At 44.4% G+C, this 144,179-nt stretch overlaps 1 protein-coding gene, 1 non-coding gene and 1 pseudogene across 2 annotated transcripts; all 3 read right to left on the bottom strand.

Moving 5' to 3' along the window:
- Window positions 1-700, bottom strand: part of LOC126064387 (60S ribosomal protein L28-like) — a 1,867-nt pseudogene extending 1,167 nt beyond the window's left edge.
- Window positions 701-22,702: 22,002 nt separating this feature from the next.
- TRNAG-UCC (transfer RNA glycine (anticodon UCC)) lies at window positions 22,703-22,773 on the bottom strand. Its single transcript has one exon. It is a non-coding gene; the product is annotated as a tRNA-Gly (tRNA).
- A 24,471-nt stretch (window positions 22,774-47,244) lies between these two features.
- Window positions 47,245-128,930, bottom strand: LMCD1 (LIM and cysteine rich domains 1). Its single transcript, XM_049861949.1, has 6 exons — window positions 128,767-128,930; window positions 94,281-94,369; window positions 84,070-84,325; window positions 71,866-72,201; window positions 50,116-50,331; window positions 47,245-47,914 (listed from the first exon to the last, which is right to left on the bottom strand). The coding sequence occupies exons 1-6, from the start codon at window positions 128,806-128,808 to the stop codon at window positions 47,756-47,758; spliced, it is 1,098 nt and encodes a 365-aa protein (XP_049717906.1). The 5' UTR covers window positions 128,809-128,930; the 3' UTR covers window positions 47,245-47,755.
- Between the last annotated feature and the right edge of the window lie 15,249 nt (window positions 128,931-144,179).

Genomic DNA, 144,179 nt, shown 5'->3' with positions numbered 1-144,179 from the left:
TATGTTGGTCCCAGGTCATCTCTTTAGCCACACCTGAGAGTAGAAATACCTTTGTGTTGGACTGCTGGTAATGGACTCTATCCATGGTTTCCTTTTCGTGTCATTGTCCTGAGGATGGTGAATTGAAGATGCCTGCGTGATCTTTCTCTCTGTAAATTCTCTTTTGAATTTATATACATATATACATGATAAATCATTAAAAAAAAAAAAAAAACTACATTTGAACGTATCCTGGCTACGACTCTTCCTAGTCCTGACACCTTGGCTCTTTGAACTCAGTCTGTTCATCTGTAAAGTGCGGTTACCTGCTCCTCCTAGGAGATCCCTGGATGGTACAAATGGTTCGCACTTGGTTGCCAGCTGAAAAATTGGTGGCTTGAACCCACCCAGTGGTGCCGTGGAAGGAAAGTTCTGGTGATCTGCTTCCATAAAGATTATAGCCAAGAAAACCCTATGAAGCAGTTCTTTGTAATACACGGGTTTGCCATGAATTGGAATTGACACGATGGCAACAGGTTTGGTTTTGGCTTAATCCTCGTAGAGCCGTTCTGAGGACTTGAGGTGTGTAATGCCTGCCTAGCATCATGTACCAACATATACTTAGTGCCCAGCATGTAAGAAGTCCTCAATTATTGCTATTATTAATCCAGTGTTAGCTATTGTTGTCATTGTTACTGTTACTTTCATCCTGGAGAATCATTTCGGGACCTACATGAGAGTAAATGTCCATTAAACAGTAGTTATTATTATTATTTTTGTTGCTGTATTTTAAAAGGTCCTTTCGCTCTAATTTGATCTTTACCTCATATCTGGGGAAAGCTGGGGTTCCTTTTCTCATTTGAAAAATGTTGAAATGGATGCACAAAGGAGTCAAATGTCTGGTTCCAAGTCTCCTAAAGAGTAAGTGTCAAAGCCACAATGGAAATTCAAAATATTTGGACTTGAACTCCTGTCTTCCTAACTCCATGAGTTCCTACTTGGGGATAAGGCGCTGAAGGATCCTGCTACGCCGTCCTCCTGTTATGTAGGAAACTCAGCCTGTTAAACCACACCAGGACTACTACATACTACAAAACACGTTTCCATCTATCATCGCCATCTAATACTTACATGAGTTCCTTTGAGGTCCATTTATTTCAAGACCCATTTCAAAGATGAGAAAACAGGTTCAAAGAGATTAAGTACCCTGCCCAGCCATGAGACTGGTTGGACTAGAACCGGGGTCTTCTGACTTCTAGTTTTTCAGAATAGACTTGGAGAGACAATTCCCTTTAAGACCAGAGGAGGCTTGGAGTGTGTCAGGAAGCACCTGTCTCCATGGAGCAGTGTTCTTCCTTCCCCGTCCTTGGCTCCCTGGCCACCCCTGGCTGCTCCTACTGTGTGTGAGGCCCCAGCCCCTGATTCTGGCCTCAGTCTCCTCTTATAGTTGATGACTCCTGGTGAGCTGGTCATGAGTTAGAACCAAGTTCTGCCTCAGTTCCCACTGCACATCCCAAGCCTCCTCTCCCAGCACTCAACCCCTGGCTGTCTGAGTCCAGCTTCTAAGTTCATCCCAGGGCTGTCAGCTTACAGTCACTTGTCACTGTGTGGCTGAGCTAGGAATCTCACCTACCACATGCATTGCCTCCAGACAAAGGCAGGACATCCAAAGATGGACAGAGGGAGGAGGGCAGAGGTGCAGAAGATGATGTTGCTGGTGTCACCAACAAATAGTGAAACAGCAAAATGAAGATGCAGATATATATGTAGGTATTGGGACACTCAGTTATAAGCAAAAAAACCCAATCCCTCAGCTGAAGCAGTTCATTGACCCGCAGAACTGAAAAGTCTCAGAGTAGTTCTGACTCCTAGCCTGTGTGTATCCAGAGATTCAAACAATGCCACCAGGAACCTGTTTCTCTTTACTTCTCACCTGGACTTCCCTGTTTTGTTCATGTCAAGATGTCCACCCTTAGTTCCAGGCTTACACTTACTCTCTCAGCAACCCCTTCAGCAAATAGCACACTTCTTTCCTGGTTGCTCCAGAGAAGTTTGCAGAATTTGACATATTGGGCTGAACTGCCTAGCTGGGGCCAGTCTAGAACCAATCGATATGGCCCAGGAGATGGAATAAGCTGATTGACCTGGCCTGGATCCAAGAGTGGTGGGAGATTAGTGCTCTTCGAAAAATAAGGATGCTGTTTTCAGAAGGAGAGTGGAATCCAGAACTCCAAAATAGTCAATGACCATGGCATACCTGGTGTCCCCAGCCAACCCCTTTCATTGTAAGGCATCTCTTTTAGGTTTGGCCAGTAAGTCTGGACACGTTCAGTGTTACATATGAACGTAATGGGAGCCTGGGAATGAGGTTTTTTTTTTTTCCCCCCTGAGGATACTAAACCAAGCCTATTGCTGTTGAGTTGAGTCCAACTTAAGGTGACCCTGTGCGTTACAGAGTAGAACTGCTTCAAAGGTTTTCTTGGCTGTAATCTTTATAGAAAAGGTCATTAAAAAGACAGAGAAGAAAGAAAAAACCAAAATACATGTCAGAAGAGACTGTGAAACTTGTTCTTAAACATAGAGTAGCTAAAGCAAATGGAAGAAACGATGCCATATAAGAGCCAAACAGAAGAGTTCAAAGAGCTGCTCAAGAAGACAAAGTAAAATATTATAATGAAATGTGCAAAGACCTGGAGTAAGAAAACGAAAATGGTAGAACACACTTAGCATTTCTCAAGCTGAAAAAACTGAAGAAAAAATTTAAACTTTGAGTTGCAATAGTGAAGGATTCTAGGGACAGAAAATTGAACGACGCAGGAAGCATTAAAAGAAGATGGAAGGAATACAGAGTCAGTGTACCGAAAAGAATTGGCCGATGTTCAGCCATTTCAGGAGGTAGCATATGATCATGAACTGATGGTGCTAAAAGAAGAAGTCCAAGTTGTGTTGGGTGCATTAGTGAAAAACAAGCCTTCAGGAATTGATGCAATACCAATTAAAACGTTTCAACAAACAGATGCAGCACTGGAAGTGCTCACTCTTCTATGCCAAGAAATTTGGAAGACAGCTACCTGGCCAACTGACTAGAAGAGATACATATTCTTGCCCATTCCAAAGAAAGGTGATCCAACGAAATGTGGAAATTATCCAACAATATCATTAACATCACGTGCAAGTAAAATTATGCTGAAGATGCTTAGAAGATGGTTGCAGCAGTACGTAGACAGGGAACTGCCGGAAATTCAAACTGGATTCAGAAGAGGGCATGGGACAAGGGATATCATCGCTGTTATCAGATGGATCATGGCTGAAAGCAGAGAATACCAGTAAGATATTTATCTGTGTTTTATTGACTATGAAGAGGCATTCAACTGTGTGAATCATAACAAATTATGGATAAGACTGGGAAGAGTGGGAATTCCTGAACACTTAATTGTGTTCATGTGAAACCTGTACATAGACCAAGAGGTGATTGTTTGAACAGAATAAGGGGATACTGCATGGTTTAAAGTCAGGAAAGTTGTGCGTTGTATCGTTTCTCCATACTCATTCAATCTGTATGCTGAGCAAATAATCTGAGAAGCTGAACTGAATGAAGAAGAATACGGCATCAGGATTGGAGGAAGACTCATTAACCACCCGTGATATGCAGATGACACAACCTTGCTTGCTGAAAATGAAGAGGGGCTGGAGCATCTGCTGATGAAGATCAGAATATAGCTTTGAATATGGATTACACCTCAACATAAAGAAAACAAAAATCCTCACAACTGAACCAATAAACAACATCTTGATAAACTGAGAAAATATTGAACTTGTCAAGGATTTCATTTTACTTGGATCCACAATCAATGCCTATGGAAGTAGCAGTCAAGAAACCAAAAGATGCATTGCATTGGGCAAATCTGCAGCAAAAGACCTCTTTAAAGTGTTGAAAAGCAAAGATATCACCTTGAGGACTAAGGTGCCCCTGACCCAAGCCATGGTATTTTCAATTGCCTCCTATGTATGCAAAAGCTGGGCAATGATTAAGGAAGATGGAAATAAAATGGATGCATTTGGATTATGGTGTCAGCAGAGTATTGAATATACCATTGACTGCCGGAAGGACGAATCTGTCTGGGAAGAAGTAGAGTCAGAAGCGAGTATAGTGAGACTTTGCCTCATATACCTTGGACATGTTATCAGGAGAGATCAGTCCCTGGAGAAGGACATCATGCTTGGTAAAAGTAGAGTGTTATCAAAAAAGAAGAAGACCTTCAATGAGGTGGATTGACCTCGTGGCTGCAAAAGTGGCCTCAAACATAGCAATGACTGTGAGAATGATGCAGGACCGGGCAGTGTTTCATTCTGTTGAGCATGGGGTCACTACGATTTGGAACCTACTGCAGGGCACCTAACAACAACAGCAATCTTTATGGAAACAGATTGCCAGGCCTTTCTTCTGTGCCACCTCTGGGTGGGTTTGAACCACAGCCTTTAGGTTAGTATTTGAGTGCAAACCATTTACACCACCTAATGACCTTTCTGTCCTATAGGGTCGCTATGAGTAAGAATAGACTCAACGGCAACGGGTTTCATTTTTTTGGTTAGTGACTTTCTGAGGATGCAGGGGCTGGAGAATCTATGCCTATTTAGACCACAGTTCAGTTGCAACCTTGGCAAGAAACTCAGGCTCCCAACTTTTTTCCTTCCTGCGGCCAATAGCATCTGTCAATTATCATCCTGCCCCCCAAAGGGAAGGTGATTATGGAAGGCAAAACACTGATTAATCACTAAGGGATATAATCTCCTTCGCTGATGAAAAATACAGACTCTTCACACAGCAAGAGAGAGTAAATGGGGACACACCAGGCTGAAGACGCCAGTGTGGTCTGCCCCCAGGCAGTGATGGGGCGGACATGGGCAGGTGGCCTGGGGTCTGTGGTTGTCCTGGGGACACAAGGGAATCCAGACTCTCTCAGGGGAACACATGCGATCTGATTATGTAAACATGGAAATCCTTCTGGCTCGAGCATCTGCTTATTTTTCTCATTCCTCCGTCTTGGCTCAGTTTTCTCAAAGCAGGATCCGCCCTGTGGCAGCCCCTTACAGCTGCAGAAAAGTTTCCTTCATTTTGCCCTGGAGCAAATAGTTGTAGACGCAGGAAATGATCCGTGAAGGGCTGGGATTTGGATTGACAGACGCGTGTTTATCCGGAGCAATTAGGGAAAATTATTTTTGCAGCACTCCCCAACCAGGCTTTACAGCTAGTAATGAGTTTGAACTGTGCAACGTGAATGACAAGCTGTGAAATGAGATGAGAAAACTCTTTTCCAGGTTACCTCTTGGGGGGAGCAGGCACTGGATGGTCGGCAAGAAATGCTGCCATGACCCCCTTGGAACAGGGGCAGATGCTCTCTCTGTCGCTCTGCATAATTAAGTAGGGAGAAGTCTGAAGCCGGAGGGAGAGAGAAGATGCAGCAAAGATTCCTCCACCGCCTTGTGGAGGAAGGGCAGGAGAGAGGGAAAACACCGCCACTCCTGAGACGGGCCCCAGGGAAGCTGACATATCAGGTGGTGTCTTAGTCACCTAGTGCTGCTGTAACAGAAATACCACAAGTGGTATTACAAACAGAAATTTATTTTCTCATAGTCTGGGAGGTTAGAGGTCTGAAATCAGGGCCCAGGCTCTAGGAGAAGGCGTTTCCTGTCAGCTCTGGAGGAAAGTCCTTGTTTCTTTTGAGTTTCTGCCCCTGGGCGTCTCCATGTGGCTTGGCATCTCTCTTCTCCCATCTCTTCCTTCCTCATTTTTACCATAAGTGTCAAGGAGAAAGCATGTGGCCCCTTTAAGATCTGGCTTAGAAATCTCGTCAACCAGATATCCAAGTTCATCACGTAGACGTTCTGCCTCCCACTGTCAACCAGATATCCAAATTCATCCCTTAGACGTTCTGCCTCCCACCAAACATGTAATTAAAATTCAGACAAATTCTTTGCCACTGCATAAACAGCACCACCCTTCTTTCATTGTCCAATTTTTCATAACTTTCTTTTATAGCCTCACAAAAAGTGCATTTAACTAACATCCACATTTCTAGCAACATTCTGTTGCTCTTGCCAGATGTATTCTCAAAGATGGTAGACTTTCTCTATAGCCCTTCTCACTTCCTTCTGAGCCCTCACCAGGATTGCCTTTGACGTCTATAATTCTACCAACAATCTCTTCAAAGCAATCTAACTCAAAAACCAAACCCATTGCCATTGAGTTGATTCCAACTTACAGCGTCCCTTTAGGACAGAGTAGAACTGCCCCCACAGGATTCCCAAGGTTGTAATCCTTACTAGAAGCAGACTACCACATCTTTCTCCCGCAGACCAGCTGGTCGGTTTGAACCACTGACCTTTAGGTTAGCAGCCGAGCTCTTAACCACTATACCACCAGGGCTCCTTCAAGGCAATCTAGGCTTTTACTATTAGGTACCTCAAAACTCTTTCAGCCTCCACCCATTACCCAACTGCAAAAACTACATCCACATTTTAGGTATCTGTTAGAGACGCATCCCACTCTTCAGGTACCAGATTCTTAGTTATTTAGTGCTGTTATAACAGAAATACCTCAGTAGGTGGCTTTAACAAACAAATTTATTTTCTCACAATTTAGGAGGCTAGAAACCTGAATTCAGGGTGCCAGCTCTAGGGGAAGGCTTTCTCTCTCTGTTTGCTCTAGGGGAAGGTCCTTGTCTCCTTTCAACATCTGTGGGCCCTCATTCCTTGGAAATCTCCATGTGTCTTGGCATCCGTCGTCCCCTGGGTTTAGGAGGTTCTCAGTGCAGGGACCCTGGGTCCAAAGGATGCGCTCTGCTCCTAGCTCTTCTTTCTTGGCGGTAGGAGGTCCTTCTCTTCTCTGCTTGCTTCTCTCTCCTTTCATCATTTGTAAGATAAAAGACGTGACTCAAGCAAGAGTGTGACTTGAGTAAGGCTGTGAATTGAGTCACACTGGGGGTAACTCAAGATACACCTCACACTAATTCTGCCTTATTGACATATAAGGGTTTAGGAATTACAACACATAATTTCACAATATCACAAAATGGAAGACAGTTACATCAGATCACAAAATGGAGGAAAATTACACAGCACTGGGAATCATGGCCTAGCTAAGTTGACACATATTTTTTGGGGACACAGTTCAATCCATGACAGATAGGGAACTTTATGAGGGAAACTCAGGGTGCTGGGTGATGTGAGCCTTCCCTGTGAAACTACACACTGTCAGCCGAAACTGCTAAGTAATACCAAAATACCTGGTGGTCTGAATGCCTTCTATTTGCCCCTATAGATCCACTCTGACCTTGCTCCACTATGGCATGAGCCCTGGAAGTTGTCCTACACGGATTTCTTTACCTTCTAGCTTCCTTTGGCTTTGGTCAATGGGAAGCTTCCTGTCGGGTTTGGCCAGCAGGGAGATTTGGTTTCAGCCAATGAGGAGCTTTGTTTGGGTTTGGCCAATGGGGAGCTTCCATTTGGGTTTGGCCAAAGGGAACACTGGTAGGACATCAGAGGGAGGGATGAGAGTAATGTTGTTCCCTTACTCCTACTGACTGTGGCATTACCTTGGGCTGGCTATGTCTCTCAATGAAAGGCCTCTGCTATGGTGGAGTGGCCCTCTCTCCACAGACCTCTCTGTCTCTTGGTTCCTGTAGCTGCTCCTTTCTTGACCTCTGCTGTTAGCTTCAGCCAACTGTATGATCCCTGGGGATTTGTCTATACCCTGTTCACACCTTTGTAAATTTTCTTTTTATTAAATGCTCCTCAAATCATTTTAATTTGAGTGTGCTGGCTGTTTGCTGCCAGGACCTCGACTGATATACTTGGTGTGAGTGTATTTCCCATGGAACCCTTAAGAGGATGCATTCTGTGTCCTGGGTGATGGGCCGAAGCAGTCAGTTCATGTAGACAAAGAGAGAGCTGACTTCCAGGTTACAGCAAATGCATTCAGGAGCAGTCCAAGAATCTTCCAGTAGCCTGATTGTCCCTTGGATTCCTGGTTCCTTAGAGCTAAACGATTTGAGTTCATAACATCAGAGTGGCCCCAGGAGCTCACCCAGGGCGAGGTTCCTTGAGCCATCATGAATTGAGCCTGGTAACAACCAGGATCTCAAGACAGAGGGTAGTAATTGAGAACTGCTGGATGTGACCATTTTACTGATGTGGAAACTGAGGCCATAACTGAGGTTCAAGACCACACATCAAGTAGATGGCAGCATCGAGAGAGCTGTAGGAAAGTGAAAACAGGGCTTGGCCCAAGGTGAGATGCGGCGTCAACCAGAGATGATGTCGGACAGATAAATATAGAATTGAAGTTGGCCAATCGAGCAGAATGTGACGTGGGAGCGTTTATAGAGCATGTCCAGGCAAATTGGCTGGCAGGGTTCTGTGGTGCTCAGACTGAAAAGATGCTTCTGCATTTTTCTGATAAAAGTAATTCATGTGAAGTACCGGACATTTGAAAAACATGGTATGAAATAAAAATCGTCCAGAATTGTACCATTTAGATAAAACTCAAGTACTCTTTCAGAATATTTCCTTCCAGGCTGTTTTCTTTATTACAGTTGTAGACACTGTCTTTTTATAACTTTGTCTTCTGCTTCTTTCTCTTAGCACCATGAATAAACATTCTTCATAAACATGATTTTTTAAAGATGTCCTAATTTTTCTATGGAGCCCTGGTGGCTCAGTGGTTTTTCTCATGTAGATTGCCATAATTGGTTTACATAACTATTTCCATGAGAGTGGGCATTCAGTTGTTTTTCTTTCTTTTCTAATTTTAATTTTTCCCTATTACAGTTAATGGTACATGCTTATATACAAATAATGCCATGCACAAACTTTGTACTCACAGTTTTGTGTTTCTCTGTGATTATTTCCTTCATTCAGAGTCTGAAAAGTAGCATATGGCATAAAAGGACATGATCACACTTAAGATTCCTGATACATATTAATGAATTATTTTCCAGAAAGTGTGTGCTAACACCTTTTTCTCCTGCCAGCCATCCATGAGAATGCAGGTCTCAGTGCAGCTTTGCCTGCATGGTGGTTGGCAGGTCCTCTCTTAGAGGCCCATCTGCAGGTCCCAACCCCACCCTCAGGTCATGGCATTACCCCCATGTTTTGGCTCCATCCCCATGTGTTGGCTCCACACCTATGCTTTGGCCACACCTCCATGTTTTGGCCCCACCTCTACTCATCTTAAGGATGAGTCTAGGGCCTGTTAGTGAGCATGTGTGTGGGAGGTGAGGGCTGCTCTGGTTCTGAAGGTGATATTTGTCTATTTTCTACTTTTCAGATGTTTCTACCCTCTGGGCCCAATTCCACTGCTCCCTGGAGGGTGATGTGAAGATCTTGGGCTTGAGCCCGAAGTACACAGAAGATTTTTGGCAGGTTGATGGTAGGTTGGTGCCAACCCACTTAAAGCGAAAACACTGTATGTTAAGTTCACACGGAGCAACGTGTCTGCATCTGCCTCACTTGGACTCAGGGCACTACCGCCTCCTCCAAGACTCTCTGGCCAAACCGCTCTGAGGAGGAGCAGGTAGGATGTGTTTTAGGACATTGATTGAAGGGCTGGCTGGCACTAAGTGTAGAATCAGGGATCTGGCTTGTCGAGACAGCTGGTACAAAATCAACAGAAGTGTAAGAAGTGGATACTTAGCCACTCTGAGTCTCAGTTTCTTACCTGTGTGGGTTAGTGTTGGAATACTTTTCTAATAGTTTTCCAATGAGTGTGTAAACATACACACATGCACGCACACACACACAAATATATATCCTAAACTTTTGTGGTTGTATCGTGTTGTCCACTTGCTGGACAGTGGGTAGATTCCAGCTCTTATCCATCTTTAATTGTCAGCTTCCTCCTACTTACCCTGATGCTGGAAATGCATTTGGTGAATACACTGGTAACAACTATTAAAACCCAGAGTTATCTTCCCCCTAAACAAGGCCGTCTTCCTATCACTGTCCCCATGTCACCCCTGTTCTCTGTGGCTGAGTAGAGCTCATTTTAATATTAACTAAAAAGAAATGCAATTAAGCAAGTTGATCTGCAGAAACAGAACTTGAGTGGGGCTTACCCAATGTTTGTGCAATCACCCTGCAATGCTCTTCTCCCTGAGTGTGAGCCGCTTAGAGTTGCTGGATATGGCCATCTAGCTGGTGTGGAAACTGAGGCTAAGAGAGGTAACACGTTTAGCCCAAGGTTACCCACCTGATGAGTGGTAGAGCCAGGACTAGAATGTGGATCTTCATAGTTTAGTCTGGTGCTTTACTTGCATGAATCCTCCCAACTCATAAGTAGTGGAGTAGGTGGGCATTATGTGTGGCCCAGAGCTCCATCCACTAGTGGCGTCCAAAGCAATTCCATGGATCTCTACAGTTCTTCTTAGAAACCACGGGTGTACACTAAGCAGCCTACTCCATTCATTCACTGATTCTTTCATTCATTTAGCCATTCAATAATACTTATCTTAGGCTCCGTGCTTAGCTAAGTGAGCTACCTGGTGTTCTTCTAATAAATTCTTTGCTCTTGCATTTTTTCTTCCCATCAAAGAACACTAATAGGTGCAAGGGGTTTATACTAACTAAGTAGGTGGTGGAGAGTCTTTGGAAGATTTTAGGCAGGGGAGTGTCAGAGACAGATGTGAGTGTTACATTGATCACGCTGGTGACTGAGAAAAGGATGGATTGGTTTGTGTTAGAGGCTGATAAGAGGTAGGGTGGAGGGAGATGGGAGGCAGGAAGATTGGTTAGGTGGTATTGAAGTTCAGGAAAGAAATACTAAAGGCCCAAACTAGTGTTAAAGACATACTGGCACCAAAGTGAGATTTTCTTCTTGCAGTCATTGGCAAGATTTCAAGAGAATTGATGCAGGAAGATGGTAAATTGCTCACTGTGTGAATCAGTGGTATTTAATGCTGGGTCAATGATGACCCAGATCTGTGAAGCTCACCTTATACCATGGATAATCCTGCCCCAAAGACAGCCTGTCATATAACCTTGCCACATGGCTGCCCTATTCAGGACCTCTGGAATTGACATCAACAGGTGGACACAGGTAAAAATTAGCTCGGGACTAATCAGCTTGGACTTTGAGCCTGGCTCTGTCAGGCAGGCCAAAGGGAGGCATCATCAAACAAGGCTTATATTTAGAGAAGGCATCTGAACAGCTGGGTTTGGAATGGGGCAGGCTCTGCAGAGGGGATTGCTCGAGTCTCCAAAGCAGGCTTGCTGGTGGCATCAATGGAGCCAGGGCCCGAGACCAATACGAAACAATTAAAGGGGCAAGAAACCCTCACATCTTCTAGAAGCTATGCAGAAGACCCACCCTTTCCCCTCCTTCCATGAAGAAGCCAGCAAATTGGTCCCTGGGAAAAGAGAAGTGCAGTTGAGCAACTTTTTGCCCTGTTTTTAATTAGTGTGCTCTTCTCAGTCCCTGCCCTGTTCAACAGCAATTGGCTCCAATGACTTCCAGGAAGACTAATAAGCATGAACGTCATGGCCACCAAAATTCACCTTTGCAAAATATTTGTATCCTTTTAAAATTCTCTTTCTAGACTGTGACATTAGCAATGGTGCTGAAAATATTGGCAACATCTGCTTTTTTAAATCTTGAGTTATAGACAATTTCAAACATAGGCAAGAGTAGAGAGAATAGTATAATGAGCCCCCATATACCCAGCACTCGGTTTCAGCCACTATCGGCTCATGGCCAATCGCGTTTCATCTCTCACCATGCCCAACCTCCCATCTCCCCAGGAGATTATTTTGAAGGAAATCCTAGAAATGTATCATTTCATCCACAAATACTCCAGAATGTATTACGCCATTCTAGCTGCCATGGAGGCGACTCTGACTCGTGGTGACCCCATGTGTATCAGAGTAGGACTGTGCTCTGGAGGATTCTGAATGGCTGATTTTTTGGAAGCAGGTCACCAGCTCTTTGGTTGGACTTAAGCCTCTAACCTTTCAGTTAGTGGCAAGCACATTAACTGTTTGTACCACCTAGGGACTCTCTCAGAATATTTGAGGTTAAACAATATGTAATTGCTGATAGTTGAATTTATTCATTTATTGTTGTAAAAATGTATGTAACACATTTGCCTATTTAATGTTTTTCACATGTACAATTTAGTGGTACAATTACATTAATCATTGTGCAACTGTCACTAATAATCACTCCCAGCCCAGGAGAGGCCTCAGGGGGCTTAATTTAGGAAAAGGAGTCAGTGGGATAGCAGCTGTTGAGAGTGCTTGGTTCCTGCCTCCAGCCACAGAATATAAGAAAAAGGTGGCTTGAGACATTTGGCTTCATGGGACATTTCTTCCCCAGCTCTGCCTCCTGTGATCTCCCAGGAAAAGGGTTAATTCTTGGAAATTAAAGGTCCTACAGAGGTCTTCTTGGCCAGTTAATGCTGTTCCCAACACACCGTAAACATAAACTCAATATTGAATATATATATTTGAAGTTGGTTTATTTGAATTGGGGTTCAAAATGGTCCCCCAAGAAGGGGACGTTTGGGAAGAAGATAGATCTGTCTTTGCACTCTCCAAGCTCTTTCTTTGTCTGCTGTATGGGTTCCCCCACCTCCTTCAAGCACCCAAAGATTGTGTATTTTCTACCTCTTTAGGAATTTTTATTCTCAACAAATTCTAATTCTCTGAAAAACAGGCTCCAGAAATGAGAGAGCCAGTGGAAAGGTCATCTTGGTGCTTCTGTGCCTGTTGGGGCTGACATTTTTGTTTATGAATACCTTAACTGAGGGTGGGAATAGTCCTGGGTCTTGCCTTCAGCCAGGGCCAAGTTGCTCTGTGACCCTGGCCAAGTCACTCAACCTCTCTGGGCTCCAGTTTCCTTGATTGTCAGGAGAGAGAATGTTCACTTCTTATTGCCTTCCTTCCCACCATTAGAACTAAGTCTGCCTTGAAAACTCTGGTGGCGTAGTGGTTAAATGCTAGGGCTACTAACCAACAGGTTGGCAGTTCAAATCCCCCAGGCGCTTTTTGGAAACTCTATGGGGCAGTTCTACTCTGTCCCGTAGGGTCGCTATGCGTCAGAATTGACTCAATCTCAGTGGGTTTGGTTTTGGTTTCGGGTTGTTCATTGCTATACCCAAATGCTCAGAACATAGTGAGTACTCATGATATCTGCTGAGCAAGCAGACCAGATGCTCTCTGGAACCACTTCTATTCAACAGTACCTGGGACTCGCCAGCCCTGCCCACCTCAGGATGTTTCACTTTCTGCTCATGGCTTCCCTAAACTGAGGTTCATCTCCTGTGCGTTACTTTGCTTGGCATATTAGGAGAAAAACAACGGCAAACTCCGGTGGAGGGTAGCAGTGGACAGGGATGCTAGAGGCCACTTCGCCAATGTCCTTGACTGGACGTCCCCTTCCTGGGTGACAGCCTGGGTCCCAGTGCTCAGCTCTATTTCCATTGCCACATGGTACAAGGCGCTTGCTGAGGCCCGGGCCCTTGGGGACAAAAGGCTAGAATCTGCTACAAGAATGGTAATTTGAGGAAACCTGGCCCCGGGCCTCAGGGCTTCAGTGTTCTTTGGGACAGGTCAACAGATGATATCATGAACTTAATTACTTTATGGGCTTCATAAAGTCCTTGTCTCTGGGCTCTAGCCCAAGAGAGGCCCCAGAAAGCTTAATTTAGGAAAAGGAATCAGTGGGATGGCAGCTGTTGAAAGTGTTTGCCTCCTGCCTTCAGCCAGAGAATTTAAGAAAAAGGCGCCTTGAGAGACACCTTGCTTTATGGGACATTTCTTCTCCAGCTTTGCTTCCTGTCATCTCCTGGGAAAAGGCTTAATTTTTGGAAATGAGAGGTCCTACAGAGGTCATCTTGGACAGCTAATACCCTTCCCAACACTCCTAAAAGGTGGTCATTCTGGCTGTGCTTGATTACTTCCAATGACAGGGAGCTCAGTGTCTCTGGTGAAAACTCATTTCAGCGTAGACAGCTCTGACTGCTAGAAAGCTCCAATCTGTCTTCAGTCTGCCTTGATGTCACTTTCATTGCCCTGGCTTCACCCTGGGGAGTCACGCAGAACAAATTTTCCCTGTGACAGCCCTTCAAATATTTGAAAACAGCCCTCATGTCCCCCCTGAGTTTCTTCTCCAGGCTAAACATAGACAAGACTTTCAGCCATTGCTCATATGACATAGCTTCAGTCTCCATCACCATCCTCATAATGTTTCATCATATAACCAAACCAAAACCAAACCCATTGCCTTTGAGTCGATTCCAACTCATAGCAATCCTATAGAACAGAGTGGAACTACCCCACAGGATTTCTAAGGAGCAGCTGAGAGATTCGAACTGCCGACCTTTTGGTTAGCCTCTGAGCTTTTAACCACTTTGCCACCAAGCCTCCTTTCAAAGGGGCCCAGAGTGAGAAGTACTGTTTCCCTGCAGGGTCTGATCCAAGCAGGGTAGATTCTGACCCTCACAACCTAGGACTGCAGCTCTTCCTGGCAGATGCCCCGTGCTGTTTGCATGCAGCTACATCTCCTCATGTTTCTCACCTGTGTGCCCTTGTTATGTTGCCACCCCTTCTAGGATTTAGGCAGCTGTGTTTTGGGGCCCAGGCACAGGGCTCCAAACCATCTGTCCCCATCCAAGTTTTGCTCTGTTGGATTCATACTACATTGTTCAGCCTGTCTGGATATTTCTGGGTCCTAATTCTCTCATCGACAATTTGGCAGCCTGCTCAGCACTGTGCTGCCCACACAATCGATTAGCATGCTGTCTGTGCCCAAGCCCAAGTCATCAATACACACATTGGCGGGACTGTGCATCGGCCTCCCTGTCAGGCGCGTTTGAAGCCATCGTACATTACTCTTTGGGGGATGATCATTCAACTCACCACGGGGTGTATGGTCTATAGTTTCTGTTTCTTTTCTCACTCCACAGGGAGTCTGGAGAAGCCTGGCTGAAATTCAGATATTCCATGTGTGCTCACGACCTCTGACCAAGGCAAGGAGGTGAGTCTCCCATGTCCTGCCACACCTAGCCCATGCTACCTCCCGGTGACCTCTGCTACCTCTTTGGAGGGCTCACAAGTCTCCAGGTTGCCCTGGAAGCCAGGAGGAAGGTGAGCCACAGGCAGCAGTGAACGGCGGGGCAGCTGCCTGCGTGGAGTCCACCTGGAGGCTGGTCAGCAGGTGAAGAGTCTAGGCTTTGGCTGCGGTCAGCAGGAAGCCTAGTTCCTGGGTGACTGGCGTAAGGGAAGGGGAGCCTCCTTCCCTGTGCAGGTTGGCTCACCTGGAGAACCTTTTCCAGAGGCTGGACTCAGTGGTTTGATAAGGAGAGTGACTATAGGCTTCACATTTCTCTGGTTTGTTTCTTTCCTCCTTGCCTCTTTGCCTCCCTTTCCTTCGTTTCCATCTTCCCTACCTCCCTTTCCGTCTACATTTTTTTTTTTTTTTACTGCTTTCTCCCTCCCTCGTTCTCTCCCTCCTTTCCTTTATTTATCTATCCCTTTCTCTTTTCTGAGCACTGTCTCTGTACCCACCTTTGCCTTGGGCACTGGGCATGCAAAGAAAACCAGTGCCCTCTGTCCTCTGGGTCACAGACCAGTGGATGTGACACCTGCCAGGCACCAGCACCCATGCATGTGGTGAGAGTCAGGCCCCAGGTGCACCCAGGGTGCTGTGGGAACATGAGGTTTCTGGGACAGTCCCAGTGCACAGTGGTCTGCCCATGGTCTTCATAAACCATTGAACTGTCCCTGGAATGACCCCACTTTGGTGTCCAACTTCACAGCGTGACTTTCATACCTGAAAGAGAATACAGATCTTCTGTTAGACTCTGAGCTTGCTTTTTGGTGTAGAAAATATGTCCCCATTACAATCCGTTGCTATCAAATAGACTCTGACTCATGGTGAACCCACGCGTGTCAGAGTAGAACTGTACTTCACAGGGTTTTCAATGGCTGAGTTCTCAGAAATAGATCACCAGGCCTTTCTTCTGAGGTGCCGCTGGGTAGATCGAAACCTCCAACATTTCAGTTAGCAGCTGCGCACCTTAAACATTTGCGACTCTGTTTCCATGACAAAAAACCAAAAAACCAAGCCTATTTCCTTTGAGTCGATTCCGACCCATAACAACCCTATAGGACAGAGTAGAACTGCCCCATATAGTTTCCAAAGAGTGGCTGGTGGATTTGAACTGATGATCTTTTGGTTAGCAGCTGAGGTCTTAACTACTGCACCAACATAACCAAAAACCAAACCTGTTGCCATCGAGTCGATTCCAACTGGTAACGACCCTATAGAACAGAGTAGAACTGCCTACAGGGTTTCCACATTGCTGCTGGTGGATTCAAACTGCTGACCTTTGGTTTAACAGCTGAGCTCTTAACTACTGAGCCACCAGGGCTCCTGCATCAATATAAAACCAAAAACCCAAACCCAGTGCCATCGAGTCGATTCCGACTCTTAGCGACCCTATCAAAAAAAATAACCTTAAATTTGGATCAGATCATTTTGGGATTCAGGATGCTATTGAATTTGGGGACAAAGCCTGACAGGGACCAACATAGGTCAGTGCCACATACTGGAACCAGGGCCACCTGTGGGCTGAGAGTCTGGGAGAACCAGGGGTTCTTAGTACCTTTTGTGAGTAGTTTTTTGCAGTGTTATTGTGAAGATTAATTAAAATAGTGGAGGTATCTGGTATACAGGAGACATTATTGCATTTATTACTTCACTCTTCTGCCTGTAATAGCACTTGAGTTCTTTTTAAAAATCTATGACTCTTCTAATAAGAAAAAAAAAATAGGCGAGAACATGAATAATGTAGGTTCCATGTGGTGCTTGGATTATGGTTTCAAAATGATTTATAATTTGTGTTTCTCATTCATACAGGTAACATTTTGTCAGTTTGCCTTTCTTTGCTCTTAGGTTTTGTTAGAAAGTCTTTTTAGAGGGAAAGTACAGCTGCATTTCAGACTTGAAAACTCTCCTGGGCTCTGCCTTGGTTTGGAACAGCTGGGACTCACAGAGCAGGGATCTGGGAGTTTGTCCTGACAGTTGAGACAGGGCTTGCCTTGATCTGTGCTATGAGGCTGGGTGTAAATCTCTGTGTCCCCCCAGGGTGCCGAGCTGGGAGGCTTTTTGCTTGGCTAAGACAAGAGGTTGGAATTGTGCCATGGGGTGACATACCGGAGGGATGCTTGGCTTTGCTACTCACTTCTACTGGGCTCCTGGCCAGGATTTGGAGTCAAGGAGGCTTAGAGTGGGGCAGATTCCTCCTGCTCCACTGACCATCACCTCTTCCCCACTTACAAGTTTGAGACTATGGGATAAGTCCACCCACTGAGCAACTCACTGGTCTCAACCCAGCCTCACTGCCAGCTCAGCGCAGGTCAACCCGACCCTCACTGGGTGGTCATTTCTCCTCTGCCTTTGTCTCCTTCCTTCCCTGTCCTCCTGAGCCCCAACATTTCACTAGGATTTCCCAACTCTGAATTCCTGTGGTATAGCCCATCCGTGCCATTTGGCATTAAGTCAACAGATTTCACCCTATTTTTAGGCTGATGTAGCAATTCAAATTTAGCGCCACCTCTCTGGCCTGGAGACCACAATCGGGCTTGTTTTCTTTTCTCTTTTTTTATTTATTCTTTGAACAAAGTTTTAAATTAATTTTTACAAGTAATATACATATACGTCCTCACTGGAAAAGATAAAAAAAAAACAGAGAAATATAGGAAGGCTATATGGAGTGAAATATTTAGGTTCCCCTCTATTCAGTTCTGTTAACAGTTTGGTGTGTTTCCTCCTAGTCTTTTTTCTATGCATTTATATACATATCTGCATAAATGAAAATGCAAATGTATTTGAGAGTGCGTAGTCAAGAGTTTTACCTTGCCCAAAGGGAGGTCTGTCCTTTACTCTTGGCTCCTGAGAGGTAATCTTTTTCTTGGGGGCCTTGGCCTAGCCAGATAGTAACAATGTGATTTGGGGTGCGGGCTGGCCCCATCTTAGAAAGACCTATCATGTGTTTGGAGTGGGGGCTTTGGGTCATGCAGTATTAGTTGACCTGGAAAGTGAGATCAACCATGTGGGAGATCAATCAATCAATCATGCCTACATAATAGAATCTCAATAAAAAGGCTGAACACTGAGACTTAGAAGAAATTCCCTGGTTGACAGTACTCTGCCACACATCAATATGGAGACAGTAACGCATACATGATTCTATGGAGAAAGGACAATGGAAGCTCCGGGTTTGGTATTTCCCCAGTCTAGAATCCACCCTACGTGTTTCTTCTCTTGGCTGATTCTAATTTGTATCCTTTGTATGAAACTATAGCTATGAGTATAATAGTTTCCAGTGAGTTCCATGAGTGCTTCTAATGAATTATAGAGCCCGAGGGTCTTAGAAACCCCTTGAGCTTGTAGTTAGTGTCAGAAGTGAGTGTGGTACCGGGAACTGTGCTCTTAAACAAAATCTATTCATGGTTCTGGGACTTGAATTTCATCTTTCATATGCTTGAAGACCTTCTTTAAACCTTCGGTGTCTCAGTTTCCTCATGTATAAAATGGGATTAATAACATACCTGCATCCATAGGGTTCTTACGAGGAGTAGGTGAATGAATACTTACAAAGCTCCCAGGACAATGCCTGCTGTGCAGTTATGGCTACATAAGTGACAATGATGATGATGGTGATGACTTCCATTCTAGTCCATTGAAGTCTAGCTCATTGCTTTTAAAACTGAATGGTCATCACGCCTATTAATTACTTCTGCATTCAAGAGAGTAGTAGTTCAGGGACTGTGAGGCTTTGCGGGAAATGACTCTTGCTGCACTATAAGGTTGAGTGAATTAGCTCATTGGTCTAGAACAAGTATTTATTTCAGCCATTTATCTAGCTGATGGCACTGGGTTTTGGTTTATCATTAATTGGGCACACACTACGTGCAGAAATCTTGTCCTGATAACTGTGGGGGTTACAAAAACAAGTGTCTTGGGGGAAGAAAAAGGAGAAGAGAGTGAATATCCATTTGAGCATTATAACAGGTGTCAGTCACTGTTATTTTATTATTTAATTTAATCATCATAGTTCCCCTAAGAGGAAAATATTATGGCATCTCTTCCCTAGAAGAGAAAATTGAGTCTCAGATTAAGAGACTTGCCCATCGTGACACGGCCAGGATGTGGTGAAGATTAAGATTTAAGTTGAGATTTATCTAATTTGTTGCAGGGTTGTATCCTTTCACCTTTCACTTTACTATTCAATCTGTGCTGAACAAATAATCTGATAAACTGGATTATATGAAGAAGAACACAGCATCAGGACTGGTGTTAAGACTCATGAATAACCTGAGATATGCAGGTGACATATCCTTGCTTGCCGAAAGTGAAGGCGACTTGAAGCACTAACTGATGTAGGTCGAAGAGTACAACCTTGAATATGGATTACACCTCAGCATAAAGAAAATGAAAATCCTTACCACTGGAATGATAAACAACATAATGATAAATGGAGAAAAAAATTAAAGTTGTCGGTGATTTCATTCTATTTGGATCAACCATCAATGCCCATGGAAGCAGCAGTCCAAAACTCAAACAAAGCATTGCATTTGGCAAACCTGCTGCAAAAGGCCTCTTTAAAGTTCTAAAATGCAAATATGTTACTTTGATGACTAAGGTGTGCCTGACCCAAGCCGTGATCTTTTCAATTGCCTCAAATGCGTGTGAAAGCTTGGACAATGAAAAGAGAAGAGGAAGAAGAATTGATGCATTCAGACTGTGGTGCTGGTGATGAATATTGAATCTACCGGTTACTGCCCTAAGAACAAACAAGTCAGCCTGAGAAGAAATACAACCAGATTGCTCCTTAGAATGGTGAGACTTTGCCTTATTTACTTTAGACACATCATCAAGAAAGGTCAATCATGAGAAAAGGACATCATGCTTAGTAGAGGGTTGGCGGAAACAGGGGAAACCCTCAATGAAATGGATTGACATGGTAGCCCCAGCAACGGGCTCAAACATATCAAATGATGCTAATTTGTGTAAGATCACCATGAGGAGAGCCTGACTTGATAGCAGCTAACAACAACATCTCAACTCAAAGCCTGTTCATTTTGAGCTGTGTTTTACTGCTGGACAAGACATAGACCTTGCCCTGAAAGAACTCTGTCTCTAGAGGTGGGAAAGATAAGAGCCCAAACCCATTGCTGTGGAGTTGATTCCAATTCATAACGACCCTGTAGGATAGACTAGAACTGCCCCATAGTGTTTGTAAGGCTGTGAACCTTTATTGAAGCAGACTGCTACACCTTCCTCCCATGGAGCGGCTGGTGGGTTTGAACCATAGACCTTTCTGTTAGCAGCCGAGCACTTTAACCACTATGCCACCAGGGCTCCTTGAAAAGATGAGACATATACCAATAATACAATCAATGAAAGCTTACACTATTACAAGCATGTCCCCATTGACCAGGTTAATTTGTTATTCAACGTGTTGCTGAATTTTTCAAAAAAACTCTGACGTAGGCAAATAGTATCCCCATTTATAGATGAGAAAACTGAGCCTCAAAGAGGGTGAGCACCTTGCCTAAGGTAAATGCTAATGATGGGCAGAAGTGGTAGGGTCTGCATTGCTGCAACGAGTGGGTATAATTATCTTGTGTCTGGCATAGACCATCCCTATGAAAGAAAGTCACAACCACAGGGGGTCAGGAGAGGAGGGGCAGGGAACTCTTGTTCCTCCCCCAAGATCTCCCTCTCCCAATACCTGCAAGGTGTTTCCAGTATTCTTTGACTCCCAGCAGCTTTCTCTTAGGGCCTAAGTTACTGAGGCCCTGAAAGCAGATACCTTTGGGCTTTTGGTGATGGAACATTTAAAAATGGAACCTAAATTAAAAAGAAAAGTCTTAATTAGTTTCTTTTGCATCTTTATCTGCAAAAGAACAAGTGAGTACCTCTGGAGGGCACTTGTCACTTTTTCCAGCATGATTCATCATCAGATACATACTGCCTCTAAGATACAGTAGAAAACTAATGAGCATTTCATTTCTGCAGAGCAAAGGAGGAACAATTCGAGTTGAAAGCAGGGATGGCCACAGACAAGTCAATGAATGACTTAGAATTCTTTTCTTCATTGCCCGAGTGTGGGCTCCAAAAGAGTGGCCTGAACTCTGAGCTCTGAGCCAGCAAAATAAGGTCATAAATGAAATCAGTATTTACTATTTCTATGTAAACTTCAGTTGGTCCCTGGGGGCACACATGGTTTGTGTTCAACTACCAACCTAAAGGTCCGTGGTTCGAATGCACCTGGTGGTGCTGTGGAAGAAAGGCCTGGCAACCTGCTTCCATAAATTTTTCAGCCAAGAAAACCCTATGGAGCAGTTCTACTCAGTTGTCATGAATGAGCTTCAACTCGATGGCAATGGGTTTGGTTGTTTTTGGTAAACTTCAGTGTATGACACACCTGATGGACATGCCTTCCCTCTGGAGAGGGCCCCATGGGCAGGCTGGGGTGTGATGACTGCAGCCTTTGAGAAGATACCATGCCTTCCTCTGGCACAGCTGCTCCCTACATAAAGATGTCCCTTTCCCTTCTGGCACCTGGGCTGTGTTTTCCTTTTTGAAATCATAGGCAAACCTAGAGCAAATATTGTAACTACCTCCTCAGGCTCTTTTTCAGAAGACCGCAAGGCTGCTTGAATTTAGGGGGTTATTTAGGACGCTTCTGCTCTGGTAAATCGCTGCCCAGCTGAGCACTAGCAAGCAACTTGCCCATTATCCGGGTAATTTTAATTGGGCACCTACTGTCTCTGTGTGGTGCAAATGGTTAAGCTCTCAGCAGTTTACAGAAGGGTTGAGGGTTCGAGTCTATCCAGGGTGCCTCGGGAGAAAGCCCTGGTGATCTACTTCTGAAAAATCAGCCACTGAAAACCCTGTGGGCCACAGTTTGACTCTGACATACGCGGGGCTGCTATGACTGGGAGTCGAGTCGATGGCAACTGCTATGTCTCGGCTAAGGTGCTAGGACCGAGGGACACGGCCATAAGCGAGACAGATGTAGGGCCCCTCAAGAGGCTTGAATACAGGGGTCTCTAGATTGAATCACGAGAAAGTGTTTTCACAGCCATAGCCCCAGCTGGTCCCTGCAATGAGTATGTGGAGGAGGCAGGGATTGGGTATCCTCTTCCAAATGAGGAAACTGAGGCTGGCGGAGGCAAAGTGTCTTGCTGACAATCACAAACTGGTATTGTAAGCAAGTCTTCAAGGTCACAGTTTTTTCTTAAGTGTCTGGACTTCTCAACCAACTAGTGTTCAAAGTTGGGGGAAGTTTCTTAACGCTTCAGAGCCCCAGGGGATAACAGGATCTATTCTGCAGAGTTACTGAGATGGTTGAATTAGATAATGTAAAAAAAAGATAATGTAGATGAGTCTTAATAGATTGATATCCATCTGTAGATACGTTGTTGTTGATAGTTGCCATCAAGTTGGCCCCTGATTCATGGCAACCCTAAGCACAACAGAACAAAATGCTTGTCAATCAGACCTTTGTGTTCCACAGTGTTTTCACTGGCTGATTTTCGGAAGTAGGTCATCAGGTCTTTCCTCCTGCTCCGTCTTAGTCTGGAAGCTCCGCTGAAACCTGTTCAGCATCATAGATAGCAACGCACAAGTCCCCACTGACAGACGGGTGGTAGCTGCATTGACTGGGAATTGAACCCAGGTCTCCCACATGGAAGGTGGGAATTCTACCACTGAACCACCACTGCCTCATCTATAAATATAGACAGATAAAATCAATAGTAATATGTGTAAAGCCCTTGACATACTGCCAGGAACATAAGAACAACCACCACCACAATAATACTGCTAATTAATATTTATGGAGTGGTACGATGTTTCGGGTAAGTTCTATTACCATCTCCATTTTACGGTTGTGAAAACCTAGGCAGAAGGAAGTGAGATAACTTGCTTGAAGTTACAGTTTATTGTGATAAAGCAAGTCTTCAAAACTTAATATACAGTTATTTATTATATATAATTCTATCATAAGTGTCTTCATTTTTTTTTTACCAAGGGAAATAAAGGCAATGATTTTTGAAATACCAGGGGAAAGGATAAAACCATTTTTCAGGTGATTCATAACATACACTGACTTTTGAGCCTCAGGTAGCCTGAAAGAAGACTGGGGCCTCTGTTTTCTCACCTGTTCAATGGGAATTATACTCTCTCAAGTTTGTTGTGAAGATTAAACGAAAAGAGTGTGAAATACTTCCCAAACCCCGAAGTGCTGTCCACCACACGAATTGCATCTTCACGTAGACCAAACTCAGAGGTCCAAGGTATTTTGTGCTTTAAGTGTGTAGTGAAGCCATTTGATACAAAGATACATCAGTCTGGTAAGTCTACAGCCAAGAGGCTGGCATTTTATTTTTTAAAGGAGACCCAACTGGCCATCTTGGAAATTTCAAGGAAACCATATAAATTAAATGCCTGGGTGACTGATGACCCAGTGTTCAAACTGAAGATCTGACTTTAATCTCATTTTTAAAGGTTCGGTGAGAAACTGTTTTCTGTTTCTGATTTTGCCTTTAATACCCTCTCTCTTACCTGAAAATAATGGTTGATGTCATTGTTCTGAGGTGTGTAATTCAAAAGAGAAAAATAAAAAATCGAAATTTCTTGTTTCTCAGGAAACAAGAAAAATAATAATATCCTCTAAGATGTAGCGATTTTGAGATGTGAAAGAGAAAAAAGTATCAGGTAATAATTCCTTTTTCTATGGATTTATTACTATTATTTAAAAATAATGTTTTATTATGATTAAGGTGAAAGTTTACAGGGGAATTAGGCTCCCATTTAGCAATTTCTACACAAATTATTTGGAAACTGTGGTGGCGTAGTGGTTAAGTGCTGCAGCTGCTAACCAAAGGGTCGGCAGTTCGAATCCGCCAGGCCCTCCTTGGAAACTCTATGGGGCAGTTCTACTCTGTCCTCTAGGGTCACTATGAGTTGGAATCGACTCGACGGCACTGGGTTTTTTGTTTACACAAATTATTCAGTGGTATTGGTTACATTTTTCATTTTTCACAATATGTCATCATTCTCATCCATTCCATTTTGGATGTACAATCTTCAGTTTCCATTCCCACTGCCCTTCGACCAGGCCCATCCACCCTCACTAGATGATTACAACAGTCTCCAAACCCATTCCACTTTGTCCCCATTCTCACCCTCTCTAGCCCCCTCGTCCCTCCACCTTCCACCCCAGAGGAGACCGAGGACTCTATTTCAGTTTCCCTGCCCCCTTACCTTCTCATCTTTGCTTTAGAGTAATTTTTGACCATTTGGTCTCATACAGATGATTCTTCAGTGAATTCATTGCTCACAGGTGATATGCTTACTTTATGAGCCAATCTATTATTTAGCTAAAAGGTGGCTGCAAGGGATAATTTTGAATTAAAATTTAAAGAGCATGTCAGGGCAATAGTCACAGGGAGTCCTCCACTCTCAACTGATCAAGCAAGTCTGGACTTCAAGAATTTGAGTTCTGTTCCACATTTTTCTCCTGTTCTATCAGGAGCCATCTATTGCGGCCCTGATCTGAACAGACGATAATCGTAGCCAGGCACCATCTAGTTCTTCTGGTCTCAGGGTAGGTGAGGCTGTGGTCCCCGTAGGCTATTAGTCCTGTAGACTACTTTCTTCTCTGAGTCCTTGATTTCCTTCTCTCTCTCTTGTTCTGGATGAGTAGAGACCAGTAGTTCTATCAGGAATGATTATTTTTTAATACTTGTTTAACCAGAGGCATAAAGACCAATGAAAAGAAGTTCCATTTTCATCATGGCAGAGTAACCTCCTAACAGGCTGACCCTCATGCAGATAAAAACTGTAAAGGCTGGATAAAATACAAAATACAGCTACTGGAAAGCTCTGGAGAGGGTGCAAAAGCAGGCAGATTTCTGAAAGGGTTGGAATTTGAAAGAAAGGACCAGCAGGGGTGAGTTTCCAGCTTTTATGGTTTTAATGTGAGGGCAGGTCGCAGTCCTGGGGAAATGTGCAGTGGCTAAAACTCCAATAGAAATTTCACCTTAGTTTTGGCTGGGGAACAGCAGGAGAGGGTGGGAGCCAATCAGGAGAGTGAGGGTGGAGCCTCGGACAGGAGAGAGTTAGAGAAGGGGAATCCCCAAATTCTTCATACAGACACTGCCCAAGCCTCTGATGGAATGCTTAACATGCATTGTGGGACAGATCAAAGCAATTTACAGCTAAGCCTAAATAAAATCAATTGTATTTTTATATATTGTCAGCAAGTGATCAGAAAATAAAATAAAATAAAAATTATGATAGCATCACAACTTAGGAAATAAATTTAACCAAAGGTGTCCAAGGCCTGTACACTAGAAGACAGCTACAAAAAGAGACTTAAGACTTAAGTAAAATAAATGGGGTGAACTGTGTCAATGGATTGGAAGACTCAATATTTCGGGGTTGTCAGTTCTTCCCAAACTGATCTATAGATTCAACACAATCCCCTCCAAAATCCCAGCAGGCTCTTCTGTAGATATTGACAATTTGGCTCTAAAGTTTCTGTGGAAAGTCAAATGACCTAGAATCAATCAAAACAATTTTGAAAAAGAAGAATAAGTTTGGTAGGCTTATACCATCTAATCTCAAAACTTACTGCAAAGCCATAGTAATTAAGACAGTGTGCTTTCAATGCAATTTTTATATTATTGTGAGTATAGCAGTTGCCATCAAGTAAATTCTGACTCACGGCAACCCCATGTGTGTCAGAGTAGAACTGTGCTCCATAAGATTGTCAATGATTGATTTTTTGGAAGTAGATTGCTAGGCCTTTCTTCTGAGGTACCTCTGGGTGGACTCAAACCTCCAACCTTTTGGTTAGCAGATGAGTGCTTAACCATTTGCACCACCTGGGGACTCCATCCATGACAGTGTGGTAAAAAGTAGACACATAGACAAGTGGAACAAAAGAGAGAATCTAAAGTAGACCCACATACATATAGTCAATTGATTTTTGACAAAGGTGCCAAAGCGATTCAATGGGGGAAAGAAGCAAGTCACAGAGCTAGTCCAGATTCAAAGAATAGGAAAATAAACTCTACCTTTTGATTGGAGGGGTGGTAAAGTTACATTACAAGAGACACGAATACCAGGAGACGTGAAGGACTGGATATATTTTGCAATCTACCACCTATGCAACCTGAATGAGCCTTTGGAGTCCCACCTTAGCTCTTCTTGTCTGCCCAGGCTCAGCTCAAAGGCCACCTCCTCTGAGAAGCCTCCCCAGGTTGCTCTCCCTCAAGATGAGGGCAATTACCACAATTACCTTTTATCATACCACCCTGGCCCTGTTCAGCTCCTTCATTGTCTATCTACAATCTTGTTATTTCTTCACTCACTCACTGACTGTCTTCCCCATTAGAATACGATCGCAGTTTAAGGTGGCTTTGAAGTAAGTGAAAAGAAGCAAGGCTGGAGAGGAGCCAGAGTCCAGGCCATGAAGGCCTCAGACACCTCAGTAAGGAGTTTAGACATTATGTTGGAAAGAAATGAGGAATCATTCGAAGTTTTGAGCAAAGGAGCAACCTGATAAAATTGGTATTTTACAAGAAGATCCCTGTGGCAAGGGCACTGAAATAGAGTCCTTGGTCCCCTCTGGGGTGGGAGGTAGAGGGACGAGGGGGCTGGACAGGGTGAGAATGGGGACAAAGTGAAATGGGTTTGGAGACTGTTGTAATCATCTGAGTGAGGGTGCATGGTCCCGGTCGAAAGGCAGTGGGAATGGAGAGGCAGGTCCCTGAAGGCTGGTGTGCGGCTGGACTTTCTGATTTGTCAAGAGAGGTTGGCTCAAATGGTTTAACTACTAACCTAAAGGTTGGCGATTCGAACTTGCCCAGCAGTGCCAGGGAAGAAAGGCCTGGAGATCTGATTCCGTAAAGATTACAGCCAAGAAAACCCTAAGGAGCACAGTTCTACTCTGTAACACATGGAACTGCCATGAGTCAGAATCAACTGCAATTGGCTGTGGAATCTCACAAATATTCATTGTTGGCAGCTAATAGAAATCTATAGACCGTGTCGGTGGTGGGAGGAGTATTGCTTGGGACCTGAGTCCCACCGGCCAGCCTTGTGAAGCTACCTCTTTTCTGCCAAACGTAATATGATCATGACTCCACAGGCACGAATGGGAACCTAACCTGACTGCCTTGAATCCAGGTTATTGCCCTGAATGGCTTATGTGTGCAAGATACAGCACCCAGCATCAGGGATCTGAGCCCATGGGAAGATGGAGTCCCAGGTCCCAGCTCCCTGCTCTCACTTGGATTTGGATTCTAATATGTGACAAGTGGCCATGTCATAGCTCTGCAGCTTCCTGGCTCTATGAGCTTGGGTAAGCCACTTCTTCACTTCTTGGAACCTCAGTTTCCTCTTCTGCAAAATGGGAATACTAATCCCTATCTCTTAGAGCAGTTTGGTGGAGAAAATAAGATAAATGTAGTGGGTAATGACTGTGTGCCAGGCACAATTCTACACCCTTTACCTACACTGATTCACCTAATGTTCATAGCCACTTGGAGGTCATTGTTATTTTTTCCTTTTACCTATGGGGAAACTGTGGCACAGAGAAGTTAAATAACTTACCCAAGTCTCCACAGCTAGGCGATGGCAGGGCCAGGATCCAAGCCCAGGCTTTAAAGTCTGTGGTCCTATCCACCATGCTGTATTGTCAGGTGTGAAATTTCCTGGCTCTTCAGAGCTCCTCAGTGAAGTCACTCATTAACTCAGCAAATACTTACTATGCACCTCCTGTGTGCCAGGCAGTATGCTAAGCTGTGGGGATACAGTGTGGTGGATCTGTATAAGATCTGGGTAGTCATGGCTTCTGTCCTCGGAGTTTTATGGAGTGTTTGCTGGGCCCCAGGCACTGTGCTTGGGGGCAAGGGACACATTGCCTGGCTTGAGAAAGACATGGTTCCACCCGAGGAACTTACAGGCCAGGGTAGGAAGACAGTCACGTAGGAGGACAGGCAAAAAACAGCAGCAAACTCAAATGCAGGGACTCTTCTCCTGTTCATTTCTTATCAAGCATTTATTCATTCATTCAGCACCATTTATGGAGTGTCTACTATGTGCCGGAGTCCCAACGTGCAAACGGTTAACATGCTGTGCTACTAACTGAAAGGCTGGCAGTTCAAGTTCACCCAGAAGTGCCTCGGTGAAAGGGCCTGGCGATCTACTTCTGAAAAGTCCGCCATTGAAAACCCTATGAGTACAGTTCTACTCTGACACATATGGGTCGCCCTGAGTCGGGGTCAACTTGACAGCAAGTGGGTTTTTTTTTACTATGTGCCAGGCACTGCTTGAGGTGATGGGGAATAAATTAAAGTCCAAGTCCCTGCTCCCATGGGGCTTACTTTCTAGTGTGGGAGGCAATTAATCAGTAAACAAGATGCATTCCTCTAGTGATAAATGCTATGAAGAAAACAAAGTGAAGAGACATGGTATAGAATGACAGGGGATAGAGGTTTCAGGTGAGGTGATCAGGGATGGCCTCTCTAAAGAGATGACATTTGAGTAGATACTCGATGGCAAGATGGAACCAGCCATGTAAAGACTGGAGAAGCGAGGAGCATCCTAGGCAGAAGAAATGGCAAGTGCAAAGGCCCTGAGGCAGGTTGAAATCAGGGTCAGTAAGGCCCATGTGGCTGGAGTGTAGTGATGAATATAGGGCATGATGGGAGATGAGGTCAGAGAGATTGTAGGGCCCAGATCTTACAGGCCATGATAAGGACACTGGATTTAACTCTGTGGGGAAGCCTCACAAAGCTGTTAGCGGGGGAGCGACTTGAGCCAGTTCATATTAAAAACCAGCCTTTGGGGCATGGGTCACAGGGGGCAAGAGCAGTTTGAAGGGAACTGATGTCCAGGTGAGCGATGACAAGTGCCCACTGGATGCCAGGCCCAGTGCTGGGTTTCTGAGATGAAGGCACCTTGGTCCCAGTCCTCAGGAGCTCGCAGTGGGGACAGGAGACCGGTAGGGAACAGAACATTATAAAACAGGGACAAACAAGGGCAGCTTGTCGTTCCTGCCTGTCACTGTGAGCCTCGTCTCCCAGGCTAGGCCGTGGAGTTCTCCCAGTGCCCAGTCTCCTCTGGGAGAGACCAGCAAAGCCTCTTTGCCAAGTGGCCCCTGGAGAGCTTTCCTCAGACCTACCTGTAAATGCCAGGAAGGTCACCTCGCCTCTTCCAGGAAAGGTACGAGGCAGAAGGGTATGGGAGCAATGCCAGCAGGACTCCAGGAACCTCTGCCTGTGCCTTGAATCTGGGCAGCTCTGCCTGGCTCTCAGACTGTTTTTCTGTCTCCTGCTATGCGTTCCCATTGGGGTACATGGCTCAGAAGTACAAACGTGCCTTGTTTTATTGTGTTTTGTGGATACTGCATTTTTTTTTTTTTTTTTTACAAATTGAGGGTTTGTGGCAACCTGGTGTCGAGCAAGTTTATCAGCACCATTTTTCCAACAGGTTATGCTCGTTTCATGTCTCTGTCACATTTTCATAATTCTCGCAATATTTCAAACTTTTCATTATTATTATATCTGTTATGGTGATCTGTGATCTGTGATCTTTGATGTTACTCTTATAATTGTTTTGGGGTGACATGAACTGCGCCCATACAAGACGGCGAACTTAATCGATAAATGTGTGTGTTGTGACTGCCCCACCGACTGGCTGTTCCCCCATCTCTTTCCACTTCCTTGGGCCTCCCTGTTCCCTGAGACATGACAATATTGAAATTAGGGCAATCATTAACCCTACAATGGCCTTTAAGTGTCCGAGTGAAAGCAAGTGTTGCACGGCTGTCTCTTTAAATCAATAACTAGAAATGGTTAAGTTTAGTGAGGAAGGCATGTCGAAAGCCAAGATAGGCTGGAAGCTAGGCCTCTTGTGCCAAACGGTTAGCCAAGTTGTGAATGCAAAGGAAAAGTTCTTGAAGGAAATTACAAGTGCTACTCCAGTGAACACATGAATGATAAGAAGCGGAACAGCCTTATTGCTGATATGGAAAAAGTTTTTAAAATTAAAAAAAAATTTTTATTGTGCTGTAAGTGAAAGTTTACAAATTCAAGTCAGTCTCTCATACAAAAATTTATATACACTTTGGTATATACTCCTAGTTGCTCTCCCCCTAATGAGACAGCAGACTCCTTCTCTCCACCCTCTTTTTTTGTGTCCATTCAGCCAGCTTCTGACCCCCTCTACCTTCTCATTTCCCCTCCAGACAGGAGCTGCCCACATAATCTCATATGTCTACTTGATCCAAGAAGCTCACTCCTTACCAGTATCATTTTCTCTCTTATACTCCAGTCTAATCCCTGTCTGAAGAGTTGGCTTTGGAAATGGCTCCTATCTTGGGCTAACAGAAGGTCTGGGGACCATGACCTCCGGGGTCCTTCTAGTCTCAGTCAGACCATTAAGTCTGGTCTTTTTATGAGAATTTGAGGTCTGCATCCCACTGTTCTCCTACTCCCTCAGGGGTTCTCTGTTGTGTTCCCTGTGAGAGCAGTCATCAGTTGTAGCCGGGCACCATCTGGTCTCAGGATGATGTAGTCGCTGGTTTATGTGGCCCTTTCTGTCTCTTGGGGATTTGGAGAAAGTTTTAGTGGTCTGGATAGAAGATCAAACCAGCCACAACATTACGTTAAGCCAAAGACTAATCCAGAACAAGACCCTAACCCACTTCGATTCTATGAAGGTTGAGAGAGGTGAGGAAGCTGCAGAAGAAAAGTTTGAAGCTAGCAGAGATTGGTTCATGAGGTTTAAGAAATAAAGCCATCTCCATAATATAAAAGTGCAAGGTGCCGCAGCAAGTGTTGACGTAGAAGCTACAGCAAGTTATCGGGACGGTCTAGCTAATTTAATTGGTAATTGTCATGTCTAGCTACACTAAACGACAAATTTTCCATGTAGATGAAACAGCCTTATGTTGGAAGAAGATGCCATCTAGGACTTTCATAGCTAGAGAGGAGAAGTCAATGCCTGGATTCAAAGGACAGGTTGATTCTCTCGTTAGGGGCTATTGCAGCTGGGGACTTTAAGTTGAAGCCAATGCTCATTTACCATTCTGAAAATCCCAGGACCTTTAAGAATTATGCCAACTCTACTCTCTGCCTGTGCTCTATAAATGGAACAACAAAGGCTGGATGACAGCACATATGTTTACAGCATAGTTTACTGAATATTTTAAGCCCACTATTGAGATCTACTCCTCGGAAAAAAAAGATTCCTTTCAAAATATCACTGCTCATTGAAATGCACCTGGTCACCCAAAAGCTCTGATGGAGATGTACACGGAAATTAATGTTGTTCTCATGTTTGCTAATCCATTCTGTAGCCCATGGATTAAAGAGTAACTTCAATTTTCAAGTCCTGTTATTTAAGAAATACATTTCATAAGGCTATAGCACTGTAGACAGTGATTCCTCTGATGGACCTGGGCAAAGTAAACTGAAAACCTTCTGAAAAGGAGTCACCATTCTAGATGCCATTAAGAGCATTCCTGATTCATGGGAGGTCAAAATACCAATATTAACATAAGTTTAGAAGAAGCTGATTCCAGCCCTCATGGATGACTTTGAGGGGGTTCAAGATTTCAGTGGAGGAATTAGCTTCAGATGTGGTGGAAGTAGCAAGAAAACTAGAATTAGATGTGGATCTTGAAGATGTGACTGAATTGCTGCAATCTCATGATTAACAGATGAGGAGTCACTTCTTATGGATGAACAGAGAAAGTGGTTTCTCGAGATGGAACCTACTCCTGGTGAAGATGCTGTGAACATTGTTGAAATGACACAAAGAATTTAGAAAATTACATAAACTTAGCTGATAAAGCAGTGGCAGGGCTTGAGAGGATTGACTCCAATTTTGAAAGAAGATTTACTGTGGGTAACATGCTATATCAAACAGCATCGCATGCTACAGAGAAATCTTTCATGAAAGGAAGAGTTAATCAATGTGGCAAATGGATCATATTGAGATCATATTTGCCTCTCGTGGTTCACACCAATGCATTCAAACTCTGGCTAACATAGGGATTCTATCAGTTGGGAGAGACCAAGTTCAATATAGATTAAACTAATTGGGTTGGTGGGTCTTTATTTGTTTTTAAACTGAGAATGGAGGAACACATTGCAGTGCAGGCAAAAAGTCTAAGAGAAAAATAACAATAAAACAATAAGAACAAACGGTCTTTGCTGAGAATTCATTCTTCTTCTGCATATTGTCTTAGAAACCCTGGTGGCAAAGTGGCTAAGAGCTATGCCTGCTAACCAAAAAGTTAGCAGTTCAAATCCACCAGCCACTCCTTGGAAACCCTATGGGGCAGTTATACTCTGTATTTTAGGGTTGCTAAGAGTCGGAACCGACTCGACTGCAACGGGTTTGGTTTTTTGTTTTTGCTTACTGTCATTTAGTGCTACCGTAACAACAACAACAAAAATACCACAGTTGGGTGGCTTTAAAAGACAGGAATTTATTGTCTCACAATTTCAGAGGCTAGAAGTCCAAAGCAGGGCATTGGCTCTAGGGGAGGGTCCTTTCTTGTTGGTTGTCCCGGGAGTTCCTTGAAGTTCCTGGGCATCTGCTCTGTATATTTTTGTGTCTCTTCCGCTCTTTTTCTAAGACACCTGTTAGAAGTGATCAGGTTCAGGACCCATCCTACTCTGGTATAACCTAATTAGCATAACAAAAGGTGCCACTTATTTCCAAACAGGGTGACATTTACAGACATAGGGGTTAGGAATTCAACAAATTTTTTGGAATACAATCCAATCCGTAACAGCTACCTAAATTGAATTCTCTGAACTTTAGTCAAAAAATGGTGAGAAAAACAACAAAAATATTGACAACATCAACAGTAATTGGTACTTGTTTTGCCTGTTGCTGCCACCATGCTTAACCAGGAGTGCGAAGATGTCTTAGTCATCTAGTGCTGCTGTAACAGAAGTACCACAAGTGGATGGGCATAACAAACAGAAATTTGTTTTCTCACAGTTTAGGAAGACAGAAGTCCAAATTCAGAGCGCTGGCTCTAGGTAAAGGCTTTCTCTGTCTCTTGGCTCTGGAAGTAGGTCCTTGTCTCTTCAGCTTCTGCTTTCTGGTTCCTCGGAGAACTCCACGTGTCTTGGCATCTATCTTATCCCGTCTGTTTCTTTTGATTGCTTGTTTAATCTTTTATATCTCAAAAGAAATTGATTCAGGACACACCCTATACTAATCCTGTCTCATTAACATAACAAAGACAACCCATTCCCAAATGGGATTATAACCACAGGTGTAGAGTTTAAGACTTACAACACATATTGTTGGGGGGCACAATTCAATCCATAGCAGAAGATCTTGTGACCAGAATCCGGAAAACTGGGATCCAGTCCAAGTTCTGCTACCAACTAGCTGTGAGGTCTTGAGCAAGTCACCATTCCTCTCAGGACCTAGGTGTCCTTATGTATAAAATCCCTCTAACACATTTCATCATCTATGAAATGTACTGACACCTATCCTGGTCTGCCAGCTACCCACCGTGTGGCCTTGGGCATGCTTCATAACCTCTCTGAGCCACATTTTCCTCACTTGTGAAAAGGGGATTGGGGCCCCTGGGTGGTGCAAATGGTTAAAGTGCTCTGCTTTTAACCGAAAGGTTGGCAGTTTGAGTTCAAACAGAGGCACCTCAGGAGAAAATCCAGGTGATCTACTTCCCCAAAACCAGCCATTAAAAACCTTATGGAACACAGTCCTACTCTGACACACATAGGATCACCACGAGTCAGAGTCAACTTGATGGCAATTTGTTACCCCCTCACAGGTCAAACATCGGGCCCACAGTAGGGTCTCTGGCCCTCACTATCTCCAGGCAATCATAGTGACAGCAACACCTATTTACTTGAACTGCCTCGGCATCTTCCCTGTTATGCTTTTCCTCTGCTCCGCACTGAGTATCTGGTGATCTATGATGACGCAGGTCAAGGAAAAAAACACAGTTGCTTTTTGAGCTTGCTTTTCCAGTTACCGTGAGGTCTGCCAGTTTGGAGAAAAAACAGGACTGAGCAAATCCTGGCCGGTTGTCTGAGGCCTGAAGCTGCAATTGTATTTCATAGGTATGATATGCTATCTCCAAGTTGGAGGCGAAAGTTGGTTGGACAGAAAAGGTCTCCTTGGTTAGCTCAGACCCTTCTCAAAGCTGGTTCCCTTGCTGATGTCAGCATCTCGGGTGGGACAGTAGCCCAATGTCCTCTACCCAGAAGACCCTGAGGCCTGGTCCGGGAGCCAGCAGCTCTAAGCCAAGATGCTATTCCGACTGGTTGGTTGGTTAAGAAAACAAACTCAGGAAACCTCCCCTACTTCTTCTATTCATCACCATGTGGTTTGTTTGGACAGAGTTTAGGTGGTGGTTTTTGCTTGCCTCATGTGTGAAGAAAGGCCAGGCTAGACAAGACTTGACAGGGAATAATTAAATGTGGCTTTTACAACCATTGCCTAAATGTCCAGCTTCAGCTCTAGCCTATGGACTTCTCTCAGTTCTCTCAAATGGCACCCTTTTTCCTGTCTCTCTGTTTTGAACTATGCTGCCAAGTTGCTTGCTGTGCCTTCTTTCCCCTCTCAACTTCCTTCCTTAAGGAGCTTTTCAAACTTGGTTCCTGGGAGTCTCCAGGGGTTCTGTGGAGAAGCCTCAGACATTGACATGAAGTTGAGTCAGAGGCTGAGTGGGTGGGTCTTTAGCCCCCTGTCCCCTCTAATTCTTGAAGCCCTGCTTCTATTTATTTCATATATGGGGTTGTTGTTAGTTGCCTTTGAGCTGGTCCCGATTTATGTTGACTTTATGTATAAGAGAAAAAAACGTTGCCTGGATCGGTACCATCTTCATGACCGTTCTTATGTTTGGGTCTGTTGTGGCTATTATGACAGTCCATCTCATAGAGAGTTTCCCTCATTTTCGCTGACCCTCCATTTTATCAAACATGTTGTTCTTTTCTAGGAATTGGTCTTTCCTGATGATGTGTCCAAAGTAAGCCAGCCAAAGACTATCCTTCCTCGCTTCTGAGGAACATTCTTGTTGTATTTCTTCTAAGATTGATTTGTTCATTCTTCTGGCAGTCCACCATATGGTCAATATTTTTTATTTTCCCCTATATGGGGAGACTGTATAAAATTTCATTGACACTAACAGTTCCAAAAATGTTTGAGCATGCCTGGGTCAGCCCATTGGGTGCTGCAGGAAGAATGCTAATTTCCAACCAGATTAGGAGACAGCTGGGATTTCCCTAGGAGTATCAGATAAGCAGGCCTTGCATGAACAGAGATCTTTATAATTTACACAGCTTTCTCATCTGCTACCCCACTGATCCACAGCAGTCATGAGAGGTGGGCAGGATAGATGTTGGCTAAATAGTCGAAGGCAAGATGGCCCCAGCCAATGACAGATTTCATATCAATAGCAATGACAACAACGACACCACCATCACTAGTTCTTTATTGTCACCCTTAGGCTGCTTCCAAGAGGGTATTTTTCCATCCAAATTACAGAGCTGGGGCCTCAGAGCAGCTTCACTCAGGAACGGAAATCACCTGACATGTTTTTCTTGTGGGGGAAAGTGGTCTTCATTTTCAAGCAGATGTGTTTCTGTGGGGAGCAGGCTGGGGCAGGACCATTTGTCAGCATTATCCATCTGAAGATGTGGGCTTGGGTTGCCTCAAAACAGACCGGCCTCCTGCCCTGCCCACCATAGAGAGGATTTCAGACCTGGTTGTGACTTGGCCAGAGTCTGTGGAGTCTGAGGTCCTGTGTTCAGGTGAATCATGAAGGATTGGCTCCACTGTGCAAAAGTGTTTGGGTCCACCAACCACAGGGTTAAACTCAGCCCCTGGTGTGTGCATTTCTGGTGCAACAATGGCTCTTTAGAAAGGATTCAAAGAGAAGCAGCGTTTGGAACTTCTTGTCCAGTGTTTATTCCCACATGAGAATCCAGGGCAGAGTGTTCAATGTCTGCCATCAAGGGCCAGAGCGGACAGACAAGGCAGGTATTTTCTTGCCCACCCTGCTGTGGTCAAATCAGGGAATACGTCCATCTTGAAATCACTATCTCTCCTCACTTGATTGGTTTCTGTTGTAATGGGCCCTTTAAGGGTCCCGTTAATGCCCCCAGCATTTCTCGCTCTCAGGGATGGGATTTCTTCATTGGACCCTGGTGGTTTAGCTATGGAGTTCCTTTTTGCCAGCTGTGTCTCCCAGAGCAGACCGTGCTTAGACACTCGGGATGCGGTATCTCAGGGTACAGTTTCTGGGGTGGGGGGCTGTTGCGTTTGAACTGGGGGCCCTTGGATGATAAGGGCCCAGGTCTGTGTGCCCCAGCCTGAGATGACTCACCCCATCCATGTGTTTGTGGCACTTCTGAAAGCCCCCCCCCCAACTGGTACTGAAGCAGGGATCCCCCCTTTTTCACTGCCAAAACCTCTTTCTCTTTCCCAGTCTCTCTTCTCCATATTTATGAAAATTTTGTCCTCCAGATGAACCGGGCTTGATAGGACGATTAAGAGAGATGATAGGTGTATAACGTTGGACATAAACTAAAAATAAACCAAACCAGTTGCCATCAAGTTGATTCTGACTCAGAGCGATGCCATGAGTGTCAGAGTAGAACAGCTCCATAGGGTTTTCATGGCTGTGCTCTTTCAGAAGCAGATCACCAGGCCTTCCTATCAAGGCACCTCTAGGTGGGTTCGAACCACCAGCTTTTCGGTTAGTTGTCACGTGTTTAACTGTTTGCACCACCCAGAGACTGAGTAGGTGCTTATTAATAAATACTTATCATTTTCCTCTCATTCTTTTTTTTTTTTTTTTCCTCCTTGGAGACAAATAGCTGCCAGTCTAAGCATAACACCAACAAATAATTACTGCGTACTGTACTATGTGCCAGGTACTGTTGGAGGCACCTTGCCCATGGTAAACCTATAGTTAGTATATAGAAGGAGGCCTTATCATTACTACTTGTCACCGTAAATGTCAGTTCCCAACGGGAAGGCATAGAAAAGCATTAACCAGTCTACCCTTTTAAAGCAAAGCAATTTGATCACCAACAACCAGAGACATGGTTGAGCCTGATCTGTTTTCTACTCAAGCAAATGCCACAACGTCCACAGCTTTTATCAGATTCAGAAACCCCCTGAAGAACCAGTACTTTGGCACCAGGAGTCTGTTTCTTCTGCAACTCATCACTCCACGGAAAATGCTTTCAAGGATCTTTAAGGCTAAAGTTTGGATTTTTGGCACAAGGAGGAATAAAGTCTCATCACCAGCACCTCTTTGCTATCATCTGGCTTTTGCTCATTTATGATCAGAATGCAGACATATTCGCAGTTTTGAGTCTGTGGATATTAAGATGCTGAAATGTCACACTCAGTGGGGAGGTCATATGTGGGCATTTGCCAGAAGGGCTCAGAGATTAGAACTAAGAAAACCGATAAGCAAGTTTGCTGATGAGCTTTAAGAAGTATATCCAGAATTTTTCTGAAATCACTGTTTATAAGAGTAGAAGAGATTACAACTTGAGTCATCTTCTTCCAGGGCTCACTACCGTGTAATTAAAAACAACAACACTGACGATAATAAAAGACAAAAACAAACTTGTTACTGTCAAGTTGATTCCAACTCAAGGTGACTTCATGTATTATAACTGCTTCATAGGGTTTGTTTTGGGCTGTAATCTTTACAGAATCCTATCACCAGACCTTCCTTCTGTGGAGCTGCCAGGTGTGCTCAAACTGTCAACCTTTAGGTTAGTACCCCCCCCCAAAAAATACGTATCCAAACCCCTTGCCATCGAGTTGATTCCAACTCATAGTGACCCTAAAGGACCAAGTAGAACTGCCCCACAGGGTTTCCAAGGAGTGCCTGGTGGATTTCAACTGCTGACCTTTTGGTTAGCAGCCGAACTCTTAACCACTAAGCCACCAGGGTTTTGTTTAGGTTAGTAGTCAAGTGCAAATGATTTTTGCAACCCAGGGACCTTAATAATGATAATAGCTAGCACTTACTGAGCATTTACTATGTGCCGGGAGGTGTTCTAAATCCTTTAACATACATAAACTTATTTAATCCTCACAACAACCCTTAAGGCAGATGCTATCCTCATTTTAATGAACTCTTTAGGGCAGGATCTGTGTCTGCTTTGCCACGCTTGTATTTCCAGTGCCAAGCACAGTGCTGGGGCCATAGTGGGTGGTGTGCAAATGCATGGGAATGAATGAATAAGCGAATGAACTAGTGAGTGAGTGAGTTACTATCATTAGGAAGACAAACTACAGCACCTGACAGAAGTACAGCCTAGTCAGGAGCCAAATCAGGATGCAGAAACGCCTCCCTCATGTGGAGGTCATATTTGGGCATTTGTTTGTGTTCCTTCCCAAGACATCCCTTGACCTCCTTGGACATAGCCGCTAAGAGGCTGGTCTTTCCCACCACCTCACCCAATGCATCCAGACATGTCTGACAGTGTCAAATTGTCATGAACAGCATGGACACTGGAGAGAGGCTGTGATTCTAATGTTGACTTCACTGTGTCACCTTAGATAAGTCATTAAATGTCTTTGCACCTAAGTTGCACCAAGGTAAAACGGGGACAGCATCTGCCTTATAGGGTTACTCTGCCCATTACATGAGTTTATATGTGTTAAACAGTTTAGAACCACTCCTGGCACATGGTAAATGCTCAGTAAGTGTCAGCTTTGTCATTATTATTGTTTTTATTACCCGCTTGGGGGTCTGGAATACGATGACTCAAGTTGCAATCTCCTTTACTACTGTAAACCGTGATTTAAGAAAAATTCTATGTATGCTTCTTAAAGTCTATCAGCGCATAAAGACATGGTCAGTTGAGACTTTGAGGACTTACACGAAAGTCTGGAAGAGTCGGCAAGGGCTTCCTGCAGGATGGAATACTTAGGGGCAAGTGCTCAAAACTCAGTGCCTGCTTGCTCTGATCCAAGATATCACAGACACCTCCCTTGCAGAGGGGGACCACACAGGCAGCATATTTAACAGACAGACACCTTCCCACTTGGTCTGGGGCCTCTCCTGGGGTTGCTCTGCTGTCCAGCCTTGGCACCAGGCAACCCCTCGTGTTGGCCAAGGATGCCCTCCCGTCAATCCCAGCTCTCTCCTTATCAGTGGAGGATGAACTCCACAAAGCTCTCCTGTCAACCAGAGCCCAAACCATCCCCTTGTAGGGCAAAGATTTGCAATTGTGTGCAACAATATTTCATAATTTATATATTTTATGAAGAACCAGAGCCTGGGCCAGCAGCCGGCATGATCTAACCTATTGGGTCCATTAGCTGCCTCTGTCACTTTTCTATTTTAAAACTTTCCGTGTTTGAACCCATGGAAGCACATCCTTCACACTTACTAAGCTTTTCCCATGAAAACAGTGCAGTAAGGCTCCATTATCCCTCACAGAATTAAGAAAAAAAAGGAAAAAAATCCAAAGTAAAGCCCTCTAGGCATTGCCTTCAGGGAATACCATTTTATTTAGGACTTTAAAACCAGTTATCTTGCCAGTAGTTAAAAACAATATCAAGACAAATGAGATTTTTAGCGGCATTATAATGACTTCACTATGAGACTTGGCTTCTACCCTTGCCTCCTGTTTCAGCTCATCACTGGCCTCTCAGGAGTCTCCATTCCCTAGATCTTGTGAAGTGTCCATAAAACGACACTCCGTCCTGTGACACAGTGCTGTCTCTTGGATTCCTTGGCTTGGTTCTCTTCCAGCTTCTCAGTTGGTTCCTTCTCTGTGCTGGGCTCCTGTTGTTTTATCAACCTGGAATGCCTTCCCCATCTTTAGAGGACTGAATGAGACTCACTTTCCCCACAACTCTTTCCTTTCCACCTCTGTCTTGAACAAGCCTCTCTTTCTTAAAATAAAACAAAAAACTCCAAATCCATTGCTATGAAGTCAGTTCTGACTCATGGTGACCCCATGTGTCACAGAGTAAATCTGGTCCATAGGGTTTTCAATGGCTGTGGAAACCCCTGGTGGCGTAGTGGTTAAGTGCTATGGTTGCTAACCAAAAGGTCTGCAGTTCAAATCTACCCAGGTAGTCCTTGGAAACTCTATGGGGCAATTCTACTCTGTCCTATACGGTCACTATGAATCTGAATTGATTTGACGGCAACAGATTTTTAATGTTTATGCTAGCTGATCTCCAGGCCTTTATTCCATAGCACCACTGGGTGGATTCAAACTGCCAACCTTTAGGTTAGTTGTTTGTTGTTAGGTGCCGTCGAGTCAGTTCCAAGTCATAGCGACCCGATGCACAACAGAATGAAACATTGCCCGGTCCTGTGCCATCCTCACAATCATTGCTCTGTTTGAGCACATCGTTGCAGCCATTGTGTCAATCTATCTTGTTAAGGGTCTTCCTCTTTTTTGCTCACCCTTTACTTTACCAACACTGAAGTCCTTCTCCAGGGACAGGTCCCTCCTGATAACATTTTAAAGTATTCGAGACAAAGTCTCACCATCCTCATTTCTAAGGAGCATTCTGATTATACTTCTTCCAAGACAGATTTGTTCATTCTTTTGGCAGTCCATGGTATATTCAATATTCTTTGCCAACACCATAATTCAAAGGCATTGATTCTTCTTCTCTCTTTCTTATTCATTGTCCAACTTTCACATGCCTATGAGGTGATTGAAAATACCATGGCTTGAGTCAGGCGCATTGTAGTCCTCAAAGGACAGCTTTTCTTTTGAACACTTTAAAGAGGTCTTTTTTTTTTTTTTAATAATTTTTATTGTGCTTTAAGTGAAAGTTTACAAATCAAGTCAGTCTCTCACACAAAAACCCACATACACCTTGCAACACACTCCCAATTACTCTCCCCCTAATCAGACAGCCCGCTCTCTCCCTTCACTCTCTTTTCGTGTCCATTTTGCCAGCTTCTAACCCCCTCTACCCTCTCATCTCCCCTCCAGGCAGAGATGCCAACATAGTCTCAAGTGTCCACCAGATCCAAGAAGCTCACTCCTCACCAGAATCCCTCTCCAACCCATTGTCCAGTCCAATCCATGTCTGAAGAGTTGGCTTCGGGAATGGTTCCTGTCCCAGGCCAACAAAATGTCTGGGGGCCATGACCACCGGGGTTCTTCTAGTCTCAGTCAGATCATTAAGTCTGGTCTTATGAGAATTTGGGGTCTACATCCCACTGCTCTCCTGCTCCCTCGGGGTTTCTCTGTTGTGTTCCCTGCCCTCTGGTTCATGTGGCCCTTTCTGTCTCTTGGGCTTGTAATCACCTTGTGTCCTTGGTGTTCTTCATTCTCCTTTGATCCAGGTGGGTTGAGACCAATTGATGCATCTCAGATGGCTGCTTGCTAGCGTTTAAGACCCCAGACGCCACTCTTCAAAGTGGGATGCAGAATGTTTTCTTAATAGATTTTATTATGCCAATTGACTTAGATGTCCCTTGAAACCATGGTCCCCAGGCCCCTGCCCCTGCTATGCTGGCCTTCGAAGCATTCAGTTTATTCAGAAAACTTCTTTGCTTTTGGTTTAGTCCAATTGTGCTGACCTCCCCTGTATTGTGTGCTGTCTTTCCCTTCACCTAAAGTAGTTCTTATTTACTATCTAATTAGTGAATGCCCCTCTCCCACCTCCCCTCCCTCCCCCTCTCATAACCACAAAAGAATGTTTTCTTCTCAGTTTAAACTATTTCTCAAGTTCTTATAATAGTGATCTTATACAATATTTGTCCTTTCGCAACTGACTAATTTCACTCAGCATAATGCCTTCCAGGTTCCTGTTTGTTATGAAATGTTTCACAGATTCCTCACTGTGCTTTACTGATGTGTAGTATTCCACTGTGTGAATATACCATAATTTATTTATCCATTCATCCGTCAATGGGCCCCTTGGTTGCTTCCATCTTTTTGCTATTGTAAACAGTGCTGTAATAAACATGGGTGTGCATATATCTGTTCGTGTAAAGGTTCTTATTTCTCTAGGATATGTTCCAAGGAGTGGGATTGCTGGATCGTATGGTAGTTCTATTTCTAGCTTTTTAAGGAAGCGCCAAATTGATTTCCAAAGTGGTTGTACCATTTGACATTCCCACCAGCAGTGAAGAAGTGTTCCAATCTCTCCACAGCCTCTCCAACATTTATTATTTTGTGTTTTTTGGGTTGATGACAGCCTTGTTGGAATGAGATGAAATCTCATTGTAGTTTTGATCTGCATTTCTCTAATGGCTAATGATCATGAACATTTCCTCATATATCTGTTAGCTACCTGAATGTCTTCTTTAGTGAAGTGTCTATTCATATCTTTTGCCCATTTTTTAATTGGGTTATTTGTCTTTTTGCAGTTGAGTTTTTGCATTATCATGTAGATTTTAGAGATCAGGTGCTGATCAGAAATGTCATAGCTAAAAACTTGTTCCCAGTCTGTAGGTAGTATTTTCACTCTTGTGGTGAAGTCTTTGGATGAGCATAGGTGTTTGATTTTTAGGAGCTCCCAGTTACCTAGTTTTTCTTCTACATTCTTTATAATGTTTTGTATACTGTTTATGCCATGTATTAGGGCTCCTAACATTGTCCCTATTTTTTCTTCCATGATCTTTATCATTTTAGATTTTATATTTAGGTCTTTGATCCGTTTTGAGTTAGTTTTTGTGCATGGAGTGAGGTATGCGTCTTGTTTCATTTTTTTGCAGATGGATGTCCAGTTATGCCAGTACCATTGGTTAAAAAGACTGTCTTTTCCCCATTTAACTGTTTTGGGGCCTTTGTCAAATATCAACTGCTCATATGTGGATGGATTTATGTCTGGATTCTCAATTCTGTTCCATTGGTCCATGTATCTGTTGTTGTACCAGTACCAGGCTGTTTTGACTACTGTGGCGGTATAATAGTTTCTAAAATCAGGTAAAGTAAGGCCTCCCACTTTGTTCTTCTTTTTCAGTAATGCCTTATTTATCCGGGGCCTCTTTCCCACCATATGAAGTTGGCGATTTGTTTCTCCATCTCATTAAAGAATGTCTTTGTGATTTTGATCAGAATTGCATTAAATGTATAGATCGCTTTTGGTAGAATAGACATTTTCACAATGTTAAGTCTTCCTATCCATGAGCAAGGTATGTTTTTCCACTTATGTAAGTCTCTTTTGGTTTCTTGCAGAAGTGTACTGTAGTTTTCTTTGTATAAGTCTTTTACGTCTCTGGTAAGATTTATTCCTAAGTATTTTATCTTCTTAGTGGCTGCTGTAAATGGCATTGATTTGGTGATTTCCTCTTCAATGTTCTTTTTGTTGGTGTAGAGGAATCCAACTGATTTTTGTATGTTTATCTTGTATCCTGATACTCTGCTGAACTCTTCCATTAGTTTCAGTAGTTTTCTGGAGGATTCCTTAGGGTTTTCTCTGTATAAGATCATGTCATCTGCAAATAGAGATACTTTGACTCTTCCTTGCCAATCTGGATGCCCTTTATTTCTTTATCTAGCCTAATTGCTCTGGCTAGGACTTCCAGCACAATGTTGAATAAGAGTGGTGATAAGGGGCATCCTTTTCTGGTTCCCATTCTCAATGGGAATGTTTTCAGGCTCTCTCCATTTAGGGTGATGCTGGCTGTTGGCTTTGTATAAATGCCCTTTATTATGCTGAGGAATTTTCCTTCTATTCCTATTTTGCTGAGAGTTTTTATCATGAATGAGTGTTGAACTTTGTCAAATGCCTTTTCTGCATCCATTGATAAAATCATGTGATTCTTGTCTTTTGTTTTATTTATGTGGTGGATTATATTAATTGTTTTTCTAATGTTAAGCCATCCCTTCATACCTGGTATGAATCCCACTTGGTCATGGTGAATTATTTTTTTGATATGTTGTTGAATTCTATTGGCTAGAATTTTGTTGAGGATTTTTGCATCTACATTCATGAGGGATATAGGTCTATAATTTTCTTTTCTTGTGGTGTCTTTACCTGGTTTTGTTATCAGGGATATGTTTAAAGAGGTCTTTTGCAGCAGATTTTCCCAATGCAATACATCATTTGATTTCTTGGGCACTGATTGTGGATACGAGTAAAATGAAATCCTTGACAACTTTAGTGTTTTCTTCGTTTATCATGATGTTGCTTATTGGTCCAGTTGTGAGGATTTTTGTTTTCTTTATTTTGAGGTGTAAGTCATATTGAAGGCTGTATGTAGTCTTTGATCTTCATCAATAAATGCTTCAAATCCTCTTCACTTTCAGCTGGCAAGGTTGTGTCATCTGCATATTGTAGGTTGTTAATGAGTTTTCCTCTGATCCTAAAACCACGTTCTTTATATAGTCCAGCTTCTCAGATTATTTGTTCAGCATACAGGCAGAATAAGCATGTTGAAAGGATACAGCCCTTACGCACACCTTTCCTGATTTTAAGTCACACAGTATCCCCTTGTTTTGTTCTAACAACTGCCTCTTGATCTACGTACAGGTTTCTCATGAACACAATTAAATGCTCTGGAATTCCCATTCTTCACAATGGTATCCATAATTTGTTATGATTCCCAAGTCAAATGCCTTTGCATAGTCAGTAAAACACAGGTTAGCATTTCCTGGTATTCTCTGCTTTCAGCCAGGACCCACCTGACATCAGCACTGATATCCCTTATTCCACTTCTTCTTCTGAATCCGGCTTGAATTTCTGGCAATTTCCTGTGGACGCACTGCTGCAACCATTTCTGAATTATTTTCAGCAAGGTTAGTAGTTGAGTGTAAACCAATTGTACCTCCCAGGGACCAATAAACTAGTTGTCGTGGAGGTGATTCCTGCTCATGGACATCCCAAGTATGTTAGAGTAGAACTGTGCACTATAAGGTTTTTTATGGCTGTGACCTTTCAGAAGCAGATCACCAGAACTCTCTTCCAAGGTGCCTCTAGGTAGACTCAAACCTCCAACCTTTCAGTTAGAAAACGCATTAGCCTTTTCGCCCCCTCCCCGCCCCAGGGACACCCTCTCTTTCTTGGGAGGGCCTGTTCCTTGTGATTTGAGTGTGGCTGTCTTTTCTAATCTGTTTACCTCCTTTGCAGAGGTTGGCAGGCTGGCAGGTGATCAAGCACTGCCAGTCAGAGTGCCCCATCCCTCTGGGCAAAGTAATTGGTTGAGGGATAGGCACACGACCCATGTTGAGACTATCTCAGCTTAATCTGTGGAAAGCCTGGGAAAAATTATCCCTTTTCATTGAGATCACTGGCTCTAAGGACCAAACTGTGACTAACTGCTGCTGGTGACATGTTTGCCACCATGTGGGGCTGAACCTGCCTGACAATGCAGTTAACATGGAGGTAAACAGAAGAGATGGAGAAAAAGAAACAGATTCTTTACATGAGTTCAACTCCTGGATTGAGTTGTTCCTGAAGTCAGCTTGTCTCTTGATCTTATTAGCCATCTAGATTCCCTCTCACCTTTTTTGTTTAAACTGGTTTGAATTAGATTTCCCTCACTTGCAACAAATGGTATTCCTTCTTTCTGCAAGTCCAAATCCTTTCTGTCTTTTAAAAACCAGTGACATCCCAAACTCAGACCAAAGGAACACTTTGTGTTGATTCATGCAATTTCTGTTATCATGGAACAAGGAAATCAGACAAGGAGATCATTTTGCTTCAAATGAATAGATTTTGACTGAATATAGTTATCAGTTGAGGGAAAGAAGAAAACATACTTCTTCCCTCAACAGCATCATCTCCAGTCTTGGAGACAAGTCAGCTAAATGTATGCTGGCATGGATTCTTTTGCTATAGGAGACATTATTGGGACAATCAGTGAAACTTGGATCTGAGGGTTAGACGGTAAAAATATGTCAGTGTTGATTTCCTGATTTTGATGGGTTATGTTGTGGTACAAATTGTTAACACTCTCTGCTGCTAACCGAAAGGCTGGGAGTTTGAGTTTACTCAGAGGTGCCTTCAAAGAAAGGCTTGGTGGCCTACTTCCGAAAGAACACCTCCCCTCCAAAAAAAAACCCCAAAACCAACTCATTGCCATCTAGTAGATTCTGACTTAAAGCAACCCTATGGAGTACAGTTCTACTCTGACCCACAAGGTGTCAGCATGAGTCAGAACTGGCTTGATGGCAATTTGTTATTGTGGTTATGTAGGAGAATGTCTTTGTAGGAATTACACAATAAAACATTCAGTGGTGCTGGGACATCACGTTAGTTTTAAGAAAAGTTCTGTGTTTTCTTCTCGTAACAATTTTGTAAGTCTGAAATTTTATTAAAAAAAAATAAATAAAAGAAGTGAGGTTAATTTCACCACAGCATCTTTTTTTTCATTAAGGAAGAAGACTTTTCTAAGAATCCCCCTAATGGAAAAATTTTGGTATTGTAGATAAGAGATGGTAAGAGCAAAAAAAAAAAAAAATTTTTTTTTTTTTTAAGAGCAAAATCTGGATGGCAAAATTAGATAAAGTTGGAACAGATATGGAAGAGGTAAGGAAAAAAGATCATGGTGACTGGACTCTGACCTTCCAGGACCCATGTCTTTTTTGTCCTTAGATCCCCAGGAGAAAAAGATACGTACTTTCTTAGCAACTATGGGGAGAAAACCAATTTGGTGGCTGGAAAATGCTCGGAGAGACCATAAAAGGAGTTGGCTCAAAGACCTATTATATTTGGCTCATTCAGTGTTCAGTTGGAAACATTTAAAAATTGAGAGTTTTCATAAAAATCCCATAATTTTTAAGATCTGCCCACACAGATCTCCATGTCCCATCACATGGCTCCCACTGGTGGAACTTAGAACAAACTGCCTCCTTCTGGCAGGGCTTGGATCGTCCTGTGTGGCCACTCCCCAACACGGACCAGTCTTATTGCTAGAGGGATTCACTCATACCTGCCTGGGTTCTGGGGGCATCTGACTCGTGCCCCTGGCTAAAAAGCTGCTCGTTAGTTCCCAAGAGATCACTTTTTGGGGTTCCATGAAACCATGAGGCTAAAATGATAGTCATGTTGCCAACAGTGATCTGGGGTACCTGTCACTGGTGAGTGGGGAGTTCTGACCCAAGACCTACACTCCCAAAAGAAATCTGATGAGACATGATTGAGAAAGAGGCTCACTAGTATCTTCTGCCAGCACCAGTGTTCCAGGTCGCAGAGTTAGGTGGATCCGGTATAATCACTGCCATGGTGTAAATAACTAGATAAGGGTGTACGAGGGATTCATAAAACTTTTATTGATATGTTTATCATGCCAAAGAAAGTTGTTTTTTAACATTCAAATTCCATTTGAAAAGGAGGCAACAAGTGGTGGTTGGGATTCCAGCCTGCCCCTCCTGGAGGAGCTCCATGGTTACGAACAAGCATGCACATTCTACAACTATGCGGTTTGATCACTCAGAATTGCATTCTGGGAAATGCCTCCTAGAGGTCCCTTGTGGGATGCTATTTTGTGCCTTTAGTTGGTTGTAGCTGGGAAACAACAATAACGACAACAGCAAAAACAATTCCATCCTAAGACTTCTTAGAACATTTTTGGCTTTTTGAAATTAGTGACCCTCCAGGATCCATTACCACTCAACCTACAATCAATGTTCACGTTGCTCTCTGGCTGTCATGTCAGCACCTTAGGATGTCTTCAGCACACAATGGCTCTCCTCGGCTGGATCCTGTGGACTCTGGATGTGGGCGGGCAGCCCTTCAGGAGCGTTTCGATTTGCTGCAAGTTGGGCAGAGGAGCTGACCCTTGGTGATGATGTACGCCCGGCCACTCAGTTGCTGCTCGCAGCCCTCGCAGACAAAATGCTTTCGGTGCCAGGCCAGGTCTTCCACACGTTGGTAGTCCTCTGAGAATATTATCTGGGGAAGGGAGCAGAAGAAAATGCACAGCTCAGGTTTTGTCCCTAGGTAAAGACAGTGGACTAGGGACAAGTTGTAAAAGGGTGATTCATCCCACCCTATCCTTGTTTTGACTTTTAAATGCCTCCAAAGAGAAATCTGACATAAATCTGAGGCAGTAAGTATAGTATTTGGGGAGGGTTGTGGTTTTATCTTAGCTTCTCAAGTTGGAAACAATTATTCTCCATCACAGGAAGGTTTGACTTTTCTAGCATCTCTGATACTCTGTGGGCCAAATCCAAAGCCCAGTTGTGTTCTGAGACAGGACTACCCAGGTGAAGATAACATAACTAGAGCCATCCTTGAGGTGTCGCCAATGGTCAGTCTTTAAGAGCTTCAGAAGCTTCAAAAACACACAGGCTCCTTTGGGATTGGAATAAAGTGATGCTTTGGAATATATAGATAGGGAGGAACCACTGAAGCTCAGAAAGAGCAGAACAGCATATCCTTTAAATGTGCCCTCTGCTTTCATAGCCAAACAGGAGCCGGTGCAAGTCTTCACTTAGACACTTACTACCTTTGTGACCTTGGGGAAGTTGTTAACCTCCCATGCCTCAGTTTCTACATCTGTAAAATGGGATACAGATACTACCCATCACGTAGGGCTTTATGAGCACTAAACGAGCTAATATATCTGGACGGCTTAGATTAGTGACTGACACAAAGCCAGCACTATATTATCGTCACTGACTTCTCTGAGCTGTACTATTCTTAAATGTAAAATGAGGATAATAATAATCTTTCTCTAAAGGGTTGTTGTTACATTTAAATGGCACAATGCACATAGAGTACATAGCAAACTGCTGACCTGTGGTAAACCCATAAAAACCCAAATCCGTTGCCGTCGAGTCAATTCTGACTCATAGTGACCCTACAGGACAGAGGAGAACTGCCCTATAGGGTTTCCAAGGAGCGGCTGGTGGATCTGAACTGCCAACCTTTTGGTAAGCCCTTAATAAATGATAGTGTGGTTGCTGTGAGTAGATGGCAGTCCTCACAAAAATGAGGTTAGAGGGCAGTCTGATGAAGGTCCTTTTAAAGGACTGTTTCCTTCTTAGTATGCCCTGATAGCATGGTTATTAGGTAAGAGAACTGACTGTAGGGACTTTACTTGGAGACTAATACATAGAAGAAGGTAAGCAGTTTTGGCTTAATATGAAGAGATTTCTAACCATCATATGTGACAAAGATGAAGGTAGTGAGTTTCCTGTCACCAAAGGCGTAACTGCAGACAGCAAGTATTGTTATCGTAATTATTATTGTCATTATTAATATATCCTGGTGTTCCTCTGGTCTAAACCCACATCGGCAAGGTGACCTCCTCCATAACATCTCTATTATATTGTATTGTGTTATGTTATGTACAGTGTTATAGTATAGTGTGTTGTTGTGTTGTTAGGTGCCACTGAGTTGATTCTGACTCGTAGGGACCACATGTGACAGAATAGACTGCCCACAGAGTTTTCCAGGCTGTAATCTTTACAGGAGCAGATAACCAGGTTTTTTCTCTCACAGAACTGCTGGGTGCGTTCAAACTGCTAACCTTTTGATTGTCAGCTGAGCACGTAACTGTTGAGCTACCAGGGCTCCCTTAGTATAGTACAGTATATAATATGATATGATAAATTTTTTCATAAGACTAACAGCAGCTATCATTTATTATTTTCTAGATTAGGTGCTGTGTCGAGCATTTTCATGCATTATCCCACTTATCCTCATCGCAACTCCATGGGATAGATATTATTATCATTCCCATTTTACAGATGATAAAACTGAGGCACAAGAGTTAGGTAACCAGTTAGGTAACATGACTATTAAACGCAGAGCCAGGGTCTGAATGTGGGCAATCTGGCTCATGGCTACACTCCTATAATGCGTTCTCTTGAGAACAATAAGTGCCAGCCATTGTGCCAGAATAGTGCTTGACAGGGTCTATGTTCCTGACTCATCCCAACAGCCCCGTGGGGAGTTGGGACCAACACCAGCTCCATTTTACAGATGAGAAACAGAGGCTAGGAGTAGCTAAGCGAGGCCTGAGCCTTAGTTTTCCTATCTGTAGAATATGTCAGTTAAGCCACACTCTTGTTGGTCTCTGGGTTCTCTCCCATAGAAGTGGGGGTGCCCATCCTGCTGTTCAGTCCCTACCCTCTCCCCAAACTCACCTCATCACAGCCGGAGCACCGGGGTCTCAGGCTCTCACAGTAATGGCGGCCACACCAGGGTGCACCATCCTTCCAGAAGTAGATGAGATCCACCAGCGGCTCAGAGCACTTGGCACACACGAAGCAGGTTGGATGCCACTGCTTGCTGTAGCCTGCCCTGTCCGAGTAGACCACAGGGCTGTCTGCAGGGGCCACCCCCTTGCAGAGCTCGCAGACCTGGAGGACCACAAGGACATGAGGTAGTCAGGACAGCATAATGACATGGGTTCAAATCCCAGCTCTAGGCTCTTTATTCCTGGGTGAACTTGGGCAGGTTCCTATACCTCTCTATTACTCAGTTTTCTCATCTGCAAAGTGGGATAATATTGCCTACCTAATAGGCTGTTGTGAGGATTAAATTAAGTATTTATATAACAAAGTGATTCTCAAGCTTTTTGGTCTTAGGACCCTTTGTGATCTTAAAAATTATTGAGAACTGCAAAGAATTTTAGTTCATGTGGGTAATATGTACTAATATTCACCAAGAGAGATATTAAAACTGAGAAAATCTTAAACTTCTATTTATTCATTCATTTTGTATAACCATAATAAATCCATAGCATATTAACATAAATATTTGTTATTAAAAATAATATTTTCAAGACAAATTATATATAGTAAGAAGAGTGGCCCTGTTGTATATTTTTGCCAGTCTCTTTAATGACTGGCTTAATGCAGGACAGCTGCTCTCTCACAGCTGCTTCTGAACTGGATCTTTTGCACGAGGCTTGGCTTGAAGAATACGGAGAAAATCTGGCTTCACAATGACATGAACTTGAAATGGGAGGAGCATATTTTAATAGGCTTGCCAGATAATTGTGGATATTGTTCTTTGATACGACATCAAAATTCGAAAAGTCGTAGTTTGTCAAAAGTTAGGCGAAATGTGCAATCTGAAATGTTATCCATAAACCCTTCATATTCGATTATATGAAAAGCCATTGGCCTTTCAGTGGGTCTCTTACCCATGCACGATTACTTCTTATTTAACTTTGTATTTTAAAATCACGTTAGACTTACAGAAAAATTGTGAAGAATAGTAGAGAGTTCCCACACAATGCCTAGTTTCTCTATTAGCATGATATGTGTGTTAACATCTCCGCCACTCATCTGGCTGTCACACTGTGGTGGCTTGCATGTTGCTGTGATGCAGGAAGCTACGCCATTGATATTTCAAATACCAGTAGGGTCGGGTCACTCATGGTGGACAGGTTTCAGCAGAGCTTCCAGACTAAGATAGACTAGAAGGAAAAGCCTGATGATCTACTTCCCAAAGTTCAGCCAATAAAAACCCCATGGATTTAAATATAAAGAGAATATTGTCTGATGCGTGCTGGAGGATGAGCCCCTGAGGTTGAAAGGCACTAAAATAGCACAACAGAGGATTCAAACGTACTGACGACATGAAGATGGCGCAGTACTGGACAGCATTTTTTTCTGCTGTACATGGAGGTGCCATGAGTCAGAGCTAACTCAATAGCAACGAACAACAACAATTATTAACGTATGTATAACGTGGTACATTTGTCCAATTAATGAACCAATATCGACATCTTATTCTTAACTAAAGTCCATATTCTAGTCAGATTTCCTTAGTATTCCTACTGTCCTTTTTCTGTTTCAGGATCCCATCCAGGATATCACATTACATTTAGTTGTGTCCCCTTAGGCTCTTCTTGGCTATGACAGTTTCTCAGGCTTCCCTTGTTATTTATGACCTTGACAGTTTCGAGGAGCACTGGCCAGGTATTTTGTAGAATGTCCCTAAATTGGGATTTGTCTCATCGTTTTCTCATTTTTTTTATTGTTGTTAGGTGCCGTTGAGTCAGTTCCGACTCATAGCGACCCTATGCACAACAGAATGAAACACTGCTTGGTCCTGTGGCATCCTTACGATCGTTGTTATGCTTGAGCTCTTTGTTGCAGCCACTGCGTCAATCCACCTCGTTGAGGGTCTTCTTCTTTTCCGCTGACCCTGTACTTTGCCAAGCAAGATGTCCTTCTCCAGGGACTGATCCTTCCCGACAACATGTCCAAAGTATGTAAGACGCAGTCTCGCCATCCTTGCTTCTAAGGAGCATTCTGGTTGTACTTCTTCCAAGACAGATTTGTTCGTTCTTTTGGCAGTCCATGGTATATTCAATATTCTTCGCCAACACCACAATTCAAAGGCATCAATTCTTCTTCGGTCTTCCTTATTCATTGTCTAGCTTTCACATGCATACGATGCGATTAAAAATACCATGGCTTGGGTCAGGTGTGCCTTAGTTTTCACGGTGACACCTTTGCTTTTCAACACTTTAAAGAGATCTGTTGCAGCAGATTTACCCAATGCAATGCGTCTTTTGATTTCTTGACTGCTGCTTCCATGGCTGTTGATTGTGGATCCAGGCAAAATGAAATCCTTGGCAACTTCAGTCTTTTCTGTATTTATCAGGATGTTGCTCATTGGTCCAGTTATGAGGATTTTTGTTTTCTTTATGTTGAGGTGCAATCCATACTGAAGGCTGTGGTCTTTCATCTTCATTAGTAATTGCTTCAAGTCCTCTTCACTTTCAGCAAGAAAGGTTGTGTCATCTGCATAACGCAGGTTGTTAATGAGTCTTCCTCCAATCCTCATGCCCCATTCTTCTTCATATAGTTCCGCTTCTTGTATTGTCTGCTCAGCATACAGATTGAATAGGTATGGTGAAAGAATACAACCCTGACTTACACCTTTCCTGACTTTAAACCAATCAGTACCCCCTTGTTCTATCCGAACAACTGCCTCTTGATCTATGTAAGGGTTCCTCAGAGCACAATTAAGTGTTCTGGAATTCCCATTCTTCGCAATGTTATCCATAATTTGTTATGATCCACACAGTCGAATGCCTTTGCACGGTCGATAAAACACAGGTAAACATCCTTCTCGTATTCTCTGCTTTCAGCCAGAGTCCATCTGACATCAGCAATGATACTCCTGGTTCCACATCCTCTTCTGAAACCGGCCTGAATTTCTGGCAGCTCCCTGTCGATATACTGCTGCAGCTGTTTTTAAATGATCTTCAGGGAAATTTTGCTTGTGTGTGATATTAATGATATTGTTCTATAATTTCCGCATTTGGTTTGATCACCTTTCTTGGGAACAGGCATAAATATGGATCTTTTCCAGTCAGTTGGCCAAGAAGCTGTCTTCCATATTTATTGGCCTCCCATGTGTCTGTCAGTTTGTCGTACCATGGGGGCTTGCGTGCGTGTTGCTGTGATGCTGGAAGCTATGCCACCAGTAGTAAGATACCAGCAGGGTCACCCATGGAGGACAGGTTTCAGCTGAGCTTCCAAACTAAGACAGACTAGGAAGAAGGATCTGGTAGTCTACTTCTGAAAAGCATTAGCCAGTGAAAACCTTATGAATAGCAGCAGAACACTGTCTGATATAGTGCTGGAAGGTGAGCCCCCAGGTTGGAAGGCACTCAAAAGACGACTGGGGAAGAGCTGCCTCTCAAAGTAGAGCCAACCTTAATGACGTGGATGGAGTAAAGTTCGGGACCTTCATTTGCTGATGCGGCAGGACTCAAAATGAGAAGAAACAGCTGCAAACATCCATTAACAATCGGAACCTGGAATGTATGAAGTATGAATCTAGGAAAATTGGAAATCGTTTTCTCATTAGATTGGAGTTTTTGGAAGGAAGACCACAAAAGTAAAGTGCTATTCTCATTACATTGTATCAGCCCTAACCACTGGGCTGAGGTGATGTTTGTCAGGTTTCTCCACTGTAAAGTTACTCCCCACCCTCTTTCCATACTATTCTCTTTAGAAGGAAGTCACTGTGTGCAGCCTATACTTAAGGAGTGGGAGTTATGCTCCATTTCCTCGAAGGTGAAGTATCTACATAAATTATTTCTTCTCACTCCTGTTTGCCTGGTTAACTACCTTTCATTATTCAGATCTCAGACTTAAAGTTCTTTTGTTTAGGTGAACCTTCTCTGACCTCTCTCTAGGGGGAATCAAACCCACACTAAATGGAAACACCCTGAGGGCAGGAACCATACACAGTTATGCTTATCTTAATATATGCCCCGGTACCCAGCACATGGTATATGAACAGAGAATATTTGGAGTCCCCTGCACTCTAAGCCCACGCTTCCTACCTAGGGATGAATGTGGAAGACACTAATGGATAATGTATCTGTCTACACCTCAGAGATGCGTTTAGACTGTAGGCGCAGCAGCGAGCCAGCTCTAGGGACTTTCCTTGAGAATTCGCAGGCACTCTTCCCTTCGGTCTATAGACCAGGCTCTTTGCTAAGTGCTGAGGAATTCAACAGTGGCCCCTGCAGATAAGGTTGGAGCCCTCAGGGAGATGTAAACAGACAGGATAATTACACAGTGTGGTAAGTACTATGGACAAGATAAAAGGGTGAGGGATGAAGAGTGAATGACTTAGAGGAGTGAGTAGCAGGGGCTACCATAGCAGTTGCTCAGTCAAGACCTCACCAAGTCCTGAGGGGTTAAGAAACCAAACCTAACCAAACCAAACAAACAAACAAAAAAACAAGCTGTGGCTTCTGAGTCAATTTCAAATCATAGTGACCCTACAGGACAGAGTAGAACTGTCCCACAGGGTTTCCAAGGAGCGCCTGGTGGATTTCAACTGCCAACCTTTTGGTTAGCAGCTGTAGCTCTTAACCACTATGCCATCAGGGTTTCCAAGGGGTTAGGAGTCAGCCTTATTACTACTTGACCTTCACAGCAATCCTCTGGGTAGATAATGCAGGTATAGAGGGGATGAACCCATTTTACAGATGAGGAAAATGAGGGTCAGCGAGATGAAGTAGCTTGTCCAAAGGGCACAATCAAAAAAACAGCTGGGACTCAAACTTCAGTCCTTGACTCCATGGCTTCCTGTGGGAACTGAGCTGAGTCTCAGGGAGAGCCTAAAGTCCTCAATTCAACTCGGGTTGTTCCTGAGCCTCAGTTCTAAAAAAGACTTCATGGGGAAGGTAAGATTTCAAGATTTGACGTAGCCCTTTTCCCAAGAGCAGATGGAGCTGGGAAATGTTCATTCCTTCAACTATTTATCCATCGCACATTTATTAAATTACCTGTTTGTACCCTCTAAAGACTAGGATCTTGGCATTTTCAATCCATAAAATCTTTTGAACCAGTTTGGAGCTATCCCCTGCTCCTCAAAGTGCCAGTGATAATGGTGACAATGGTGATGATGATGATGGCTATCATGTTTTTAGGGCCATCTCTATGTCCTGCACTGTGCTTAGGACTTTTCACTCATTATTAATACCTTAAAAGTAGATCATGAGAAAAGGAAGACAGAAGAAGAACTGATGTGTTCAAACTGTGGTGTTGGCAAAGCATACTGAATATACTGTGGACTGCCAGAAGAACAAGCAAATTAGTCACAGAAGAAATACAACCAGAATGCTCCTTAGGAGTGAGGATGACGAGACTTCAGCTCACTTACTTTGGACATACCATCTGGAAAGACCAATCCCTAGAAAAGCATATCATGTTTGCTAAAGTAGAGAATCAGCAAACACGAGGAAAACCTCAATGAGATGGATTGACACAATAGTCTCAACAATAGACTCAATCATAATAATGATTATGAAGATGGCACAGGACTGGGTAGTGTTTCATTTTGTTGTACATGGGGTTGCCATGTCCTGCAGCCAATTAAATGGCAACTAACAAGAACACCAACAGAATCTAGAGAGCTATTTCCCCTTTTAGAGTTATTTTCCTCTTGGGAGATCACTATTTCCCCATCTAGAGGTGGTAAAAATGAGGTTCACAGAGATTCAGTGATTTTCTCAATAACACAAAGCTGATTGGAGGCAAAGCTAGGCCAAGCCTGCCTCTAATCCAAGGTTCCTTCTTTTACACCAGGGGTCATAACTACAACCTATAGGCCAAATCTAACCTCTGCCTGTCCTTGTATGGCCTGTGAGCTGAGAATGGATTTTATACTTGACCTCTAATTAAGTGAAATGGTCCCCTCCAAAAAGAATTCCATTTTTTCATTAAATAGACCTGCATTACAAAACACTGTGCTTTTGTTATTATTATCATCATTACAGTGAAACCTGTGAATGCTGGAACTCGACGGGATTGCCTTGTTTTTCCAGGTTTCACAAGTTTTCTGCTTTTGACAAGGTGTAGTCTTATACTTCGCTATTGCTTGTTTTAGTGAAAAATATTTGCGTTTTCCTTCTCTGACAGGTTTCTGCCTTACATAGGTTCTGGCTTTCGTAGGTTTTACTGTATTGTTGTTATATTTTGAACTTTATCAATGAACCTTTGTGGAAATTTATTGTCTGTCTTGTTACATAAAGTACTTATGTGATAGAACAGATTTTGGATTTTGGCCCATAAAGCCTAAAATACTTACCATCTGCTCTTTACAGAAGTTTGCTGACCCTGGCTTTAGATGATAACTCTAACTTGCTAAGCACTAACTGTAAGTCGACCAAATAGAAATATTTATTGTTTTGCCATGTAAAGATGGGGAGCATGCATTAGAACTTAAACACTTAGTATTCTTAATTTAGGAGTCCCTGGGTGGTGTAAACAGTTAATGTGCTTGGCTGCTAACTGAGAGGCTGGAGGTTCAAGTCCACTCAGAGGCACCTTGGAAGAAAGGTCTGGTGACCTACTTATAAAAAAATCAGCCATTGGAAATCCTATGGAGCACAGTTCTACTCTGACACACACGGGGTCACCGTGAGTCAGAGCTGACTTGATGGCAGTGGGTGGCAGTGGTAGATTCTTAATTTACTCTTGTATATGAAGAGGAAACGAGAGTCAAAGTGGGAAAAATTGGGGATAGAAAACCAAATTACAAAGAAAGTCCTTATACTAAGAGCAGTCTCTAAGTGTAGTAGTTGTTGAATAAATGTCTACATGAGGAATGTATTTGGTTAACTGGGCATATTTTGACCTGGATCCTAAGAATGGTCCTTAAAACGTGTTGGATTTGTGGTTCTAGTTATGCCCATGAGCTTGGATGGTGCGAGTCTTCCTTCACCAAATAAAAGCCTTGTTCCTCTTCACATGACTGAGTTCCCACTCACTTGGAACTCATCAGAGGGTCTAACCCAAAAACAAGGGATGAGTCAGCATTCATTTATTTTTACCATCTCTTCAGCACAACTGGGAATTGTAACCTATTTGGCAAGGAGTGTTTGAGTACAAAGTGAGTTTGCTGTCTGTCTGGCTTCGAAGTGCCTGGAATGAAATTTCCAGCCCTTTCCTCCCACACAGAAGGAACTTCCTCTCCGTTAACCAAACTACCAAGTATAATATCACCGTGAAGTCGGTGGGTCTCCAGACGCTGGTTCCCATGGAAGCAGGGAAAGGGAGAGGGATATAAATGCATCTGGATTTGTCTGGAGAGCATAGGCAGGCACCCCATAACATGCGAAAGGAAGTAGACGGATATGAGGCCAGAAAGGCAGTTTGGGGTGACCATGGATGGCTTTGAACCCAGTTAAAGGTTGGGACTTGACCCTGGCAGCAATGGGGAGCCATTACTGACTCTTGAGGTGAAGAGTGCTAGGTCCTGATTTATAGTGTAGGGAGACAGCTCCAAGGACAGTGTGGAGGAAGGGAAGAGAGACTCCTGCTCACAGAGCTTGGTCTCAATCTTCTCACCTGCCTGAAAGCACTCTGCCAAGCACCTCTCTGAGGCATCTCTCCCGTTGCTGCTCTCCCCAGGGTCCCTGATTCTTGGCCTCATGAACAGTGTCACTGCTATTTTATGAAAACAAAGGCTCCTGTAATGAGCCCTGCCAACATGTGTCAGGGACTAATTTTCTCTTCTTGCCTCCAAGCTATTTTCTGTATCCCTTTCCCTGTTGTCTCAAAGGATGAGAGATCCAAGGGTGTCCTGGGTGATTGAACAGACTTATTTTTTTTATATATGGTGGTAGCCTCTCGGCTACCATAAACTGGTTGGCAACCAATAGTCAGAATGCCCATGCCAGGCTTGGGGTCTATGATGCTGGCCTCACCTTTCTCTGCACAAACTTAATCCCTTACCACAATAATTAGTTCACAATTTTTAAATTGTGGTGAATGGTTAAGAGACAAGCTATCAAGTCAGGCTGCCTGGATTCATAGCTGTGTGACCTTGGGCAAGTTAGCTAACCTGTCTGTGCCTTGGTTTCTTACCTGTCAAATGGGGTTACTAATAACAACAATCTCATAAAGGCTGTTGATTGGAATAAAAGAGATTACTAATTTAATGAGCTTTATAAGGGCCTGGAAACCCTGGTGGCATAGTAGTAGTTAAGAGCTATGGCTGTTAACCAAAAAAAAAGGGTTGGCTGTTTGAATTCTCCAGGCGCTCCCTGGAAACTATGGGGCAGTTCTACTCTGTCCTGTAGGATTCCATGAATTGGAATCGACTCAATGGCAATGGGCTTGGTTTTATAGGGCCCAATAATGATTAACTAAAACCCATTATCCTCACCTCATTTCTCCTTAGAGATGAGAAACTTGAAGCTCAGATGGGTTAGATCACTTTCCTTAGATAACAAGGACATGTGGAAGCCAGGGTCTGACTTTGGTTTGGAGGCTTGGGTTTCCTTTCCACGATACCATGAACATGTAGACTAGCAGGGGGGTTATTCCTCTCATTGAGGAGTTTTGTGTTTTTCCATCTCAGTTCTCTCCATCTGTGCCAGGCCAGAGAACAAAGTGCTACAGACGTGTTCATTCACCTGTTACTATCCCAGACCCAGCTATATTTAGTTCCTGTCTTGGCAGGACTGCTCCTTTCCTCCCTAAACCAACCCCTGTAAGACAGAGTCCTCAGATTCGAGCATGCCTCAGTATCTCCTGGGGTGCATCTTAACACAGATCGCTGGGCCCTGATTCAGTAGGGACACAGAGTTTGCAAGGTGCCAGGGGAGGCTGACGTGGTCAGGAGACCACACCTTGAGAACCACTGCTCTAGAGTGTTAAAAATCGACCTTATCCCTAAAGCTCAGCAAAAATGACGTTGTCAATTTGGTTCAAATGATATCGCCAATCGGCAAAAGCAAATTTGCATTCCTGAAATGTTTAAATTCTAGGCTTTTTTTTTTCCTCTCACTTTGTTTTATAATTTTACTTTAGATGAAGGTTCAAGGAACAAACTAGTTTCTCAGTAAACAGTTAGTGCATGTATTGTTTTATGGCATTGGTTAACAACCCCACGACAGGCCAACAGTCTCCCTTCTCAACCTGGGGTCCCCTATTACCAGCTTTCCTGTCTCCTCTTGCCTTCTAGTCCTTGCCTCTGGCCTGGTGTGCCCCTTTGGTCTCATTTTGTGTTATAGACCTGTCTAATCTTTGGCTGAAAGGTGAACCTTGGGAGTGACTTCATTACTTAAAGCTAAAAGGGTGTCCGGGGGCCATACTTTCAGGGTTTCTCCAGTCTCTGTCAGGCCAGTAAGTCTGGTCTTTTTTTGTGAGTTAGAATTTTGTTTTACATTTTTCTCCAGCTCTGTCTGGGACCCTCTATTGTGATCCCTGTCAGAGCAGTCAGTAGTGGTAGCCAGGCACTGTCTAGCTGTACTGGACTCAGTCTGGTGGAGGCCGTGGTAGATGTGGTCCATTAGGCCTTTGGACTAATCTTTCTGTTGTGTCTTTAGTTTCCTTCATTCTAGGCTATTTTTAAGAAAGTGAAAAGGTGCTCATTCTCAGGTTCCTTTCTCTATTAAGGAGGTTATGTAGTCAAGCAAATGTTCCTGGGTGACCCAAAGAGTTTGCACTCAACTACTAAAGGTTGTCAGTTCAAACCCACCAAAGAAGAAGGGCCTAGGTGATCTGCTTATGTAAAGATTATAGCCAAAAAAGACCCTATAGAGCAGGTTTACTCTGTAACACATGGGGTTGCTATGAGTCAGGTCAACTCGATGGCAAAGGATTTGGTTTTCTTTCGGGTTTTGTGGTCAAGTAAAATCCCGTAACATATGGGATTATGTTGAAAGGCCCAGAGAAGAATAATTTATCATTAGCAGATTGGTTGGCTCTTGTTTATACTTACAACTTACTATCTAAAATCAGTGCTTGTTCACGAGAAATGCCTTGAACATTTGCCATATGACCTTGTTCACAGACTGTTTTCCGCCTTGGGAGAGGAGGTGCAGAACAAGCCTTTCTGTTATAGGTAGAACAAATGTGATATTTTCCCCTGTACCAGTGAAGTTTTGTTCTGTCCTGTTCAAATGGTGGGAAATTCTCAATGAAAAGAGTCTAAACGCAACAGCCCACCACTCATCTGTCAGTTTGTCAAACTGTCGTGACTTTTTTGTTGCTATGATCCTGGAAGCTATGCCACTGGTATTTCAATACCAGCAGGGTCACCCATGGTGGACAGGTTTCAGTGGACAGGTTCCTAGACAGACTAGGAAGAAAGGTCTAGCAATCCACTTCTAAAAATTAGCTCACGAAAATCCTATGTATCACAACAGAATGCTGTCTGATATAACGCTGGAAGATGAGCCCCCTAGGTTGGAAGGCACTCGGAATACACATTAGCTGCAACAATGGACTTGAGCATACCAATTGAGTATGAAGATGGCGCAGGACTGAGAAATGTTTTGTTCTGCCATACATGGGGTCACGGTAAGTTGGAGCTCACTCAATGGCAGCCAACAATAACAACAACTGAAAGAGTTTTACTATTCCGTACTTTGAACCTTTGCAACTGTAAACAACTGCTTTGAGAAAACCGAGGAACATTTTAGATCCAGCTGTCTCAAAAGCTAAGACCCTGCAGGGCTGGGATTCCCTCAGTCATGGTATGTTTAAATCATGTTGACAAATTCTGACACTTCTCCCACAAAGAATGAGCTTAATTCCCTTCCTGGAATATGGCCTAGCCTTACTGACACACTTCTACAGAAGAGAATATGGTGGAAATGATGCTGTATGACTTCCCATGGTGGGACACAAAAGGCAATACAGCTTCCATAGGGCTTTCTCTCAGTGCACACACCTTGGGAGCCCTGACGAAAACTGGTGGTTAGTAGTAGAATTCTCCCTTCCATGTAGGAAACCTGGGTTTGATTCCTGGCCAGTGTACCTCATGCACAGCCACCACTCGTCAGCGGATGTTTGCATGTTGCTCTGATGCCGAACAGGTTTCAGCAGAGCTTCCAGACTAAGACAGACTAGAAAGAAAGGCCTAGTGATCTACTTCTGAAATTCAGCCAACGAAAACCCTATGGATCACAACAGTCTGATCCACAACCGATCATTGGGATGGCGCAGGGCCCAGCAACATTTCATTCCACTGAGCACAGGGTCGCCATGAGTCAGGGCCAACTTGGTGGCAACTAACAACAGCAAAGAATCCTGAAGCATCCATACCAGGGTGACCATGTGGACACACCACACAGAGATAGAGGGAAATGCTTAAGGAGCCCCTGCTGGTCCAGACCCAGCTGTTTGTTTCTCCCTAGCACTTAGGACCAGACATGTAAGTGAAGGAGCTTCAGGAGATTTCAGCCTCAGCCTTCAAGATGCCCCAGATGATGCCAAATGGAATGGAGACAAGCTGTCCCACTGAGTCCTGCCCAAATTGTTGACTTGTGACAACAAAATGAATGTTGTTGTTTCAAGCCACTAAACTTCAAAGTGGTTTTGATATGCACCATTGGATAAAGGGAACATCAAACTTGGGTATGCGGAATTATTAAGACTTCTGAAATGGAAGTAACCCAGACACAAACTGCTTTAGGCAACAGCAGATTAATGACAGTGGCCGAGAGTTACACGGCCAAAGAACTGCTTCTAAGGACCAAGCTGTGTTGGCCTGCAGAGAGGGAGGAGCAGATATGGAGAACCCTCTAAATCAGCAATGATCTCTCCGTTGGGGTTGCCAGAAGTTCTGTCATTATCATGCCATTTTCTTCTGGAAGGCTCTTATCCAGAGGCCTACCCAGTCTAAACCCAGAGTGCCTTGTGAAAATCTCACTATTACGATACAGTAAATATTAACACAAGAGCCTTGAATTCAGGTGCTGGTTTCTTTCCAACATAAATGCTCAACAATTTATTTATAAACAGCTTCTCCCCATTTCCTCTTATGGTGATTATTCACCATCTTTCCTTTGCAGCCTCATACATCGTGGAGTATTTTCTTTTTCTTCTCCAGCCTAGCATCGTTTCCAGCATCCTTCGCACTCCTGTGTTCTGTTCCCCCGTGCTCCAGTCTTCCTGAGGCTTGGTGTGGCTGGGTGGGCAGGCTGGGCAGGCTGGGTGTGGAACAGTTACAGTCACGGGCTTTGGAACAAGGTTAGTACCATGGACAAAGGACACCTGGGATAAGTCACTCACTTCTCTGAGCCTCAGTTTCCTCATCTGAAAACAAGTGATAGTCTCTGGCTCATAGAAAATGCTTTGTTGTTGTCGAGTCATTCCAACTCATGGTGACCTCAGATTCCAATGAACCTCTGGGTGGGGTTCAAACTGCCAACCTTTCCCCTGGTAGCTGAGTGCTTAACTGTTTGCGCCACCCAGGGACTCCTTACACATGGTAAAATTGGCTACTACTATTAACCAATTGCCTCACCTTCCGCCTCTTCTTGGGGCTCTCTGCTAAGTGAGGTAAAATGCTAGGCATTTCTGAGTAAACCTCTCTCACTCATTATTTGGGGAGGTGTGGGGGGAATGAAGTCAGGAAGGGTTCATAAATGCTACATTTGTAAGAGAGAACGTCAATATGTCCTCAAATCCAGCCTTGACAAAGGTGTGCAGGGCTGGCTTCCTGAGAAAGAGGCAGCATGGTCCGCAGGCTGAGTAGGCAGCAAGTCTCTTATGTGGTCATCTCTACTGGCATCTCTATTTCAGTGGCTCCCAGTGCCTGGAGCCACAAGGGTGCTCTGGAAATGGGAGCTTCCATTATCTGGACTCTGGTGGGCTTGGGGTGAACCACTCAGCAACTAGATGACAAGACAATATCCTCAACTGTGTTTTTTGACTTTTTATTTCATCTACGACCCACAGTAGGAAATACATTCTATGTCCTCATCAAGCACACACATAAGCACAAATTGAAACAAAGTTTTACAGACAAATGTTTACTGCCCTACCCCCCATCTTTTTAATTTGGTTGTAGCGCTCTAAATTGACTTTACTCTCACTGATGAATTGTGGCCTGAAGTTTGGAAAACACTGTTTAACTTTGCTAAGAACGTCTCTGAATTTCCTGGTAAGATGGAGGATAATATACGGTTAAGTCCTTGGCTACTTACTGAAAGTTAGTGGTTTGAATTCATCCAGAGACACCTCAACAGAAAGCCCAGTGATCTGCTTCCAAAAGAGCACAGGCCACCGCCTTGAAAACCCTTTTGAGCACAGTTCTACTCTGACGCACATGGGTCGTCATGAGCTGGGATGGATTCAACAGCAACTAATAACAATAGCAGCGGGATAATTCTTATTAAGCAAAATGACATATGTAAAGCCTAGGTAGTAAATAAATGGCAGATGATGACATCATCATCATCATCATCATCATCGCTTAAACCAAAAACCAAACCAGTTGCCACTGAGCCAGCTCCAACTCATGGTGACCCCATGTATGCAGAGTAGAACTGTACTCCATAGGGTTTTCAAGGTTGTGTTCTTTTGGAAGCAGATCACCAGGCCGTATTTCTGCAGTGCTTCTGGGGAGGTTCCAACTGCCAACCTTTCAATTAGTAGTCGAGTGCTCAACTGTTTGCACCACCCAGGAACTCCTAACATTGCCTAAACCAAAAAAAAAAAAAAACCAAACCCACTGCCGTTGAGTCGATTCTGACTCATAGCGACCCCATAGGACAGAGTGGAACTGCCCCATAGAGTTTCCAAGGAGCACCTGGCGGATTTGAACTGCCGACCTCTTGGTTAGCAGCCATAGCACTTAACCACTACGCCACCAGGGTTTCCATGCCTGTAATAAAGCCCCAAACCAAACCAAATGCCATCCGGTAGACTCTGACCCATGGCAACCCCACGTGTGTCAGAGCAGAATTGTGCTCTGCAGGGTTTTCAGTGGCTGTTTTTACAGAAATAGATTGCCAGACCTTTCTTTCGAGGTGCTTCTGGGTAGACTTGAACCTCCAACTTTTTGCTTAGCAGCCAAGCATGCTAACCATTTGCATCACCCAGGGACTCCTAACTTATAATAAAAAACTAAAACTATTTTTTTTAATGGTTCTTCTAATCTGGGGGTAGACAAACTACATCTCGTGGACCAAATTCAGCCCATAACCTGTTTTTACAACTACAGTTTTATAAGGACACAGCCATGCTCGCTTATTTGCGTACTGTCTATGGCTGCTTGCGTGCTGCAGTGCCAGGCTTGAGTATTTGTGACTGAGACTATATGGCCTGCAAAGACTAAAATATTCAGACTGCCCTCCACACACACACACACACACAAATGCTAACTCCAGTTCTAGTCAATGGAATATTACGCAGTCACTCCAGAAAAAAAAAAAAAAAAGATGCTTGAGAAGACTATGTGGCAACATGGAAAAGTATTTATAGCATAAAAAGTGGGATAAAGGTAATTTTCTTTGGGAAAAAAATTATTCTTTAGTATCCTTAAAATATCTTCATCATAAAGAAGGGGAGCCAGATGTTAAAAAACCTGGTAACCACAGTGTCTGCCCACAGGTGTCTGGAGGAGGGCAGGAAGTGAGGAGTGAGGATTCACTGGCCAAGCGCCCCCAGTACCCCCGGGACAGAGGGTGGCAGCGTCTGTCTCTGGGCCCTCCACTCTCCAGTCCTCCAGTTTAGACAGGCTCATAGGGTGGGCGGTGGTTTCAAATTCCCAGAGAGGAGCTGGCAGCAAAGCCAGCCTGCCCAACCCACAAGCCAAACATCTGCTTGGACAAAGACTTGGAAGTCCTGCGCCCACAAATATGTACCTCTCTGTGGCTGGAGTTGCTGAGCGGCCAACTGCTGTAAGTTTCCATCAGAGAGGCAGGCTTTGTGGAGGGTGGGGATGGTTCTCCTACCCCTCCTCTGTGCATTCTTCTGGGGAGATGGGGGCAGGGGGCCAGACTGTGCTCTTCAGGTCCCTATGGGTCATTTGGGACCAAATTAGCAATACGTTGTGATTGCAAGGAATGTCTCAATGTCTCTCAATTTTTGCTTTTCCTTCTAGCTACTCTCTTTGATGTAATTACTTGGCCTGCAGAAAGGGTGGCATGGGGAAGGGGCAAGGCAGCAGAAGCTCCTAGCGGCAATAATTACTTGTGAAGAGTGGAGATTACAGCCCATGCTGTGTTCTGGCTTCTTGTCCCCTTTCTTCAGTTACAAGTATGGGGTGTGGGGAAGGGCGGAAATTCCTGGGCAAAATGACCGTGCCCAGGAAACCTGTATATTTAATTTCCGAGAAAATCTCCAGTAAGCTGTCTAAATGCTGGGGAATGGTTTGGTGGAGCTGTTAACAATCAAAGCATTAGGGTCATTGCCCACAGGGCTCAGGCTTTCATAAATTCCATCCAGGTGAGAGAGGTAGGAGTGAAGGGCTTGGAAGGTGGAGAAGGGGCTTTTGCCACACTGCTGTGACATGGACCATGTGGCTGGTGTTGGCAGCCCCCAGGCCATGGAACTTTGCAAAGCTTCCAAGACCAACAAGAACCCATGGTGGGTAGGGTAGGGAAGTCCTTCTGTTGGTTGTTCTTGGCTGACATGCAGATAAGAAGCCCCCAAATGCTTCACTGAGCTGGGACTGAGTTGCTGAGCTACTTGTCCCCAGCATGTAAATATACACATTGACATGTCCTTGCATAGTGGCCCCCGTGCCCAGCCCCCAGCCCCAGGACTGCTCAGGTGCTATGTCACTGGTGAATCCCAACAGCGCCATTCACCCCTCTCCTGTTAACCTCTCTGTGTCTCAGGTTCCTCATCTGTAAAATGGGTATAACAACCCCAACCTCCCTCATTGGTTGTTCCAAGTGGTTGAGGAGGTTAACTATTAGGTTTCTCACCCCTACCCCACCCCTGCATTCTCAGCTTGTCTTCTCTCCCCCACAGCCGCCCCTTCCCACATCACCCTCTCCCAATCCCTGCCCCCTACCCCCACCCACCCTACACAGCAGGGCAAGTGAGGGAAAGAGCAAGGGAGGTTAAGTGGCTTCTGTTTCTAACTGTCCTTACTGATTTGAAGGGCTTCTTTGCAGTGACAGTGGGTGAGTTATTATCTGGGATTTTTCTGCAGTGTATTTCCTCATGAAGAGGGATTGCTCCGCAGGATTGGTGGCTGAAAGCATTTCCCATGGTGTCCTGCTTCCCCTAACACCTCAGGGTAATAATCACACTCACAAAGGTCTGTTCTGAGGTGCGCGTGGGCAGCCTCAGCTCCTGGGTTCATTTGTCAAGTAGACAGGTGTGCCACGGCTAATTTAGGCTGCCTGTCCTGTTGGCTGAGCCTGTCTGAAAGCTTGGTCTGAAAGCTGGGGTGGGGATGCAGATGTGCTAACTATAGTCAATGTTGGGCAGACCTGGCCCTTCTGATGGGGCAGGCTCAGGCTGCATTGCTCCCGCAGCCTCTCTGGCCCGGAGGTTATCTGGCTTCCTTCAGCTCCCAGGCTCCAGCGGGAATTCCACACGGGCCGCAGACTTGGAAAAGCCTGTCGGCAATAACTGCTCCTCTGACCTGAATAAACGTTCCTCTGGGGACAGTTTGGTGGAAAGATTGGGGTGGAAGGACTTGGCAGTCTGACCCTGCAGTCGCTGAGCTCTGAGTCTCCCTCAAGCCCTCAGGGGAAGAAGAACTGCCTGACAGAATAGGTTGAGCACATTTATAGAGATGATGACACTGAGACAACAGTTGGGAGCACGTGTGCCTCACAGTGCTAAGATTTAGTGTGGGTTGAGGAGAGGGGTGCTTGAGGTGGGGTCTAAAGTAGGGTGTTAGACTCGCTGTCAGTGTTTCCAGAACCATCCATGGGCAATTTAAAGGGCAGGGGAGTCCTTGGGTGGTGCAAATGGTTAAGCATTAAACTGAAAGTTTGGAGGTTTGAATCCACCCAGAGGTGCCTCGGAAGAAAGCCCTGGAGATCCACCTCTTGAGAAAATCAGCCACTGAAAACCCTAAGGAGCACAGTTCTACACACATGGAGTCACCGTGAGTTGGAGTCAGCTCACAGGCAATGGTTTGGTTTTGACTTTTTGGAGAGTGCTGGGCAACATCCTCCAAGTTGGGCTCCTTTGAGATACTCTGCCAAAAAAAAAAAAAAAGCCAGGACCCAAATAAGTCTGGAAAACCACCATGCTATCATCTCTTGGACACTCACTATGTACCAAATTGGTGATATCATTTTTGCTGACCTTGTCTATAAGGTCATTATGGTTCTTAAGTGTGGGCCCCAGACCAGCTTTAGCATCACCAGGGAACTTGTTAGAAATGAAAATTCTCAGGCCCCAGCCCAGACTTACTGGGTAGGAGACTCTGGGATGGGGCCCCACCATCTGCGTTTAACTAGTCCCTGCCAGGTGATTTTAGTTTGGGAACCATGGCGTTAGCCTATCAAAGGCTCTAAGAATTCTTGTTATTAAGAAATCCATTTAGTTTTGTTTACCCTCATGTCTCACAAGGAGTCCATGGATGGTGCAGATGGTTAATGTGCTCAGCTGCTGACTGAAAGCTTGGAGGTTCGAGTCCACCCAGATGTGCCTTGAAAGCAAGGCCTGGTGATCTACTTCTGAAAAATCAGCCACTGAAAACCCTTTGGAGCACAGTTCCCTGACAGGCGTGGGGTCACCATGAGTCAGAGTCAACTCAATGACAACTGCTTTAATGTCCCCTAAAGTTACATGACCACATAACCCTTTTACAGCATAACATCTATTAGCTTTCCAAAGAACATGCTTCGGGAAATGAGAAAGAACAGAGACTTCAGAGTCTGAAAGATGCCTGGTGGAATCCCAGTTGTGAGACCCAGACCTGGAAAGGCACATACTGACTGGGTTAATGTAAGCTTTAAATCAGAGACTACAATCTTTGGTTCAGAACAATGCTCATGACAGTCATGGTGGCACGATACGTTTGTGACTGGCTGCTAACCTAAAAGTTGCCATGGAAGAAAGTGAACTGCTTCCAAAAGATTACAGCCAACACCACATCAATAGAACCAAGGAAAAAAGCCACATGATCATCTCTGTTGATGCAGAAAAAGCATATGATAAAATCCAACACCCTTTCTTGATGAAAACCCTAAAGAAGACTGGAATAGAAGGGAAATTCCTCAGTGTGGTTCAGGGCATCTATGAAAAGCCAACAGCCAACATTATACTTAACAGAAAAAGGCTGAGCATTTTTCCCTTGAAATTGGGAAAAAGACAAGGGTGCCCACTCTCACTACTTCTGTTTAATATTGTATTAGAAGTCCTAGCCAGACCAATAAGATGAGAAAAAGAAATAAAAGGTATCCAGGTTAGAAAAGAAGAAGTAAAACTATCTCCATTTGTGGATGATAATGATCCTATATACAGAAAATCCCAAAGAGTCCACAAGAAAACTTCTAAAGCTAATAGAGGAATTCAGCAAAGCTGTAGGGTATAAGGTCAACAGACAAAAATCACTTGGGTTTCTATACACCAGCAATGAGAACTCTGAAAGGGAAATTAGGGAAACAATAGCATCGAAGAGAATAAAATATCTAGGAATAAATCTGACCAGGGATGTGAAGGACTTATACAATGAAAACTATAAAACACTGCTACAAGAGATTAAAGAAGGCTTAAATGGAAAGGTGTTCCACGCTCATGGATTGGAAGACCTTATATTATTAAGCCATAAGTACTATCCAAAGTGATCTATACATTCAAGCCAATCCCGATCAAAATCCCAAGAGCCTTCTTTATAGGAATGCAAGATTTGTGAGAGGGAGCGAGGCAGTACAGACTCCTATTACCTGGCCAAGCTTGGGGCCGGAGGGCGGCGCACAGGAGGTGGGGGCAGAATCCGGGGCCGCAGGAGTTGGGCGTAGTGTTTGGAATTCTCTTCTTCCAAAGAGGCCTCTCTGCCACCTCCAGTCTCCGCTGGGCCCAGGTAGCCAGGCCTCACTTGCCCACAGGCCTGGGAGCCAGGGAGCCACCCCCGCCGAGGTCCATCAAGGGCTGGCGGATTGGAAAGGTGGAGAGGAGAGGTGCAGCGGTCTGAGCCTGGACAGTGGCCAGCTGATGGTGGGCCTCTGATACTCTGGACAGATGCCAGATAAACCCTGACCACCACCACCACCCGCTCAACCCCTGTGGGCTCTGCGGTGATAGGGAAGGAATGGAGGGTAAAGGGGCATGTTGGATTTGTGGGCACTGCCTGACTCTTGCCTAATGGCAATTATCAAAAAGCGACCTGGTCTTTGGAATCTAACTATGTTGATAAGTGAGGAGTGGGTGTATATATAAAACTTCGACAACTTAACCCCAAAAGACAAATAATCATAAAACGGGCAAAGGACCTGAATAGACATTTCACCAAAGAGGGCATTTCAAATGGACACCAAACATGTGAAAAGGTGTTTAGTGTCATTAGCTGTCAGAGAGATGCAAATCAAAACCACAATGTGATACCATTTCACTCCCACCAGAATGGCTAAGATAAAAAAAAGAAAAACAGAAAACAACAAATGTTGGCGAGGTTGGGAAATTGGAACCCTTGCCCATTGCTGGTAGGAAGGCATAATGGTACAGCTATTGTGGAAAAGTGTGGCAGTTCCTCAAAAAAACTAAAAATAGAACTCCTATAACAACAACAAAAACAAACCCATTGCTGACGAGTCAATTCTGACTCATAGCGACCCTATAGGACAGTGTAGAACTGCCCCATACAGTTTCCAAAGAGCAGCTGGTGGATTTGAACTGCCAACCTTTTGGTTAGAAGCTGAACACTTGACCACTGTGCCACCAGGGCTCCCCAGTTCCACAGTGAACACATATTTGAGGATCCCTTCTCATTGCCCTGGAGTCTAATTCTGACTGATAGCTACTCTGCAGGACAAAGTAGAATGGCCCCATAGGGTTTCCAAGGCTGGAAATCTTTATGGAAGTAGACTGCTGCATCTTTCTCCCACACAGTGGCTATTGGGTTTGAACCACCAACCTTTCAGTTAGCAGTTGAGTGCTTAACCACTGTACCATCAGGGCTTCTTATTCAGTATAAAATACATTCTCAGATCGGCATATCTGTGCCTGGGAATGGCAATGAAAATAGGACCTTTCAGAAATGTCACAATCACTTAATGAGGCCTCCTTTCAACTTGAAATTGCCCAGGATTGGAAACCCTGGTGGCACAGAGGTTCAGAGCTTGGCTGCTAACCAAGATGTTGGCAGTTCAGATCCACCAGGTGCACCAGGCAGTTCTACTCTGTCCTATAGCGTTGCTATAAGTTGGAATTGACTCAATGGCAACAGGTTTGGTTTTTTGGTTACGCTTTAAGGACAGACAGCTACTTGATGGTGGATACGGGGCAGGGTCAGGAGAAGAGACCAGTTTATAAAACATGGTAACTGTATCTGCTTTTTTATCTTTTTAGTCTTAAGGACATGTATTCTTCATGAGAAATGGCTCTTTTAAACATCACTGCCAAGTTGGAGGAAGGGAAAATGAACTTTGCTCTTTTGGCTTAGAATTCTCAGGTAAAAAAGACAGGAAGGTGGCTGGGGCCCATGCCATGTAGTGAAACCAGCCCCACATGGGAACAGACTCCAGCTATTCCTTTTGCCTTCTGTGGTGCAGGTTAAGGCCACCTACTAATCTAAAGGTTGGCGGTTCAAACCCACCTAGCAGAAGAAAGGCCTGGCGATCTGCTTCCATAAAGATTACAGTCATTGAAAACCCTCTGTAACACACGGGGGCCCCGTAAGTCAGAATCGACTCAATGGCAACAGGTTTGGTTTTTCAGTTTTTGGTACAGTTTAAGACAAACCAATCCGCAAGGCTTTCATTTCCCAAATGTCGCTTTTTCTTGTGTTTTCTCAAAACAGCCTCCCTAAGTGGCTCAATCCCGAACAGCACGCCTTCCACTGCGGGAACTCCGGAAAGCATAGCTCAAATCAGGTGAGTGAAAGCCCGCCATAGCCGCCCTTGGCCTTCAGAATGAAGGCCTAAGTTCATGCTGTTGTGGACTACAGGGGTGTGTGTTCTGCTCATTTGACCTCCCAGAGCTTGACACGTAACACAAGCTAATCAACGTTTGACTGATGAACGGATGGCATGACTCTCCAGGAAGCTCACCCTGCTAACTCGCCAGCCTTGTGTCCCCAACTCCCCCATGCACAATGCGCTTGCAGCCACACAGGGCTCCTTTCAATCCTCTGGCTGCACCACACCGTCTACAACTTATAGCCTTTTTTACATACGCTCATCTCCTTAAGGGCCACACGTCTTCCTCTCAAAGCCCGAAGTCTGGAACTCTCCTACTCATTCTTCAGAATCCAGCTTGTGCCTCACCTCCTCCTGGAAGCCCAACCTGACTCCCTAACCAAGGCTAGATGCCCCTTTTCTGAGCTGTGACTGGTTGTGAGCCTCTGAAGGCCAATGACTGTGTATTATTTCATGGGACAGTGCCTGCACAGAGTAAGTGGGCTGCAAATATATCCTGAAATTACAAATGCATGAACACATGAATGCAGGAGCAATACTTTGTCAAGGAGCCCGGATCGTGCAGCCCTGCACCTAGGCGGTTTCAGCCAGACCCCAAGGCCTGGGAGAGACTTACATATTCCACGTCTTTGGATGGGTCCCCGATGCTGCCGTTGGTGGTTGGGGCGGCGGTCTCTGCACCCTCTGGCTTTTCCTGTTGCTTCCCTTCCTCCTTGGTTAAGCCACCCTGCCCTGGGAGGGCCACCTCTCCCACACCAAGAGCCTCACTCTTATATTGCTTGACAAATTCCTCCATCAGTTTCAACTCGTTCTCCAAAAGTCCGCGGCAGCGCAAGGGGTCCTGGTCGTAGATGGGCAGCTGATGCATGAGCTGGCGCCGGCGGTAATAGGCACCCTCGGTGCCTGTCACTGGCTGCTTCTCCTTCGGGATGAGCTCCATGTACTGGAGACCCTGAGGAGGAGGAGGAAGAAGAAGAAGATAATGTGAGGTGGGCCTGGATCCATCGCTCTCTGGACTCAGCCTGTGGAGAAAAAGTGTGATGGAATCCATTGCAATCTTTCCTAACATTATCAGCCACCTTTAAGATCCATAGTCTCCACTTAACTTGAAGTGACTCTTTTTTTCTCCAAATTACAAAAGCAGTACATGCGTTGTCACAACTGGGAAAACACAGGTTTAAGAAAGAATGAAAAGGAAAAAATAAGCATTGTTTACCTCGTGCTTTATCTGTGGAGTGTTGAAAATGTTCTACATCTTGATCTTGGTGGGAGTCAAAGGAAGCGTGCACAGGTAGACATTCACCAAGGTGTGCGTGTAAGATTCATGGGCTTTACGTATGTTGTACTTCAATTTAAAAATATTGTTAAAATTATGCCACATTGGCCCATCGGAACAGCTTGTTAGCAATTTTCTGTTTAACCTTCCAGACCTTTTCCAATCATATTTATTAAAAACGGTTGGATTATTTCCCATTTGTGTGCATATAAGTGTGTATGCGAGTGTGCCATTTAGAAGGATTCCCTGACCAGTGTGCTCCATTTCTCTGATGATCGTGATAGTTTACGCTCACAGTGTGGGGTAGAAAACTATACGATGCACAAAAAAGAAACTCTTGTTTGAATGTGCAAATGTGCACTCTGTTTACTGACTAGAAAGATCTCTGCTTGTTAATATTTTATTACATTATTAATGTTTTATTGTGTTATTAATATTTTATAGTTATTATTTTATTGCTTATTCTTCAAACTTTCATTTTTGGATGACACTGGGAGGAGAAAGAAAAGAACACAAAAACTCACTGCCGTCACATTCATTCCAACTCATGGCCACCCCACGCGTGTCAGAGTAGAACTGCTTCATAGGATTTTCTTCGCTGTAATCTTTACAGAAGCAGGTTGCTAGGCCCTTCTTCTAGGATGCTGCTGGGTGGGTTTTCAACTGCCAAAGGAGTCTATGTTTACTTGTGGGCTAGGTTTTCCATAAGAATTTGAAGTCAGGATCATTTTACTTTGTTGTCTGACTCGCAAGTAATGGTAATAATTACTATTAAGCAAGTTTGCCTCTTTCACCAAAAGAGAGCTGTTATGTTGAAACCTCTTCGCTAGTATTACCTGCTCGCCAGAGGCTGCTGTAGACGTCTTTTAAAACATAATGACAGAAGTAATGCAAGCCAGCTGATGTCACGAGGGACTATCTCCCCACTGGCCCAGCAGATGGTGTACTTATTTCTGCCTGTCATCACAGAGATACCCTGTTTGGAGGGAAACGCCCTCGATCATCTTTCCTGTACTCAGAAGCAGTACCATATGATTTAGCCACGCCCTACTCCTTAACTGGAGGCCCTGGGTGGTGTAAATGGTTCATATGCTCAGCTGTTAACCAAAAGGTTGGAGGTTTGAGTCTACCCAGACGCACCTCGGAAGAAAGGTCTGGTGATCTGCTACTAAACAATCAGCCATTGAAAACCTATGGAGCACAATTCTACTCTGACACACATGGGGTCACCCTGAGTCAGAGTTGACTCAGTGGCAATTGGGTTGTTTTTTATTCCTTAATCATTTCTAGGACGTTAGATTTAAGTCTCTAGCAGGTCCATCTATTCCTTGAGGGCAGGTTATGTTCCTTCTACATTAGTAGCAAGAGTGAGGGCTCTGGAATCAGCCAGTCCTCCAACTAAATCCTATAGTTTATAATATGTTATTGCTGTTAGTCAGACCCCAACTCATGTGCCCCATGCGAAATGTAAAGGAACTGCTGCCTGGTCCTGTGCCATCCCCACGGTCACACCACTGTGATCTCTAGGGTGACTTTTGGAAGCAGACCACCAGGCCTTTCTTCCTGGTCTTAGTTTGGAAGCTCTGCTGAAGCCTGTTCAGCATCACAGCAACACACGAGCCTCTGCTGACAGATATGTGGTGACTGTGCATGAGACGCATTCGCTGGGAATTGAACCCGGGGCGCCTGCGTGGAATGTGAGAATTCTACCGCTGAACCATCACCACCCCCACTATGCTATATAAAAAAAAAAAAATATAGTATATATATATATACTTTTTATATAGTATATAACATTAGGATTGTTGAGGGATTAAGTAACAAATCTACAGCACTTGGCAGTGAATAAGCATACATGTTACTGATCTTCCCTTCTCTTTCCGGGGCTTTTCTACCTTTTTAAATCTGTGATTGCAGTTATATTCACCAGTTACGTACTTCAAAACAGTCTTTCTGAAATGATACAGGATAAAAGAATTACGTAGAAAAGTTGCTAAAAAGGTAGATCCCCAGGCACCAATCCCCAGGGATTCTGACCCTATGAGCGAGTTATAGAGTTAAGAAATCTGCATTTTAAACATGAATCCTAGGTAATCCACTCCAGGAAGGTGGGCCATGGACCGCCCTTGAACTACTGTGTCAGTGTACCACTGGCAAGAAAGAAATTCATGAGATAATCGAACTGTGCTCCTCAAACGCTATGGCAGAGGCCTGAGCAAGGGCTGGTCAACGATTCCGGCTTCTTTAGGCTTTTGCAAAGCAGTGATTCTCAAGGAAGAAACGCAGATTTTGGTAACACCTGAGAGAGGCCTAAATGAGCATTTAAACCCATTGAAAACCAACTGCTGTCGTGTCGATTCTAACTCATAACAACCCTACAGGACAGAGTAGAACTGCCCGAAAGGATTTCCAAGGCTGAAATCTTTACAGAAGCAGACTGCCACATCTTTCTCCCACAAAGCGGCTGGTGGGTCCGAACCGTTGACCTTTTGGTGTGCAGCTGAGCACTTTAACTCCTGCACCACCAGGGCTGTTTTACTCTGCCCCAAGCTGGAGTCACAGATTCACATCCTTGATGAGAATGGCCAGCGAATGGTAGTGGATGTTCATTTTTAGATTTGCTGGCTCAGCAAAACACATTTTGTTTCTTTTAAAACTTAGTATTTTTCCTTCATTTCTCTCATGACAGTGCTCCTAACTAAAAAAGAAAGAAAAAATCAATCTAGTTTAAAATTGCTTTTCTTAAAAAAGTATACTGAAATCATTATGGGCATAAGGTATTTCATGGTTTATTAATTTAAAACCATTCCAAGGGACTGTCTAAGAGAGGAAGCTACAGACAAGGTCTCAGGTCAATGTCGTTTCCACATCGATATGACTGGTAGGCCTCCGGATATTAATACATACGCAGATAACTGTCCATTGAAATGAACAGAAATCGTACACTTGGCTTGTGTTCCAGGGACGGGAAGATGAGGGAGACAGAAAGGTCAAGGCAGCAGCCTGAGAAAGTGTGAAACTGACAACTGTTTTCCATTGCTGTGCCTGACCCCGGCCAGCCCCTCCTCACACCCTCCCGTCCACCATATTGCTTGACCCCGTTTACCCAAGTGGCTGCTGCCATATTACCCCCTTAGAACCTACCTACTCCACAGCTAACCTCTCAAGGCCTGACTCATTTTGGAATTATGGAAATCAACATAGAAAGTCATACCGAGATTATAATGAGCAGGGTCAGCTGGTGGTCTGATTTAAGGGAGTAGCAGTCAAGAATTGGGGAGGGGGTGAGGAGATTAGTCCAGAGCCTGGCATTTGCTGGGTTTCACCATAATGAATTATGAAGAAGAGGATTTTTAGAAAAGGGAGAGGCAGGTGACCTGGGTCTTGTGGGACTCAACTTGAGGGGTATCTGTGGTGGTTGTGGAGTCCCTGAGTGCTGCAAACAGTTGACACACTTGGATGCAAACCCAAAGTTGGAGGTTTGAGTCCACCCAGAGGTGCCTTGGAAGAAAGGCCTGGTGATCTACTTCTGAAAAATCAGCCATTTAAAACCCTATGAACACAGTCCTACTCTGACACACAGAGGGTTGTCATGAATTGGAGCTGGCTCCGCAACAACTGGTTTACTGGTCGTGGTAGCTGTGGATGCCCCATTGGTGGTTCTACCTGAGCTTCGGGTTGGGGGAGGGCACCTGTCTGAGACGCCTCCTGACATTGTGGGCTCAGAATATGTCCGGTTAACCTCTGGTGTGCTTGCAAAGTCCTTAATGCTATTTCAGGTGCTTTTCAAGATACATGTGATGGCCTGGGGTGGTGGACAGAGTCCTGGGTGTCAGGAAACCTGGGTTCTAGGTCCAGCTCTGTGCAAGGCTGAGAAAGCACCTAACAGCTCTGGCCCTCAGTTTCCGCATCTGCAAGGTTCAGGGTAGACTGCATGATCATTAGGGTCTCAACTATCATGAGAAGTCTGTGACCACTTCACTAGATCCTCACCACCACTGAGTGAGAGAGAAGGGCAACACCACTAACCCGCTTTTACAGCCCAGGAAAGGGGCAAAAGGAGGGGAATTCTGAGTGGCCAAAGAGGCCAACTCCTTCACCCAAAGCAGGGACAAAGGAGCAGCCTGAGGGATTCACAGCTGACTAATTGCCCAGGAAGGGCATATTCCTGACCAGGTCTTGGGAAGACTAGGGCTACGGAGAGTTGTTCTCTTGGTTAGCGTGAAATTGCAGGTGGCTACCAGCACCTAAGGGGCCCTGGTGGTGCAGCAGTTAAGATTCGGCTGCTAACCTAAAGGTCAGCAGTTCAAACCCACCAGCTGCTCCTTGGAAACCCTATGTGGCAGTTCTACTCTGTCCTATAGGGTCACCATGAGTTGAGTTGACTTGACAGCAACAGATTTGGTTTTGGTATTTTTTACCAGCACACAGCAGCCCTGGTGGTGCAATGGTTAAAGTGCTCAGCTATGAACCCAAATGTCTGCAGTTTGAACCCACCAGCGGCTCTGTGGGAGGAAAGACCTGGCAATCTGCTTCCATAAAGGTTACAGCCTAGGAAACCCTATGGGGCAGTTCTACTCTATCCTCTAGAGTCGCTGTGAGTTGGAATTGACTTGACAGCATACAACAACAACCAGCACACATTTGCCAGACAGGTAGGGCTGAAGGACCTAGTCACAAACTTGGAAAGTGGAGATTCTGGGCCCACCCTCAGATTCCAGTTTAGGAGGCCTATAGGGGACCAGGAATGCATGCTTTAGCAGGTACTCCCAGGTGAGTCTGAATCAGGCCAACCCAGGTTTGGGATCTTTCTAGGGGCAGTGGGTGAGAGGATGGGGTGTGGCCATCAGAGGGCAGTGGGAAGCGGTAACCAGGTTGGGCCAGAGCATAGGGCCCTGGGGGTAGATGGGTTAGAGGGTAGCTGTACGGTGGCAAATACCCACACCACCCCCTTCCAATTTCTTGTCCAGTGTCTGCCCTGCTCCTAGGAACTAAGGAGAAGTGGAAACAAGAGCTTGGCTCACTCTGCCAGACATCCACACTTGGCCAACAACCTACAAACTCCAAGTGTTGAAGCAGCCCCAGTTGCAAGGCCAATTTTCATGGGAGAGCGATAGCTGCTGACCCCTCCAGGTTGATGGTTTAAGGAATAATAGTAATAACTAACACTGACATAGTGCTTACTGCGTTCCAGGCACACTTCTAAGTGCTTTACATATGTTAACCCATTAATTCTCACAACACCCTAGGAGGAAGATACTAATATCACCCCTCAGGAAGCTGAGGCACAGAGAGGTTAAATCACCTTCCCAAGGTCACACAGCTAGTATGTGGTAGTGATGGGCTTCTATACTTCCTCCCTAGAATGCAGATGATTTCCAAAGAGGAAAAACGTCCCCCACTCTGGAGAGTTTTTCAGTTGTCTTTAGTTCAGGGTGAGTGTGCAGTGTAAGCAGGGGCAGATTATCCAATAAGCAAAGTAAGCACGGTGCTTACCTTGCTTACCAAATCATCTGTAGTGAACAATTTCACATCTTTTTTACCACATCAAAGATTCTGCTTCTAGGTACGGCTGGCATCTGTCTCTCTCCCAGCCCCATAGCACCTTCCTACAGAATCAAAGATGTGGTGAAACCCACGGGAAATTGTTTACTACAGTGGTCTGGTAAGCACGGTAAGCGTCACACTTATTTATTGACTAAGCCTCCCCTGAGTGTAAGCGTCACCGGGTGCCAAGAGTCCCCACTACTGGATCTGGTGGTGACTTGGCCTTCTAGGGCCTGCCCCCTCATCCTGGGAAGAAGGGGTGCTCAGCTTTACAAATAAACACTGTGTGAGAAGTCCTGGTGCAGTGGCCTCTCTGCTGGTGGTCACTGTTGACCGGCATTAACTTGGGGAGGGATGACAGGAGAGAGAATTGGGTCTGAGTCAGCTGCCTGGTGCCGCTCTGAGCCTGTAAGAGAGCCCCCCAGGTGTCTCACCAGGAAGCTGACCAAGTCATGTTCCCAAAACCTTTAACAAGGGCGCCTTTCTCAGACAAATTGTAAAGACTGGTACAGGTATTAAGTTTTTCATGAGGACCTCTGTGAGTTTTCGTTGCTCTGCTGACTGGCTGGAATGGCTTAAGTGGAGAGGTTCCCAGAATCTGGCATTATCAGGAGAGAAATCAAAGGCTCAGAGAGAGAAGCGAAAGGGAAAAGTGTTTCTGTTTCTTGCGTTGGGCAGTAGAACGCACACGAGCTCCGGAATCTGAAGATCCAATCCCGATTCTGCTCCCTGATCCTTCTTCAGCTGTCAGCTGAGGTCAGGAAAGATGCTTCGTCTCACACACCAACCCTGGTCGGCGGTGGCTGTCTGGGGTGCTGTGTTGAGAAGGATTCTGAGGCCCAATGTGGGCTCACTGGGAGACAGTGCCCTGGCAGATCATCAACTTCTGCAATGGTGTGGGAGGAGAGGGTGACATACGAGCAAGGGCTGCCCCTGCGTAAACTGCTCACAAGCCTCTGTTTGCTCGGCTGTAAAATGGGGCTGTAATGTACATATGCCTTGGGAAATGGTGAGGTGTCAGTTAGATATATACAAATTGCTCATCTCCTCCCTCCTGCCTTCCCAAATCCCACTCAAGCCCCGTCCGTCCCTAGGAACACAAGCCCAGGGTGCCTGCTCTTTCTTGCATCCCCTTCCTACTGCCCAGTTCTCCTGGCATGGCCTGTGGGGAAGAGTCCAAACTTTGGAGTCAGGGAGGCCTGAGTTCAAGACCTGGCTCATCACTTAAATCAGCTGTGGGACATTTTGCTTGTTGCATCACCTCTCTGAGCCTCAGTATCCCCATCTATAAAATGAGGGTAGTACCAGTATATCCTGAACAGTGTCTGAATGTTAATGAAACTGTGCACGTAGAGGTCTTTGCATAGTGCCTGGCACGCAGCAAGTACTTCACAAATATTAGCAGTTAAGTTTGCTGTTACCAGTTTTAAATGACAACAACAACAAGAAAAACAAAACAGTTGCTGTCAAGTCACTTCCGACTCGTGGTGACTCTGTGGGTCAGGATAGAACTGTGCTTCCTAGGGTTCTCAGTGGTTGATTTTTTGGAAGTAGATTGCTAGGCCTTTCTTCTGAGGTGCTTCTGAGGGGACTCGAACCTCCAACCTTTTGGTTAGCAGCCGAGTGCTTAACTGTTTGCACCACCCAGGGACTCCACTGGTTTTTAAAAGTTTGACAATTTCTCTGGCCTTCATTTTGGTTGGGAAGGATGACAGATAGCAAGATTCAGTCCTCTTTCTAAAATAGCAGTCCTGATCATTTGGCAATTAAAAAAAAAAAAAAAATTTTGGGAGGGTGAGTGGGAAGGAGAGAGCTATCAGGTCCCAGAAATGTACCTTGCCCCTGCAGCCCAGCTGGAGGCAGACAGAGGGGCCCTTTATAGCCATTGGTTTTATGAGCCAGCATTAATCACTGCCTGACGATGCCTTCCCCTGATTAGTCTGCGGTCTCCACCACCCAGTTCCTGAGGCCCGCAGCCAGTTCTTTTATGAGCTGCTTGCTTCCTTTCAAACAGACATCTTGTCCTGGAGACCTGCTTGCTGACTTACCCAGCCTGGGCGCTGCACGCAGGGCCATGCTCTAACACACCTGGCACGCTGGGCTATGCTGCTGCTCTGACGCCACCCTCTGTGGCCCCTGTCTAGAGCTCACAAACGCCCCTTAACCGTGCTGTGTCTCCTTACACGTGAAATGTGAAACGATTCCTACCTCACAGTGTTCTTTTTAAATGTACTTTATGCTTTCCAAAAAGTACAGCTAAAAAGAAAAAAAAAAAAAAAAAATCCATGCCTCTCATTTTATGTAGAAGCGGAGATTTTTTTTTCCCTTAAGCTACTGTTTAGAGCAGGGCTTTTCAATGTCTCCACGGTGAAGGACCAGCTTGGTGTGTCCCACCTACTGCAGGGTGATCGTGGTCTTACTGCACGTGGTTAGTATGAAGCTCACACCACATGCAATTTCCATATGACTCTGACCACAAATGGTCTCTGCTCAAGGAGACGAATTCTCTGATCACATCCTTGGATGTCAAACTGCTACACGATTTTCTTAGCATTTATTTTCAATTTCTCATTGTGGACCAGTAACAAAGACTTTGTGGAGCAGCTTTGATCCGCAGACCCCACTTTGAGTATCATTTGCCTGGAGGGTTACGTGTACAAATACGGAACGAATCTACCATGTGCCATGCTCTGTGCTAGGTGCTGGGGATACAGTGGTGTACATGACAGACAGACGTGGTGTCTGTCCTCAGGGACCTTGCATCATTGCAGTGTGAAAGAGCAATGATAACTAAATAAAGAGATGGATGAGATAATTACAGTTTGCAACAATTAAGCTTCTAAAGAAACAAATGAGAACTGAGAGAGAACAAATGTGGTAGGAGGAGGAGTGGCACCTCCTGGAGGTGGGGTAATTAGGGGAGGCCTGTCTCAGACCTGGAAACTCTAGTGGCATAGTGGTTAAGAGCTATGGCTGCTAATCAAAAGGTCAGCTGTTCGAATCCACCAGGTGCTCCTTGGAAACCCTATGGGGCAGTTCTACTCTGTCCTAAAGGGTCACCGTGAATTGAAATTGACTCAATGGCAATGGGCTTCGTTTTTGGTTTTGTCTAAGACCTGGATGTCAGAAGGTCCCAACTATGCAAAGAAGGGGGAAAGGGCTTATCAGGCAGAGGAAACAGTAAGTGTAAAGTCTGTGAGGAGGGCAAGAGCTTGATTTATTCCAGAACTGGAAGGAGGACGGCCAGTGCACTGTGAGGTCCTGAGTGAGAGTGATGTAGTAGGAGCCATGGGGGGGGGGTGGGGTGGGGAAGGAATCAGACATTACAGGACTCTAAAGGTGCTCCTTTTCCTCCAGTAAAAATGTAACCAAATGCCAACCTTGCCTCTCTAAAATTGCGGAACCTCTCCTATCTCACGAACTTGTAGAGATAATTTAGCCTTTTGCGTCTCAAAATGCGGTTTTGGGACCAGCAGCATCAACATCACCTCCCAGCTTGTGAGAAATGCAGAGTTGCAGACCTGCCCCAGACCTAGTAGATGCCTGTTAATGAGATCATCAGATAATTTATAAGCACATTTAAATATGAAGACTACTTATCTGGTTGGTGGTTCTTAAATGGGGCTGCATGGGGAGTCATCTGGGGAGATTTTTTTTTTTTAAATGCTCACATCTGGTGATTCTGATTTTGTAGTCTAGAGATTTTGACTTAATGGTCTGGGGTGAGGCCTGGGCATGGGGATTTTTTTTTTTAAGCCCCCAGGAGATCCAGTGGGCAGCCAGGGTGAGAGTGACTGATCTGCATACAAACAGATGGGCTAGAGGACCTCTGCTTACGTTTGCAGGTACTCACTTTTTGCTCCTTGCTCACATTTCTCTTTGAACTTCTCAGTGATGGTAAAGAGACCCAAAAGGTTCTCTTAGCTCAGTTACTCTTATGTTAGAGTCTGTGAGAAGGAGTGACTGTCTCATCTAAAAGCTTGAGAACTTGGCAAGGTACTTCCTGTTCCCTGACTAAATGCAGGGTGCTCCCCAGGCCCTGATGACTGAGCATAGCTGGAGGGGCAATTCACAGGACACAGGGCCAATCACACAGCCCTGCAGCTGAGAGGCTAGGGAACAAAAATTCTGAGAAGAGGGCCAGTGCGAGATTTAGAGACAAATCCATTCCTTTGGACTAGTCATGTGGGCTTAAAAACTAAACAGGCACTGGCCAAAGAGGTGGGACATTCCAGGCCTGATTATGTCCTGAGGTCAGACAGAGTAGAAGTCTAGAGCTGGTGAGAATTATGGTTGAATGGAGCAGAAGTAGTGTGTGCATGTATGTATGTGTGTGAGTGTGTGTGTGTGTGTGCATGTGTGTATGACCATAAGGGGCCTTGAATGCTACCCTAAGGAGGTTGAACTTGACTCAACCAGTTGGGGGGTGAAGATAGCAAAACAGAAAGTGGGAAGAGGCTCACTACAGCCTCCCCTAATAGAGGCCAGGTCTGGATGAGATTGACGGGCCAAAATGGTGTAAGACTTGGCTACTACCTTATGGAACCTGCTATAGGTATGGTGAACACATTGATCAAACAGGAATACTGTTGAGAATGGAATGGAAACAGTGAGATAAAAACTATTGAAAATTACTCTGGGATAACTGGTATAAAATATTCTGGACAAATGAATGCATGGTCACGCAAGGTACAAGCCCACCCATAGTGTTAGAGTTTGGGCCATGACCAGGTCTCCTGTCTCCTAGTCTCCCTAGTCCCAAGGTAAGTGATGGCAGGTAGCTTCCTCTGCTCTTCCTGGGGATGAATTAAAGACCAGTGGATATCCATGCATGTCCCCAGCTCCTGCCAAAGCAGGGCCTCTGCAGCCAACCTCATGGCTGTGCACCTGCACACACACAGCAGGTGCCTTGCTAGTGCTGCTCATGGGTTATTCAATCAACCACACACGAGTGCCTTGCTAAGTGCTGCTCATGGATTAGCCTATCAACCTACATGATCACAGAAGCAGAGGGGTGATATGAACCTGAGAGTCTGTAAACTCCAAGTGATATGGCCTTGGTTTGTTGTGGGCAGGGAGGATGCTCCATATGCCTTGGGTAGTACAGGGTTCCCAGTGATCTTAACCCCCACCTGGCCAGGAAGGAGGGTGGAGAAGAGAAGCATCCAGAGGCCTCAAAGGGAAAGGTAGCTGTTGGAGCCACACACAGCACCTGCACAGTCCATCAGGGAGCCCTTCTGGTCTCAGCCAGGTGCAGAGACTTGACTACATGCACTTTTGTTTGGATAATAATGGGAAATACGTACTCAGGAGTCACTCAGCATCACCTGGTAATGGGGATGGTACCAGACCACGGGGTCAGATGCACTGGGTTCTAATGTCAGGATCTACCACCCACTGTGTAACCTGTGAGTCACTTGCTCTCTCTGAGCCTTTCCACTCTCCTCAGGGCCTCTCTAACCATTTTCTCAAGACTTCTTTGGGTGCCTCTTTCCCAGGGTTATAATAAATCATTTGGTTCTCTCTGCTTAGCACAGAAGACTTCAGCTCTTCGGGAGAAGAAAGGGCTATTTCTCTGCTCTCCTATAGACCTACAAAGGGCACATCTCAGGCCACATTGAGGGGACATGAACATCTAACAGATGAAGAAAAGTACTCCGAGAAATCTGAATGATAAATCATTCCCTGTTTGGAAGTGAGGAGCCCAAAGGGAACCATGAATGTCCCTGTACTAGAACTAGAAGGGCCCTTAGAGTTCATATAGGCAGTTGCCCTACCTATTTCATGGATGAGAAAAACTGATGCCCACGTAGTCTTCACCTCAAGATCACATACTAAGGTAGGAACAAAGCTGAAAACACAGCTACCACTACCAATTTTGTTACCTTGCCCTCTTCCTACCTCATCTTTGGAATTTAGAAACCCATGGCATGGCTAATATCTATAAGGGCAGGGAAAAAAAAAAAAAAACCCTCGGTTAGATTGATGCTGTCTTACCAGTTTCTGGGTGACTCCTGGGGGAGCCCATTCGTAGGTGATGGTGTCAAAGGTGGGATCCTTCCCAGTGGCAATGGGGTTAGTCATGATCATCCGGTTCCTCTTATAGATCCGGATGCCATCCCCTCCTTTCACCCGGGCTGTGAGAGTGGAATACTTGGAGTCCATCAGCAAACGGCCAATTTTCCGGTCATCTTCCAGGTCGGAACTTAGGCAGTGATCCTCTTGGCTGCACTTGCAGGATTTGCATATTTTCCTGTGGGGAGGAATGGGGACAAGTGAGACCAACCTCTGGAAAACAGTGGCAAGCTGAAAGCGTCCATTCTTTTGAGAGCCAGCACAAAGTTTAACTTTAGTAACTTGGAAAGGTTAGCAGCAGGGCAGATGGCAAAAGAGACAAAAAGGTCTTTGGGATTGGGAACTACATTTGGGAGACGCCAGAGAGTAGTCTTTCTGTCTATGGGTGGGTGGAGAATGTGACCTTTGCTGGTAAAAAGAGTAGCATGTTTTTCCTCCTTGTGGTCATGGTGGCAAAGGCTGATTAATTCATTAGAGATGCTCTAAAGCAGGGGTTTCTACAGCCCATGGGCCAAACCTGGCCCACAATCTGCTTTTATAAATAAAGTTTTATTAAAACATAGTCATGCTCATTCACGTACATATTGCCCATGGCTGCTTCCTCTCTACAATTTTGAGTTGAGTAGATGCAACAGAGTCCCTCTGGCCTGCAAAGCCTAAAATATTAATTATCTGGTCCTTTACAGAAAAAAGCTTGCTTGTATCTGCTTTAATGGATTATTCGAATTGTTTTCCAAGATCTGTGAACCTCAAAACCTCGGCAAATTTTAAAACTCTTTTAGCATGCACATCAAAAGTCGAATGCAGCTGGAAATGTTCCTCAAGAAACTTGTGGACAGAACCCAGGGGTAAGGGAATAAGCCTAGAGACCTCCTTGGGCTGCTGGAGACACTGATGTTCCCTGGGTGAGGCTTCATCATGAACCTAGGAGAAAGGGAACCATCCCAGGGAAGGTTTAAAATTCCCTTGAAAGTCTAACACTTCTCTCTGACAATTAAAAAAAAAAAGGTAGTGGCTGGCTGCTTTGTGTCATACTGTTAAGGTTTAGAAACCCGGAGAGTTACACTGTGCGAGAGGAAAACTGCTCCTGTGCCTTTCCAGCCTGTTACCGCAGGCGTGCTATGCTGCGTTTTAGCTGCTCTAAGTAAAGGGAGCGATGTTAAGACCTATTGCAGGGATGGGAAGGCCTAAGCGACCGAGACTTCAGTTAGACAACCACTTTCCAGCCAGGCAAGCCCAAGGAAGCCCTCATTTTCTCTCCTGACTTGGGAGATTAATGAGTTCCATTGTTGACCACAAAATATTGATTGTGGGCCTACCAAGAGCATGCCTTAACAGTCTACATCAGCGGTTCTCAACCAAGGTCAGTTTTGCCCCTGGGAGACATTTGTCAATGTCTGAAGACATTTTTGGTTGCCACAATGGCGGGGGGTGGGGGGGAGATGGTAAAGGGAGTTGCTACTGCTAACTTTGGTTAACAACTGGGTAGAGGCCAGGGATGCTGCTACACATCCTAAAATGCACAGGGAAGCCTCCAGGACAAAGAATTATCCGGCTCAAAATGTCAACAGTGCTGAGGTTGAGAAACTCTGTCGTATGTGAAAAGACCATCACCCGTCTGTCGGTTTGTTATACTGTGGTGGCTTGCATGTTACTATGATATCGGAAGCTATACCACCGGTATTTCAAATACTAGTAGTGCCACCTATGGTGGACAAGTTCCAGTGGAGCTTTCAGACTAAGAGAGACTAGATAGAAAAGCCTGGTGAGCTACTTCCAAAAACAGAATGCTCCTTAGAAGTGAGAATGGCAAGACTTCAGCTCACTTACTTTGGACATATATTCAGGAAAGACCAATCACTAGAAAAGGACATCATGTTTGGCAAAAGGCCAAAGAAAATGACGGAAACCTTCAATGAGATGGACTGACATGATAGCCACAACAATGGGCCCAAGTATACCAATGACCATGAAGATGGCACAGGGCTGGGTAACATTCCTGTTTGTTACACATAAGGTTGCCATGAATTGGAGCCTGCACAACACCGACTAACAACAACATATGAAGAGTAGGAGGCCTCATTGCAACTTTCAAAGAGCTTACACTAGGGGTAGGGGAGAGAGAGAGAATCAGGCGGAAGTAATAACAAGGGAGAATCAGGAGGAGCCCGAGAGGGCTGCCTCTCTGCTCTGGGGTAGTCCTGCTGGCCTGGATCAGTGCCGCAGGGTGTCAGCTGGTGGTGCATGGAAACGGGCTTGGTGGCCAAGAGTCTGGAAGGCAGTGGGTTAAAGAAGAATGAACACATTTCTTCAGCGCAAGGCTGTGCCTTGTCTTTCACACCCTGATGTTCAGGGGGAGAGAACATAGCATTTCTCACTTCAAGGAGAAGCTTGCAGTCCAAGTTCACATTCATTGGGTTACAATTTGAGAAATGCTAAAATAGATGATGTCAAGGATATTTCTGGCACTGAAAAAGAGAGTGGAATCCTCAGGGCAACATAGGGCAAAAACGAGAAGTCATTTCTTTTTGTTCTCATAAAAAGTGGTCGCTTATTTTGCAGAGTTGAAGCATTTTATTCACAATCAGTAATACTCTCTTGCCTATGCCTTTTAGGAGCCAGGTGTTATGGGTTGAATTGTGTTCCCTCAAAATCTGTAGTGAATTCCTGGCCCTTGGACCTGTGAATGTGACCCTGTTTGGAAAGAGAGGATTTCTTTTGTTATGTTAATGTGGTCATAACAGTGTGGGGTGGAATCTAAACCTAATCACTTCTGAGTTATAAAAAAACCGGGATAAACAGAGACACACACACTGGGGAGGACAGATACCAAGGAACTCCTGGGACTACAGACAATGACGGACTCTCCCCTAGGGCCACTTTCCTGCTTTGAACTTCTAGCCTCCAAAACTGCCAATATGTTCGGGTCTTTAAAGACACTCACTTATTGTGTTTTTTGTTATTCCAGCCCTAGGTGACTAAGATAACAGATATGTAGGAAACGCTGCACTAAGAAAATAGGAGTCATCACCATTGGTTTACATGTGAGATTGACAGCAGCACACTGGAAGCAGGAGGAGGAAGAGGCAGAAAGTGAAGGAAAGCCAGGTGTAGAGGGATGGAGGGAGGAATCCTGATTCTAAGACTTCTGTGCCCCATCTAATCCCCTGAACCCCCAATCCATGGGGTAGGACGAGGAAGCAGCCCTTTGGGCTTTCGGTGAATGTGTACTTTCAGGATGCTATAACTGATGATGGGAATGCAAAACATTTTGAAATAGAAGATTTGAACAAATATGAAATGTTCCTTGAAATAGCGTCAACACTATTTCCCATTTCACTCAACAATATGTCTGGGGAGCTCCCCAAGGTACCAGACATTTTGCTGGGACTTCATAGATGAGAAGTCAGCCCTTCCTCCACCCTTTCGGTGTACTCCAGATTGTAGAAGACAGAGGCACACCCAGGAAGATCCTCAAGGCTGATAAAACAGACACTCCTGCAACCTGACATAAAAAAAACCCAAACCTGTTGCCGTCAAGTCGCTTCTGACTCATAGCGACACTATAGGACAGAGTAGAACTGGCCAATAGAGTTTCCAGGGAGTGCCTGGTAGATTTGAACTGCCAACCCTTTGGTTAGCAGCTGTACCGCTTAACCACTATGCCATCTGACATAAGCAACCTGAAATTATAGGAAAGGCACGGGCTTGGGACCTAATCTCAGCTTGAACACTAACCCATCACGGGCCCATAGGCAAGTTCCTTACCTATAAAATGAGAGGGTTGGTCTAGATCAGGGCCTGTTTTTATATGGCCCATGAGCTAAGAATATCTTTTAAGTATTAAACAGTTGAAAAAAAATTCAAAAGAAGAATAATATCTTGTGACATCTGAAAATTATACAAAATTAAAGTTTCAGCATTCTTAAATAAAATTTTCTTGGAACAAAGCCACATCAGTTGTTTATCTATTGTCTATGGATACTATAGGAGCCCTGGTGGCACAATGGTTAAATGTTCGACTGCTAACCAAATGGTTGGCGGTTCGAACTCACCCAGTGGCTCCACAGGAGAAAAGACCTGGCAATCTGATCCTGTAATGATTATAGCCTAGAAAACCCTATGGCGGAAGTTCTACTCTCTCTCATTGGATCACTGTGAGTTGGAATCAACTCCACAGCACCTTACAACCATATAGATATTATACTGTTCAGTAGTTGAGACAAAATTATATGGTCTGCAAAGCCTAAACTATTTATTCTCTGGCCCTTTACAGAAAGCGTGCTGACTACTGGTCAAGTTGATGAGGTTTTAAATCTTGCTGGGCATCAAAATCCCCTGGGGAGCTTGTTAAGTAGGGAGATGCCTGGGCTCAGCACAGCTAATCTGATTCACAGGGATGAAGTAGGGTCCAGGCACATGCATTTTTTTATCAAGTTCCAGAGGCAATTCTGTGGCACACCAACATCCAGGAGTCACTAAATGGCCCCTTTCAGTAATTTAAACAGCTCAGGTTGATTTTCTCTAGACTGTCCCTTGAAAATCACAGGAAACCTAGCAACTAAGGCAGAGTTTCTAGGAAGATCCCCTTTGTTTTTGTTATTAGGTGCCGTTGAGTTGGCTCTGACTCATAGCTACCCTATGCACAACAGAACAAAATACTGCTCGGTCCCGCACCATCCTCACAATCACAGCTATGTTTGAGCCCACTGTTGTCAACCCATCTTGTTGAGGGTCCTCCTTTCTTTCGCTGACCCTCTACCAAGCATGATGTCCTTCTTCAGGGACTTCCCTCCCGACAACATGCTGAAAGTACATGAGATGAAGTCTTGTCATCCTCACTTCTAAGGAACTTCGTGGCTGTGCTTCTTCTTAGACAGATTTGTTCGTCCTTCTGGCAGTTCATGGTATATTCAATATTCTTCACCAACACCACAATTCAAAGGCATCTATTCTTCTTCAGTCCTCCTTATTCATTGTCCAGCTTTTGCAAGCATATGAGGCGATTGAAAATGCCATGGCTTGGGTGAGGTACACCTTAGTCCCCAAAGTGACATCTGTGCTTTTAACACTTTAAAGAGGTCTTTTGCAGCTGATTTGCCTTAGTCAGTGAAAGGAGGTCAAGCTAATGCTCCAGTTTCCAGGGCAGCAGCCGATGCTGGCCTGGATGCATGGCCTCATCAGAAGGGGTGCTGCAGTGAGGAGACTGGGAGAATTTATCAAGAGGGGCCCTGAAGAATTTACCATTTTATAATTTGAAGAGTACAGAGCACAGTTCTACCCTGACACACATGGGTTCACCATGAGTCGGAGTTGGCTTGACGGTAACTGGTTGGTAATTTGAAGAGGCCAATGGTCTTTCTTCTATTTTTCATGCTGTACAAGTAGTTACGACGCATTAGAGTTACTATGAACCTTACTTACAACCATCTTTTTTTGGTACATTTTATCATTAGTAATATGTACTACATACAACGTTGCACTGTGTAATTTGCTAATGTTATCATTCTCAGATGTTTGCTTGCAGATGTTTAACGCTATGATTTACTGTTCAAAACACTGCCGTATAACAGGCAATGATGAAAACTAAAAAAAAAAGAGGTATTTGACTTACATCTGAATCAGCTTATGACGGAGTCATTGGAATGGAATCCTGTCTTAAGTCAGGGGGGTACTTGTATTCTCTGCTTCCCTCAAAACAAGATTATTGTCTGTTCACTGAAGTCAGTGAAATGCTAGGCAGAGACATTAAAATAAATAAACAAATAAAGCTATTTGAATAAAGGAAAAACTCTCTGTCAGACATTTTTGTGCTGGGCTCTCCCAAAAGACCTGTTTCTAAGATGACCCATGCCTGAGTCACGGAGGTGTGTTTTCCTCTGTAAGAGAATTTGCTCTGAGTGGCAATTTAGCATTCTTTGAGTTTGGCCCTGTAATGGACTGAATTGTGTTCCCCCAAAATATGGTTGAAATCCTAACCCCTATACCTACGGATGTAATCCCATTTGGGAATGTGTTCTTTGTTACGTTAATGAGGCCATATCAATGTTGAGTGTATCTTAAATGTCATCACTTTTGAGATATAAAAAGAGCAGATTAGACACAGAGACAAGCAAGGACAAACTGGTGAAGACAGAAGCCCATGTGACAATTGCCAAGGAACTGAGGAACGCAGGGCCTACGGAAACTGAGACAAGGATTTTCCCCCAGAGCCAACAGAGGGAGCATCCGCTAAAGCCAATGCCCTGAATCCAGACTTCTGGCCTCCCAAACTATGCGGAAATAAATGTGCATTTTTTTTTTGTTGTTGTTTTTTAAATTAATTTTTTTTTATTGTGCTTTAACTGAAAGTTTACAGTTCCAGTCAGTTTCTCATACAAAAATTTATACACCATTGTTATGTGACCCTAGTTGCTTTCCTTATAATGTGACAGCACACTCCTCCTTTCCATCCTGGATTTCCCATGTCCATTCAACCGGCTCCTCTCCCTTTTTGTCTTCCCACCTAGCCTCCAGACAGGAGCTGCCCATTTAGTCTCATGTATCTACTTGAGCTCAGAAGCAATCTCTTCACAAGTATCAATTTTATGTCTTATAGTCCAGTCTAATCTTTGTCTGAAGAGTTGGCTTCGAGGATGGTTTTAGCTCTGGGCTAACAGAGAGTCCGAGGGCCGTGTCTTCTGGGGTCCCTCTAGTCTCAGTCAGACCATTAAGTATGGTCTTTTTACTAGATAAATTTTTTTTTTTTAAACCACCCATTTGTGGTATTATAGCAGCACTAAGAAACTAAGACAGGGCCAGACTAGCAATGAGCCCTTGCACGGCCATTTGGGAAGCAGGAAGCTGAGGGAACTGTCCTCTATGTCTTCTTTCATGATCTGTTTATTCTGAAAGTCTTGCTCTTATCTTCACTCTCTACCGTCCTCTCTAAGTAATTCTACTATTCTATGTGAGGTCACCACTGCTAAGCATGTGAATCAACAATTTGTTTACATATATTCTGCCTGAAACTACGGAATTACAAAACTGGAAGGGGATCCTAGAGTAGCTCAGCTCCACTGTTCCCATTTTTCAGATGGGAGCTCTGAGGCTTAGAGAAGGGAAGTGGCTTGTTCAAGCAGAGTTACCACTGGAATTTGAGTCTAGTAATTAATAATTGTGGGAATTTTCTACTAAACCAGGCTGACTGGCATTTGGATCATTTAAATATCCTTCAAACTATTGTAGAGTATGTGAGCTGGGGCATAAAAATGGTTTGATATGGTTTTCCCTATAAGGGTTTGGATTTCTGTGACCTCCTGGCTTCAATATGCCATGGATTTAGTCCCTATTAAAACTGAAATATCAAACCTGTTGCTGTCGAGTTGATTCTGACTCATGGTGACCCTATGTGTGTCAGAGTAGAACTGTGCTCCATAGGGTTTTCAATGGCTGATTTTCTGGATGTATTGCCAGGCCTTTCTTCCAAAGCACCTCTGGGTAGACTCAAACTACTAACATTTTGGTTAGCAGCCTAGCACGTTAACAGCCTGAACCACTCAGGGATTCCAGGTTCCTATTAGGATTGATTAAGCCAATGAAGACACTTGATATGCAGGACCTCCCAGCTGCAATCTGTATTTCTCAAAGACAAATTCACTTGATTTTCAAATCAGTAGTAGGATGGCAAGGAGATATAGAGATTAAAACAATGCAGGGAGGCTTTGTTTTGAGCCATGAGGAACAGAGTGCAGAATGGCCCTCCTGCCATAAATAATAGAAAACCAGACAGAGTATCTTAAACAACCGGTTTCAGATGTTGTACAACAGGCAGCGCAGGACTGTGGTCCTTGACAGAAGGGAAAACACTGCTGAAATGACTCAGGGTACAGTTAGGGAACATTGTCCCCCATCCCAAGAACCCTAAAAGGAGACCTCCTGGCAGTCTTCAAAGAGCTGGAGAGCAGTCACCATTGTTCTCGGGGACTCTGATGGGAGATTCAGGACCAACAGATTGAAATGAAAGGGAAGCCGACTTTCCTCAAGGCCATGAAGAGCTCTTGTGGCCAAGATTAGAAGCTTGGAGACTTCCTCATCATGGGAGTGTTTTAACTGAAGGAGGAATTTGTGCAGGGGGTGGAAGCTTGGATCGCTGACCTTCAAAGTTCCTTACATCCAGGCTATGAGCTCCTTTGAAGTCGAGGATTGTCAGAGAACGGAGTCAAGGAGTGGTCTTATGCTTTGAAAGCTCATACCACCACCAGCTGCTGTAGAATTGATTCCGACTTGTGGCAACCCCATGTGTGTCAGAGTAGAGCTATGCTCCATAGGGTTTTCAGTGGCTGATTTTTGGGGAGCAGATCACCAGGCCTCTCTTCCAAGGTGCCTCTGGGCGGGCCTGAGCTGCCAACATGTCGGTTAGCAGCAGAGTGCATTAACCACCAAGGGACTCCTTGGAAGTTCATAGCCCACAGTATTACAGAATGATTAATAGCAGGACATTAAGTACGACGCAGACCTGAGCTAGAAGCCTGCCTTTTAGTAGCCATTTCCCCATTACCCCTCCTCAGTTTCCTGATCTGGACAATACAGAAACTAATATTTACTGCCTAGGGTTATTTCAAGACTTAAATATAAAAGGTTGACCTCAGCTCAATAAAAGCAAGGTGAATAAATACTGTACAAAAATATTTTTATAATTGCCATCTCACAACGGAAGCCAGCATCTCTGAGAAAATACCTCCCAAATGTTGTTCTCCACCGAGTGCCCAAGACAAAACTCTGGCTGTGGGAACAGAAGCTGCTTGGTGGCTACCATGCTCTACAGAGCTCAGCCTCTCTCCCAGGGTTGCCGGGAACAGTCGCACAGGTTGTACACTGCATAAGTATAAGGGGTGCGATCCACACAGATGCTGCTGAGAATGATATCCTGGAGTTGTACAATGTAGTAGGCCTATTCTTCACTGTCAGAGTCTCAGTGAATTTATATATATATATATATATATATATATATATATATATATACACACATACACACACAAAGGAAAGAAAAGCTCTGCAAATCGAAGTGCAGCTGGACCTATGGCCTGCTTACATGGACGTGAGTTCCAGGTTCTGTACTGTGTACAGAAAGACTTTGGTTTCTCTCCCAGGGGCTGCTCTTAGGTTCAAACCTAGTAACAGGGATGATGCCATTGCGGGGGAGATCAACCCCACCCAGCAAATTCTAGGACAGACAGACGCTTCCGCTCAGGTGCACAGAGCACCATCTAGCCAGTGCTCACATCCTCCCTGCGTAGTCCTACTGGGACGAGCTTGGCAGACTCAACCTTGACATCATTTACGAAGCACTAAGTTCTTCCTAAGAAGTCCTGGCGGCACAATGGTTAAGTGCTCGGCTGCTAAGCAAAAGGTCAGCGGTTCGAACCCACTAGCCACTCCAAGACCTGGTGATCACGTCCCGTAAAGATCACAGTCTCGTAAACTCTATGGGGTAGTTCTACTCTGTCCTACAGGGTTGCTATGAGTCAGAATCGACTCAACGGCACAGAACAATAAGTTCCCTCTTCATCTTTGCTCCCCAAAGACTTTTTTCTTGTTTCTGAAATAGGCCAATCCTTGGCAAAAATGTTTTGTTCTTGACTACTAACCTATGGAGTCCTGATGGCACAGTGGTTAAGAGCCTGGCTGATAACCAAAATGTCAGCAGTTCGAATCTATCAGTTGCTCCTTGGAAACCCTATTGGGGCAGTTCTACTCTGTCCTACAGGGTCGCTATGAGTTGGAATCGGCTCAACAGCAATGGGTTTACTAACCTATAGGCTGGCAGTTCAAACACCCAGTCATGCCATGGAAGAAAGGCCTGGTGATCTGCTTCCATAAAGATTACAGCCAAGAAAACCCTACGGAGCAGTTCTACTTTGTAACACATGAGATCACCATGAGTAGGAATCAACTCAATGGCGACAGGCACTTTTTTTTTTTTTAAATAAGACTGAGCTAGGGAAAAGCAGGACAGTGTTCCACTCTGGAGCCCTTCCTCCCCAGAATTCATGCATCCTAAGCAGTCCCAACAGAAAAGGACGAGCAGGGTTCCCGGAAAGGACAGTCAAGAAACAAAGGCAGGCAGAGCTCCCTCTGACCAAACCCGTTACCTCCATGGATGTGGCTCGAAGCCTGAGCACGTCCCCTTGCATCTCAGACAAGGCACACCTCTTGCTGACTGCTGCTGGCCCAGGGACATCTGGAAAAGGAGACAGAAAAGAGGGTGTTTTCTTTCCAAACATCTTGGACGTGGATGCCTGACCTCTAGAAGACTTGGCACGCCAGCAAAGGGATTAGGTGGGGTTCAAAGGGCTAAGGACGAATAAGCCATCACTTACTGTTTACCAGGAACGGAGCAGACAAGCTGGGAATGTGGCCATAGGGCAGGCGAGTGTGGAAGGGTGGGGCCCTTCCCAATAAAATTGCAATGGGCCCATTCCCAGTCTCCAGTATTGTTGTAAAACACCACCGCTGCATGGAAACACTGCCCCCCACACCCCCACCCATTCCCCTGATCGACTTGTCACCTCAATGGAATCTTCCAGCAAGTGTCTCCTCTCCCTCATTTATTTGTGATTTATTGATAGGGCGTGATTAAGCCAAAGCTACAGGCACAAACAAATGTTTATGGTGCCAAATGTTTAGAGCTTGAAGCATAACTTAAATATTTTACCAAAACATTATAAATCACAGGAGCATTTAAAATCTAGCCATCCTTTGTAGGGAGAAGAATGCATGAGGGAGGTTTATTACTGGTTACCAGCTAGAGGTAACAAAAGTGCACTGAGTGCTGCTGCTGCTGCTTAGACCCTTGCTCCCCTGTAATGGATTGAATTGTGTCAACCTGGTTAGTCCTTGTGTGGTTGTCCTCCATTTTGTGATTTTCCTGTGTGTTATAAATCATAATCTCTGCCTGCTGTTAAAAAAGATTAGGTAGGATGTAACACTCTTGCTCAGGTCACCTGCCTGATCCAATGTAGTTTCCCTGGGGTGTAGCCTGCACCACCTTTTATTTCACAAGAGATAAAAGGAAAGGGAAGCAAGCAGAGAGTTGGGGACCTCATACCACCAAGAAAGCAGCAACATGAACAGATTGTGTCCTTTGGAACCAGGGTCCCTGCGCCTGTGAAGCTCCTCGGTCAGGGGAAGAATGAGGACAAGGACCTTCCTCCAGAGCGAGTGAGAGAGAAAGCCTTCCCTTGGAGCTGATGCCCTGAATTTGGACCCTGAGCTTAGTTTATTTTGAGGAAATAAATTTCTCTTTGTTAAAGCCATCCACTTGGGGTACTTCTGTTATAGCAGCACTAGATGACTAAGACACTCTCGAATGTGGTTCTCAAACCAGCAGCGTCACTGGGCCGCTTATCAGGAATGCAGAGTTTCGGACTCCTGATGCTTCTGAATCAGAATCTGCATTTTAACCTAATTCCCAGGAGATTTTTATGACATGAAAATTGGCGAAGCGCCAGGTTGGTAGTGTGTGAATCCGCTGGCTGAGAAACTGACCCACCTCTCCCTTGGGGTTAGGAGTGGGGTGACTTCATACAGCCGTGCACATTTATTATATATATATTTTACCAGTAGGGCTCAGGCAACTAGTAAAGGGATAAGCTCCTCATTCAACAAATATTTCACTGATTTACTTAAACACTGATTTAACATCTACAATATGCCAAGAGACCCTGGGTTGTACAAACAGTTGATGTGCTCAGCTGCTAACCAAAAGGTTGAAGATTCAAGTCTACCCAGAGGCACATCAGAAGAAAAGCCTGGCTGGCAATCTACTCCTGAAAACTCAGCCACTGAAAACCACGTAGAGCGCAGTTCTACTCTGACACACATGGGGTTGCCATGAGTTGGAGTCGGCTCGATGACAACGGGTTTGCTGTCTAACACAGATTAATAGTTCAGGATCGCACATATCTTGAGGGAAGCCTGTTTATGTTTGTACCTGTTCAGCGCTATATTCATGCTGAAAGAGGAAAACAAGATGATGTTCACCATCAGCTCATTCACAGCTGGGGACCTTTCATTAGCAGTCAGAACTTTGCCCCCTAAGGCCATTGGCTAAAAAACTTGCTAACTTCCACCTCTTATTCTTGATACTTTGAATTTCAGTACTGGAAATACAGTCATCCCTCCACACTTAATTTCTGAGTGATTAAAGGTTATTTTGGGAGGTATAAAATTTATGACTACCACTCATTTGTCAATTTGTCATATTGTGGTAGCTTGCATGTTGCTGTGATGCTAAAAACTATGCCACCAGTATTTAAAACACCAGCAGAGTCACCCATGGTGGACAGGTTTCAGTGGAGTTTCCAGACTAACATAGGCTAGGAAGAAAGGACTAGTGATCTACTTCTGAAAATTAACCAGTGAAAACTCTACGGATGACAACAGAGCACTGTCCGACTTGCTTGCTGTGGTCATGTCATCTGGAGAGATCAATGGCTAGAGGAGGACATCATGTTTGGTGGAGCAGAGGGTCAGCGAGGGTGAGGGAGACCCTTGGTGAGGTGGATTGGCATTACAGCTGCAATGATGGACTCCAATGTTGTGAGGACGGCCCAGGACCAGGCAACATTTCCTTCTGTTGCACACAGGTCGCCATGAATTAGAGTTGACTTGATGGCTGCTAACAACAGAATTTATGAATAAGACTTCATCTTTGTATCATTGTAAGACTTTACTGTTGCATCGATTCAGATACACCGGAAGGTAGCAAGCCCTTGATTCAGAACTGTGCAGAAGCACTCCATAAGTGGGAAAGCACCCCGCATTATTGTTCTTCTAATGACAGGCTGATTTAACAGTCATCCAACAAGAGGATTAATCCTGATATTTAGCCTGGTGAGTTTAGCTGCAATTCCGTCTGCTGGCTCAGAGTATGGTTTAGAAATAGAGGAGTGATGTAAGGCAGCCCAGAACAGCAGAGCACTTGTCTGTGATGTGGGGGCCTGGCCCTACGGTGCCAATTCTGGCATTTATTAGCTGTGCGACTGGAGGCAAATCATTTACTCTCCCAGCCCAAGTTTCTACTCTGTAAACTGGCCTGAGTCACGGTTGCCTAAATTCTGTTTGGAGAATACTTGTTCTGTGAGATGTTACCAAGTGGTTCACAGTATGGAAAAAGGATATGATTAAATAAACACGGAGGGCACTGAATTCTGAAGGGCTTCCCAGAGCCTTCAAAGTGCCAACCTGTGCTAGAAGCAAGAAGGGAGGTTGAGAGCAGGCAGCTTTTCCAAATAAGAAACCCAGCCTGTGGGGTCTGACAGTTCTGAGCTTTAGTTCCAGTTCTGCTCTTTTCTTCTGCTTGTTGCTGTTGCCATTGAGTTGGCCCTGACTCACAGCCACCCCAGGCACAATGGACTGAAATGCTGCCTGGTCCTAGCCATCCCCATGATGGGCTGGGGATTGGACCATTGTGATCCATAGGGTTTTCACTGGCTGATTTTCAGGAGTGGATTGCCAGGCTTTTCTTCCTAGTCTGTCTGAGTGTGCTGAGCTGGGAAGATGACTGTTCTCATTGAGTCTCAGTTTCCTCATCTGTTTCATGGGAATAATAAGAACCCATCCTGCCTCATTGAGCTACTGTGCAGTTTAATGAGATGGTGCATGGAAAGGACCTGGCACTTATTATGCACCAAGTGTTGCTGTTGTTGTTATATCTTGTGAAAAACTGTTCGAGAGACCCTGACTGAGATGTTCTCAAAATGTTTCTTTTTGGCCTCAGAATTTTAAGGGACTATTGGGTTTAGGTGAACTATTTTTCTAGCTGCGTGCCTCATATACTTTCTTATTTTCTACTTTGTTTCACAAAGAAAAAAAGTAAAACAAACAAACAAAAAATGAAGCTTTTCTTTCAGCCTCCACACATGTTCCATACTTTAATCATTACCTTATTAAGCTAAGCTATTCCTAGCCCTTTGGCCTTAAAGTGACATGCTACCCATCACCTGAAGAAAACTGACATTAAAAGATCACAACGAGCCCAGAGAAAGAATGATGCAGTCAGACAAGTGATGACACAGAACTTCCAGCCTTGTTGGGCTGTGACACCAATCCAAAGCCAGGCTCAGGAAATGGAGAGGTGGGCCTGGTCTCCATTCCTGCTTGGTGGGTGGTTCCAATGGTGACAGAAGTACGTGGGAGAGAAAAATAAATGGCCTTTGCAAGGAAGAAATAGCTTTGGGCCATCAGACCACACTTCCAGCCAGTTTCCTGGCTGTTTAACACAATAAATAGTCATTTGTCCACTATGTACCATTCACCCAGGTCCCAGACAGACCCAGCAAAAATGATGGTATTTTTTTATGGAAGAGGGGGAAAAAAAATCAGCCAGAACAGTGTTTAAAATGAGATACTTGGTTTATAAACATTGAGTTTCTCTGATGTGGATCTGTCTCTGTTGAAAAAATGCACAGGGCCTCACAGTAGCTGAGAACAGAATTGCTTAAACGGAACTATCATTCAAAAAATGGTTTCTTGGAATGCAGCATCTATTTTGTCCTTTTTCCTGAGGGGAGAAAAAAATGTTTTGACAATTTTCTTTGGCTCAGGTTAGTAGGATGCATTTCATCTGATGTGGTTGTGGAAGTGAATGGTGTCAGGGACTTAAAAGGACTTGGTCAGCCTCAGCGCTGCCTAGGGGTGCAAGGGGCAGAGGCAGTGCTTCCTGGGCATCCGCTTCCTTTAACCCTTTGCCCTTATGGGAGGTTAGGATGACAGGAACCCCAATGGCAGTCTTTAAGTGGGAAAAAAGACACCAACAGCACTGGAGAATTGAGATAAAGAGGAATCTACCCAGGAAAATTAAAAATGGAGTTGACTCAGTATCTCATCTGAAAAACAGGTTATCCCTGCCCTTCGTGCCTCAACAGGGCTGTTGTAAGCACCATGTAAGATTAATAGATTCTTTGTAAAGTGAAATGAATCATTATTTCACCGTCGTTAAAAAAAAAGCTTATCCCACACTTGGAAATAAGGCAGAAAGGTGGGTGACATGTCCTTTCAATGTTATATGGTGGCAAGTCTAACATCCCCAAGGAATTATCCAGAGCAATATACTTTGTTCTACCCCAAGATTTGGCGAAGTTACATGTAACTTTGTCCAGCAGAGACACAAATAATTCTTGTCCTTTCGAAAAAGATAACTCCAAATGTTATGGCTTAGTGTCCTGTGAAGTATTAACTAGTTGCGTAAACAACCCATTAATCTTGTCCTAACATTTCTCTTTTTTTTCAGTTGTACTTTAGATTAAGATTTATAGAACAAACTAGCATCTCATTGAACAGTTAGTACATATAGTGTTTAATTTTTATTTATTTATTTTATTGTACTTCAGATGAAGGGCTACAGAAAAAACTAGTTTCTCATTAAACAGTTAGTACACATATTGTTTTATAACGTTGGTTAACAACCCGACGCATGACATGTCAACACTCTCCCTTCTCAGCCGTGGGTTCCCTATTACCAGCTTTCCTGTCCCCTCCTGCCTTCTGGTCCTTGCCCCTGGGCTGGTATGCCCCTTTAGTCTTGCTTTGTTTTATGGACCTGTTTAATCTTTGGCTAAAGGGTGAAACTCAGGAGTGACTTTATTACTGAGCTAAAAGAGTGTCTGGGGGCCATACTCTCAGGGTTTCTCCAGTCTCTATCAGGCCAGTAAGTCTGTTCTTTTTTTGTGAGTTAGAATTTTGTTCTACATTTTTCTCCACCTCTGTCTGGGACCCTCTGTTGTGATCCTTGTCAGAGCAGTCAGTGGTGGTAGCCAGGTACCATCTAGTTGTACTGGACTCAGTCTGGTGGAGGCCGTGGTAGATGTGGTCCATTGGTCCTTTGGACTAATCTTTACCTTTGAACATTTCCTTATCACATTTTCTATAAATGCCTAGCTCCCCAAATGCTTTCGGAACTGGTCTAAACATCTTACTGGGGCTGAGAAGGGAGAGTGTTGACATGTCGTGGGGTTGCTAACCAATGTCATACAACAATATGTGTACTAACTGTTTGATGAGAAACTAGTTTATTCTGTAAACTTGCATCTAACGTTCAATTAAAACAATAAGCATCTTACGGGTTCCTTCATTAATTAATGAGTTGAATAAAATCTTTGATAAGTTTCATTTTGTATTTGCATGAGCATCATGATTTTAACTTTTTAAAAATGATATCTAGTATCATCACATGCCGTTATTACTATCTGCGGGTTTATTTTTGGAGCTGGGGTATTCTGAACTGACACAAAAATATATTCAGTTGGAACTTGTCTTTTACCGATAAGCTGCGTAAGCATAAATAATAATAACCCATTGCTGTTGAGTTGATTCCAACTCATAGCGATCCTATAGAAAAGAGTAGAACTGCCCCACAGGGCTTCCAAGGATTGCCTAGTGGATTCGAACTGCCAACCTTTTGGTTAGCAGCCATAGCTCTTAATCACTACACCACCAGGTTTTATGAGTAAGCACAGGTGTTATTAAATATTATTGGTCGATATGACTTGTTATCTAAAAAAACAAAAACAAAAAACCCTCCATGGGTTGTTATTATTTTAGGGTTGTTGATGGCAGTAGGGCAGTTTAGGGATCACTTTTGCATATATGGAAACCCTGGTGGCCTAGTGGTTAAGGTCACTTTACCTTCCCTCTGGAATCCTCTTCCAGCTGCCGTCAAGTTGATTCTGACTCACGGAGACCCCACGAGTGTCAGAGTAGAACTTCGCTCCATATGGTTTTCAGTGGCTGTGACTTTTTAAAAGCAGAAGCCCTGGTGGCACAGTGGTTAAGTACTCAGCTACTAACATAAAGGTCAGCAGTTCAAACCCACCTGCTGCTCAGTGGGAGAAAGATGCGGCAGTCTGTTTCCTTAAAGATTACAGCCTTGGAAACCCTACAGGGCAGGTTCTTCTCTGTCCTGTAGGGTCACTATGAATCAGAATTGACTTGATGGCAATAGGTTTTTTTTTGTTTTTTAGTTATCTAGTGCTGCTATAACAGAAATACAACAAGTGGATGGCTTTAACAAACAAATTTATTTTCTCACAGTTTACGAGGCTATACGTCAATTCAGGGTGCGGGCCCTAGGGTGCATTCTCTCTCTGTTGGCTCTGGGGGAAGGTCCTTGTCTCTTCAACTTCTGTTTCCCGGTTCCTTGGAGATCTCCATATGGCTTGGCAACTATCTTCCCCCATCACAGCTGGAATAATCTGCTCCTTTATATCTTGTAAGAGATTGACTCAAAACTCAACCTATACTAATTCTTTCTCAATAACCTAACAAAGACAACCCATTCCCAAATGGGATTATAACCACAAGCATAAGCCAAACCAAACCCACTGCTGTCAAGTCAATTCTGACAAATAGCGACCCTAGAGGACAGAGTAGAACTGCCTCAAAGGGTTTCCAAGACTGAAATCTTTACAGAAGCAGAATGCAGCATCTTCCTCCCACAGAGCGGCTAGTGGGTTCAAACCGCCAACCTTTCAGTTAGCAGCTGACTACTTAACCACTGTGCCACCACAGCTCCTCAACTACAGGCTTAGAAGTTAGGGTTTACAGCACGCATTTTGGGTGGACACAGTTCTATCCATAACACTAGTCAACAGATGATGAATGACAGTATGTCTGAGTGAGGTGAAATAACTTGTCCATTCAGAATGCCCTGGACTGGAGCTTCACTGGGGTTGTGGGTCTCCTAACTCTAGGCTTAAACCGGTAAAACCAGTTGCCTTGGAGTTAGTTAAGTGGGAACAGGATCCTGGGTCTCCTGCATGGAAGGCAAGGTTCCACCAGCGCTGCTGCAACCAGTGCCAGGAAGGAGGAAAATGTTGTGCCTTGTGATTGCACTTTAACAGGCGGGATTTTGCTCGGATGTGAATGTGGGCCAGTGTTTCTCAAAAATCATGCATAAAGATCACCTGGGGGATCCAGTTAAAATGTAGATTCAGGTTCTCTTAAGTCTGGGGTGAGCTGGCGATTGCATAGTTCTACCACCCTCCCAGGTGACAGTAATGTTGCTGGTCTGCTGAACACACTCTGAGTAGTGAGGGGCCACACTAGGGGCTCCCAAACATGCCTGCACATTAGAATCACCTGGGGGATCCCCTATAACTTCCAAAGCCCAGACCGCACCCCAATACAATTTAGCGACAATCTCTGGGGGGTGGGCCCTAGGCAGTAGCATTTTTGGAAGCTCCCCAGGTGATACTAGTATGTAGACAAAGTTTGGAAACCACCAGACCTCCCCACTGGACCCTCCGCTGCCCCAGCTGGGACTTTAAGAATCTCAGCTCATTGACTTAACCACTCTTCTTCGCAAACTCTGCCGGTGGACCACCATTCCCCACAAGGCGAGTTTCACAGCAGCAAGTCTGAGTTTTGTTGTTGCAATTTCATCTTGGTCCTTTCAAGCCTGCCTCACAGGCATTTGTGCCAAAGGAAGGGACTCTCTTAAAGGCCAGACAGAAGGGAAACCACAGCCCTTCCTCTTTCTCTAAACTTCACTGGCTAACGCCCCTGGGGATCTCCTCTGCCAGGCTCCAGGTCAGGGGTGGCATCCTAGCCCTAAGGCTGGCCCGGGTGGAGCTGGCCAACAGGGCAGAGGGTAGAGACCCAGGTTGCCAGTGTTGATGGGAGAGCCTGAGGGAGCCCAACCTGGCAACACGTAGGGCCAAATGGTGACAAGCTGCATGGCCATGGAAAGCTTTTTTGTTTTTCTTAAGAAACATGACCTTTCTGGGGTGTGGCCTGGCCTGCAGGGCTTCTTTCACTTTCCCTTCAATAACTCCCAGGCCTTGGCAAGTGTCTGAATTGCTCCCTTTTTTTTTGAAACTCTCCAATGATTAAAAAAATTGAGTTGCCAAAGCAGAATTACAAAAATTTAGCAGGGTAATGGAATAAATACACCCCCGAATATAATAGCCGTCCGCACATAACTTAAAGTCTACGTTCACGGCCCTTCCTGTGTGTAAGCCCTCTGCCCAACAGGTCCTCCCTGTGACATGTCCTCTGTACCCCAAAAGGTGGAGGCAAGGCGACAGGAACCCAGGCTTGCTAGGGGAGGCAGACACACACAGACTCTTTGTATTCTGTTTATGCTTAAACATCAGGGTGGCTTTTTGCATCCTACTGCATAATGCATACATTTTTTGGTTTTAACATAGCATGAATGCATCTTTATCTTCTTCCCTCCAATATTAAGTAAAACTGTTGCTCTGCATTTGTTCTCTGACTTCTTTCTCACTCACCTCACCACTGATGCTCACACACTGGTTTGGGAAGACTCAAACTAGGGCTCTATATGTTACTGCCAAGAGAATCCTGTTTCTCCAAGTATGAGATGAAAGGGTGGGGCTTCTTATCCAAATTCTGGAGGATTCTATCTTTTACCCCATCAAGATGACTGGCTTAGAAGATGGTAGTGATAGGCTGTGGAGGCAGTGGTGGTCCAGTGTTAGAATTCTTGCATTCTATGCAGGAGGCCGGGGTTTGATTCCCGGTGGACGGGTCTCATGTGCAGCCACCACCTGTGAGGGGAGGCTCTTGTGTTTCTGTGATGCTGAACAGGCTTCAGCAGAGCTTCCAGGCTAAGACAGACTAGGAAGAAAGGCCAGGTGATCTACTTCTGAAAGTCAGCCAACGAAAACCCTACAGATCCCAAGGGTCTGGCCCACAACCGATTGTGGGGATGGTGCAGGACCAGTCAGTGTTTCATTCTGTTGTGCACAGTGTCGCCATGAGTTGAGGGTGGACTTGCTGGAAGCCAGCAACAACAGCAAGAAGAGACAGGCAGAGGAACGTGCAGAAGTGGTTGGAGGGAGTCTATATCCTTACTTGAACTTCTTTTCTCCACTGTCTGACCTACGTTCTCTCGGATGACATGGAAATCAACCATGGAAACAGTTTTGGGAAAAAGTGCCTCCTAAAACCGCAGTAAGTCTTAGCAAAGACTTCATCTACGTTAGTGGTCAAATCTGGCAACAGTGTGGTAAAGATACTCCTCAGGAGGCTACGTGTGTATGTGTCCCCAGATCTGTGTTTTCCACACCACGTTGCTCCTTTGGCATTTGTATTCCTCTGTCTGGACAAACATGGATGTGAAGAAATCCTTTTAATTTAGTTATCCTTTTCCTGAATTGTGTAATAAGGATGAAAATGCACAGACTAAACGCATTGAAGTTAGCCCCACTGGTCTAGTATTTAGAATTCTATGGATGGAAACTTTTTATTTATTTTTTTAAATTTTGATTTGAAAGGCCAATCCTATTTAAAGTAATAGAACTGAAAACATAATTGGTGGGTGGTGGCCGATTGCAGGAGTGACTGAGATGTCAGTGCTTAAGGGTAAAGACTCAATTATTTTTCTTATTAAATGGTTTGTGTGGATTAAATTTATCCCTTGTACTGGCAGGGGTTGAGGGTTAGGCTGATGGCTTTATCTTGAGATGCTAGGAGTGTTTGGTGTCCTGGATAAAGTTTTAAACAAATGCCCAACAAAAGAAATTTTTTTACATTCTATAAGAAACTTATTGTTCTCATCTCTCAACCTAGTTTGTCCAGGTTAAAGTCTAGGAGGATATAGGTTTTGGGCAAAATATACCCATTCTCCTGTCTCCCTCTCACAACATATTTAACAGGTAAAATCAAATCAAAACCAGGGCAGCCATGAGAGAGAGATGGATCTCAGAAGCCCACCGTGTTGTCTTGGAGCATGTGAAAGGTTGGAGGGAGGCAGGGTTGTCTCAGGCACTTCGGGGATGGAGGTGAAAGCGGCCCATTGCTCCTGCGTCTCACACACCAGCTATCCTCAGAGGCCACATGTGACCAGTTAGCTGCTGAACATGCCCTTGGGGCAGTTATGGAAAATTCCAATCAATTCCTCCCATCACTTCCTCAGGCAAGTCTTTGAAAAAGTCTTTGAGTTTCCTATAATTCTTGCCTTCCATGTGAGAAACCTGGGTTCAATTCCCGGTTGAAGCACCTCATTCACGGCCACCACCTGCCTGTCAGTGGATGCTTGCGTGTTGCTGTGATGCTGAAGGGGTTTCAGCAGAGCTTCCAAAATAAGGAAAACTAGAAAGAAAGGCCTGGAGGTCTATTTCTAAAAGTCAGCCAACGAATACCCTACAGATCACAATGGTCCCATGCGTAACCGATTATGGAGATGGCTCAGGACCAAGCAGCATTTTGTTCCATTGTGCACAGGGCTGCCGTTGAGTAGGGCGCCTACTCGGCGGCAGCTAGCAACAACAAAGCCAAGGTCCCCACCACCAACACCCATAAGCTCTTATATCACCATATGTAACACTTTATGGAGCATTTCTGGCCCTTGTAACCACTTGTTTCGTTCTGTCTCCCCCACCAGGGGAGGGAATTACTGGAGATCCCCAAGGTTGACATCGAGTGTGAACAAAAGGGGTTAATCCTGCTATGAAAACAGAGTAGAAAAGCAAAGCCATATGTGAAAAGGAAAATATACAATGAAAGGTTCCGCTGTTTAGGATACCCTCTACCACCCTTCCCCCAAACCTGGCCAAGGGCCAAGCTTTTTGGCATTGGGGCCGGCTCTAGAAAAGCTGTAATGCCCAACCCCAGGGCTATGGAAGGGGAAAGCACACGGAAGCCTGCCTTTAGGTGGCTGATGATGGTGGTGGTTATAAAACTGCACCCCAGCTGGGAGCTGACCCCCTTCTTAACTGTCTGCTGATAGGGGGAAGGGCAGTCTGGAGATTTCCTCCAAATTAAAGACCCAGGATTATTACAGTCACAGTTCTCTCTTATCTGGCATGGCCGGGAACTGAGTCTACTGGTAATTTCTATCTCTTACCACATTATTTCTTGGCATATACGCAGCAGACACTGTTAGTGCCCGGCTAGCCAAGAGGGAGGATTATCTCCCCTTTCGCTTCCTCCTGTCTGCCTTTTTGATATTTTTTTTTTAAATCAGTTTCATGAAAAATAGCCAAGAGGCAATAAGACTCAAATCAGTACATTTTTCAAGGGCTTGAACTCTTGGAAATGTCTGACACGGGGGACATTTTGGACAGAAAAGCTATAGCAATCTCATGAAATAATTAGCATGGCATTGGCAAAACCAAAAAACCCCAGACCGGTTACCTTCAACTCTGACTTACGGTGACCCTGTGTGTGTCAGAGCAGAACTGAGCTCCACAGGGTTTACAGTGGCTGCTTTTTCAGAAGTAGGTCACCAGACCTACTTTCTGAGTTGCCTCTGGGTGGACTAGAACCACCACCCTTTGAGTTAGAAGTCGGGTACATATACCATCCATGCCATCCCATTCAGGGACCTGGAACCGTCAACAGCCCTTGAAATTGGGTAGCCTTGACATATTTACACAAAATCTTACTTTATCTTTCAAAATGATAGGGTTGGGATTACTTTGAACAAGAAGAGTACGTAATAAGGCAAAAAGTTCCAAATCCTAGATACAGTGATTGATTGCTGGGTGATTGGATCTGTGTGATGGCTCATGGAAAACGATAAAGTTTGCAATCCCGGCCTGGGACGTGGACTCCTTTGTTTAACACTCAGTTGGCAGGGCGAAAATGATGATGACTGAGGGAGAAGGGAAATCAGTCTGCTTGGCTGCCAGCTTCTTGCTGATAGCTGATGTTGACAACGAAGTTGTATCCAAAGCAGGTCCACAAACCTCATGCATAAAGGACACCAGTGGACTGAAGTGACGAGATTTTAGGACTGAAATAATATTTTCCTTTGACATCAGTTCCCTTTGAACTAGCTACAGACACTATTCTGCTGAACGTGAGTAGTGAATTGCACAAACACAGACAAAAGCTGTACCCAATGCTGTCGAGTCATAGAGACAATTTGGGACAGAGTAGAAACCACCCCATGAGGTTTCCAAGGCTGTAATCTTTATGGAAGCAGAGTGCCACATTTTTCTCTCATGGAGTGGCTGGTGGGTTTGAACTGCTGACCTTTCGGTTAGCAATGGAGCTCTTAACCACCGTGCCACCAGGACTCCTCAACAAAATCAGCAGAGGGGGCAAAACCATTCAGTCTCTCTTGCTTTTGAGAACTGCCCAAGTTTCTAAAAAAAAAAAAAATTAGCCCATTATTTAAGGGGCTTGCTACTTAATTAAAATAGTTCGTGGGAGGGGAACTCCTACCTCCCCTCATCTTCTATTTATTGATCTTTTGAGGCCACTTAGGCTTCCAGAGCGTGGTTTGTGTTTTCATTGACTATGCTAGGGTTTCTTAAGGGGCGAGAGCAGACCTGGCATTTCTCTCTAAATTGTTTCCAGAGGCAGTTGTCTTTTTTCTTCCTTAGATATATGTCCTGGCAGCTTTTGGGAAGACGTAGTAAAGCTACCAGCCTCACTATAAACCAGAAGTAACCCAAACCCACGGGGAATCTTTTGTAGAAATTGACCAAGTAGCTCGAGGGAAGTTAAGACATATGAAAATAAAGTCCCCGCAGGGAATCCTTACTCCCCCTCCCCCATTTCCCAAATGAGAACAAGCTGTTGGTGTCCCCAGGCCTAATATCTTCAGGTTACACTTGGAAATTAAAATCTAATTGGTTTCATGGTTCTTAGGTTTTTGCCTTTACTAAACTTCTCAAGTATAAAACTGCAAGTTCAAGGCTGGCAATACTTACATATTATACCTCCCAGTTTTACAAGACTCTCCTGATTTTAGCAGTCTGCTGTCTTAAGAATGTTGTCCTATAAGGATGGAATTTAGTGTGTATGTATATGTGTGCCTGTGTGTCTGAATTCTTAATTTGCAGCATTACTGATCTTTCCAAGGATAACATACTTTTGTTGGAGTTAATTTTGGAAATGTGGGAGACTTAGAACACCAAGTTGGAGAGTTTTTAATCTTGGCCCATCTTCTCCCGCCCTCTCCTTGATATCTTAAAAGCAAATATGCATAGCACTGTTATTGCAAGTTTGAAGGCTTTGCTTATGCAAACGCTTTCTGCTGGGAATCTCCTGCCTAAATTACTCTCAGGTTAACTTTTATGACAATGGATGCATTGAGAGAGAGAGAGCGCAGCATGTGTGCACACATATGCGTGCGCACACACACACACACACACAAAGGGACTTCCTTCAGCTGACACTGGTGCCTTGCAGGATGAAAGAAAAAAAAAAAAGAAGTTTTTCTGCTTTAAAACAAGCCTTCTTATAAATGGACCCCCTCTTCTCGTTTTTACTATCATATATTCTTAAAGGGAGTCCCTGGGTGGTACCAATGGTTAACAAGCTCAGCTGCTAGCCAAAAGGCTGAAAGGTTGGAGGTTTGAATGTACCTAGAGGTGCCTTGGAACAAAGGCCTCAGCCACTGAGAACCCTAAAGAGCACAGTTCTACTCTGACACACATGCGGTTACCATGAGTTGGAATCGCCTCGATGGCAACAGGTTCGTTTTTAAAACTAATATTAAATGCACTTTTTAGATCAAATAGTTCATCCTTTCCTTGATCCTCCCTGTCCCCCGCATAACGACCCGGTTGCACATAGTACATGTAAACTGAATTCTGCTTTACAAAAAATCTGGCTCAAGGAAATCAGTTCCTTAGAACTGAAAGGACCTTAAAGAATATTTAGGCTGAGCTTTCCTAAGCCCAGTTTTATGAAACAGAAACTAGTGGATTGTCGTTCACTTTGCAAATAATTAACCTTCAAACATCACTTCTGAGAGCTCCTCTAACACAATTAAAATGTAAAATTGGACCTACAGAAGCCAAGTTACTTTTGAGGAAAATTATTTCTTGAGCAAATTTTGAATTATTTGCTTAAGCGTATGGCCCAAGAAAGATGCCAGATTCCTGCACACCTGTGAGCCTTCCCACAGGCAGTTCCCTCTGCTTGGACTCTTGCTCTCCCCGTTCTTCACCTGCAAAACTCCTCTGTGTCTTTCTGTTACCCTTATTATATTTAGAAAACTGTACCTCACACTTCTTCCTAGTACCTATCACGATGGTCATAATTTAATTGTGTGTATAACTGCTTAATGTCTGTCTTTCCTACTTGCCTGTAAGCAAGGGCAGGGTTCCTGGGTGTCTAGTTCACTGCTCTTTCACCAGTACCTGGAAGAACGCTTTGCTTATGGTTGATGCTGTTAGTTGTTGGCGTCAAGTCACCTCCGACTCACGGAAACCCCATGTATAACAGAATGAAACGTTGCTCCGTCCTGTACCATCTTCATGATCACTGGCATGTTTGTGCCCTTTGTTGTGGTCACTGTGTAATGCCTTCCAGTGTGAGGGGTGCCATCTTCCAGCACTATCCTGGAAAACACTCTGTTGTGATCCATAGGATTTTCAATGGCTTATTTTCGGAAGTCGATCTCCAGGTCTTTTATCCCAGTTTGTGTTAGTCTGAAAGCTTTGCTGAAACCTATCCATCGTGGGTGACCCCACTGGTATTGAAATATTGGTGGCATAGCTTCCAGCATCACAGCAGCACGCAAGCCATCACGGTGCGACAAACTGACAGGCAGGTGGTGGCTGCACATATTAGCTCCTCAGTAAACGTTTATTTGAACAGCTTCTTTTGTAACACTTTCATATTTGCCTTCTATTCATGCTTTTTGGCACACCAAAAGCTAATGCATGTTAGTAGTCTACACCCAAGGCTGATGCCTGTAGGAGGAGTTAGGAGAAAAAAGAACCACCATTTTCTCTGGTTTCCAGGATTCTAGCTTTTCCTAGTCTTGACCTGATCCCTATGGCCACACCTTCTCTCCTTTTCAATGGCTTCCCTCTCTCTAGATTCTAGCTAGAACTTCTAGGATTGGCACTCCTTCTCTCCTCTTGATTCTCAACATACTCTTCCCTTATGAATTAATTTATCTGCATGGTTTTAACTAGTGCCCTCCAGCTCTCACCTTCGCCTCCATGAGTGTTTGTAGCTCCTAAAAATCTCTTTGTGGGTCCACCAGCACCAGCAATTGCCACGGAGTTGACTGTGACTCACGGTGAGCCTAGGAGTGTCAGAGTAGACCTGTGCTCCATAGGGTTTTCAGTGGCTGACTTTTTGGAAGTAGTTGGCCAGGCCTTTCTTCTGAGGCGCCTCTGGGCAGATTCAAACTACCAAACTTTTGGTTTGCAGCAGAACACTTAGTTGTTTGCACCATCCAGGGACCCCTTCTTTGTGGATAGACTGGTGGAACTGCCCACTTATATTCTTTGCACCTGGACCTGTTGGCTCTTCTGTACTCATGGTTTTCCTATCTATTCAATCACCAGAATCAGACATCTGAATCCCTGTCAAGTACCCAAGGCAAGCAGACTTGGAGAAACACGCTTTCTTACTGACTTGTCATAGCTGGTGCTTCCTTACTGAGTAGCCCCTTTCTAGTTTATGTCATCCCTTCCATGATGTACCCCAGAATGTAGGAAATATTCCCTGGATTAACCTGGTCCCAGCTCACCCTGATAGGAAAGCCAGGTCCTTACCTTCTGGAAGGTGACTCACTAGAGAGAGAAAATCAGACTTCTCTAGAGAAAGTCATAATGTAGTAACTGCAGGTTTCTCCATGTACGAGCACTGGGAAATTGGGAGCCTCAGGCCAACCCCTGAGAGTCACTAAATATGTAGACTTTCCCTGGCATTTCTGGTCTTGGCTCACTGCTTTGGGATATCACTTTACCCTCTCTTGCCGGCTCTTGCAATGAGTTGCTGACATAGTATTGGGAGAACACGGGTCATGCTGGAGCTTGAGGAGCTGAATGTGCGCGGTGGCTACCTGTGTGACGCCAGGCAAGAGATTTCTGCCTTGTAAGCTTTAATTTTCTTAACATAAAATGGATCAGAATCTCTACTGGCTCCAGGGGGTTGTTGTAGGGATTAGTTAAGATAATGATAGAAGATGTTTTGAAAACTGTAAAGTGCTGCAGAGATCAGGGATAATCGAACTTCAGATGTTTATGAAACCTCACGGTCCTCTTTTGCGAAGGTCGTCCTCCATATACTGTCTGTGTGGTTATTTACCTAGTAGTTTTCCTAAACAAATTACTTTTAAAAATCTTATTTGTTAAAGAACTCTATCCCTAAAGTATATTCAGAACAGAGGGCAACCATACAATAAATATAAAACGATATCATTAAATTCCAGCTAGATACTGTTGCCTGTTGAAGGCTCTCCATTTGTTTAAAAGGAAGTTGAGCAAGTATTCATGAGGTGTTAAAGACATTTTAGCACCAGATGGAGACTCTCGCCTTAACATAATCAGAAGGATGTAAGAACTGAAAAGGGAGACAGCTTCTGGCTAATACGGCTCACTATTGTTAGTGTCTGTGTACCACCTAAATTGATCTAGTGACCACATTTCTAGCACACTATAAAAATGTTAGGTACAGAGGAGAAATGGTATAGATGGAAGAGGGGGAGCCGTGGATTGAATGCCCCAGATTTAATTCAAGTTCATTAGTACTAGCTATGCAAATGTGGCAATTTACTTCATCCCTCTGAATCTTAGCTTACTCATCTGTAAAATGGAGGTGGTGTGGGGATTAGGAAAAACCTACATAGCACAGTGACTAGCACATGGCCGATACTTGATAAAAAACAAAACAAAACAGTTGCCATCAAGTCAATTCCAACTTATGGCAAGCCCATGTGTGTCAAAGCAGAACTATGCTCCACAGGGTTTTCGATGGCTGAATTTTTCAGAAGCAGATCATCAGGCCTTTTCTCCAAGGTGCCTCTGGGTGGATTCGAACCTCTAACCTTTTGATTAGCAGCCGAGCATATTAACTGTTTGCACTAACCAGTAGTTAATGTGCCTAGTGCAAGAGCAAGGCTTCTGTTTTAACCCCTCACATCAAGGGCAAATCATGGTTAAAGTTTTTGGTGTTTTGATTCTGAGGAGTGGGGAATGACAAATAAAACCGAGGAGAAAATGTGCAGCCATTTCTCTACCAGCAAAGTAAAGAGGAGGATTAAAGTGATTAATTGGACTGTCCGGAATTTTTTTTAAAAAGAGGAAATACCAACCAACAAATCGATTTCACTCAGCAAAACTTTCAAAAGACTTATCTACTTTTTCAAGGGTATTTGCGGTCACACGGTGTCAAGGGCTCGGCTGGAATTTAAAAGCTGTGAGAGGTGTTGATACTAAGCATTTTTACAAAGGGAGTGCAAACTCCAGGTCTTCAGGATAAGGAGAAATATGATGGGTCCAGGCCTTTTCAGAATTTCTCACACTTCAAAGAGCCTAGACTTGGCAACGATTTTGCTACTTTCCTGAGTTTGCTTGACATGGCCGAGGAAAACTCTTAAAACCCACGCAGACGAAACTTTTCCACTGGCCTTATTTTGGTATAAATATCCTTCAAGGAGTACGTAGATATTGGTCCGAACCATGAGTGGCTTGAATGAAATCTCAGCCAGTTTCCAGCCCTCCCTCCTGCCCTTGTCTCTCAGGAGGGCCAGCTCATCTGAAATGTGGCTGCTGTTGTTCAGCGACCGTGGCCAACTGACTCCCCACACCGTGGAAACCACTGGAGTTTGTTCTGAAGAGACTTCCAGTCAGAAATAGAGGGCCTCAACATTCAGATAAAGGTCTGAGTTAGTTGTCTGAAAAAAGGAAGGAAATAAATGCTTGGCTCGCCCACCATTCTAAAACCAATCCTTGTGCAGACAAGTTTGAAGGAGTGTAATAAAGCTTGGGGCCACACATCAAAAACTCAGAGTCTGCTTTGGAACGGTGCCTATTCCTCTCACTTTCATTTCCTTTTCATCTTAAGATCCCTCCTGAACACTACCAAGGTGTTCTCCCTCCCCTTCACCACTCTCCAGTCCTACCTTGCCAGTTCCAATCTTGGTTCTGAGTTAGAAGGGTCTCAAGTAAGCAACATGTGTGGGGGTCCCTGGCGGGTACTTAAAGAGGATAATGGTCTCACCTGCTCTATTCTATGTCTGTCTCATTACCCTTCCAGTCTCTTTCTGTCTTTCCCTTTTTCTGACCCTCAGGATTCCTGGGCTGTGTCAACAAGGAAAACAAAGCTGCTTTTAACCTTTGTTGGTACCTTTACTTCTCTCTCCTATTCCCTGATTCCACTCTATTTCCTGTTCTTCTCACTAATATTATTGAGCTCTTACTGTATGCCAGGCTTTCCGGTGGTGGTGGGGAGGGCACAAAGATGAATAAGTCATGGTCCCTGGGTGGTGCAAACCGTTAAGGCACTTGGCTGCTAACCGAAAGGTTGGCAATGTGAATCCACCCAGTGGCCTGGTGATCTACTTCCGAAAAATCAGCCGTTGAAAACCCAGGGGAGCATGGTTTTACTCTGACACACATGGGGTCACCATGAGTTGGAATTGACTCGATCACAACTGTGTTTTTTTTTTCTTCCTTTCCTGTCTTTAGAAATGGAGGTGTCAGGGGAAAGGGAACATTCTGTTACAGGGTTTAAGAGGGCAGGGCAGTGATTGCAGATGTTACATTCAGAAAACTAAATGTCCACTGTGAGAGAGAGGAAATCCATGCTAGTTGTTCAGAGGAGAGTGTTCTGGGTCTGAACTGATGGCTTCATGGAGGAGGGCACTGAGGAATGGATGGAGTTTGGGCCCATAGAGAAGGCGGCCCTCTCTGCCTGCTTGTGAGGAAGGAAAAGAGTGTTCAAGGAACAAATGGCAGATCACTTTAGGGGAAGGAGAGTGTAGTAGTGGGAAAAGGGACCCATCACTGGCTGCCCAGTTCATTTCACATTCAAGGTTTTGGATGGGGTAGTTGGACAAGTTTTAAAAGTCTTTCTGAACCTCAAATGATATGAAACCCTGAATTCTATCCCTAGCTCTTTTACTAGCTTGTCCTGTGACCTTGAGCAAGTTCCCTAACCTTGCTGGGTCTGTTTCCTTGTCTGTTAAACAAGGAAATAGACCTAGAGAATCTCTAAGGTCTTTTCCACCTCTTAGCAATTAATTCTAAGTGCTGAAACATACAGCGCAAGCATTACTCAAGTAAGTGCATGATGATTTTCCCAGGGATGGTCCCAGCCCTGGGCTGCTCCTAGGAAAGGTGCAGAGGCTGGTGTTGACAGTTGCTGTAATTAGCCATGAGTCTTATTACGAGGTTGTGTGTTCCCCATGTGCTGTTGGAGCCAGTTAGCTGCATAGGAGGACAGACTTGAGGAAACAGAGCTTGTTCATGGGTTCATGAACCTCTCAGGTCTTTGCAGGCACAGGGGGTAATCCCCGTAATTTCGTTTTCCAGATAATTGGTAAAGAACAATCTGGAATATTTTTTTTTCTGTTTAACTTACCGTATGCAACTGACAAAAGTCAAGAACAATTCTCCTAGTGGCATTTCGATGTCCACACCATGTGTTTTTCACTGTAGTGCCTCACAAGACATTCTTTGCTCTAAAATATGGCCAGAAGGAACCTACCTTATCTGAAATAAGAACTGTGAAGAAAGAATTGTTCAGACGCAAGATTCTGGATTTTGTTAAACTAGTTTCCATATTTTAAAAGGCTGATTCTCCTCCTGACAGCTCATCAAGGGTTCCTACTTGGGATTTTTCTCCCTCTAATTGTTGTCATGCTTGGGAAAGTAGAGGGTCAGTGAAGAAGAGGAAGACCCTCAAGAAGATGGATTGACACAGTGGCTACAACAATGGGCTCAAGCATAGCAACAATTGTGAGGATGGCGCAGGACCTGGCATTATTTAGTTCTGTTGTACCCAGGGTCACTATGAGCTAGAACCCACTCGAAGGCACTAACAACAATAACAACTGTCATTTAAATGGCTTCAGAGCTTAAAGATAAAACCTGGGGAGCACACAAATTGTGGCAAAATGTATATCTGTATATAAAAATGTATGTGACAATGGATTTACCATTTTACCCACTTAGAAGTGTACAATTCAGTGACTAATTACATTCATCATGTTGTACAACCATCACCACTATGCACTTCCAAATGTTTTCCATCACCCTTTACAGAAGCTCAATGCCCCTTGAGCAATAACTCTCTCTTTCCCCATCCCTTCCACCCCTGGTAACCACTCATAAACTTGGGTTTTTATACATTTGCTTATTCCAGACATTTCACGTAAGTGGGATCTTACAACATTTGTCCTTTTCTGACTGACTTATTTCACTCAGCACAATGTCTTCAAGCTCCATCCATGTTGTGTAGCATGGATCAGAACTTCCTTTCTCCTTATGGCTCAGTAATAGTTCATTGTTGATTCTAAATAGCGTTTAAGGATTCTGCTCACACGTTCATTGGCTGAATCTCACAAGAGTGAGGTGCTATAGGGTGATAGGTTGTCACTTCTGGCTCAGGATATATATGTGTGTGTTTCTGTGTGTGTGTATTCCTTTTTTTTCCAAACCATATCACTTTCTCCCTCCCCTCCCTTCCTCTGTCACAAAATGAATCTATGTCTTCCCGGAAAAAATCCAAACTCAATGGCAGTGAGTTTGCTGGAATTCCATTGCTGGGCTTGCGTGAGCCTCTAGCCTCTGCCAGATCAGGTTTTCTACACACCAACCTGGCAGGCCTGCTCTCCTGCCATCCCAAAGGGTTCTGGTTGAGAAAGAAGAGGAATAAGTTCTCTGATGGGGGGGGGGGGGGTGGGAAACGATGTGTATCCAAGACTGGGTGGATACATTGGAATGTATTTCTCCATGGTTCAAGAAGGATAATAGTATTCCCCAAGTTAGAAGTCAAATAGGCTGGAGAATATGGGGGTCAAATTTGGAATGTGACCCCGTCCTAACCGTTCATTCAACCTCGTCTTTCAACACTGAGCTTAAATGTCACCTCCTCAGGAAGCCTTCCCTGACCTTCCTAGGTAAGGTTGAGTATTTCCTCTTCTGGTCTCCCTGAGCGCCATGTTTGTCACTCTGGGGAAGGTCTTTAGGCACAGCTGTGATTCTTTGATGACCTAACTAACTGCTCCCTTCCCTGAAATCAGCTTCGGGGATTCCTTTCATTTTACTTCTCCCCTTCAAATTGTGCAATACACCTACTCCTTACTTATCAATATCTCGCTATCCAACATTTCACATTTATGACAATAGTAAAAAATCTACTGACTATTTTGTGCATTAACGACATATGTCTGGCAGTAACAAATGCCAAAGTGTGAGGCGAGAGTAACGCTGGCTGTGATGGTTAAGGTTATGTGTCAACTTGGCTGGGCCATGATTCTCAGTGGTTTGGCAGTTACGTAATGTGGCAGTTGTGTAATGATGTAATTATCTTCCATTTTGCGATCGCATGTGATCATTGTCCATTTTCGCGTAACCCTGATTTTCGCATGACAACCTGGTCTTTGGACCCTAACCATGTTGATAAATGAGGAGCGGGTGTATATGTTTGAACAAAATAAATTCTTAAAGTTGGGCAAATCAGAGGTGGTTAATAAGTTTTATCAAAATAATGTTTTTATTCACTTTTACCGTTTCACTCTCAAAATGTCTTTTAATGGTGATAATAGCTCACATACAACACTTGTTTACTATTTGTCAAGTACTGTGCTAAGAATTTAAGAGATTGTTTTAGTTAATTCTCATAATAACTTTTAGGCCCATTTTACTGATGAAGATAACTGAAGCTTATAGGAAATATGACTTGTCCACGGTAACACAGGATATAAGTGGTAGAGATTAGATTTGAATCCAGTTTGTCTACTCCAGGAGCCCTTGTGGCATAGTGGTTAAAGCACTTGGCTGCTAAGTGAAAGGTTAATGGTTCGAGCCCACGAGCCACTCCACAGGAGAGAGACGTGGCAGTCTGCTTCCATAAGGATTACAGCCAAGAAAATGCTACGGGCAGTTCTACTTTATAACACATGGGATCACCATGAGTTGGAATCGACTCCATGACAAGAGGAAAAAAAAAAGGGGGGGATAATACTGTTAAAGTTTTAGCTTAGGGAAGGGTCTTAATATTTTTTAATTTCTTTGTCTGTCTGACGTGAAAAGATTCTTTTTCAGAACGATGTTTTGAATGCCTAAGACAAAATATACAGGATTACGAAGGAAAACAGTATTACTGAAATAGTATCAACGTATAAAAACAAATTTGTGATTTAATAACATATATGCAACAAGATCTTTTTTTTTTTTTTTTTTTTGCAACAAGATCTAGCAGTGGATCTAATTAGCATTATTTCAAATCAGGCTGGGTATTGTATTATTGGCACTTTGAGGATTTATCACGGCCGTAATACGATGCGAAAATGTCTGATTCCCGCTGGCGTTAAAGACACACGGGCTGCTGTACTGCCAGGGCTTGTGGCCATTACTTTTGACTGCAGACAATGCTAAATCTCAGTTGTTGCTGTTGCATGCTGTTGAGTCGATTCCGATTCCTAGCGACCTTATAGGACAGAGCAGAAGTGGCCTACCAGGTTTCCCAGGCTGAAGTCTTTACAGGAGCAGATCACTAGGGCTTTTCTCCTGAGGAGCAGCTGGTGGGTTCGAACCTGAATTCTATCCACAGACCCCTGGTTAAAAACCTCTCCTCTACCTACCAGTAAGATTTAAAAAAAGAATGTCTCCCCCTCATAGTTCTTCTAAAATACCAGTTGCGTGGTGTTGAACCCTACTCATGGTGACCCCATGTGTGTCAGAGTATAACTGTGCTCCACAGGGTTTTCAATGGCTGATATTTTTGGAAGTAGACTGCCAGGCTTTTATTCTGAGGTGCCTCTGGGTGGACTCAAACCCCCAACCTTTCTGTTAGCAGCTGAGCACATTAACCACTTGCACAACCCACAGCTAAAATAAGAAGCCCCCAAATACTGACTGCCTTCTTCTCTCCTCCCTCCCCCATTAGATCCAGATCTCATTAATGAGGAGACTGCTAGACTGCGAGCTACAGAGCCAGGCTCGTGGGGGGCGGGGTGGGGGGGTGCCCTGGTATGCCTCAGTGGGTGGAAGCACTCCTCCAGGAGACGGGCGGGCTGGGATCCACTTTCCCTTCCAGCCAAAGGATTAGCTCTGGTCAGTCACTCCAGTGGGCAGTGTCATAAATCAGTTCCTGGGCATGCCACTTAGTCATACAGCCCAAATAGATGCTCTCTTCTTAAGGGCAGGTTTCTTATGGGGGCGTTAGTCAGCCAAGAGCCCTTTCCCTGAGCTCCTGCCCTCCAGTGCCCCTGATACAGCTACCATGAAGGATGTCGCCTGGAGATTTCAGTCTCTGAGGACATATGTTGAGCACAGAAGACTCAGCCTCCACCACACCCATGTGACAAGGCAGAAGAGGCAGCTGGATTTATGGTGGGACCTGAGAGGGCCAGCAGTCCTGCTCGCCTCAGACTTTCCCTCACTCACTGTCTCTGGTGGTTTCTTCCCCAAACCAAGCCAAACAAACAAACAATTGGTATTGAGTCTACTCCAACACACGGTGACCCCATGTGTGTCAGTGCTATGCTTTGTAGGGTTTTCAATGGCTGATTTTTTGGAAGTAGATTGCCAGGCCTTCCTTCTGAGGTGCATCTGGATGGTCAGGGGTGGACTATGCAATAAGCAAGGTAAGCACGGTAAGTACCATGCTTACCAGGTCATCTGTAGTGAACAATTTCACTTTTTTTTTTTTAACCACATCTTTCATGTATTGAAACCCATGTGAAGTTGTTCATTACAGATTAGTAAGCAAGTACAAGTAAGCCCAGGCTTACCTTGTTTACTGGGTCATCTGCCCCTGTCAGGGATTGTAAATTTGAAAAAGAGGCTTTGATTCTATAGGAAGGTGCTGTGGAGTTGGGAGAGAGACAGATGTCAGCCATACCTAGAAGGAGAATTTTTGATGTGGTAAAAAAAAATGTGAAATTGTTCACTACGGATGAACAAAGCAAGGTAGGCACCATTCTTATTGGATATCTTGCCTATTGGATAATCCACTCTTGGGTGGACTTGAACCTTGAACCTTTCGGTTAGCAGCTGAACATATTAGCCATTTGCATCATTCACGCTCTTTAAAATACAAACTACTGTCACAGTGTGAAGATGCCTGGAATTGGGATGTCGCTCGATAAGGTGCTGGGAAATCAGGGTGGGGAGGAAAGGAGGTGAAGGGTATGAGTGTGGGTGGGTGGCTAGGGGTCAAAGAGGACCCAAATAATAGAACATAGAAATTGTTTGGCCTTTCTCCTGCCTTTATGGAGTCCCTGGGTGACATAAATGGTTATGCCCTCAGCTACTAACTGAAAGGTTGGTGGTTTGAGTCTACCCAGAGATGCCTCAGAAAAAAAAAAAAAGGTCCTGGAGATCTACTTCTGAAAAATCAGCCATTGAAAACCCTATGGAGCACAGTTTTACTCTGACCCACATGGGGCCACCATGAGTCAGAATTGACTTGACGGCAACTAGTTTGGGTTTGCTTTTTTGGTCTCCTGTCTTTCTGAAAAATGAATTTCACTCGACTATGAAATGGACGTGGTCAGGATCAAATCTTCCTTTTCATCAGCACAGGGCGTAGCACTACGTGAGCAAGCAGGTGCTCATGAAATACTTGCTAACTGAAGGAATGTGTGACAATTATCTTATAAGCAAGACATCCGAGGCTCGGAGAAGATAAGTGCCTATGTAAGATCACACAGCTGGAGCCAAGGACAGGTACCCAGCGAAGAGAGGGCTGTCTTTGAAGGGTAGCAACCAGACACCCACGGCAAATTGTTGCCATTCTCGTGATTTTTGCATATGATATGGCCTGAGTGTATTTATGGCTAGATCTAAGTTTAGCTACAAAGAGAAGGTTCTGCAATCTAATATCTTAGAAGCCACATGTGAGGTAGGTAGATTGAACTTGGTCTTCCAATTCCAGCAAATAAGGAGCCACGGGATTTTTCTGTTGTGTGGATGGGAGGGGATAGCAATAATAGCAAAAGGCAACATTTGCTGACGCTTACGACGCACTTTACAGGTCTTATTAAAAGGTCCAAAGAATGAGGCGAAACTATTGCTCATTTCTCAAATGAGGAGCCTAAAACTAAGGTCCAGAGAAGATCAGCCACTTGGCAGAGGCTGCAGACCTAGCAAATGGTAGAACTGTAAATCACATCTAGGTCCCTAGGCTTCCAAAGGTATGTGTTGTGGATTGAATTGTGTCCCCCCAAAATACGCATTGGAATTCTAACCCCTGTAACGCCATTTGGGAACAGAGTTTTCTTTGTTATGTTAATGAGGCCATATCAGTGGAGGGTGTGTCCTAAATCTCATCACCTGTGTGTTACAAGAAGCAGCTTAGACACAAAGACAAGCAAGTACAAACTGCAGAAGACAGGAGCACATTTAAGGATCACCCAGGAATCAAGAACCGCTTGGACTAGAAAGCTGAGGCAAGGATTTTCTCCCAGAGAGGACAGAAGTGAGCCTTCCCCTAGAGCCAGTACCCGGAATTCAGACTTCTAGCCTCTGGAACGGTGAGAAAATAAGTTTCAATTCTTTTAAAGCCACTTGCTTGTAGTATTTCAGTTACAGCAGCACTAGGAGACTAAGGCAGTGTGTGCTTAACCGCTTCTCGAAGCAGCCTCTGAACACTGTCGCTAAAGCTGAGTCCACAGCCAAAATGTTCTTCTGACCTGAGGTTTGCAGTACGAGGGGCAGGCTGACATGGAATCAGGGCACTGCGCGTGAGAGTGGCAGGATAGAGAAGACACCCTTTTCCGCTTCATTCGTAAGAGATGCTGTGAGTCAGCATACCTTGGACCTGGCACTGCTCAGTTATGTCCACTGTAAACCTGGGGTGTGTCGTTTTTCCCCCAGCCCTCATGAAGGGGTTCAATCTGAAGATCACAAGATTCCACTCAGCAATTTTGTGCGATGATTAATTCTCACTTCTCTCCCAAGACAATTTTTACAAAAGATCCAGTGTTTTAAATCAGGAGAAGAAGAAGAAGAAGAAAAAAAATCAAACCATAAACAAATCATCTGGATTTGAAACAGCCGCCTTGGTCTGGAACCCAGCTCTCCTCTGTCCTTCCAACCAGTGGCTTGCCAAATGGAGACTTCGGTTTTCTTCACCCTCAGCAATCTTATTTCCTTTTAAAGCATGTCCTGGTAGGGGCCTGGGCCCAGTGTTTTGCTTGGTCCCAAGTCACATGTTATGGGTAGACCATGAGTCAGGCTGACCAGGCATGTAGAGATGTACATTCCAGAGACCAAGATTGTCTCCAGGATAGAATTTCCTGGAAGCTCTGGGACTAGGATCTCTAGGATTTTTTTTCTAAGTGTCACTGCTTCTTAGGCAATTTTCAGGGTGATATTGTATGATTCCTTAAAAGGTCTCTCTACCAGCCTCCTATCCACAGAGTTCTAGAAGCCTGCTAGCAGACCAGGAGAAATCTAGAAAGCCCTTGTTAAAGACCTGAAAAATGGCTTTGACCTGGTATGGGTGCCAGTACACACCTGGTAGTGACCCAGAGAGATCAGGAAAGGAAGATATTTAGAAAATGAGTGGGCAGACCTTGATCTGTGTGTGGAGTCTGTAGGAATCAATGCACTCCCTCTCTACCTGATAAATGCCTTCTCGCTTCTTGTGGATTAGAAAGAGCTTAACTTTTAGGATCAGAGAGGGCTGGATTTGAGTTGCTAACCTTCCATCATGCAGCCTTGTTGGTGTTGTTGTTTGTTGCTGCAAGTTGATTATGTCTCATAGTGACCCCGTGTGTGCAATGCAGAACTACTCTGCACGGTCTTTGAGGCCTGTCTCCTGAGGCGCCTCTGGATGGGTCTGAACTGCCATCCTTTCAGCTAGTGGTTGAGTGCTTAACCGTTTGCATCACCCAGGTACTCCTCATTTGGCCTTAGGCAAGCCATTTTAACTCTTAATCTTAATTTACTCATGTGTAAAAATGACAATAATATTGTTGCAAGGTAGTCCTTAATATGAGAAAGTGTCAAGCATCGTGTGTATCCTCAAGACATGCCTTTCCTTCCTCTCTTTTGCTTTTTCCCAAACTTGTCTGTCCAAACAAAGGACAGGTAAGTCTTCCTGCAGAGTCCTTGGAAGGCAAGAGTCCAAAGAGATGATCAAAGTTAAGACCAAATATGTCCTATTTGAGAAAAAAAGTAAAAGGTTCTCCTCATATAAAAGAGCAGATAATAAGCCAAGGAGTTGTTCTGAGAGTTTTATGAAGCTTTACAATTGCATTGTTGTTTCTGTTTTTGTGAAAACAAAGTTGAATTTGCACATCAAATATTTGGGATTAGACACCAAGCATGAGCTGAGGCCACTACAAGAGTCTAAGTGCACATACAAGAACCAGCTTCCTGCTCAACTCCTTCTGTAGCCACTCTAGCTGCTGTAGAGTTGACCCTGACTCACGGCAACACCATGTGTGTCAGAGTAGAACTGTGCTCCGTAGGGTTTTCAATGACTGATTTTTTCAGGAGTAGATTGCCAGGCATTTCTTCCAAGGTGTCTCTGGATGGATTTGAACCTCCAACCTTTTGGTTAGCAGCTAAGCACTTAATTGATTGTACCACCCAGGGACTCCAACTCTTTCTAAAAAAAACAAAACAGAACAAAAAAACCCTTGCCATCGAGTCAGTTCTGACTCATAACGGCCTTATAGGACACAGCAGAACTGCCCCCATAGGGGTTTCAAGACTGTAATTTTTATGGAAGCATACTGCCACATCTTTCTCCCGAGAAGGGGCTGGTGGGTTCGAACCACCGACTTTTTGGTTAGCAGCTGAGTGCTTAACCACTGCACCACCAGGGCTCCTTAACGCTTCCCATACCCACCCATTACCCAGTGCTGTCGAGTCGATTCCGACTCATAGTGACCCTATAGGACAGAGTAGAACTGCCCCATAGAGTTTCCAAGGAGCGCCTGGCGGATTCAAACTGCTGACCCTTTGGTTAGCAGCCGTAGCACTTAACCACTATGCCACGCTTCCCATACAAGTGTTAAAATCACAGAAGCATTTTCTAGGGCTTCTGCAAATATGTGTTATTGATACGTGAGAATCTCCAAGATGGGTTTAGGACACCCAGGCTAATCCGTGTGAAGTAAGAATATTTAGTGATCCTGAAGGACTCCTGCAGAAGTGGCTGGTTACCCTGCACCTGGTAAGATAATGACAACCCTCACGCTGCCAGCCAAAGCCTCTTCCTGTTATCAAATGAAATGGGAGGAGGGGTATTTCCAAATGAAGGCACTTAAACAGCAGCAGCTGTCTCTTCATTTTGGATGTGTTGAAAAGCTGTTCCATAAATCTGCACTCAGTTGAGCTGTGTTTTAGGCCTGTTTTGCCATAATCAGTTGGTATGTGAGATGGGCAGGAAAGGCCAGTGGACTGGAGGCAGAAGGAAGCCTAGATTCTCCCCCAAGTCGTGCTACTTCCTGGGCAAAGTGACCTGTCCAATGACCCACTGCGTGTCTGTCAGTTTGTTGTACTGTGGTGGCTTTCATGTTGCTAGGATGCTGGAAGTTATGCCACCAGTATTTCAAATACCAGCAGGGTCACCCATGGGGGAGAGGTTTCAGCAGAGCCTCCGGATTAAGACAAATTAATTTTGGGGTGATCTTCTCCAAAAAATTAGCCAGTGGAAACTCTGTGGATCACAACAGAATATTGTCTGATAAACTGCTGGATGATGAGCTACCAGGTTGGAAGGCACTCAAAATACACAGTGGCCACAACGAGCATAGCAATAACTGTGAAGAGGCGCAGGATTGGGCAACAGTTTGTTCTGTTGTACGTGGGGTTGCCATGAGTCAGAGCTGACTTGAGGGCAACTAATAACAACATTGTAACGACTCAAACCTGGCCAGAAATCTGTACTTATAAAACATTTGTAAATGGTGTTGGATGAACCAGTCGGGAGATAAAAACTCTCAAGGTCTGTTACTTATCACACCAAATCTCTACTTTATAATACACCAACTGTTCTGAACGTGTAAGTTGGAAAGAAAAGATCGTTCTTCTTCCCAAAGTCAAATCAAATGCCTCCTCTGGAGCCCAGTCAACCCCAGGCTGCAGGAGGAATGATTCCACCATCTCTGTACTCCTTACCTTATGTTCACTGGAGGCAGGGGTGGAAGGGGACTGGGAAAGAAACAAACACACACGAGCCTTGCAGAAGGCCCTCCTTCCAGGCCCACAGCCTCTTCTGATCTCAGCCTATTCTCCTTTTTCTTCCTTGTCACCTTTGGTCAGTTAATATGGAGGGAAGATTAAGGCACAGGATCCTCAGAGGCAAATACCAAAGTCATTTTTCTACCTTCCTACTTGTAGACATTTTGGTCAGTCCTGGGCTGAGAGAAGGCCTTGAAGCTGAGATGGCTTAAAATAAAGCCTAGAGATTATATGTGATTAAGCCTTTCCCTGCCTCCCACCACCATGGGTGATGGTTGCAATGGCAAAAGTCAACCACCAGTACACAACCCCACATATTCAGAACATCTGCACCATATGACAAGAATCTTCAATTTATAAAGTGATGGCTTCAGCATCTATTTTCGGAGATTCCTGGGTGGCACAAATGGTTTGCATTCAATTACTAATCCCAAGGTTGGGGGTTCAGACCCACCCAGCAGCACCACGGAGGAAAGGCCTGGCAATCTGCTTCCATAAAGATTATAGGCAAGAAAATCCTATGAAGCAGTCCTACTCTGTAACACATGGGGTAGCCATGAGTTGGAATCAACTCAACAGCAATGAGTTTCAAGAGGCAATTGGATAATTTCTTTCTTTCTTTTTAAATAATGCTCTCTTTTGGACTAGGTTGCTTATACACCTATGGGCATGTCTCCAATATCTTGGCTATTAAGGTCTTTAGGTGACAGCTTAATGTGTTTTTAAGATTGAGGGAGCCAACAACAATTCTCGAAGGGCCGTGTTTACATTGGATTGGTTCGCCTAGGCATCGTGCCAATGTTTTTGTACGCTGCAGGAATTGAGGTGAAAGCAGGAAGGGCTGAGTACAGAGGGAAGGCCTAACCTGGAGGACAGGAAAGCCGACAAGGACTTGATGGGAACTGTGGAGAGAGACACCAGCTGATTCTGGCGGTGCACTTAGAAATACCATCATTTAATGCTCCTCGGACACCAGGTTGAGGGGTGAGAAATAGAACCCTCTGGAGTCCATCCATTGGCACAGGCACAGCGAGCGTGCTTTTAGATCTCTTTGTTCTAGTTCTTTCTAAATTCCTGCAAATGACTCCTCGACAACCAAGGGCCTCATCAGCTTTGGCACACCTTCTCAGCAACTTGGGTAAGGAGTTCAACCTTCCTGGGCTTCGGTTTCCTTATCTAAAAAGGAAGAAGAGTTCCAAGTCCCCTTCCAGGTCAAAAGTTTTACAGTGACTTGCTCAATGACTGATGATCCATTTTCAGAAGGAGAAACTCTGTGTAAGTGGATTTTGTATCTGTTGGACTGGAATGAAGACTAGATGGGTCATTGTCCCAACTTATCAAGGCTGAGCAAACTGGCTTAGATTCAGCTGGATGGGAGTTGGTTACCTTTCAGTTGGGACAGCCATAAATAAAAACGTGTCTTTCCTTCTCCAAATGGCTCCTTTCAGCATTCATAAACCCAATGAAATGTGTCACCACCACCAACAATAACAATACCTAACTCTTACTGAGTGCTCGCTCCCTTTACATACGTCATCTCATTTAATTATCACAACCACCTTGGGAAATAGATGCTGCAGATGAAGACAAAGACTTAGCAGTTAATTAGCTTGCCCAAGAACACACAGCTAGAAAGTGGTGGAGTTGACATTTGAACCCAGATCTGGGGCCAAACCATGTGCTGGTAACCAGAATTCTTAAATATATTTAAAAACAAAAGAACGAATCCACAATAGTGGTTGGTTCCACCAAGAACAATGGCATTTGGCCTTTAAGGCCCTTTGTTACCAAAGGATGTTGGCAATCTCACCATTCTGCAGGGCACTCTCTGTACTAGGAATCTTTCTCTTTCCCAGTAGAAAAACAAATGATGGCTCAAGAATAGCCAGTGGGAGCATTTCACTTAGTACAAATGTGAGAAGGTGGGGACCTGCTTCTGAGCTCTGCCACTATGTGTGTGACCCATGGTGAGTTCCTCAGCCTGTCTGGGGTTGGTTAGATGATCGCTAAGGCTACTCCAACTCCTCCCCCAGCTTCTGGATTTCACCTTCCTCTTGAAGCCCTTTTTATGACTTTGTAGCTGCTGGGGATCCCTGGCACCACCTTCCCCTTGGCGGCAGGGAGGTGAGACAGCTTGTAAGCCATTTTAAACCATCCTCATTTTGTAAATAGGTCCCTTGCAGCTCTAAGAGTCTATGAAATTGTTTCAAAATGTCTAAGCGTGATTATGTATCCTGAAGCCAAACGTTATAAAAACCCCACTGTTGCAGACTGAAAAAATAAATACGTAGTAAAAGCTTTTCAGCATGCTGTTGATATGAGACAGTACTAAAATCATTGTGGAAATGTTCAACAAAGGCAGCTTCTCTCCCACTCTCTTCCCTTCCAGTTTGGAGTTGAACACATGAGTTAACCTACAAAGCCACAATCTTCCTTCTGATTGTTACAGTCCCAAGAGGTAAAAAATATCCACCCTTTCATCTCTACCCACCACATTCTTTCTCTAAGCCTGTAATTGGATCTAAATGGAAAATAAACCCTTTGCAGGCCAAGGAAGTTGGCACGAGAAGGTGACAAGAAGAAGAACATGTTCCACCTTTAATCCAGATAATTGCACTCTCCTCTGCAAAGGAAAATAAAAACAAAGCTTTCTACAAGCAGGAGCCTCCAGCCTGTGGTGAGGCAGGGTGGTTTCCACATATCCTGTCTCATTTCACACATTAACCATGAACCAACTTGTAGTAAAAATACCCAGAGCACAGAGGGACTCTGCTATCTTAGCCCTGACTTCTCTTACCTCAACTGAATTTGGGGCGGCAGTTTAGATACACAAATATCCCAGTGCTACAACAAGTTAAAAAACTATAATGCATAAAATGTATTACATGAAAATGCTATGGTCTTAGCTGGACAGATAAAAGTCGTTCGCTTAAGAGCTTTTTGAGTCCCGCTGTGTACAGCGTACTGTATTGAACAGAGATCAGCAAGAAAGGTATGTCCTCAAGGAGTTCAGGAAGATGTGCAGTGAAATAAGACCAGTGCGTCCATAGTTCACTATTAGGTAGAAATCAATCAGTATTGTATAAAGGTCTTCTATGGAGCTCCAGAACTCCATAGAAGGAGAGATGACTTGATTCTGGAAATAGTCTGGCAAACGCAACCTGGCATGGTACATTCCAGAGAGATGCCCTGATTCAATGTGGCTTGGTGTGCAGATTCAGAAGGGACCACTGTACTCTTCATGTGGGGTTGGCGCAAGGGCTCAGCTATAGGTCAGTGTGAATGCTCTGCCTCTAAGTAGCGGGCCTGCATTTTTATTTTGAATGCAGCTGTCTAAGAAGGACTTTGTCCTGCAAGGCTAAATCCCCTGAAATCAGAGTTTAGAAATTACTGACTTGGGAGGGTAATTCACAGGGTCCCCACCACTTGTTACTGAGGATGGGAGGGAGGTGGGAATTGTCATTCCACATTAGAAACAGGGAAACTGAGGCTCAGAAAAGTGACTTGGGCAATATTGCTCTGCTAGAAAGTGGCAGAGCCAGGGTTTGAACGCAGTTCTTCTAAGGCTGTCATTACACTCTGCTGCCTGCTGGAGCCAACCCTCTGTGACCCTGGGCCTTAGTTTCTCTGTCTGTAAAGTGAGGGTGCTGGCCTAGGTTGTGTCTCAGCCCCCTTCCTGCTGACATGCCCTCTAAGTCTCCAGCCTGTGTTCTCTCTAACTGCATTCAGGTGAGTGGGGAGCGCTGGAGCTACAGGGACAGCTGCAGGCCCCCCTCCTTGCAGTTTACCCGTGACCTTCTGGGCTCCTGGCCAGCCCTTCCTGAAAGGGAAACGTGCAGACCCTGGGGACAGAAATTAGTTCCCTTGTGTTGGAACTGCTGCCACTGCCAATATCACCAACTAAAAGAAGCTATTGTGTGTGTGTGTGTGTGTGTGTGTGTGTGTGTGTGTGTGTGTGTGTGTTGGGGATGACAACAAAGCAAAAACGCAAACCAAGGGGGTAAGAAAAAAAACCCGACTAGAGAAAAAGTAAAAAGGGAGATTCCTTGTAGGTAAATATTATTTCCTCCAACTCTTACCTCAACCACAGGACGTTAGAGGGAGAGGAGAAGCTAGGATTTATTTTTCCCTACAGACCATAAAAACCCAAACCTTCTTGTCTTCGAGTCTATTCCGACTCACAGCGACCCTATAGACAGAATAGAACTGCCCCATAGGGTTTTCAAGGCAAGGCGCAGCTGGTGGATTCGAACCGCTGATCTTTTGGTTAGCAGCCGAGCTCTTAACCACTGCGCCACCATAGGATTAACACAATTTTTTTTACCTGAATTAAATTTTAATTAGCATCGTCAAGTAAATCACAAATGCAAATACCTTACAGCAGCTTTTAAGAGATTTGAGGACGTGCGTCTGTTAGCTCAAAATTTATTCCCAACTGTTTGGTTTTCTGTGAAGTCTTGGAATTTAATGAATTTTCCCTGGATGGCAGAGGAAAACAGTGAGGGAAAGAAAGAATCTAGGTAAATATAGACAGATCGCAGCTCACCCTTTGAACTCCGGGGTTGAGGTCCTTAGCCACCTTTGCCATCTTCCTCTGGGCTGGGGAAACAGCGCCGGCTTCCCAGGCGGAGGCACGAAGGCGCGCAGCTGGGACCGCGACTGAATGGCCAAGTTCGCTGGCGGCAGGAGGAGCTCTGCGCGCAGCCGGACGCGCCCCGGCCTCTTTAATTGGAGAGCGGGACTCCCTCTAAAACCTCGCCAGCCAATCCGAGCGGGCGCTCGCACTGGGCCAGCCAATCCCAGCGCGAGGCTCTCCTCCGCCCCCCCGCCCCCATCCCTTGGGTGGCTCTGTGGCCCGCCGAGCACAGCGCCGCCCTGACGTAAGTGCGGCCGCGACCCCATCCCGGGTGGCTTACATCTGTCCCTCCGCGAGCCGCAGGAATGTGTCCCCACGCCCTTCTCCTTTAAAGGAAAGGGGCAGAGGGTGGGGCGCGCGGCTGCGTGGCCGCGCTCCATTCAGGTCAAAAGGGAGAGTGATCAAATGGGAATGCTGGGGTATTTTTAGTGAGCTGGGTCCAAAAATAAATCCCGAGCTGCGTTCTCCTGCCCACCCTTTCTGCTTTGTCGTAGCGGGGTGAGGCAGGTGGTTTGCGGAAGCGTTGACTCAGCCAGCTAACTTCTCCCAAACCTGAGCAAGTTCTGTAGTTGCCAGAGAGGAGATGCAATTCCTGGAAATGAGGATGAGTAAACTCAATTGAAGGAGGCTTTAAGGAGAAAAAAGCCTCCAATAGGAGAGAAAGCCCTAGAATGCGACCTGCAAACCCTCCCCCAAGTAAGTACCAATGAGTTATGATCCCAGTGTGTTAGGGTTTTTTTTTAAACTTAACGTTTATGAAGTATTAAACTGCCTTCTCATAACTTGATTTAACATAAATTCGCCCAACTGAATGAGGAAAAGATTACTGTGCTGATTTTATAGGTGGTTTTAAGATGTACCTGTCACTCCTGGGGACTGCTAGTAAGCTCTTCACACTCTTTTTCTCCCACTTCTCTGACATAATCCCTTATAATCACCTCGTTGTTGTTAGCTGCCATTGAGTTGGTCCCCAACACATGGCGACCCCATTTACAACAGAATGAAATGCTGCTGGGTCCTCCTCTATCCCCTTGATCAGCTTCCGATCGGACATTTGGAATCCATTGGCTGATTTTTGGAAGTACATCACCAGGCCTTTCTTCCTAGTTCATCTTAGTTTGGAAGCTCTGCTGAAACTGTTCAGCATCAGAGCAGCATGTAAACCCCCCACTGACAGAGAGATGGTGGCTGCGCATGGGGTACATTGGCCGGAATCGAACTCGGATCTCTTGCATGGAAGGCAAGAATCTACCACTGAACCACCACTACCCCCTGAGGAAGAGAACACCATTCTGATTTAATTGATGCTAAGATATGTATCACCACTCCCATGGACCAGCTACTAAGCTCTTCACACTCCTTTTCTCATTTCTCTCACACAGTCCCTCAATCACCTCAGGGGTTATTATTAGGCTATTAGTATTTTTGCTCCCATTTTATAGATGAGGAGATAGGATCAGAGAGGGTCGCTGGCCCAAAGTTGAACTCTTCAGCAAGTCTTTACACCTGAGAGAGTGAGAAGGAGAACTCATCTGGGGGGAAGAGGCACACCTTAAGAAGGTAGGAAATGAGCATTTTGAGATACTTTGGGTCACACTGGCCTGGACAGGTGAGATCACACCTGTGGATTTCTCAAATCTTTGGGATGAAGTGTGCAACATCTGACATAACTACTTGTATAAGAAAGTCGGCCAGGCCTTCCCTCGCTATGCTGAGCGGTTGGCCTCTAAATCCATACCTCTGTTTTGATCCAGTTGCACAGACTTGGGTTCCCTGCCCAGACAGAGAATTAAACACAAGCCTCATTTATCTTGCAGAGAATACTCCTCTGTCTGCCCTGAGATTGTCCTATAACCTACGCTGGCAGGCCCCGTGCCAGAAACCAGGGCACAGGTGGGCTCAAATAAAAACTCAGTGGCAGGGAGAATGAAGAGTGATCTCAAAGTACATCATCATGGACTGATGGAGGAGGGGGTGTGCAAGTCACATTCTACAACATTCTTTTTGGAAGCTTTTTCTCTCTAACTCCTTTTGCAAGTTAGTTCTTAACACAACATCCTCTCCAGCAGTCTCAAATCTTGACCAATGATCCCAAATTGTGACTCCTTCTTCACATTTCTGGAAAGAGCTTTCAGTTTGTGATTCCCCTTTTCTAAGACAAAGGGTGGCCTTTTTCCTCTTTTGTGAATTTCTGCTGTAATTGATGTTTGTCTTGCTCCCAGCTAGACCCTCAGTACCTATCGTGTGATAGATGCTCAGTGTGCATTTATTGAACGAATGAATGTTGGATTCTGACGTCAGATCAGCAGGGAGCAGGCAAGGTGTGTGTAGTAGTTTCTTAGGGTTGCTGTACCAAAGATATCACAAACTGGGCGGCTTCTAAGAACAGAAATGTATCGTCTCCTAGTTCTGAAGGTTGGGAGTCTGAGGTCAGGGTGACGGCTGTGTTGATACCTTCTGAGGCTTTGAGGGAGAATCTGTTCTGTGCCCCCCTCTCTCCTAGCTTCTGGTAGCTCCAGGTGCTCCTTGGCTTGCAGCTGCAGCATCTCACATGATGTTCTTCCCTCTGTGTCCCTGTCTCTGTGTCTGTTCTCTTTTATAGGGGCACCGGTCATATAAGACTAAGACCTCCCTTACTCTAGCATGGAGCCCTGGTGCCACAGTGGTTAAAGTGATTGTCTGTGACCTGAAAGGTTGGCTGTTCGAACCCACCAGATGCTCTGCAAGAGAAAGATGTGGCAGTCTGCTTTTGTAAAGATGTACAGCCTTGGAAACCCTAAGGGACAGTTCTCTTCTGTCCTGTAGGGTTGCTATGAGTTAAAATCAACTCAACCACAGAGAGTTTTTTGACACTCCAATATGACCTCCTGTCAGCCTAACTGATAACGTTGCAAAGACCCTATTTCTGAACAAGGTCACATTTGCAGGTACTGCGGGTGAGGACTTCAACATATCTTGGGGGGACAAAATTCAACCCATAACAGCGGTAATAGATAGATGAAGTAATGCCACACCCGGTCCAGGTTGTTCACATTCCCAGGTGGGCTGCATGATAAACCAGTATGTAAATGAACAGTGGCTGACAGAAGCCTAGACAGGGAGAGGTTTCCAGGTGAAGAGCCCTTTTAGTAGCAAACCTTGGGAACAATACAGTGCTAAACTCAGATGTCATGCCAGAAGCCTTTATATTTTAGCGCCATGGGAGCAGGAGCCAGGAGAATAACAAAGGCGAGCTTTATTCCTTTCAAACTCAGCAAAAGCCTTTCCAATGAAGTCATTTCCCACTCTTCCCAGCCACCCTCCTTGCCTCATCTTGAGAAATCATTATTCCCCTGATTAATCCTAACTTTATTAACTATAACACTGTTTATCTCTAACCAAAGGGTCCTCTTCTCCTTTCCTTATTTTTACCCTTGGCACCAGGTACAATTAAAACAAAACAAACAAACAAAAGAACCCAAACCCATTGCTGCTGAGTCGATTCCGACTCATAGTGACCCTATAGGACAGAAGAGGACTGTGTCATAGGGTTTCCAAGGAGTGGCTGGTGGATTCAAACTGCCAGTCTTTTCGTTAGCAGCTGAGCTCTTAACCACTGTGCCACCAGGGCTTCAAGGTACAATTAAGGAGGCAGATATTTGACAGTTTCTCACAATGTGAGAATGAGGAGTTAATGCTTGGGGTAGACCATTCCTTCCTTTTTGGAGAAGGACCTGTTATATGCAGAGAGGTGATCCCACTTCCTACTAGAGCTTTCTCTCCTCTTAGCTGAAGATGCTGACTCAGACCTTTAAACTCTAGTCTTCACCCAAACATTCTGTGGGCTTGTAGTCAAGAGACTTGACTGGACATCTGGACAGACAATTACAAATTGGGACTATTCTGGAAAATGGGGTAAATCTGGTCATTGTCCCTCAGCCCCACTCCAGCTCCGTGGTCCTTTTAGCCTCTCTGAAAGAAAAAGGGGTATCTTTTCCAAAGTGGTACATCAGAGAGATCTGATTTCCCCAAGCTTCATTACTTGTTGTGGTGGGGATTATAAGGTGCGTACATTCATCCTTCAAGCAGTTTTGGGGCATTTGCCTTAAGCCACCCCCATGTGTCAGTTTTTTATACTGTGGGGTTTTGTGTGTTGCTGTGGTGCTGGGAGCTATGCCACTGGAATTCAAATACCAGCAGGGTCATCCATGGCAGACAGGTTTCAACTGAGCTTCCAGACTAAGACAGACTAGGAAGAAGGACCCAGTGGTCTACTTCCAAAAAGAATTAGCCAGTGAAAACCTTATGAATAGCAGTAGAAGATTGTCTGATACAGTGCCAGGAGGTGAGCCCCTCAGGTTGGAAGGCACTCAAAAAATGACTGGGGAAGAGCTGCCTCCTCAAAGTAGAGTCGACCATAATGATATGGGTAGAGTCAAGCTTTCTGGACCTTCATTTGCTGATGTGGCACAACTCAAAATGAGATGAAACAGTTGCAAATAGCCATTAATAATCAGAACCTGGAATGTACAAAGTACGAATCTAGGAAAATTGGAAATCATCAAAAATGAAATGGAATGCATAGAGATCAATATTCTAGGCATTAGTGAGCTGAAATGGACTGGTATTGGTCATTTTGAATCAGACAATCATATGGCCTACTATACCGAGAATGACAGCTTGAAGAGGAATGACATTGCATTCATCGTCAAAAAGAACATTTCAAGATCTATCCTGCAGTACAATGCTGTCAGTGATAGGATAATATCCATACACCTACAAGGAAGATTTTTACCAACTTCTGCAGTCTGAAATTGATCGAACATGCAATCGGGATGCACTGATAATTAGTGATGATTGAAATGTGAAAGTTGGAAACACAGAAGAAGGAATCAGCAGTTGGAAAATATGGCCTTGGTGACAGAAATGATGCCACAGATCCCATGGTTGAATTTTGCAAGACCAACGACTTCTTCATTGCAAATACCTTTTTAAATCAACACAAACGGTGACTATACACATGAACCTCACCAGACGGAATACACAGGAATCAAATCTACTACATCTGTGGAAAAAAACACAGGAAAAGCTCAATATCACCAGTCAGAACAGGCCAGGGGCTGACTGCAGATCAGACTATCAATTACTCTATGCAAGTTCAAATTGGAACTGAAGAAAATTAGGACAAACCGATGAGTGCCAAATTATGATCTTGAGTATATCCCACCTGAATTTAGAGACCATCTCAAGAATAGATTTGACACGTTTTACACTAATGACTGAAGACGAGTTGTGGAATGACATCAAGGACATCATTCATGAAGAAAGCAAGAGGTCATTAAAAAGACAGGAGAGAAATAAAAGACCAAAATGCATGTCAGAAGAGACTTGGAAGCTTGCTCTTGAACATCAAGTAGCTAAAGTGAAAGGAAAAAATGATGAAGTAAAAGAGTTGAACAGATTTCAAGGGGGCAGCTTGAGACGACAAAGTATTATAATGACATGTGTAAAGACCTGAAGATGAAAAACCAAAAGGGAAGAACATGCTCTGCATTTCTCAAGCTGAAAGAACTGAAGAAGAGATTCAAGCCTCGAGTTGCAATACTGAAGGATTCTATGGGAAAAATACTAAAAGATGCAGGAAGCATCAAAAGAAAATGGAAGGAATACACAGAGTCACTATACCGAAAATGGTCGATGTTCAATCATTTCAGGAGATAGCATATGATCAGAAACCCATGGTACTGAAGGAAGAAGCCCACGCTGCACTGAGAGCTCTGGTAAAAAACAAGTCTGTGGGAATTGACGGAATACCAATTGAGATGTCTCAGCAAATGGATGCAACGCTAGAAGTGCTCACCGGTCTATGCCAAGAAATTTGGAAGACAGCTACCTGGCCAACTGACTGGAAAAGATCCATATTTATGCCTATTCCCAAGAAAGGTGATCCAACTGAATGCAGAAATTATCGAACAATATCATTAATATCACATGGAAGAAAAATTTTGCTGAAGACCATTCAAAAGTGGCTGCAGCAGTATATTGACAGGGAACTGCCAGAAATTCAAGCCTGATTTAGAAGAGGACGTGGAACCGGGGATATCATTGCTGTTGTCAGTTGAATCCTGGCTGAAAGCAGAGAATACCAGAAAGATGTTTACCTGTGTTTTATTGACTATGCTAAGGCTGTGTGGATCATACCAAATTATGGATAACATTGCAAAGAATGGGAATTCCAGAACACTTAATTATGCTCATGAGGAATCTGTACATGGATCAAGAGGTAGTCATTCAGATAGAACAAGGGGATACTACATGGTTTAAAGTCAGGAAAGGTGTGCATTAGGGTTGTATCCTTTCACCATACATATTCAATCTGTATGCTGAACAAATAATCCGAGAAGCTGGACTATATGAAGAAGGATGGGGCATCAGGATTGCAGGAAGACTCATTAACGACCTGCGTTATGCAGATAACACATCCTTGCTTGCTGAAAGTGAAGAGGACTTGAAGCACTTACTGATGAAGATCAAAGACCACAGCCTTCAGTATGGATTATACCTCAACATAAAGAAAACAAAAATCCTCACAACCAGACCAATAAGCAACATAACAGTGAAGGAAGAGGAGATTTAGGTTGTCAAGGATTTTATTTTACTTGGATCCATGATCAACAGCATGGAAGCAGGAGTCAAGAAATCAAAAGACGCATTGCATTGGAAAAGTTGGCTGCAAAAGATCTTTTTAAAGTGTTGAAAACAGGGGTGTCACCTTGAGGAGTAAGGTGTGCCTGACCCAAGCTCTGGTGTTTGCAATTGCCTCATATGCACACGAAGCTGGACAATGAATAAGGAAGAGTGAAAAAGAATTGATGACTTTGAATTGTGGTGTTGGAGAAGAATATTGAATGTACCATGGAGTGCCAAAAGAACGAACCTTTGGACATGTTATCGGGGGAATCAGTCCCTGGAGAAGGACATCATGCTTGGTAAAGTAGAGGATCAGCAAAAAAGAGGAATACCCTCAACAAGATGGATTGAAACAGTGGCTGTGACAATGGGTTCAAGCATAGCAACAACTGTGAAAATGGCGCAAGACTGGGCAGTATTTCATTCATTTGTGCTTAGAGTCACTATGAGTTGGAACTGACTCAACGGCACCTAACAACAACAACAGCCTTAGGCCAAGTGCTTGGGGACGTCCAGGTAAATAAAAAGACCCCTACCCTTCAAGAACGTGGTGGTGTAATAACTAAAACTGGAGCTTTCTGGTTGACAAATCTCTTACCTTACTTGAACTTTAAGATAACCACTCTGGGATAAAACAGAGATTTTGATTAGTCAAGGGCCTTGTCCAAGTTCACACAGCTATTAAGTGGCAGAGCTAAATTTGAATTTAGGACTTCTGACTCTACATTGGGAGTTCCTGGGTAGCACAAATGGCTAAGTGCTCAGCTATTAGCTTAGAGGTTGGCAGTTTGACCCCACACAGAGGTGCTTGGAAGACAGGCCTAGTGATCTGCTTCCAAAAGGTTATAGCCTTGAGGACTTTGTGGAGCAGTTCTACTCTGTACACATGGGGTTGTCCTGAGTCATAACTGACTTGACAGCAACTAACAACGAGCACAACTCCAGATTGGGGGCATTGGTGGTTTAGTAGTATAATTCTTGCCTTCCACGTGGGAAACCCGTGCTCAATTCCTGGCCAGTGCACCTCATGCGCAGCTTCCACCCATCATTAGAGGAGGCTTCCATGTTGCTGAACAGGTTTCAGCGGAGCTTCCAGACTAAGACAGACCAGGAAGAGAGGCCTGGTGATTAACTTCCAAAAACCAGCCAGTGAAAACCCCTTTGGTCACAACGGTCTGATCTGCAAATGATCATGGGGATGGTGCAGAACCGGGCAGTGTTTCATTCCATTGTGCTTGGGTTCACCATGAGTCGGGGCTGACTCAATGGCAGCTAACAAAAGCAACTCTACACTTTGTCCTTTCAATTGTACCACACAGCCTCCCATAATGACTGTTGAGGATTTGTTACAGGAAAAAGAAGACAGCACTTTAGGATGAAGTCATTGTCATCATTATCACTGGGTTTTTCTGAACTGAGATTTTTGACTCTGAGACTCATACTCATTCATTAATTCGTTTATCCATTCAACAAATATTTCATTGACAACTGCTATGGGTTAGTCTTTGAGCTGAGGATACGATGGTGAGTAAATCAGGGAAGGTCCCTGCCTTCACACAGCTTCTTTTCTAGTAAGGTGCGTAACAGGTATTGAACAGGTGAACAAATAGTTAGGTAAGAAAATTAAGGTTGGGAAAGTGTGCTAAGGAGGAAATAAATGGAAGAGTGAAGGAGAGAGGCACTAGATGTGGCCTCTTTAGGTCAGGTGGCCCAGAGAGACTTGACTCAGGAGGTGACAGTGGAATTGAAGGAGAATGAGTCAGCTATGAAGAGAGTCACCATGGAAAGGACACTCCAGAAGGAAGAAATTACAAATGCAAAGGTCCTGAGGAGGGTAAGGAATTGGTATGTCTGAGAGAGCAGTAAGGTCAGTATGGCTGGAAGGTACCGAGGGACAGGGAGGATGACTGAGAGAGGTAGGCAGGATAAGATCACGTTGGACCCTGTAAACTACGCTTAAACCCAAACCCAGTGAAACGCTTAAACCAGAGTATAAATTCTGTTCTGAAAACAATGGGAAGTTGTAGATCATGCAGTCCAACTAAATATAATGTGAGCCACATATGTAATTTTAAAATTCATAATTGTTGGGTACCGTTGAGTCGATTTTGACTCATAGTGACCCCATGCGATGGAGTAGAACTGCCCCACAGGGTTGTCTAGGCTGTAACCTTTACAGGAGCAGATCGCCAGGTCTTTCTCCCACAGAGCCACTAAATGGGTTAGAATCATCAACCTTTTGGTTAGCAGCGTTGCACTTAACCGTTCAGCCACTAGGACTCTGAAACATGAAATTTTTATATTTTATTTAATATGGTATATGCAGAATGTTATTTCCACATATAGTCAAGACAAAAATTATTGAGATGTTTTACTTTTTTTTTTTTTCATGCTACGTCTTGGAATGTGGTGTATATTTTACATTTATAGTACATCTCCAATCGGAATAACCACATTGCAAGTGTGCAATAGCTGTATGTGGCTACTGGCTACCATATTGGACAGTGACTGCAGTTGGAGAAGGTTTTTAGGATGGAGAGTGGCGGTGCCTGATTTACTATTTGACTCACAGCAAGGACACCTAAGAGGTACTAATAGACACCTAGTTGGTAATTAACAACACCTCAGTAAAAGCAAAGATGTCACTTTGATAACTAAGGTGTGCCTGATCCAAAGCATAGTATTTTCAGTTGCCTCACATGCATGCAAAAGCTGGACAACGTAAAACAGAAGATTGAAGAAGAATTGACACATTTGAATTGTGGTGCTGGCGAAGAATATTAAATATGCCGTGGGCTACCAGAAGAATGAACAGATCTGCCTTGGAGGAGGTACAGCCAGAATGCTCTTCAGTAGGGAGGCAAGGCTTAGTCTTACTTACTTTGGACAAATGATCAGGAGGGACCAATCACTGGAGAAGGGTATCACACTTGGTAAAGTAAAGGGTCAGAGAAAGAGGGAGACCATCAATAAGATGAACTGACACAGTGGCTGCAACAATGGGCTCAGACGTACCAAAGATAAAGAGGATGATGCAGGACTAGGCAACGTTTCTTTCCGCACCTAACAACAACGTTATCAGATGAAGAAACTAAGGAGGTGGGAGCCAACAGTATCTAGTATACTATGTGCTTCAAGCACTGTGCTGGGAGGGGAGATGATTTGCCCAAAGGCATACAACTAAGAGGCAGAGCAAGATCTTGAACCCAAATCTTTTGGTTTCATGCCACACACTTTCATAAGTCCCCAGGAATCATGGCTCACAACAGTGTTTTTATTGTTACCATGTAGCAGGCATGGTTCAAGTTGATTTAACGTATAGACGTGAGTGATGGCTTCTATTTGCTTATAATTTTATTTTATTTTTTTACATATCGTATTTATTCAGAGGAGTTCTTGAGTGGTGCAAATGGTTAGCATGCTCAGCTGCCAACAGAAAAGTTGGAAGTTTGAATCTATCCAGGGACATTTTGAAAGAAAAGCCTGGTGATCTTCTTCCAGAAAAATCAGCCATTGAAAACCCTATGAAGCACAGTTTTATTTTGACAAACATGAGGTCAACATGAGTCACAGTTGACAACAACTGATGTAGGTCTTCAATCAAAATATCCAACGCTTAAGGGTCTCATTGCCATCGAGTTGAAACTGACTCAAAGTGACCCTATAGGACAGAGTAGAACTGCTCCATGGGGTTTCCAAGGCTGTGATCTTTATGGAAGGAGACTGCCACGGCTTGTTCACACAGAATGGCTGATGGGTTCAAACTGCTGATTTTACGGTTAGCAGCCAAGTGCTTAGCCACTGCGCTGCTAGGCTTAGGGTAGGTAGATATAAATAATCCAGGAACTATATAGCATATTTTCATTTGTATCAACTTGGACCATCACTTGGGCCACATATACATGAATCATTTACAACTTAATTTTTTTTCCTGCCTCTCTACAGAAACCTTAATTTTAGAGTAACTGCATCTAATTTTCTCCAGATTTTTGGATGGCCTCCTGGATCAAGAAAGGCTCTGCCTATAGCACCAAACATCTGGATTAAAAACAAAACATGATGGTTGAACCCAAGCATCCTCCTACCTTCCAGTCAGTCTATCTTTGACAGGACCACCAAAAAACACGAGGTGAAACTTCCCATTGTAAAAGAGCACTGGATCAGGAGTCCGGAGCCCCAGAGTTTGGTCTTTGTTCTGCTAAAGATGACATGGATAATCATAATCTGCAAGGCCATTTGCAACTCATATGCATTCTAATGTACTGGGAGTGAGTGAGGAATCTTCCCTGAGCATCAGGTACACATCCCACCCGTGGTGCAGTGGAAAGAGCACAAGATTCAGACCCAGAAAATCTGTGCATATGTTTTACCTCCATCTCTAGGGGAGGTTTGGAGCTGAGTGATTTGGTCAAGATACTTAAGAGTTTCAGTGTCTGTTTCCTGCCTAAAAAACAGGATGATGATCTTTATTCCAACTGCCTCACAAGATTACTGTAAGAGATGAGGTGAGGTATGTGATGGCCTTTGTAAAATGTAATGCCGTATGCACATGTTCATCTGTTGCTCTCTGTGGTAGGCAGAATTGTCAGGGCCCCATGGCCCAGGCCTTTGAGTAAAGACAGGACCTATAATTTGCTTCTAACCAATAGAATATGGCAAAGCTGAAGGGGTACCACTCCTGGGATTATGTTGCATTTATGGCAAAGGTGAAGGGATTTTGAAATGTAATTAAGGTCCCTAATCAGTTAATCAAAAGAGAGCTTACCCTGAGTGGGCCTGACCTAATCAGATGAGCCCTTTAAAAGAGGATCTAGAAGCGAGAGACAGAAGAAGTCTCTCTTTTTGTCCTGCTGGCCTTGAAGAAGCAAATACCCTGTGTTCTACATTTGCAAGGAAATGAATTCTGCCAACAACCACATGAGCTTGGAAGAGGAGCCTGAGCCTCAGATTAGACCCCAGTTCTGGCTGACACCTGAGACCGTGAACAGAGGACCCAGCTAAGCCATGTCTGAACTCCTGACTGATGGAAACTATGAGGCATATATTGAGTGTTGTTTTAAGCTGCTAAATTTGTGGTAATGTTGCACAGCATAAAAAACTAACACACTATCATTCCCACCATTCTTGGATCTTTTTAAAGATTTAGTTCTCTGCTACTTCTTGAGGTGAAAAAATTGGGTATCTCCTTTCAAAAAAAGTATTTCTCCTCTAGGTCAATAAGTTACATAAGTTGAATATCTCCTTATTAAAGCAGTATTTACTCTCATGCTGGTATTGACGAGAGGGTTCTATAATGGTACTGAAGTATTTAACAGTCTTAGGCTGGGTTCTGTAGAGAAGCAAAAATCAGTAAGCATATAAATGTATAAATAAAGAGATTTATATCAAGGAAATGGCTCACATGTTTTTAGAGGCTGGAACATGCCAAGTCCATGGGTCAAGATAGAGGCTTCTCCTGATTCACGTAGCTTCAGGGGCTGGCAAACCCAAGATCGGCATGTCAGACAGCAGGGCCCTTGTAGACCATGAAGACCGATATGAGTCTTGCCAGAATGTCCACTTATATTCGATGCAGACCACAAGGAAACTCCCTTTCAACTGATTGGCTGGTCACAGAAGATCCCATCATGGAAGTGATCACACTATATCAAATCTCATTATGGTAGTGAGCACATCATACAACTGCCAAACTACATCATAGCTGCCAAACCACTGAGAATCATAGCCCAGCCAAGTTGACACACAATTTTAACCATCACAGTCCACCCCTTGTCAACTGTACACATCTTCTTAAACCGTACATAATCTCTGAGTAAAGACAGTTATAAAGCCACACTTACACCTAACATGATACAATGGATACATATACAACTGAAAATGTACTAGCCCTGTTTACATTTTATATTTTATAAGAGCACAAAAATATTTGATGTACACATACAAAACAGAAATACTTATAACAATTACAGTCCTTGCTTCTGCAACTGATCACGTGGTTGTAACTGGTATTTAGAACTACCTTCTTCTTCCACCACCCATTCTGTATTCTCTTTGCCTTCAGCAAGCACCTGAGCTGGTCAAGGTTCTTTGCCTTCTGAGGTGACCCTAAACCTTTATTCCTAAAGGGTCTGGGCCATTAGTAGTCATGCCGGAATTGGGTTGCTGTAGTTTTCCATTGACTAATCACAGGGCATGGCAGTACTAAGAGATGCCGTAAGGAATCTCCTGCATTCTAGACATACTCTTCTTTGCCTCTTTTATGCAATATCAATATGATTTCCTCTTGGTAATTAGGATCAATCACACCAACCAGTATGATAAGTTCCTTTTTTGTCTATTGATCCAGAGGCACAAGGAGCCCAAGGTGGCCAGGTGGCATTCTTAGCTTCCAGTTCAGTGGAATCAGTGATGTGTCTCCAGGTAGGAGCACTCCTCCCTTTGAAACTAAGACCTCCAGACCTGCATAACATAAGGCCATGGGGAGAGGATGCAAAAGCCTTGTGAGCAGGTCACTAAGGGTAATAGTGAGTGGTGCCATTCCCATTTCCACCCCTTTCTTCCTGGAGCCGTGAATCCTGGCTAAGGGAGAAAGAGCACCATATATTGGAAGCTGGTTTAGAGCATATACAGCCTCCTGGAGGACATTGCCCCAACCTTGCAAGGCATTGCCACCTATCTGATGTCGTAATTGTGTCTTTTCAAGACCTTTCCATCATTTTATCAATCCAGCTGTTTCAGGATGATGGGGAACATGGTAAGACCAGTGAATTCCATGAGTATGGACCCATTGCCGCACTTCATTTCCTGCGAAGTGGGTCCCTTGATCTGAGGTGATGCTGTGTGGGATATCATGAAGGTGGACAAGGCATCCTGTAAGTCCACAGATGGTAGTTTTGGCAGAAGCATTAAATGCAAGAAAGGCAAATCCATACCCAGAGTAAGTGCCTATTCCAATAAGCCTTAACCAGCACATACACATGTAAATATGTATAATATTTTATAATACATTCAGCCTAGCCATCGGTTATGGATTGAGTTGTGTCCCCACAAAATATGTGTTGGGATCCTAACCCCTATTTGTGTGGATGTAATCCTGTTTGGAAATAGAGTTTTCTTCTTCTTATGTTAATGAGGGCATACCAGTGTAGGGTGGGTCTTAAACCTAATCACTTCTGAGTTATAAAAAGCAAATTAGAAAGAGAGGTGGGCATAAACTGGGAAACTGATGACATATTAGGATCACCAAGAACCAAGGAACACCCGGGGCTTCTGACAAGGAAGGAATCCACACAGCTGTCACCCTAACCTCCAGAACTGTGAGAAAATAAATTTCTGGTCTTTAAAGCTGCCCATTTGTGGTATTTCTGTTACGTTCTCTCATTGTGTGAGTGTGTGTATGTGTGTTTGTATGAGTGTGTGTGTAAGCAGATCCCCTTGTTTCCTGCAGCAGGATTGGTGTGGTCCCTCCCCTGGGTAGCAGGAAGGAAGTGAACACGCACCTAGTATTTTCTATTGCCAGCAGTGCTTTATGATTTGAATCCTTAAAACAACCTTAGGTCAGGTATTGTTATTCCTAGTCACAAGGAGAACCTGAAGCTCAAGTGGATTAATTAAGCTGCTAAAGGCCTCACAGCTAGTTAAGATCCAAACCTAAGCTGGGGACTCACGGCTTGAGGATGAAGACCTGCCTGGACAAGGGTGGAGAGACCAGTCTCCCAGCCTTTGGAAACAGTGCCTGATGTTCTCCGTCTGCCTATCCAAATCCACTCCTCACACTGCTCCCCCAGCTCCTCCCTGGGAGGCCGACCCATGGACAGCATCGGTGGAAGGCATGGGCAAGAGATCTCAGGCTATGTAATTATTCTCCCCAGTCCTCCCTCTTGGGCTGAGTTTTGGAGGTGGTTGTGTTTCCCCACCTACAACCACAGCTCATGTCAGTCTGGTGACAACTCTCTTCCTTGGCCCTGGGATACTTCACCCTCCCTTATTGATTCTTTAACCCTGATTTCTCCTTTATAAGTAGCCCCTTCAACTCCCTTATCCATTACCTCAAATTACTCCTTGTAGTGTGCATTTGTTTCCAACCAGGGCCCTGACCCCTACAGAAGCGAATATGAGTTTTAGAGATGACCCTAGTCCAGGCTTCATTAGATTGTTGAGATACAGACTGCCCTGTACGTTTCCTAGAAGTCTCTGGGTGGTGGTGTGAACTTTAAGTACTTAACTACTAACCAAAACGTTGGTGATTTGAACCTACCCAGAGGTGCCTCAGAAGAAGAGTCTGGTGATCTACTTATGATAAACCAGCCATTGAAAACCTCATGTTCTACTCTGACACACATGAGGTCACCATAGTCAGAGTCAACTCAATGGCAACGGTTTTTTGTTTCTGTTTTTTTGATATGTTCTTATATATTCTCTCCAGCTATCAGTTTGTCAATTAATTAAAACAATTTGGGACTGGTCAATTAATTAGACTAAAAATAATAATTAAAAAAAAAAACAACAGTGGTGCTGGGAAAGGAAAGAAAGAAATTTTGGGGCCCCCTCCTAGGCCTGGTCTGCCAGTGGCTCCTGGGTAATGAGAGGAAACTGACGGTGGAGTTGTCCTTTAACTACTGATTTTAGGCAGAAGCAGTTTGTGCCTGGGTCTT

Source organism: Elephas maximus, chromosome 20, assembly GCF_024166365.1.
Source record: "Elephas maximus indicus isolate mEleMax1 chromosome 20, mEleMax1 primary haplotype, whole genome shotgun sequence".
Lineage (NCBI taxonomy): Eukaryota > Metazoa > Chordata > Mammalia > Proboscidea > Elephantidae > Elephas > Elephas maximus.
The sequence above is the reverse complement of the archived record's forward strand: the minus strand, read 5'-3'. Positions and strand labels throughout refer to the sequence as shown.

Excerpts from the sequence above, each read along its gene's own strand:
- LMCD1 (XM_049861949.1), bottom strand. The coding sequence starts at position 128,808 with ATGGCAAAGGTGGCTAAGGACCTCAACCCCGGAGTTCAAAGG. Across the intron at positions 84,326-94,280 it reads TTCGAGCCACATCCATGGAG|GAAAATATGCAAATCCTGCA; the intron begins GTAACGGGTTTG and ends TCCTCCCCACAG. Across the intron at positions 72,202-84,069 it reads CAGGAGTCACCCAGAAACTG|GGTCTCCAGTACATGGAGCT; the intron begins GTAAGACAGCAT and ends CCTCCTCCTCAG.